Consider the following 144,179-nt stretch of genomic DNA (forward strand, 5'->3'; position numbering starts at 1 on the left):
AAAGACACCTTTACGAGAATGAAGAGTATACTGACCAATACTAAACTAGGCATGACAACCCAGCTCAGAGTGTTACGTTTATCCAGTGATGTTATATGGTTCAGAATGTTGGACAATATCTAGTAACATGAGGAAACGAAGCAGAGATGTGGTTTTTGAGGAGGATGTAAAGAATATCATGGACGAAACGAATATCTAACGAGGATGTCATGAACAGAGCAAACACAATAAGAGAAATAATGTATGAGATCATGAAAAGACAATGTAACTTCATTGGACATGTGATTAGGAAAGAGGTGTTAGAATGCACAGTAATTATGGGAAAGATTGAAGGGAAGAAAGCAAGAGGAAGACAAAGACAAATGATGATGGAGACAGCAGCCAGAGAATTGGAAATGAATACCAATGAATTGATCCACTGGACCCGAAACAGGAGTGTGTGGGCCATGGCAGTCAAAACTCAAACTGGGCACGGCACCTGATGATGATGATGATGAGTAAGATCTGATCCCTGTAAAAGCTGAGCATTAATTGATATTCAGTGAAATGTCGCTCCACAGTCAAACACAACACAAAGTTCCCCTTTTCTGGAGTGGTGAGCACCATGATGTGGAATATACCAAACGTTCCCATCACTGCGTTCCAGATCTTCTGCTGGCACTCCTTTGGTGTACCCTTGGAGCACGGAGATTTGACGCACTGTCGCTCGGGTTTATGGCATCCTGTGGGTCCTACCATGCCCCAATAACATGACAGATTACCCATAATAAACGTGCAACGCAAATACAATACAGACAAACCGAAAGTAGATCCCTGGTTCCTACACCTGAGATTCATTTTCTTGCAGGTATACTCAATAATTCCATTAACAATAATGGAATCAATGAAAGAAGCACCAACAGGATGGGCTAACAACCAGTGTCAAGAGACGCCGAACTGTGCAAGTACAAAACTAAATAATAATAATAAACATTGAGAACATAAGATGAAAAGTCCTTGAAAGTGAGTCCATAGAACAGCTCAGTGATGGGACAATTGAAGCTGAGTGAAGTTATCCCCTCTGGTTCAAGAGCCTGATGGTTGAGGGGCAGTAACTGTTCTCGAACCTGACAGTGTGAGTCCTGAGGCTCCTGTACCTGCTTCCCAATGGCAGTAGTGAGAAGAAAGCTGGGCGATGGCTGTCCCTGATGATGGACGCTGATTTGCTACAACAATGCTCCATATAGATGTGCTCAGTGGTAGGGGTGGTTTACCCATGACGGACTGGGCTGTATCCACTACTTTTTGTCGGGTTTTCCATTCAAGGGGATTGGTGTTTCCATACCAGGCTGTGGTGCAACCAGTCAATATATTCTCCACTACACACCTATAGAAGTTTGTCAGAATGTTCGGTATCATACCGAATCTTCACAAACTCCTAAGGAAGCAGAGGTGCTGCTCTGCTTTCGTTATAATTGCACTTAAGTGCCGGCCCCAAGACAGGTCCTCTGAAGTGACAACACCGAGGAATTTAAAGTTACTGACCCTCTCCACCTCTGATCCCCTGATGAGGATTGGCTCATGGACCTCCGGTTTCCTCCTCCTGAGGTCAATAATCCGCCCTTTGGTCTTGCTGATGTTGAGTGAGCAGACCCCGTTGGTTATTGTTGTGTCATCATTCAACCAAATTTTCAATCTTCCTCCTGTATGCTGATTCATCGCCAGCTTTGATTCGGCCAATGGCTGGTGTCATCAGCAAACTTGAATATGGCATTGGAGCTGTGCTTAACCACACGGTCATAGGTGTAAAGCAAGTAGAGCAGGGGGCTAAGCACACAGTCCTGTGGTGCTCCTGTACTGATGGAGATTATGGAGGAGATGCTGCTGCCAACCAGAATGACTGAGATCTTTTAAATGAAGGGTATAATTAGCCACAGCACAACAAAGAAAGTCTTTCACATTTCATAAACTTTGTCTAGCTGTGTCCAATTTCAGCTGCGTGGCAACAAAGGCTATGTGCGTGGGAGCATTTAGTTACGGTGCGGCCACGCACCCTCACAGCTTTAGAGGGAACAGTGGATGATGCTGTGTGTCTGTGATGCATAGGGCAATAAACTCAACTTTGACTTTAAAACGTGGACAATTCTTCTCCCATTCCGACCTCTCCCCGTAGAAGCTGCTCAACCCATATTGATTTTCTCCAGCAGATTGTTTGTTGCTACAGATTCTGGCATCTGGAGTCTCCCTGTGTCCCCACTTCACTTATTCTCCTCATGTTCCCATCAATTCCCTGCAAGTTCTGGACGCAATTTATAGCGGCCAAGTTAAGCCACCAACCCACTCGACTTTGAGGTGTGGGAGGAAACAGGAGCACCCGGAGGAAACCCACATGGTACACAAGGAGAGCCTGCAAACTCCACATAGAAATCACCTGAGGTCAGGATTGAACCCTGGTCTCTGGCATTGTGAAGGCAACAGCTCCACTAACAGTGCTAAGAAACTCAGTCACTGACACTTACCCAGAGTAAGTTCCAACAGAAATTCAACAAATCTAATTGAACGCTTGGCCATTCAGCAGTAAATATGGAACTTTGTGAGGTAATATTGTGCAGAGATAATCTGCTTTTCATTACAGAACAGTACAGGCCCTTCAGCCCACAATGTTGTGCTGACCAAACCCACTCGAATATCAATTTACCCCCTTCCCTCCTACACAGCCCTCCATTTTTCAATCATCTGTGTGCCTCTCTAAGAGTTTCTTAAAGACCATATTGGTTCTTCCTCAACCACCACCACTGTTCCTTCTAAGCTGCGCGGGTGCACAGCCGCACAGTAACTGAAACGCTCCCATGCACATAGCCTTTGTTGCCATGCAGCTGGGATAGAGACAGACGAGAAAAAGGTCATGAAGCGTGAACGATTTTCTTTGCTGTACTTTATTTCATTATATCCTTTAATTAATACATAAGTGATTTTTCAGTTTTCATTTTAAATATTCATAGCACGCATATTACAAAAAAAAACATTTAAAGTGCCACACGGTTTTCAGGCCATGTAAAAATTTCCTGCTCAGAGCAATACAGCTCAACACAGCTGTAAAGAATATAATGAGAGGGTACGTTGGTACCCTTGACAGGGTGTTCCATACATCAATCACTATTTGTGTTAAAAAAAATTGCCTCTAGCACTCTCCCCCCCCCCCGTACTTTCCTTCAATGATCTTAAAATGATGCCTCCCTCATGTTTGCCTTTTTCCTCTAGGAAAAAAGTATCTGGTTGTCCACTCTAATTATCCCTCTTATCTTGTACACCTCTGTCAAGTCACCTGTCATCCTCCTTCCGTAAGATAGAGGAGTAGAATTATAGGACATCAAAGAGAAAAGTTTCTCAGACCTACCTCGTCAAAAAGCATCTAGGAACCTTTCGAGAAACTCTTTGAGCGAACAGGTGTTTGTCGCACCCGTGGCGGCCACGGGGAGGCGCTGCTGAGCCTCTCAGCTCCATTACAGACCGAAAGTGACGATTCTGTGTGCAATTGAGGAATGCGGAAAAACAGCTCCTAGCAGTTTTTTTTTTTGCTTCTCACCTCGCCTGCTTCTTCCGAAAATCTGCTTTTCATTAATGCACACCATTTTGTTTTTCTTCTTCTTTGCAAAGAACCGAACAGAGAGAGAGAGAGAGAGAGAAAATAAGTAGCCGTTCTTGGATTGCCGAGACTGGAAACCCGCGGAGCGGTTTAAAATCAAGCGACGAGGAATCGGAGTTTACCGGAGTTTTCAGAGCCGGTGCTTGAAGTGCCCTCGCTGGATTCAACCACTGCATATCAGCCGCTTCTGCGATTTACACTAGGAGGACAAGTAATGTCAGCCGAGAAGGAGAGGATTTTCAGAGCGTTGAAGGAGATGGTACAGAGACCCGGGAATGGGGTCTGCGCCGACTGTGGGTTGCCAGGTAATGGTACAACTTTTCACTTACGCGGGAGAGGGTCTGTGAGATGTTTTTTTGGGGTGGGACTGAGTGTCAGCTCTACCTCGAGGGCACAGATCTCCAGCCAGGCACCCACCGTGGCGTGAGAGGAGAGGCGCGGTCTTTAACTCCTTTCTGATTGCGAGTGTTCCCGCGGTATCTAAAGGAAGCGTGCAATATCTTGATCGCTTTGTTGGAGTTTACTGTGCATACAGTGGCAGTCTGGATAAGCACATGGATGGGAGGGGTGTGGGAAATGCTCCTGCTGTGGCAGAATAGTTCGGCACGGGCTAGATGGGCCGAAGGGCTGCTTCGGTGGCGTAGCAGGAGTGACACTAAAAGTACAGTACAACTGTAACTCATAATTGGACGGATGAAGTGCTTGAACGGCCTAGATAGTGTGGACGTGGTGAGGATGTTTCCTATAGTGGAGAAGTCTATAACCAGAGGACCGAGCCTCCGAATGGAAGATTATCACTCTAGAACGGAGATGGGAGGAATTTCTTGAGCCAGGAGGAGGTGAATCTGTGGCTTTCATTGTCACAGACGGCTGTGCTGCGGAGGCCAAGTCGTTGGGTATATTTAAGCAGAGATTGATAGGTTCTTGATTCGTAAGGGCATTAAAGGTTACGGGGAGAAGGCGAGAGAATGGGGTTGAGAGGGATAATAAATCAGCCATGATTGAATGGCGGAGCAGACTGCACGGGCTCCTGTGTTTTATCGTCTTAACTTTAATCTATCTCTCTCTCTCTCTCTCTCTCTCTCTCTCTCTCTCTCTCTCTCTCTCTCTCTCTCTCTCTCTCTCTCTCTCTCTCTCTCTCTCTCTCTCTCTCTCTCTCTCTCTCTCTCTCTCTCTCTCTCTCTCTCTCTCTCTCTCTCTCTCTCTCTCTCTCTCTCTCTCTCTCTCTCTCTCTCTCTCTCTCTCTCTCTCTCTCTCTCTCTCTCTCTCTCTCTCTCTCTCTCTCTCTCTCTCTCTCTCTCTCTCTCTCTCTCTCTCTCTCTCTCTCTCTCTCTCTCCTCTCAAGTTGGCACTAGTTCAATGGAAACTTTATTAGAAAGCTATTCCGCCACAGTACCTTTCACTCCGAGGGTCGAGGCTGAGGATTTCCTTTAGGACATCCCAAAGCTCCTTGGCAGCAATTGAAACGTTTCTTTTATGAAAGTTGTGCCGGAGGAGACTTGAGGGAAGTTGCGCACATCAGACTCCCACAATCCATTGTTTTGTATTACGAACCAGGGATTTATATATTGGTGAATCTCTTCAGGTGGGATCTTTGCGGTATTTTCAGGTTCAGGTTTAAGTTATCACATGTACATGGAAACATAGTGAAATGTGTCATTTGCGTTAACAATCAACACACACGAGGGTGCGCCGGGGGGCAGCCCGCAAGTCTCGCCACACATTCCAGCGCCACGGGGCATGGCGAAACGGGGTACATTAAGGTAGTGCACAATAAAACAAGCCCCATTCCTCCTTCCAACCCACGCGCATACACAGTCCCCTAACCCAGGGGCAGGCTGTGTTCTTCAGCCCCCGCTGGGGTCTACATCAAACCAAGAGGGCAGGGGAAGCTGTATTCTAACATCTCATCTGAGAGCCATCTCATTGTTACACCGGGGCATCAACATCAGCCCAGATATTTACGCCTAAGCCTCTGGGCATTGATTTGAAACTAAAATGCAATGACTTAGAATTGGGAGATGCTGGCAGCTTATTCACACCAAGTACTTTGTGTCTCCGATTCATTGTAAGCAATAAGATCAGAAATGGGCCACTTGGCCCCATAAGCCTGCACTGCCAGTCAGCATGATCGTGACTGGTGCTCACTGGTGGAGAAATTTAAGGGCTTGGTGCAGACCGCGCGCTGCCTGTGTCAGGCGTTGGAGTCGGTGCACAAAGGCAGAGGGCAGTCTAACAGCAGCCGATTGTCTTGGTCATTTTTCTTGTGATCACAAGACCCCGTTGGTGCGGAAAGCTGGAAGCCTGAGTCACTGACTTGGTGGCGGACGGCGGGGGAGCTGCGTGGCGTCGGTTGTAGCGAGGACTGGGCCTCAAGCCGCAGTGTCGCCTGTTTACAGCTGCCCAGGAGAGACGCTTCGGGGTCGCTGCACTCCACCGGGGGCGCTGTGCCGCAGCATCCAAACTGGTGTCGGTGCTGCCCCCCGGTGTTTGCTCTGCAAAATACAGGCTGGATTGTGTTCGACTGCAGACTGCTGCAATATTCGTGCACTCAGGAACTTGGACTATATATTTGTTGTGACTGTATTTTAATGATATCTTTTTATGTGCTGTATGTGACTGTTGGCACTGTGTTGTGCACCTTGGCCTCAGAGTAACACTCTTTTGTTTGGCTGTATTCATGTGCGGTTGAATGACAATTGAACCTGAATTTGTTCTGAGAGGGTGTCTCCTGGTTCTAGACTAATCGGGGGGGGCGGGGGGGGGAATGTCCTCCCGATATCTGCTCATTTTGTGCAGCTTTGGTCATCATATTCCAGGAAAAATGTCATTAAGCTAGAGAGAGTGCAGAGAAGATGTAAAGAACAAGAAAATTTAGTTTTATTAGTCACATATACATCAAAATGCCCAGTGAAGTGTATCGTTTGCGCCAATGACCAGCACAGTCCACGGATGTGCTGGGGGCAGCCCGCGAGTGTCGCCATGCTTCTGGTGCCAACATAACGTGCCCACGCAACTTACTAGCCCCGACCAACCAGTACGTCTTAGGAATATGGGAGGAAACCCACACGATCACAGGGAGAGCGTACAAACTCCTTACAGGCTGTGGTGGGAACTGAACTCTGACTGGTGCTCTAAGGTGTAATACTAGCCGCAATGTTACAGTGCCACCCCTTTATGAGGGCGCTGCCAGGTCTCGAGGGCCTTGAGCTACAGGGAGAGGTTGGGTGGGCGAGGACTTTATTCCTTGGTATGTAGGAGATTGTGAAGTGACATGACAGAGGCATATAAAATCATGGGGGGTGTGGTTATTGATAAGGGGAATGCGCACAGTCTTCCCCACCCCCCAAGGTTGAGAAGTAAAAAACTAGAGGGCATAGGTTTGAGGTGAAGAGTGAAAGATTTGAAAAGGCCTGAGGGCCAACTTCTTCACACAGAGGCTGTTGCTGGAGAAAGTGCTTCAGGCTGGTATAATGACAACATTTAAAAGATATTTGGGTAAGTGCATTGATAAGCTGGATTTGGAGGTAAATGGGCCAAACGTGAACAAATGGGACTAGCTTGGTGGGCACCATGGACACCATGGTCAGCATGGAAGAGATGGGCCGAAAAGCCTTTTTCTGTACTGTATTACCCTGTAACTCTAAACACAAGAGACTCTGCAGAGGCTGGAAATATTGAGGAATGCACAGAACACTGGGGACTCAGCAAGTCACACGGCATCTATGGAGGGGAATAACTAGACAATGCTTTGGACCAAGACCCTTCATCTGGATGAGGTGGCCACTGGTTATAGTTCATTAGGAGTTTGAGGAGATTTGGTATGTCACCAAAGACTCCAGCAAATTTCTACATGGAGAGCATTCTAACCATTCTCTGTAAACTCTAGAGACTGTTGTGCGTGAAAATCCCAGGAGATCAGTAGTTTCTGAGATACTCAAACCACCACGTCTGGCACCAACGATCATTCCACCATCAAAGTTACTTAGACCACATTTCTTCCCCATGATGGTGTTTGGTCTGAACAACAACTGAACCTCTGGACCATGTCTGCATGCTTTTACCCGTGGTCCCCAACCTCCAGGCCGCGAAGCATGCAGTGGTGCAGTGGTAGCCAGGACGCACCCAGCACGTCATTAAGAGAAAAGCCAAAATAAACAAGCTAATTAATTACGTGTTCTAACTAGTTGTATCACCCTCTAGTATGCACAAGATCATGAACAAAAACCTCAGGAAGTTGTAAACTCAGCCAGCTCCATCATGGGGAAAAAAGCCTCCCCACCATCAAGGTCATCTTCAAAGGGCAATGCCTCAAAAAGACGGCATCCAAAATTAAAGACCGCCACCACATGCCCTCTTCTTGATACTACCGTCAGGGAGGAGGTACAGGAGCCAAAAGTCACGCACTCAATGTCTTAAGAGCAACTTCTCCCTTCCGCTATCAGATTTCTGAATGGACAATAAACCCATGAACTATTTTTGGTCTCTTTTTGCACTACGTTTAATTTATATTATAATTATCATTATAATTATATGTTTCTTAATATAATTTATAATATATTTTATGTATTCCACTGCACTGCTGCCGCAAAACAATAAATTTAATGCTATTCTGCATGTCGGTGATAATGAACCTGATCTGATTCTGAGCACAGTTGGAACAGCAGGGAGATGTTTGGCTTCAGACTTGTATCGCCCACTGTTCTCTCAACCCCAGGTTCGGCACTCCACCCTTCTGAGCGTCGGTCCCAGGAACTCGTGCTGCTCGGGGTGCAGGAAGAAGTAACTTCCATCTCAAAGTTCAAAGTAAATTTATTATCGGAGTACGTGAGATTAATTTCCACCTGAGATTCACTTTCCCGGAGGCATTCACAGTGGAACAAAAAATACGCTAGATTCAATGAAAGATTACACATAAAAAAGACTAACAAACAGCCAACGTGCAAAAGACAAACTGTGCAAATACAAAAAAATGTTACTACTACTAATAGTAAATAAATATTACGAGAACATGAGTTGTAGAGTCCCTGAAAGTGAGTTGTGGAGTAAGTCCTTTGTTGAGGTGAGTGAAGTTATCCACGCTGGTTCAGGAGCCTGATGCTTGAGGGGTAATATCTATTCCTGAACCTGGCTGTGCAGGATCGAAGGCTCCTACCCTTGCCTGATGGTAGCAGTGAGAAGAGGGCATGGTCTGGATGGTGGGGGTGTTTGATGATGGATGCTATTTTCCTGTGGAAGCATTCCTTGTAGATGTGCTCAATGATGGGGATGGATTCTCCTGTGATGGACCACACTGTATCCACCACTTTTTTATAAGCCTTTCTGGTCAAAGAACACTGAGGCTGTCTACAAGAAGGGTCAGAGCCGTCTCTATTTGCTGAGGAGACTGAGGTCCTTTAACATCTGCCGGACGATGCTGAGGATGTTCTACGAGTCTGTGGTGGCCAGTGCTATCATGTTTGCTGTTGTGTGCTGGGGCAGCAGACACCAACAGAATCAACAAACTCATTTGTAAGGCCAGTGATGTTGTGGGGATGGAACTGGACTCTCTGACGGTGGTGTCTGAAAAGAGGATGCTGTCTAAGTTGCATGCCATCTTGGACAATGTCTCCCATCCACTACATAATGTACTGGTTGGGCACAGGAGTACATTCAGCCAGAGACTCATTCCACCGAGATGCAGCACAGAGCATCATAGGAAGTCATTCCTGCCTGTGGCCATCAAACTTTACAACTCCTCCCTTGGAGGGTCAGACACCCTGAGCCAAGAGGCTGGTCCTGGACTTTTTTCCTGGCATAATTTACAGATTACTATTTAACTATTTATGGTTTTATTACTATTTATTATTTATGGTGCAACTGTAAAGAACCAATTTCCCCCGGGATCAATACAGTATGACTAACTAACTAACTAATTTCCTGGGCATTGGTGTTTCCATACCAGGCCATGATACAACCAGTCAGGACACTCTCCACTGTGCATCTATCGAAGTTGGTCAAAGTTTTCGTTGACATGCCGAAACTTATAAGAAAGTAGTGGTGCTGTCGTACCTTCTTTGAAATGGCACTTCCATGCTGGACCTAGGAAAGATCCTCTAAAATAACAACAAAAAGATTAAAGTTACTGATCCTCTCCTATTCCTTTTGTTCTTCAATGAGACAGTCCCAAGTTGATAGTCCTGGTCAAGTCTGACCCAATCCATCCTCATCCCCTTATAGCTGCTTCTATTGAGATAATTAGATCCAGAGAAGGTGGAATAGGTTGCTCCTGACAGCTAATACAAACGCCCCATCCCCTTGGGCCTCAGTGACCAAGTGCTGTCATTTAGATACGTATCTATCTTCGCCCGGTCCTCTCATTATTTCTTATTGCTGTGGTAGCAGCCATCCTATTAGGTCCTCAGATGCCAGAGGAGATGTCTTGGAGTAAACCTATTATTTTTTTTTATCCCTCTACAAACAGGTGGCCTCTTCCCAATTAATTAGGTCTCGGGGACCTTGGGTCTTCGTAGTCCAAGTAAACTTCCCAACTCATCTTTGTCAGTTCAGGAAACAAAGGGCAAGTTACAATTGGCAGCAACCAGAACTCTAATCTCAAACAGTTCTGGTTGCAGCCTGTATTATATTGATTGTATAGAGTTTTAAATGAAACCAATGGTTCCTCAAGGCAATTCCTGGCTCCGAGAGAAAAAAAAATTCCTGGGGATCAATCAGATTCACTCATTTCATAAATCAGTTACATTTTATTTATGTGTACAAGGAACTTCACAGATCATTAACCATCCTTGCGTATGTCATCTTCTCAAAGTGGAAATACTGTCCCTCTTCTGGGATGGTTGCTTCTGACTGATTAACAACCACACCTCACTTGCTTAAAATGGTGATGCTCCTCCTCCTGTTTCTGAGTCATATAATTCGGGGTTCAGGACCCATCCCAGAGCATATAATCCCTTAACTTTAATTCCCTTGGCACTATCGTATCAGAAGACCTGTTCTGGGAGGCACAAAAGTCCCTCTACTGTCTTAAAGGTTTGCACAGATTTGGCATGTCATCTAAAACTTTGACAAACTTCTACAGATGCACAGTGGAGAGTGTCCTGACTGGTTGGACCATGGCCTGGTAAGAAAGGACCAGTGGCCCTGAATGGGAAAGCCCACAAAAAAGTGGTGAATGCAACCCACTACGTCACAGGGAAAGCCCTCCCCTGCATTGAGCACATCTACAAGGAGCAATGCCACAAGGAAGCAGCATCCATCACCAAGGACCCTACCGTCCAGGCGATGCTGTCATCCCACTGCTGCATTCAGAAGGGAGGTACAGGAGTTTCAGGAACAGTTACTACCCTTCAACCATCAGGTACCTGAACCCATGCAGATAACTTCACTCAGCTCAGCTCTGATCGATTCCAGAACCTATGGACTCACTTTCAAGGACTCTACATCTCATGTTCTCAGTATTATTTATTTACTTACTTTCTTATTGACACGATTTCTCTTCTTTTGCGCATTGGCTGTTTGTCAGTCTTTGTGTGTAGTTTTCCCATTGATTTGATTGTTCTTCGCTGTCCTCTTCTGAATGTCTAAAAGAAAATGAATCTCAAGGTAGTATCTGGTGACGTATACGGTACGTGTTTTGATAATAAATTTTACCTTGATGCTAAAATCTGTGCTGATGTGGATACCTGTGTGTAGCTCCGAGACATTGTCTGGGCATGACAATAAGCTGCAGATCCTTCTAGATGTAAAATTAGATTAGGTGAGATTAGATTATGAGGACACGCAGTCCTCTTTTATTGTCACTTAATAATGCATGCATTAAGAAATGATACAATGTTTCTCCAGAATGATATCACAGAAACACAGGATAAACCGACTGAAAAACTGATGAAAACCACATAATTATAACATATAGTTACAACAGTGCAAAGCAATACCGTAATTTGATAAAGAACAGGACATGGCACGGTAAAAAGTCTCAAAGTCTCTCGAAAGTCCCATCATCTCACGCAGACGGTGAACCTCCAGCGCCGCCAACTTGCCAATGCAGCATCCTGGAAGCATCCGACCACAGTCCGACTCCGAGTCCGTCTGAAAAACTTCGAGCCTCCGACCAGCTCTCTGACACCGAGCACCGAGCACCATCTCTGCCGAGCGCTTTGACCCCGGCCCCGGCAACAGGCAACAGGCAACAGGCAAAGCCGAGGATTCGGGGCCTTCGTCTCCGGAGATTCTCGATCGCACAGTAGCAGCGGCAGCGAAGCGGGCATTTCAGAAGTTTCTCCAGATGTTCCTCTGCGCTTCTTATGGCTGTCTCCATCAAATCCGGATTGTGCACGGCCCCCTAGTTAACACATTATGATATCATTCGGAACGACTGCGCGCGCTGCGTCCCGCTGCCATCTTCTCCTCCCTTTCACCTGCTCTGAAGGACTCATTCTGAAACTAGAATCAGAATCAGATATATTATCTCTGAGTTAAATGACATGAAACTTCTTCCCCTGCAGCAGCAGGACAGAGCAATGGCATAAAATTACTATAAATTACAAAAATAAAAGTGAGATAGACACTACCTCATCATTCCTTTTTTGGCCTTGTGCTTTGATTCTTGGTAGGGTCACCCATGCCAACCAGGTCAAAGGGTAGAGGCCAGACTAAGAGTGGTCTGCCGGTCCTCCAGGGTCGGGGGTTCAGCTCAGGGCTAGCAGCCCTGACTAGTCAGAAACAGCAGTGAAGAATCCTCCTATACAGGCAAAGAAGAAGGACCTTCATTGCTGCCCTAAACGCTACTGGCGTAACAGGCAACAAGTAAGTAAGTGTTAGTGTCGAAGAGACTTCCGGTGGTGCGTCTGGTAGATCAGCGGCTGATGATCCGGGTTCAATCCGGACCTCAGGTACAGAGTGCGTGGTGTTTGAGTGTTCACTCTGAGGCTGCCTGAGTTTCCCCCTGGTGCTCTTGATTTCCTCCCACATCCCAACATTGTTAGGATAAATTGCCCCCAGTGTAAGGAAGGGGGGCATTAGAATTTGTCAGGCGGAGTTCAAAGTTCAAAGTACATAGATGTCACCATATCCAACCCTGAGATTAATTTTCCTGTGGGCATACTCAGCAAATCTATAGAATAGTAACTGTAAACAGGATCAATGAAAGGCCGCCCACCTACACCATTCAACCGGAGTGCAGAAGACAACAAACTCTGCAAATTCAACAAGAAGCCAATAATAATAAATAGATAAGCAATAAATATTGAGAGCATGAGTTGAAAAGTAGTCCTTCAGGCAATCGAGAGATCTGTAGATCATTGAGTTGATTTAAAAGTACATTGCTTCGGGGGAAGTTTCATGCTGCAGATTCCTGAGCATAATTTGAAAGAGGTGTATTTAAAACGATATCTGGACTATTGTCTACAGCTCACAAAACGTCGCTGTTGATCACTGACGCCATCTTGTCTCGTACCTGTTGGTGAGAATGTGGGGAGAGTATAATAACGTTAATGTAGGACAAGTTGTAGGGTAATGTAATGGGTGACAGGTGATATATATTGTTCACAATAGAAACTGTCCTTCATAATACAGTCCATCCACCTACACCAGGAGCGAGGTTTGATCAGCCTAAGCACTAGGCCGATTGTGAATGGGCGGGCATGGGCCGGAACGTGGCAGTGGGCTGCGGGCCCAGAGTATGTCGAACTGACTGGGCCCGGCTCCTAGTACGGGAAACGACCCGAGGTTTGGACGATTTAAACGCCAGGCCAGATGGATTGAAAAGGCAGCGTGTCAGGACCGGAAGGGCGGTGGGGGGGAGGGTCAGCTCTGCTCGCCACTCAGCCACGTTTGCTCCGCTCTCCGCGGCACTGAGGCCCAGGCGGTGAGCCCCCTCTGGGTTTGGGGTCTGCAAGCTCCGCGACCTTTTGCACGGCCGTGTGATGAACTGAGGCTGAGGCTCTGGGCCTGGTCCGGCTGCTCTGAGCTTCACTTTGGGGGACTCACTTCCGTTCTGAAAGCTGTTGCTTGCACGGCCTGTGTTATTTTTCTCTCTTTCTCTCTGCGCGTTTGGTGTTTGTCGTTTTTACTTAATGGGTTCCTGCAGGTTTCTTGTTTTATAGCTGCCTTTAAGGAGATAAATCTCAAGGTTGCATAATTTATACATACTTTGACAATAAATTTACTTTGAACTTTTGAACTTTAATTCACAGACACCGTCATTCAGTTGTTGTGTTCACTTTAGGAGGCAGTGTCTGACATAACGATGTCAGTGTAAAGCGACTGCCTTTGGTTGGCTCATAATGGAAATGAAGGGCTGCAGCTTTTATTAAGCACATTAAAACGACTCTTGGGTGTTTTATTCACAAGATCCTACATAGCGTGGAAGGCAGCTTGTTGGTCATCGTGGACGAGGTTGGCTCCCATGCTGTGTGTCCACGAATTATCAGTGACATCGAGCAAGACGTTTGACCGGTCCAGCTAGCTGCTGTCGGAGGAAAATGCAGGCATTTTGGGATCCACATTAGCAGAATTGAGGCTGTGGGCTTGTTTTGAGGAACTTTGAGGTCCATATTCAATGAGTTCCTGGATCCCGGTTACTTTTTGTTTTGCTGGTTTTGAGCGGTTTGATCGGGGCGATCGATGCAGACCAGGGTGCTTCGGCAAAGAATGGCCCTGTGTCTTGCATTGGCTCGCGGTGCAGCGCTGAACAGAACTAAACTGAGTACTTCTGGTTTGACGTTTGATACTCTACGTGCAGTTTGCTCGCCTTTTGTTTCGCACAACTTGTTTTTCTTTTCACGCTTTGGACGTTGGATGTTTTCTTGAACGGGTTGATTGGTGTTTGTTTTGTGGACGCCTGCCAAAGGATGAATCTCAGAGTTGCACACACCTTGATAACAAATGTACTTTGAACTTTGAACTTCAAAGAAAAGGCAACAAAGACAGAAAATGATGGAAGCACATGGTAGTATCGAGTCGAAGACATCGGTCCAGTTCTGATAAAAGGTCAACCACCTGATACATTCACACCGTCTCTTTCCCCACAGCTGCCTCCTGACCTGCTGAGCATTTCTGATTTTTATTTAGGACCTGTAGCATTGCTGGTTTCTCCTCTCGCTTTCCAAACGAGGGCAGGGTCTCGAGGGGGCTGCCGAACATTTCTGCGGATGAGCAGCTCAACGGCCAGTTGGACAGGAGGCGACGATCCCCGGATCACCACCCCGTGGTGGTGGAGTGGCTTGTGCGTTCCTGAGAGACCCTGAGGGCAAAGCTGTCTGGAGCTTGACTCCTGGTCGGGTCAGCCGTGATGTTGAGGTCAAAGGAGAGGTTCCTAACAAAGAGCGATCCAACCAAGATCTCAACAGTGGGGCTGGAGGAAGACGAAGACACATCACGATGGCAATGAAGGTGGAGGGAGGCTTCTGCAGTGAAGGGTCCCCAGTTGTCCTGCATTCCATGTCACCGGACCCAGATACTGACCAGTCATGGACTGTGTGGTGGCTCCCTATGCATCAGCATCCCCCCCCCCCCAATGTTAATCAAAATCACACATATGCATTCTCCTTTTAGGGAATCTTAGGGAATCCACTGTTGGGAGAACATCATACTCTACTTGGGAGATTGCATTGCTACTGCTACTGTAGAACATATATAGAATAGTACAGCACAGTACAGGCCCTTCAGCCCACGTTGTTGTGCCGACCCTCAAACCCTGCCTCCCATATAACCACTCACCTTAAATTCCTCCATATACCTGTCTAGTAGTCTCTTAAATTTCACTAGTGTATCTGTCTCCACCATTGACTCAGGCAGTGCATTCCACGCACCAACCACTCTCTGAGTACGAAACCTTCCTCTAATTAATCTTCCTCTAACCTTCCCCTTGGGGTGGAGAAACATTGTACTCCATCTGTGTAGCCTCCATCCTGAAGGCATGAATATCGATTTCTCGGTTTTTTTCCCCCGTCCCACTTCCCTCATCTTCTGTTCCTCATTCTGGCCTCTAACATCTTCTCCTCACCTGCCTATCACTTCTCCCTGGTACCACCCCCCCCTTCCCTTTCTCCGATAGTCCATTCTTCTCTCCTGTGACGTTCCTTCTTCTCCAGCCCTTTACCTTTCCCACCCGCTTGGCTTCACCTATCACCTTCCAGCTAGTCCTCCTTCCCCTCTCCCCACCTTTTTATTCTGGCATCTTCCCCCTCCCTTTTCAGTCCTGAAGAAGGGTCCCGACCGGAAACGTGGGCTGTTTATTCAGTTCCATAGATGCTGCCAGACCTGTTGAGTTCCTGCAGCATTTTGTGTCTGTTACTCTAGAAAGGACAGCTCAGTAAGGCACCTTGTACATCTCAGAAGCACTTAAACAAACACATCTTTTTTTAGTGGTGTGCATTAATAGTGATAGAGGGCTGAGTTGAAAATAACTTCTGACTCTGTTGTTGAGGTTGTAGATGAATGCACCAAGTGATAAACTGACACTAAGCTGTTAAATTTAAGTGCAAGACAAAAAGCAGTTGTATTGTGCAGTAGTTCACAGGATGTAGATATTGCAGGCAAAGGCAGTACTTAAAGGACGTTCCTTCTAGCCTCGCATTAGAAATTCCCCTCCTTCACCTGGTTCCATCCCAAACATTTTAACCACCAGATCACCTCCCCTCCTCAATTCCCTCTGTCTCTTGAATCCCCAATACACTGAGCAACAAAAATTTTCCTTCCTGAATACTTTTGGGTGTATCTTACAGATTTGGAGCTGTTGATCATGAAAATCACCATGAAATTTCCCTATCACACACCTTTTTATTTTAATCACCCATATTTGTTATTTCAGTTCATAAGTCAAGTCGGAATAATTGATGCCAAGATTGAGGAAGGCACTTTCGTTGGTCCACAAATCAAATAGGTCACCAATAACAGGCGACTCGAAAAACTTATAGTGAGACTGGAGAAAATTGCATGGAAGTCACTCAAGAATATTTCTGAAAATTTTCTTAGCAACTACAGAGTACTAATCTACGTGCAGCTGGTTGACAACACACCTCTGACTATCACCCACCTGACTTAGCCTCTAAAATCCACCCCTCGCCTTTCCCCACCGATCTGTCTCTGCCCATCACCCTTCACTCCTCCTTTCACCACCTATCACCTACTGGCCCGTTCCAGACCCCTCCCTCTCCCCTCCTCTCTTAGAACATAGATCACAGAACAGTTCAGCACAGGAACAGGCCCTTCATCCCACAATGTTGTGCGAAACCAATTAAATTAGTAACTAAATGGCCAACTAAACTAATCCCTTCCGTCTACACAATGTCCATTTACCTCACATTTATGTGTCCATGTTAAAGGCTATCTTCCCACTCTTAAGTCCTGACCTTTCCCCCAACAAACCACCCACACACACACACAGATTCTTCTCCACCTGCTGAGGTCCTTCAACAGTTTGTAGGTTTTTTTCTTGGCCTCAATCACGTTAAGGTCCTCCCCAGTTCTGTTCTGGTGAACTCCTCATTAGCCACGCCGTTCATAGGTCCATAAAGCGGAGGTGGACCAATTCCCATCTGGCAGAAGATGTCTGCAGCCGGGAATCCCATCCCATCAGCCTCCCAAAGCTACAACGGTACATAAGGGCTGAGCATGCATTCAGTGTCCACTTTATCATGTACCTAATAAAGTGGCCACAGATTGTACGTTCATGGTCTTCTGCTGCTGTAGCCCATCCATTTCAAGGTTTGACGTGTTGTGCGTTCAGAGATGCTCTTCTACGCACCACTATTGTGTAGTTGTTTGAGTTACTGTCGCCTTCCTGTCAGCTTGAACCAGTCTGGCCATTCTCCTCTGACCTCTCTCATTAACAAGGCATTTTCACCCACAGAACTGCGGCTCACGGATGCTTTTTTGTTTCTCGCACCATTCTCTGTAAACTCTCGAGACATTTGTGTGTGAAAATCCCAGAAGATCAGCAGTTTCTGAGATACTCAAACCACTCCGTCTGGCACTAACCATCATTCCACAATCCAAGTCACTCAGATCACATTTCTTTTGCCATTGCAGACATCCCACCTCTCCCGGAAGTTCCGGGAGTCTCCCGCATAGTAATAGTGGCTCCCCGATGCCCGCAAGTTATATACGATATCACGGAAATCAATTTTTTTGAGAGAGAGCGAGAGAGCGCGAGAGGGAAAGCAAAAGAGAAAGTGCGAGAGCGACCACGAGAGAGTGAGAGATCGCGCCATGGCAGAGTGTTCCAAAAAAAGAAAATAATAAACCTACGTCATCCCAGACTACACTAAAGTGTACCCCTGCCTAATAGGGGTCAAAAATAATGACAGTGTTGCTCGCTGCACTGTTTGCAACAGTGACTTTTCTATTGCCCATGGTGGGTTAAGACTGTAAAAGACATGCTGAGGTGAGTTTAACAGGTGTCATTCGTTCATTAGCATAGCTAACGTTATTTAAACTAGCTGGCTGGCTGCTAAGGAGCTACTCTATTGCAGACATCCCACCTCTCCCGGGAGTCTCCCGCAAATTGGTGCTACCTCCCTGAAATGAGTTTTTGCAGGGTGGGATGTCTGCCATTTGAAGTTTGGTCTGAACAACAACTGAACCTCTTGACCATGTCTGCATGCTTTTATGCATTGAGTTGCTGCCACATGATTGACTAAATAAATAATGCAATTAGCAGTTAGGTGTACTGTTGCACACCTAATGAAGTGGACACTGAGTGCATGCTGAGCCCTTTTATACAGCTGAGGCTTTGGGAGACCAATGGGATGGGGTTCCTGACTGCAGACATCTTCTGCCGGATTGGGAATCGATCCACGTCCGCATTATGGACGTGAACAGAGTAGCTAATAAGTCAGGGGTTCACGAGCTGGAGGGAAGTTTGGGATGGATGTGAGAGGTAGGCTGGAGGGGAACCTGCAAGGTGACGCTCTTCTGCACCCTCTCTAAATCTTCCACATCCTTTCTATAGTGAGACAACCAGAACTAAACACAACACTCCAAGTATGGTCTAACCAGGGTTTTATAGAACTGCAACATTACCTCATGGCTCTTGAACTCATTCCCCAAAACTAATGAAGGCCAACATCCCCATATGTCCTCCTAACCACCCTATCATAATGACTGTTTGAACAAAAGACCTGCGTATATACAGCAGCTTCCGTATACCCTGCCCAACCATTTCCGTGTAATGTGTTCAGTATTGGCTACCTTATTTAAGTAATAATGTGTATGTATTGGAACCATTTCAGATGCAGTTTATTGGATTGAAACCTAAAATGGCAAAATTATCTCATGAGGAAAGGGTTGGAGCTGAACGCTATCTTCTGGAGTTTCAAAGAGAGAGGGCTTGGCTGAGCTTTCTAAGGGCTTGTAATCTTGTTATTTCATGCTTGTTATTTATCGCTATTTACTTATATCTGCACTTGCACAGTTTGTTGTTATTGATCCTGTTGTAGCTACTATTCTATAGATTTGCTAAGTATGCCCACTGGGAAATGAATCGCAGGGTTGTAAATGGTGACATATATGTACTTTAATAATAAAATTTACTTTCTACTTTGAACTTACAACTTTGGGAGGACTATGTTCAAGATGTGGGTTGATAGGACTAGGTAGAATAACAGTTTAGCTCCCACTAGATGGGCTGAAGGGCCTGTTCCTATGCTGTAGTGCTCTCTTGTCTATGTCTTGATCTTGTTCTAATTAGTCAGGGTATCAAGGGATATGGGGAAAAAGCCGGAAATTGGAACTAGACAGGAGAATAGTTTAGCTCATGGTGGAGTGGTGGAGCAGACTCGATGGGCCGAATGGCCTACTTCTGCTCCTTGTGATCTTGTCTCACACTGCTTCCACTACCCTGTGAGAAAGAGAGTTGCAAAGATCCATCACAATCTGAGAAAAGAAGTTTCGAATCGTCACTGCCTTAAATGGGTGACTCATTTTTAAAAACAGAGACGCCTAGCTCGAGATCCTCCCCCAAGAATGATCAGCTACACACCCACTGTTAGAAGATTTGGTTCAGGATTTGGGAAGTTATGTTGCAGTTATGTAAGACTGAGATGAGGTGACACTTGAGAGTCCAGTGTCGAGTTTTGATCACCCTGAAAGCAGAAAAGATTTAGCAGGATGTGGAATGGACTTGGGGGCCCCGAGGTACAAGGAGAAATTGTATAGATTAGGATGTTATTCCCTGGATTGTAGAAGACTGAGGGGCGAACGAATAGAGGTATATACAACCATGAGAGGCATGGACATGGTGAAAGCTCAGAGTCTTTTTCAGGGAGGGGGAGCTAAAAGCAAGAAGGTTTAAGACCAGAGGCTAGAGTATTAAAAGAAACATCAGGATGACTTCTTCTCACAATATGTGTCTGGAATGAGCTGCCGGAAGTACTGGCTGAGGTGGGCACGTTGAAAGGACATATATACAAGCACATTGAAAGGACATGTATTCAACCATATTGACAGACATTGATATACATTGATATAGATATTGATATACATTGGAACCATTGAAAGGACATGTATACAAGCACATTGATAGACACAAGAGGCTCTGCAGAAGCTGGAAGTCCAGAGCAACACACACAAATTGCTGGAGAGACTCAGCAAGTCAAGCAGTATCCATGGAGAAGTATAAATGATTATCGTTTCAGACTGAGATGTTGACTGTTTATTCCTCTCCACAGAGGTTTAGAAGGCTACGTGTCAAGCGTGTGCAGATAGGACCGGCTCTCTGGGAAACACAGTCAGTATGGATGAGATGGGCCGAAGGGCCTGTTTCCATGCTCTATGACTCCAAAACTTCAGAATCGGAATCGGGTTTAATATCACCGGGATATGTCATGAAATTTGTTGCGTTTGCAGCAGCAGTACAATGCAATACATAATAATCAGGAAAAAAACGTGAATTGCAGTAACTATATACTGTATGTAAACATGAATTATATATAAAATAGTTAAATTAAGTAAGTAGTGCAAAAATAGAAGTTAGAAAGTAGAGAGGTTGTGTTCATGGGTTCAATGTCCATTCAGAAATCAGATGGCAGAGGGGAAGAAGCTGTTCCTGAATGGCTGAGTGTTTGCCTTCAGACAAATGATGATCATTTAGACCTCTTTTTAAATGCTGCCTGACCTCCTTCCTGATGGTAACAATGAGAACAAGGCATGACCAGGATGATGGGGATCTTAACAATGGACGCTGCCTTTTTGAGGCGTTGCTCCTTGAAGATGTCCTGGATACTACGGAAGCTAGTGCTCATGATGGAGCTGACTAAGTTTACAACTCTCTGCGGCTTACTTTGATGTGCAGTAACCACACCCCCACCCCCATACCAGACAATAATGCAGCCAGTTAGAATGCTCAGTGAAACCATCTCAAAACTTCAAGCCATCTTAAAAGTTCCTTCCCCCAGGCAGTTAATCTGGTCAACCATTCGAGTTAGCCCCCTACCAACCCCTTTATTGCCTCAAGTTCAAAGTCTGAAGTAAATTTTATGATCAAAGTACATAAACGTCATCATATACAACCCTGAGATTCATTTTCTTGTGAGCGTACTCTACAAATCTATAGAATAGTAACTATAACAGGATCAATGAAAGATCAACCAGAGTGCAGAAGACAACAAACTGTGCAAATGCAAATATAAATAAATGGCAATAAATAATGAGAACATGAGATAAAGAGGCCTTAAAGTGAGATCATTGGTTGTGGAAACATCTCAATGATGGGGCAAGTGAGTGTAGTTATCCCCTTTTCAGGGGTGGTAACTGTTCTTGAACCTGGTGGTGCGAGTCCTGAGGCTCTTGTATCTTCTACCTGATGGCAGCAGCGAGAAAAGGTGGTGAGGATATCTGAAGATGTCTTTATCCAAACCTCTCCTAAATGTTGAAATTGGAACATTTGAATAAATGACGTATTTAAGTATTTCTTTCAGCTAGAGGCAAAGAGATCCTTGATAAAGCAAGGAGTTAAAAAGTTGCGGCAGCTAGACAAAAATGTGAGGGTTGTGGTTATAATTAATTGAAACGTAATACCATTGAAAATAGGAGAGGTGTTTAAGTCAAGTGGCCAGCTCCTCCTGTTAAGTTATTAGCTTGTAAGTATGCAGTCAGTGGCCATTTTACCTCCTGTACCTAATCAAAGAATTTCAGGATGTATATTGCATATATTTCTCTGACTTTAAATTGATCCTATTGAACATGTATGTCACCATAAACAACCCTGAGATTCGATTTCTTGCGGGCATACTCATTAAATCCATTCTAGAATAATAACCATAATAGAATCAATGAAAGACCACATCAACTTGGGTGTTCAACCAGTGTGTAAAAGACACCAAATTGTGTAAATAGCAAAAAGAAAGGAATAATAGATAAACAAGCAGTAAATATCGAGAAGAAGAGATGAAGAGTCCTTGAAAGTGAGTCCATAGGTTTTGGGAACATTTCAACGATGGGGCATGTCCCCACATCCTATGAACTCAATATGTGTGTGACAAATAAAACTCATCTATCTTTAATCTTTATATCTCCCTTACACAACATAAATATGTGTTTCACCTGGACAACTGTGGTTTCCGCTCTATCAAAAGAGTTTGTACGCTCTCCCTGTGACTGCGTAGGTTTCCTCCGGGTGCTCTGGTTTCCTCCCATGTTCCAAAGACGTACAGCTAGGGTTAGTGAGTTGTGGACACGCTGTGCTGGTGCCACAAGAGTGGCAACACTTGCAGCTGCCCCCTGCACAATCCTCAGGCTCTGGTGGCCATTGACGCACGAGGCGCATTTCACTGTATGGTTTGCTGTTTTGATATATGTAGACAAATAAGGCTAATCTTTAATCTTTAAATCTCGCCCAGCTCTTTGGATGCAGGACCAATTGCCATACCAGGTACAAAGTGAGCAATTTAGTCCGGAACCATGGACCTAATGGAGATACTTAAGAATGCAGATGCCAGAATCTGCATTCACAAACAATCCGCCAGTGTCGCCACGCTTCTGACGGCAACAAAGCACGCCCACAACTTGGTAACCCTAATCCTAACAGCCTTTGGAATGTGGAAGCAAACTGGAACACCCGGAGGAAACCCACATGGTGATGGGGAGAACACACAGTCTCTGTACAGACAGCGGCAGAAATTGAACCCTGGTCACTGGCACTACAAGGCATTACAGTCGCTGCTCCGCTCAGTACCTAGCTCCAAACTTAAGAGAAAGTGATAGGGAAAACTCTGGGAAAGTGGAAGAGATACTCAGCAAGTCAGGCAGCATCTGCAGAGAAGGGAATTGCCATGTACCATTCAGCTAAGTCTTCTAAGTATACAGTAACAGACTACAACAAACTCAGAGTGGATCAAATTATAAGCATTTTCATTACTTGCAAGGGAAGTCTACCTCCATAAGTTATGTCTTTAGAAAGCTTCGATCTTACAGCTCAAAGCAGATCATTTATGTATCCACAGAGTCCAGTGAGCTTCATGTCTTTGAGGTTGTTCCTTTCTTTAATTGCATTCCTGCCTTTTCTCGCATCTGTCTTAAATGAGCCACATTTCTCTTTTAGGCTCCCCCAACTGCACCTCCCAACAGACATGTCCTGTTTTTCTCTGTTTTCAATCACGCAGTGTCAAAACACTCCCTGCTATAAATCACAGAGCCTGCAAGCTTCCCATCCAAACACATCAACAAGCCAGCAAAGCACTCTGGGGGTCACACGGGTTCCATTTTGTCACATTGCATTTTACAACAGTTATAAATTCCCTGTCTTCAGGGTTACAGATGTATTTCCACAAAACATAGTGCTTAAAGAAAAGTTCAAAGATTGAAAGTACATTTATTACCAATGTATACAGTATAAAACTTTGGGATTCTTCTCGCAGGCAAAACAAAGAAACACAATAGAACCCATTTAACAAAAAAACCCCACTCAACAAGACTATTAAACACACAATGTGCAAAACAAAAGGAGAAAGAACACATTGCGCAAAGAATAAAAAGTAAACAAGTAACATTAACCGCGGCACTGCGCTGATGGCCACAGGCCGTAGCTGCAGAGTCAGCTCAGTTCAGCACCGAAGCGCCCTGATCAAATCACGCAAATAACAAAAAAAAAAGAAGTAAACAAAGACATGAGGAACGTGAACTGCAGGGTTCCTGAAAGTGAATCGACAGCTGTGGAGCCAGTTTATCGCTGAGGCGAGTGAAGCCTGCACAGAAGCCAGCCACACCCAAACCCAGCAGCATGGGACCCAAGACTCCTGCACCTTCTGCCCACTGGCTGCAGTGAGTAAAGACTGGTCAAATGCAGGCAGGCAGCACTGATTGCCAATTCATTTTCCGTTCTCATACTCGGTTATTTTAATCTTGATCGACATTTAATCGTCGTGGAGCAATGAAGACACCCTTGGGTTCGTGGACTGCCATTAGGAACTGATGCGGTGTAAACCCCATTGTAGCTGTAGCAAATCCCCTGGAAGATCACAGAAGAGCCATGTCGTTCAGTGGACACAAAAATACATTCTTAGAAGAATAATTGCAGGCTGCAATCAATCGTAGTTCAGAAGAAGAAGTATATTTAGAAGAGGAAGAGTATCTAGTAGTTTTGTAAGCTGTCTGCAAGATGTCACCATTGGTCACTGGTGCTATCTTGCCAGAAAGTAGAGGGCTATGTGGGAGAGAAGGGGAAGTTTGAACTTGGATTAGGATAAAAAGGGCAACACAACATTGTGAGCCAAAGAAGCTGTACTTTGCTGTACTGGTGTATGTTCTATGTTAACTTCTGGCTTGTCAACCTCCCACCAGAACAGGAGAAAACAATTGTGCTAGAAGTGCAGAGAGGGATGGAGGGGTGGCTAGGACAAAGAGAAGGTCTATGAGAGGGTGGAGAGCACAGTCGTCCACGTGACACGCGTTGGTGCCGTGTTGGAGAGCATGGTGAATGTCAATTCGTTGGAGCTGATCTCTCTGAGGGGGGTGAATGAAGGCAGTGGAGAGAGGGAGATAAGACACACAACAGCTGAGGGGATGCAGAATCCAACTGTTGGTGGAATTTAACGTAGCAGTAATTGTAACACTATGACAGAGCTAGTGACCGAGTTCAGTTCCTCCCTTGTCTGTAAGGAGTTTGTACGTTCTCCACATGTCCACGTGGGCTTCCTCCAGATGCTCTGGTTTCCTCCCACATTCCAAAGTTAGTATATTAATTGGTCACATGGGTGGAATTGGGTGGTGCAAGCCCATCAGGCTTGAGTGGACTGTTACCCTGCTGTGTCTCTAAACACAGTGGAGAGTTTCCTGACTGGTTACATCATGGGCCCCCTATGGAAATGCCAATTCCCAGGAATGGACATGCTCTACAGGAAGCAGTAGACTAAGTTTGTCCTGTCACAGCAAAGTCCATCATTGAGCAAGGAGCACCGCCAATGCACCCATCATCAAGCAGCCCCAATGTCCAGTCTATACTCTCCTCTCCCTACTGCCATCGGGCAGGACGTACAGGAGCATTGGGTTCCACACCACCAGGTTCAGGAACAGTTATTGCCCTCTAACCATCAGGCTCCATAACTTCATTCACCACAACACTGAACTGATTCCACAACCTCTCATGTTTTGTAACTTCGAATTATTCAATTAATTCAAAGGAAGGCACAGGAGTCTGGGAAAGTGGGTCTAACTTTGTGTTTACTTTAAGTAGGACACACAAGTATCACATGGTGGTGTGATAACATATGCAATTCACGTATTCACACATATAACCACTAATGAATATGTGTATATATATATGTGCGTGTGTGTGTGTGTGTGTGTGTGTGTATGTGTATATATATATATATATATATATACATAAGATTATTCAAATCTACTGGAATATTAAATACACGACACAACCTACAGACTCACTTTCAAGGACATTTTATAGCTCATGTTTTCAGTATTCTTTTTATTTACACAATTTGTCTTCTTTTGCACATTGGTTGTTTGTCCGTCTTTGTCTATGTATAGTTTTTCATAAATCCTATAGTATTTCTTTATTTTCCAGTAAATACCTGTGAGAAAATGAATCTCAACATAATATATGGTAACACATCCATCATCAGCGATCCCCACCACCCAGGCCAAGCTCTCTTCTCACTGCTGCCATCAGGTAGAAGGTACAGGAGCCACAGGACTCGCACCACCAGGTTCAAGAACAGTTATTACCCCTGAACCATCAGGCTCTTGAACAAATGGGGATAACTTCACTCACTTGCGCATCTATTGAGATGTTCCCACAACCAATGATCTCACTTTAAGGACTCTTCAAAGGTTCATTTATTATCTAAGTGTACAACTCAAAATTCTTCTCCGGGTAGCCATGAAACCAAGAAAGAAAGGAAAGGCAGCATGATCTTCAACCCCTCCCCCAAATGTCCCCTCCCCACACAAAAAATGACCAAAAACAGAACAGGCATATCAACCCCCAAATCCCACCTCCCGCACAAAAAAGCAAACAAAGCAGAACAGGCACATCAAACCCCAAACCCTCCTCCTGCACAAAAAACATTGGAAAAATTGGGTGAAAAACACAGAATATAAAAACTATAAGGCTGAAAAAAAAGTCTATAGTCCAAGTCCACATCCAAAATGCAGAAAACCTGGACAACACACTTCAGGCCCAGCGGCAGAACTTTCCCTCTCCGTAGCAGAGCCATCAAGAGACAGGCAGCCGGCGCTCACCCTCCGCACTCGCCTCGCCGTTTCAATCTCCCTCGTCACTTCAATCAGTGAGCGGAGCAGAAGCTTGAGCCCCATCCTGCAGGCTTCTCGCCACGAGGTTTGCGTATGCCGTCTCTGTCTCCCAGAATCCTGTGGGAGACTACAGAGCGCTCGAACACCCAAGTGATTCCAAACGGTAAATCACAGGCTCCAACAGTCCCAGAATCACATCCAAGGCAAAAAAAAAACATAAAAGACATAGAAGAAGTGAAATATATGGTTTCATGAACTATCCAGGAGATGTTGCCTGAAGAATCATTGTACGCAGGCGCCATCTTGACTGAATGACCCAATTGAAGGTCTTTATCTCATTATCTCATGTTCTCGTTCTTTATTGCTATTTATTTATATTTGCATTTGCACAGTTTGTTGTCTTCTGCACTCTGGTTGATCTTTCATTGATCCTGTTATAGTTACTATTCTATAGATTTATTGAGTATGCCCGCAGGAAAATGATATACGGCGATACATATGAACTTTGATAATAGAGTTTACTTTGAACTTTGATACACATTTCGATAATAAATTTTGCTTTGACTATGACTTTGCAATAAGTAAATTAAATTAAATTAAATTCAAAGAGGATTGCTGGATCTGCTCAGCAAATCAGGCAGTATCTGCAGAGAGGGAAATACCAAATAGCGTTACAGTTGGATGGCCATACATCAGAACTGCCCATTTCTAGCACAAACAGGAAAGAATGGTTACCATGTTCTAAATTGGTTATGACCCAATGCACTCTTGCAGATTACGTCCCACTACAGAAAGCTGACAGCTGTATTAAGATCCGTTAAGAGGCTCATAAAATTAAGAGAGGCATAACAGAGTAAAAAGGGTGGAAATGTTGAATACTAAGGGATATATCATTGTAGTAGGAGGAAAGTTTAAGGGACATGTGCGGGGCAATTTTTTAACAAAGAAAAAGGTACGTGCTTGAACAGCCTACCAGGGGGTATTCATAGTTCAAACTACATATCAAAGTACTAAGTTGATGTTTTTCTTTGAATGTCTTCAATAGTTTTCTTTGTTTCATGGCTATCTGGAGAAGGTGAATCTCAGAGTTGTATACTGCATACACACTCTTATAATAAATGAAGCTTTGAACCTTGCATATGTCACCATATATTACTCTGAGATTCATTTGCTTGCAGGCATTCAAAGCAGAAAAATAAATCTAGTATTTACAGAAGGCACCGTGAAACATATTGTACAGTGAAATGTGTGTCAGTGACTAACACAGTTCGAGGATGTGCTAGGGGCAGCTCACAAGTATCACCAATGTAGCATACCTATCCAACATAGTGAGATTAAGGAACTTTTAGGTAGACTCCTGAACCCTACTGGATATTGGGAGGTCTAAATAGAGTGGACGTGGAGATGATTTTTACAGTAGTGGGAGTCTAGGACCAGAGCAAACAGCCTCCAGAGATGAAGGGGAATTCCTTGAGCTAGGGGGTGGTGAATCTGTGGAATTCATTGCCCCAGATGGCAGTGGAGGCCAAGTCACTGGGTGCATTTAAAGCAGAGGTTTTTGATTAGTCAGGTTGCCAAAGATTACAGGGAGAAGGCAGGAGAATGGGGTTGAGAGGGATAATAAATCAGCCATGATGAAATGACAGAGCAGATTGAATGGGCCAAATAGCCAAATTCTGCTTCTATGTCTTACAGTATTATAGACTGGAGGGGTTCGGATCATGTGCGAAGAGAGGAGATTATTTAGAATTGGAATTGTATTTGTTATTACTGATTTAGATATTGTGATATTAGTTGATTTAGTGCAGCTGTACAGTGTGAAGAAGGTGTTATATTCGATATGAAAATGTGAACTGTCTTTGAAATGAGCTTTTCAACAGTGAACCCTGCATGACTTTTCGAACATAAAGTCTCCAATTCCCTTCTGGGGCAACAGAGAGCAGGAGCCACAGTTTGTCCCTGTCTGAAACAATTGTGACTGAGTGAGGGCCCCCCCGCACCCCGTCCGTCCATCACGGTCGACCGTGGATGTTGCTGTGCACAGACAGGCAAATGCATTCTCTGCATTGCAACACTCACTCCAGAAGTATTTGGTGGGGTGTACTACATCGGAGGTGCCAGGGGCTATAAGAATCCGAGCGTTTTTAAATATAAATACTGTTGGGTGTGTCAATGTGCAGCCCAGAGGCAGCAAATACTTATTGAGTGCCAGGTGCTTTTTAACATTCCTCTGCTCAGATTTAGGCTTGCGCTGCCCTGCTTTTGTCCGCCTGCCTTTCGTGCTCGCAGTGGCTAATGACTGGGTTCCAACCTGCCCGGACTTGGCCTGGTTCCGACGGAGATGCCCCACCCTCCACACGCTGCTGGGGCTCATTCTTCACTGGATCAAGGCGCCCAGGCAGCTAAAACTCCAAAGTCTGCACCCCACCCTGACTGTTGGCTACTTGTTAGACCGCAAGAAGATTGGGACTGTTTCACAGTGTTTTCAGCATTAGAAAATGAAGAGCGTAGTATGGTGTTTGATATTATTAAAGTAGCAAAGTGGTGGAAGGTTCCATGGTATCGTAGCATTTTGTGCTACGCTATCACAGCTTGGGGCTTCGGAATTCAGAGTTCAATCCCGGCATCCTCTGTAAGAAGTCTTGTACAACCTCCCCGTCGTTTTCTCTGAGCCCTCCCATTTCCTCCCACAGTTCAAAGGGTAGAGGGAGCTTCACTCCATGTTTAATCAATACTCTCCTTGATCCTGGAGTGTGTGATGGGACAGTGTAGAGGGAAAATCCACTCTGTATCGAACACGTGCTGTCACGGCTCTGGGAGTGTGTGGCGGGACAGTGCAGAGTGAGCTTTACTCTGTGTTAGTGGGTAAATTGGTCATTGTAACCTGTCCTGCGATTGTGCCAGGGTTAAACCGGGGCTGTCGGGGGTTGCTGGACGGTGTGGCTCGAAGGGCTGGAAGGGTTTATTCTGTGTTATATATTTCTAAATAAATTTTAAATTTTAAAAATGCTCTTGGGATCACGTCAGACTTTCCAAGAGCAGGGACACTGTGGTTCAGATACAGAGTAAAACTCCCTCCACAGGGACAGTATGGGTGACATAGATCGTGAAACTCCTTCTATACCAGGGGTTCCACCCTGGGTCCCTGCATCTGTGCAGGTGCGTCGAGCTGCAGCTCCTTAGGGACGGGGTTAGGGAACCTCACTACAGGAAGTATATGGAAACTATAGAAAGGGTGCAGGGGAGATTTACAAGGATGTTGCCTGGATTGGGGAACATGCCTCATGAGAATAGGTTGAGTAAACTTGGCTTTTTCTCCTTGGAGCGGCGGAAGATGAGAGGTGACCTGACAGAGATGTATAAGCTGATGAGGGGTATTCATCGTGTGGATAGTCGGAGGCTTTTTCCCAGGGCTGAAATAACTAGCATGAGAGGGCACAGTTTTAAAGTGCTTGGAAGTAAGTACAGAGGAGATGTCAGGGGTATGTTTTTTACGCAGAGAGTGGTGAGTGCGTGGAATGGGCTGCCGGCAACGGTGGTGGAGGCAGATACGATAGGGTCTTTTAAGAGACTTCTGGATAGGTACATGGAGCTTAGAAAAATACAGAGCTATGGGTAACCCTAGGGTAATTTCTAAAGTAAGTACATGTTCGCCACAGCATTGTGGGCTGAAGGGGCTGTATTGTGCCGTACGTTTTCTGTGTTCTTTGGACGCCTTGGTTAATGATAGGGGTCCATGGCATAAAAAAGATTGGGAACCCCTGTTCTATTCTGTCCCGTCACACACTCCCAGGGCTGGGCCAAGTTAGATACAGAGTGAAGCTCCCTCTACACTGTCCCGTCACACACTGCCAGGACAGGGACAGCATGGGTTAGATACAGAGTGAAGCTCCCTCTACCCTGTCCCATCACACACTGCCAGGACAGGGACAGCATGGGTTAGATACAGAGTGAAGCTCCCTCTACACTGTCCCGTCACACACTGCCAGGACAGCGACTGTATTTCTTGGGTACAGGTCCTCCGCGCCCCCCCCCCATCTAGTCCATTTCAGGGTTCACAGCACTCCTGCTCACTCTTAGTCTCCACTGCGTCCTCTCCTGCCACCAGGGGGAGGAGGCATCCTGAGGGACTGCTCAATGCCCAGCTCCATGGGACAGCCGACTGCGTCTCTTTGCCCTTCGGCAGTGTGCGGTGCCACACCCGAAAATGGGGCGCGATCTGAAGAACTGCTCCAAATCCTAGACCACCCTTTGCCTATCGGCAGCCCAGGATGGTGGGGCTACCTCGAGTCCTCAACCCCTTCCCCTCTGCCTCGTGTAACCTTCCCATTTGGGGCATGGTCGCTTTGCGCTAAGGTTAGCGAGTTGTGGGCATGCTATGTTAGTGTCAATTGCGGGGTATCTGGCACAATCCTCACATTAGCGCATTTCACCGTATGTTTGAATGTGCATCTGACAAATAAAGCTAATCTCTATCTTCCTCTTGCTTTGTTATAATTTTACCTTATTCTAGCTCCATAAACTGTGTAATGATCTGATCTGTATGAACAGTAAGCAAGACAAACTTTTCACTGTATCTTGATACATGTATCAATAAAAAAAAACCATAAAATTAAATTTTGGAAGTCTGGGGGACTGAGGGCTATTGGGAACTGGCACAGAGGAGGAGTTAAGGCCTAGGGCACATCAGCAATTACACTGGAGGGAAGGCCAGGCCTGAGGGGCAGAATGGCCTTCTCCTCTTCTTTGTGTTCTTGAGGTACAAAGGCCACAGGAGGTTAGATGCAGAGTAAATCTCCAAACTTGCCTCACGATAGACTTCAGCCCAGAATCTGATCCTTACCCTCTTGTCTTGGTTCAAGACTGTGATTAATCCATCACGAGTACACGACCACACCCATTTCATGGTGACATCACTTGGCCAAACTTGACTTGGTTTTCAGACAATGGGTGTGAGCTGGATGGGGAGTTGAGGACGCCGACGTGCCATCTCGCCTCCCCAACTCTAGGTTGGTGGTTCTCAGCGTGGGTCATACAGTTCCCCAGGGGGCCATGCCAGATTTCATAGGGCCCACAAGTTAAAAAACCACAAACTAGAGGCAGCAGGAACTTCTGAACGGGCCTTGATGAGTTTACCGTTCTAATGAATTATTACTCAAATATATAAATAAAAAAGAAATTAACATATGTAATTTAACTGAATGAAATGCGAAAATATGCAAGATTATGCAAATGAGGCAACAAAGCAGCTTAGCCTGTGTGTGTGTGTGTGTGTGTGAGGGGTGGGAGGTGGGGGGGAGTGTAGTCGTATGGCACGTCAATCATTATCTGTCTCTCCCTCTTGACCACACACGCAATCACCGTTGACATTCTGCTGGACAGTCCGTTGAACCTCGCTCCACATTGACCCCCACCCCCCCAGTCACAAACTGCAGATGGGGCGGGACTGTCTCCAGCAAGGTCAGTCAGCAACTATGCAGCAGGAGGCTGGATTTGTTTGCCTTCCACTGACCCGTGCGTTTTGTAATAAGAGCTTTGAAGTAGTTTTGTTTTTCATATACACCTGAAACATTATATTTAACATATAAAAATACATATAACATAAAAATTGATTGTATATAAGAACAATAAGGGTTCAAAGGTTCATTTATTATCAAAGTATATATGCAGTTTACAACGCTGAGATTCGCCTTCTCCAGATAGCCACAAAACAAAGAAAAGCCATGGAGGTTGTTTAAAGAAAAACATCAAACCCACCCTCCTCCCCACAAAAAAAGAACACCACCAACATGATTTTCAAGCCCCAAACCCCTTCCCCTCGCAGAAAATGTATCAAGAACATCAACCCCTAAACCCCCCCTCCCCTTCACAAGAAAACTAACAACACAACAAGAACAGTGATCTGCAAACCACCCCCCCTCACAAAAAACACAACAAGATCATCAACTCCCCCAAGCCCCCTTCCCTCACACAACAAAACAGAAAGGAATGGGTGAAAAACACAGAATATAAAAACCATACATCTGAAAAAGTGCACAATCCATAAATTAGTACAAAGTTCAAAGTAAATTAATTATCAAAGTGCATCTATGTCACCATATACAACTCTCAGAATCATTTGACCAAAAACCACTTAACAGCTAACTAACAGAGACTATGTAGAGTGGGGGCCACAGAGTTAACGGAAAGTCACAAGTGACCCACAGGCAGAAAAAGTTTGAGAACCACTGCTCTAGGTAACAAGTAACTCAAAGTTCACAAGAGCCCACCACTGGGAAGTTTGGCTGATTCAGGTCTGGTACATCCAAGGGGAGAGGGGTCTCCTGAGTTTGCCCCCGCTGGCTTCCAGTTTGTTCTGTCAGCTCATGTTGATTCTCTTCCACAGAACCTGAATGGGCTTCGACCACGCTCGGAATCTTCATTTGCCTCAACTGTTCGGGGATCCATCGGAACATTCCGGATGTTAGCGTCATCAAATCACTCCTCCTGGACCCTTGGAATGATTCCCAAATTCAGGTAAGAGATAGCAGGATAATGTTCACACAAAGGGGGAAAAAATCTCCGTTGCCTCCCATTTTTGAAGCCCCCTGTGTGTTCATTTACAGGGTGTGGGCTTCACAGCGAAGACCAGCATTTATTACACATCCCTAATTACCCTTAGAAAGGTGGTGGTGGTGAGATCCTTCTCAAACCACTGCAGTCCTTCTGGTGAACTTGCTCCCACAGTATGAAATTGGGGAGGGAATTCTAGAATTTAGATGCCCAGCCATCAAAGGAACAGGAATGTTTCCAGGACAGAATGGAGGGGATTGTGTAGTCAGTGGTGTCTCCATGCTCCAGCACCTCTTGCCCTTCCCAGTGGCAGAGGTCACAGGTTTGGAAATAGATGCCTCAGACTTCAGTCATTGGGCGTTGCTACCCTATCAACCACCAAGCGCTGTTGAGCTTCTCGAGGATTATCGAAGTTGAATGGAGGAAGTGGAGGACCTTCCTGTCTTCCTCTGTTTTCTTTGATTGCATTTCTAAGCACTGTTCCCTCTAAGCTGCGTGGGTGTGTGGCCGCAGAGTGACTGAAATGCTCCCACACACATAGCCTATATTGCCATGCAGCTGGAATTTTCTGTTATATAATATTAATATAACTTTCAAATTATGCTAATATAATTTTGAAATCTATGTTCATATAATTATATGTTAATGAATATAATCCATAAATATCTAAAAATTAAACATACCACAGCCTTTACTTTGAAATATTTTAAAAAGTTGATGTATTTACATTGTCGGTGTTTCAAGTTGCCCGTTGGGAGGGGGAGGGTTCCATGGTTTTCTTTGGTTTGTAGCTGTCTGTGGGAGGCAGAATCTCAGGGTCATATACTGTATATAGCCAGCCGGTGGTGTAGTGGCAACCACTCCAGACTTTGAGGCATGTGGTCTTGAGTTCGAATCTGGCCGGCTCCTTGCACGCTTTCCATCCGTGCTGGGTTGAGCTTCGAGCCAGCAACTTGGCCTCGTAAAAAACAGACAAATGCTAAAGAAACAGTAAGGTTGCTGCCCGATGCACCACAAGGCACAGAGGGGAACAACAATACTGCATAAATTGCCCACCATTGAGAACATCTGCCATAAACGCTGCCTGGGCGGGGCGAAAAGCATTATCAGGGATGCATCTCTCCCTAACCATGGACCTTTTACTCTCCTCCCATCCGGTAGGCGCTACAGGAGCCTCCGCTCCCACACCAGCAGGCACAGGAAGAGCTTCTTCCCTGAGACTGTGACCCTGCTGAACCTCACATCACAGCGCTAAGCAGTATTGCACCCATATTGTACAGTCTCAGTACTTTTAATTTGTGTTCTGTAACACTTACTTTTTATTCGCAGTTATTTTGTAAATAGCACTATTCTTTGCATTTCTGGTCAGATGCTAACTGCATTTCATTGGCTTTGTATCTGTACTCGGCACAAGGACAATAAAGTTGAATCTAAACTAACCTAAATGAGAGAAAATCTGTAGACGCTGGAAATCAAAGTAACACACTCAAAATGCTGGAGGAACTCAGCAGGCTAGGCAGCATCTATGGAAAAGAGTTAAACAGTTGACGTTTCAAGCCAGGACAAATTCTTGGGTAATAATTGTACTTTGCAACGCTGAGTCTTTGAATGTTTGAATCTTGAACCTTGTGATACCGTACAGTATCTCTAAATAAAATAAAATAAAAATAGCAGCAGAGACTCAAACAATCAAAAGGCCTGTTTCTGTTGTACAACACAGGAACTTCAGTCCACAGTGTCTGCGTCAAGCAGGTTGTCACGTTAAACTATTTAGTTCTGCCCGCACGTAAACCATATCCCTCCATTTCCTGTGCATTTACGTGTTTGTCTAAAAGTCTCTTAAACATCAATTTCACATCTGCTTCCACCACTACCTCACCATCCTGTTCCAGACACCTATTATAGTGTAAAATTCACTCCCCCTTTTAAACCTTACCCCTGTCACCTTTAAACCTTGCCCTCCAGTATTTGATATTTCTACCCTGGGGAGGAGGTTCCAGCTGCCTGCACTACCTACACCACACATAAAGCTACGCTGTCTGGGCAGTGTGCGTTGCAGACGGTGGTCAGTTTATGGAACGAGCTGCCAGAGGAGGTGATCGAGGCAGGTAAAATAAAACTGCTTTTACATTTGTACAGGTGCATGGAAAGGGGAGGTTTAGAGTTGTGGGCCAAGCACAAGAAAACACCTTGGGGAATCTCGTGGGTTTAATGTTCATCGGAAATCAGATGGCAGAGGGGAAGAGGCTGTTCCTGAATCATTGAGTGTGTGTCTTCAGGCTTCTGGACCTCCTTCCTGATCATAGCAATGAGAACAGGGCACGTCCTGGGTGATGGGGTCCTCAGTGATGGTTGCTGCCTTTCTGAGGCACCACTTCTTGACGATGTCTTGGATACTACGGAGGCTAGTACCCATGATGGAGCTAATTTTGCAACTTTCTGTAGTTTCTTGTGATCTTGTGCCGTACCCCCTTCCCCCGCTTCCCCCCATACCAGAAGGTGATTCAGCCTGTCAGAAGGTTAGCTTTGTTTGAAACCTGTACCTCCAGACAGAGAGTGAAAAATCAAATCATCAAGGATTGTGCTGGGCAGTGTGCGAGTGTCACCACACTTCCGACACCAATACAGTTTGGCCGCTACTCACTCACCCTAACTCGTACATCTTCGAAATGTGTGAGGAAACTGGAGCACCCAGAGGAGACCCAGGTGGCTTACAGATAGCAGCAAGATTAGAATCCCAATCTTACAACTATCACTGTAAAGTGATTACGCTAACCACTACGCTTGCCACCATAATAGGATAGTGTCATGACAACAACCTTCCCCTCAATATCGACAAAACAAAAGAGCTATTCCTCCAAGAGGACCACATTCCTCCAAGAGGTTTGGAGGCTTGTGAGCTTCAGTGACCCGGAGAGCGATGATGTCTGCAGTCCGGGCTTTATGCTTTGGCTCTTGCTTAGGTCTCCCATGCCAAACAGGTCAAAGGGTAGAGGTCAGACTAAGAGTGATTCACCAGTCCTCCAGGTTCATCTGAGGGCTATCAACCCTGACTGGTTAAACGATGTAAAATCCTTCTACATCTGAGTGTGACGGTATTCCTGAGTCTCCACCCGGGACTTGCATGACTGACAGTAGTGAAAACCGAGAGGAAGCTACTGACACGATGAAGGAAGCCCTGAACACCCCCAGAGATGGAGGACCTTCATTGCTGCCCTAAACGATGTAGTGTAATGGACAGTAAGTAAAAGAGCTGGTCGTTGACTTCGGGAAGCAAACTGGGTTACACACTCCTGTGTACGTCCATGGTGCTGAGGTTGAAAGGGAGGACAGCTTCACGTTTCTAGGAGTGAACATCACCAATACCGCGACCAGGTAGACGCCAAGGCCAAGAAAGCTCACCGGCGCCTCTACTTCCCCAGGAGGCTGAAGGAATTTGTCACGTCCCATCGGAGCACACCAGTCTTTCCAGATGCACCACAGAAAGCTTCCTATCCAGATGTGTTACGGCTTGGTACGGCAGCTGCTCAGCCTGCGACCGCGAGACACTGCAGCAGGTTGTGGACACATCTCAGCGCGTTACAGAAACCAGACTCCCTCCTCTCCTTGGACTCTGTCTGCAGTTCTTGCCAGCAATGACCACTACCCCCCGCCCCCCCGGATATTCTCTATTCTCCCCTCTCCCCATCGGGCAGAAGGTACAAAAACTTGAAAACACATGCCATCCGGTCCAAGGACAGCTTCTATCCCACTGTTATAAGAACACTGCTCTCTCAGTTTACCTTGTCATGCCCTTGCACCTTATTTCCTGCTTCTTCCCTGTCACTTGTAGCACTTTATTTCTGCATTCTGTTATCATTTTCCCTTCTACCTCAATCTTCTGATGTGATGAAATAATTTCTATGGATGACATGCAAAATGTGAAAATAATAAACCAATTTACCACCTTGGTCAGTATGGATGAGTTAGGCTCAACATTCCCTCTATTTTTTTTTTACAGCTGTGCCAACCAACCATTGCTCTGAGCAGAATATTTTTACACAGCCTGAAAACTGTGCGCACTTTAAATGTTTTTTTTCGCTATATACACGTCAGACGAACACAAACCACAACTCACAACACAAGTAAACGACATCAGGCAGTCAAAACAACTGACAGGCACAATGACAAAAGTAAAATGTTTTGACTAGATGGCGTCGGCGTTCAGTGGGCCAGCGGTTCATTAACAATGAGCTACCGACTTCCAATCTGTGTTTATTGTTACAATTTGTAATTTTGAACACTGACAATGTAAATACATTGAAGTTCTAAAATGTTTCAAAGTAAAGGTTGTGGTACGTTTAATATTTAGAAAATGTATGGATTATATTCACAAACACAATTAATTACAGGGTATTTCATAATTGTATTAGCATGGATTTAGAAATTATGTTGGCATAATTTCAAAATTATATTAACATAATTTCAAACATTAACATCATATAAAAGAAACTTCCAGCTGTGCAGCAACAAAGCTATGTGTGCGAGAGCATTTCAGTCACTACATGGCCGTGCACCTGCGCAGCTCAGAGGAAACAGTAGTTGGGTTGAAGGGCCTGCGTCTGTGCTTGGATATATGTACCAACCTTCTTTTGGTGTTGCTGGGTCAGACTCCAGGTTCTTCCCCCCTCCCCCACATCAACGGCACTGTGGGAGCACCTTCAACACACAGACTGCAGTAGACAAAAACCTAGCTCACCATCCCATTCTCAGGGGGTAACGCTGGAAGGTTAATAAATTCTGGTCTTGCCCGTGATGTCCATGTGCTGGACTCTGATACACCTGTTCCAGAGGTTCTGACAATCCCTGCCACAAATGTACACTGAGGCCCTCCGTTGGTCAGCGTCCTAGCTCTCTACGTGTCAATACGCAATCCTGGGCAGTACAATACGGAAAGCAAGCTCACGCTCTCTGCGAATCTCATAAACCCAAAGGAATGGCTGAGACAAGTATAGTTTGGTACCAGCGGCATTGTAGGAGCTGTCAGTCAGCTTTGAGCTCAATCTTGGGGACTCCAGCTCCCGATTTTCCCTCGGGGTTTACTCCCGAAGCCTTCCCCATGAGTGGGTATAGCCACAAGACAGCAGAGGTTTGAAATCAGAGTTTTCCCTCTCCTAGATGACACGGCTGACAAGCACCATCTGCCTGAAGCGACTGGTTTTAAAGCACCAGTAACCCGCCTTTGCCCCTTCTCCTGTCAGTAGAAATGGTTCTGCCAGGCTTAGTAGCTAAACCACAGGTGAAGGCCTGGAGCTGGATTTGGTTGTCAGAGGCTATTGGAGACGCACGCCTTTGGGAGCATTTAGTAGGTAGTGGGGGCTTATCTCCACTACCCCCTCCCCGAACATTTAACAGGCAGCGGGAGCTTATCCCCACTACCCCAACCTCCCCAGCTATGATAATCTTAAGGAACAAATGTACAACTTCAGAACATTAATGCAGAACGCCGTTGAAATCATCGTCCAGAGTTTCCTGTCAGGAAGTTCTGTGTCAGCTTGGTTGAACGCTCTTGACAGAAGGTTCAGTTGCACGTTTTGCTGCGGAGACTCTAGCTCAGAGGCCCAGTCCGCCGACACAGTGACGCACTGAGGGTCGTTCCGCTTCGTGGGAGTCCCCACACTGCCAATGGTACTGCCTTTCTGCTGAGCCATTGAACTGAGCTGCCATATTCGCCCCGCTCTAGAGATTACCACGCAAACACGAGGAAATCTGCAGACGCTGGAAATTCAAGCAACGCACACAAAATGCTGGTGGAACGCAGCAGGCCAGGCAGCATCTACAGGAAGAAGTCCTGACGAAGGGTCTCGGCCCGAAACGTTGACTGCACTTCTTCCTGTAGACGCTGCCCGGCCTGCTGCGTTCCACCAGCATTTTGTGTGTGATTCTAGAGATTATCAGCTCATTATCACGTCATCTGCAGGAGATCTCCAAGCAAAGGACGGCTAAAGCCAAATTAATGAGTAGATTTAACACTGAGGTTGACAGGTCCTTGATTAGTAAGGGCAACAAAGATTAGAGGGAGAAATTAGGAGAATGGGATTGAGAGGGATAGTAGATCAGCCATGAATGAATGGTGGAACAGATCCAATGGGCCAAATGACCTAATTCTCCTCCCATGTCTTATGGCTGCCAGGCTGGAACTGGATTTGGTTCATTATTGGTTTATTCTGCACGAGATGGATTGATGGATCTGGTGATATTGATCCAGAGGTTCTTCAGAAGTCAAGAATGAAGCATAGAACTTGTTGGTCACAGCCGTTTGATTAAAGTGTTCTGATAGCAAAGAACCAACAAGGAAGACGAAGAAAAAGAAGTTGTGGTCATCTCATCTTCAGACTAGAGATTAACAACATTCCAGTAATAACAATTAACCTATGAAACAGCCAAAACCATAACATATAGGAGCAGAATTAGGCCATTTGGCCCATCGAGTCTACTCCACCTCTTCATCATGGCTGATCTATTTTACCCCTCAGATCCAATCTCCTGCCTTCTCCCCGTATCCCTTCATGCCTTGTCCAATCAAGAATCTATCAACCTCTGCCTTAAATATTCGTAAAGACTTGGCCTCCATAGCTGCCTGTGGCAAAGAATTCATCAGATTCACCACTCTCTGGCCAATTAAATTCTTCTTCTTCTAAAAAGACATCTCTCTATTCTGAGGCTGTGTCCTCTGGTCCTCGACTCTCCCACCATAGGAAACACGCTTTCCACATCTACATTGTCAGGGCCTTTCACCATTCGATAGGTCACCCCTCATTTTTCTGTATTCTAGTGATTACAGGCCCACAGCCATCAAATGCCCTTCATGTGACAAGCCGTTCAATCCTGGAATCATTTTCGTGAACCTCCTTTGAACAAAAGAAAAGAGTGTGGCACCTGCTGCAGAAAAACTGAGAAGCTTCTAGAAAATACAGAATCAGCTATGCTACAATTATGTTGGCGCCAAGTGGTTAAGGTGTTGGTCTAGTGATCCGAAGGTCGCTAGTTCGAGCCTCAGCTGAGACAGCGTGTTGTATCCTTGAGCAAGGCACTTAACCACACATTGCTCTGTGACGACACCGGTGCCAAGCTGTATTGGCCCTAGTGCCCTTCCCTTGGACAACATCGGTGGCGTGGAGAGGGGAGACTTGCAGCATGGGCAACTGCTGGTCTTCCATACAACCTTGCCCAGGCCTGTGCCCTGGAAACCTTCCAAGGCGCAAATCCATGGTCTCACGAGACTAACGGATGCCTATATCTATACTACAATTACTGGAAAATTTACTGAACAATTACACATACAGTATATATTAAAACATTTACGCAAATATTGGAGAATTAAAACTACAAGTAAAATACTAGAAAATAATACACCCTAATCCAGCATAGTCTGGTACACTGTTCATATAGATCAAAACATTGCACAGTGTAGTGAGGTAGAACAAGGTAAAACAATAACAGAATGAAGAGGTCAAGAGTCCAACTTATCATACAAAGGACCATCAAGAGTCTGATAACAGTGGGATAGAAGCTACCCTGGAGCCTGGTGGTACGTGCTTTCAGGCTTTTGTACCTTCTGCCCAGTGGGAGAGGGGAGAAGGGGGAATGTCTGGGGTCAGTGGAATCTTTGGTTCTCCTGTCTACTAAAGCAGCAAGAAGGTTAGACCAGTTACCAAGGCATTCTGGTGACGGTGATTCTGGAATCCCAGCCCAGTAGATGTGCCTCAGGTGTTGATGGAGGGTTCTGGACCGAAGGTTGAAGGTAGTAACCATAACCATAACCATATAACCATATACTTACAGCATGGAAACAGGCCATCTCGGCCCTTCTAGTCTGTGCTGAACTCTTACTCTCACCTAGTCCCACCGACCCGCACTCGGTCCATAACCCTCCAATTCTTTCCTGTCCATATATCTATCCAATTTAACTTTAAACGACAACATCGAACCTGCCTCAACCACTTCTGCTGGAGGCTCGTTCCACACAGCTACCACTCTCTGAGTAAAGAAGTTCCCCCTTATGTTACCCCTAAACTTTTGCCCTTTAACTCTCAACTCATGTCCTCTTGTTTGAATCTCCCCCACTCTCAATGGAAAAAGCCTATCCACGTCAACTCTATCTATCCCCCTCATAATTTTAAATACCTCTATCAAGTCCCCCCTCAACTTTCTACGCTCCAAAGAATAAAGACCTAACTTGTTCAACCTTTCTCTGTAACTTAGGAGATGAAACCCAGGCAACAGTTTAGTAAACCTCCTAAAATGTTGGATTTGATTCTCAAGACAATCTTGGGTTCCTGTCCTCTTCCTGTCTTCTTAATGAGGTCTGTGCCTGCAGCTCCCTAACCCACCAGAGAAAATTTTGAAAGGATCCATGAGTCCGTCTTGTCCTTTGCCCTGTCCTGGTAACGAACGGCTTCTTTTCCTTTCAGCACATGGCCAGTCAAGGAAATGAAGCAGCCAAGAACAAGTATGAAGCATTTGTTCCTGCCTACTATTACATCCCGACGTACAAGGACTGCCAGTAAGTACAGAGCTCCACCCCGGGCTGCCTCTGTGTGCATCCTGATTGGATTGGGGACTAATTGGAGGTGTAGAGAAAGACTCAGTGATATGTCAGAGTCGTACGTAGATAAGGAGAGTCAAGTCAATTTTATTGGCACCGTGGTATCGTAGCGGCTAGCTCGGTATTGTTACAGATCTGTGCATCAGAGTTCAGAGTTCAATTCCAATGTCATCTGTAAGGAACGTTCTCCTCATGAAATGCGTGGGGCTTTTCCAGGTAGTCTAGTTTCTTCCCACAGTCTGAATCCTTACTGGCTGGTAGGTGAATTGGTCATTGTAAATTGTCCTATGATTAGAAACATAGAAAATACGTGCAGGAGTAGGCCATTCGGCCCTTCGAGCCTGCACCGCCATTTATTATGATCATGGCTGATCCTCCAACTCAGAACCCCGCCCCAGCCTTCCCTCCATACCCCCTGACCCCCGTAGCCACAAGGGCCATATCTAACTCCCTCTTAAATATAGCCAATGAACTGGCCTCAACTGTTTCCTGTGGCAGAGAATTCCACAGATTCACCACTCTCTGTGTGAAGAAGCTTTTCCCTAATCTCGGTCCTAAAAGGCTTCCCCTCTATCCTCAAACTGTGGCCCCTAGGCTGGGGTTAAATCTGGGGTTGCTGGATGGTGGGGCTCAAAGGGCCGGAAAGGCTTATTCTGCGCTGTATTTCAATAAATACATGTTGTGACATACACAACTGGGGTAGGGAAAGACTTGGAGACGTGTCTGAGTTGTTGGTTCATCAACAGAGTCAAGCTGATTTCATTGTGACATTCACACGTTCAGTGTGGTTCAGTACAATGAAAATCTTGTGCGTGCAGACAACACAATATAAATTGTACCTAAAACCATCCCATACAAAGACTGCTGAAGAGCAACACACTCAAAGTACTGGAGGAACTCAGCAGGTCAGACGGCATCCGTGGGGGGGGGGGGGGGGAAATGAAGAGGCGGCGTTTTGGGCCGAGATCCCCCAACAGGACTCAGAAGTAAAACCGAGACCCTGGTACAAAAGAAAATGAAGGCACAATTGAAGATGTGTCGATTATAGTGCAAGAGGTGGTCTGTGTGTTCCATTGCTGACATCGAGGTCACTTTCTCTTCTTGTGCCCCTTTCATTTGTCTTCACTGAGATCCCCACACTGGGCAACCTGGAGAACTCAGATGGTCACCATATTCCCGATGGGATGGGTTGACAGGGTGAGGGGCAACAATGATTGGTAAATTTGTGGTGGGCGGAGATCAAGGGCAATGATTGGAGAATTCATGCTGCGCGGAGATCGAGAACAGTGATTGGTGAATTTATGGGGGGGGCAGAGATCAAGAGCAGTGATTGGAGAATTTATGGGGGGCGGAGATCAAGGGCAATGATTGGAGAATTCATGCTGCGCGGAGATCGAGAACAGTGATTGGTGAATTTATGGTGGGGGCAGTGATCAAGAGCAGTGATTGGAGAATTTATGGGGGGTGGAGATTAAGAGAAAACTGAAGATGTGGTTAAGATTTGAGATTGGACTTGTGTGAGGAGAGGGTAAGAAAGGATAAATATCTGTATGTAGCAGAGGCAGTGGGAATGGGGGCACAGCTGAGCTCTGGAATCAAGGGAGAGAATTATTGATCCTTGGCTGTTTCAGGGTGCTGAGGGAACAATGGATACGAGCAAAGTACGAACGCAAGGACTTCAGCGAAGAGAACAAGAAACTGGCTTACGCCACTGGTACGTAGATTAATTTGTCTCGTCCCTCTTTACTTACTCTGGAAAAAGCAAAATCTGGCAGATATGGGGCGGCTGAATTTAAAAAAACACTACATGTTGGTAAGTCCCAGCAGATTAGGCAGCTTCTGTAGGGAATGTAACAGAGTTAACTTATCAGGTCTTTAATCTTCCACCTCAGAACTGGGAAAGTTGGTGATAAAATGAGTTTTAAGATGCTAAGAAGAGCTGAAGAAGAGAAGGAATGGATAGAGTGGGAGAGCAGGAGACCATGAATGATAAAAAAAAAAGCGATGGACCATCTGAAAGAGGCTGGTAATAGAAACAATCAAGAAACAAAAGATTAAAATCTTAAAAGCAGAAGCATTGTTTGAAATTGCAAAAATGCTGCAGATGCCGGAAAGCTGCAACAAATACTTTATTATGTGAAACGGTTAAACTCATTGTTGAGGTTGGAAAGCTGTAGTCGACCCAGCCAGAAGATGAGGTGCTGTTGCTTCAGTTCATGAAGGGCTTCATTCAGTCATGTAGGGAAATGAGAACGGCGCGATCGGAGCTCGATCTCTATCAAGTCCTCCTGGGCTTTGGAACATCCACAAAATGCTGGAGGAACTCAGCAGGCCAGGGAGCGACTATGGAAAAGAGTAAACAGTCGACGTTTTGGGCTGAGACTCTTCATACGGTCCTGATGAAGGGTCTTGGCCCAAAACGTCGACTGTTTACTCTTTTCCATAGATGCTGCCTGGCCTGCTGAGTTCCTGTTGCTTTAGATTTCCAGCATCTGCAGATCTTCTCTTGTTTGGACCGTCCACTTTGAGCGTCTGTTGTACCCATGTGGGTGGTGTAGAGTATTTTCCAAATAGGGAGCGCATTCAGAAATCAGAGGTGCAAAGAGACTTGGGTGTTCTTGAAAGGTTAACTTGCAGGTTGAGTTGGTGGTAAGGGAGGCAAAAACAATGTTAGCACTCATTTTGAGGACTGGAAAAGGTAGGATATAATGCTAAACCGATATAGTTTAGACTACATTTAGAGTATTGTGAGTAGTTTTGGGCCACATATCTAAGATAGGATATGTTGGTACTGGAGTACATCCAAAGGAGGTTCATGAGAATAATCCCAGAAGTGAAAGGGTTAACATATGAGAAGTGATTGATGGCTCTGGACCTGCACTTGCTGGAGTTTAGAAGAATTAGGGGGAGATCTTATTGAAAACTACTGAAGATTGAAAGGCCTAGACAGAGTGGGTATGGCGAGGATGTTTCCATTACCCTCCAGTTAAATCAGGGGGTTGCTGGGTGATGCGGCTCAAAGGGCCATAAGGGGTAACTCTGCGCTGTGTCCCAATAAATAAATATCAATAAAATCTTGAATCTTGAATCTCAACGGAACTGTTCTCCCTCGTCTGCCCCATCGCCTGTTTGCCATTAACCTGCATCAAGAGGTGATTTACGGCAGGCAGTCAGCCTCCCCGCGCGTCTTTTCGATGCGCCAGGAAACCAGAGCGCCCCGCGGGCGTCTGCGCCGTCACGAGGAGGGCGTGCAGACTCCACGCAGACAGCGCCCGAGGTCAGACGTGAACCCGATTCATTGGAGCCGCGCAGCGACAGCACTACCCGCTGCTCGCCAGCACGCTTCCCAACGCGTCTGGCCTCAGTGCGAATCGCTCCAAACGCCAGAAGAAAATGGATCTGGGCTACGACAAGTCTTGCTGGGCTGAAACCGGGACTTCATAAACTTGTGCAGCAGGGAAACAGGCCCTTCGTCCCATTTCGTCCATGCTAACCCAGGTGCCTATCTGAGCTAGCCCCATTTGGCTTCGTTTGGCCCGCCACTCTCTAAACCTGTCCTATCCATGTACCTATCTAAATGTGCGGCGGGAGGGGGGCTTGCTGAATATAGTAGTGTGAGCCTACTGAGTGTCAGAAGTTGCTCTCCCCATCACTCTCCCCCGTTCTTCTCAGCCAACGAGGAGGGCTTGGCTTCACGCTGGCTTTGTAGATTACAGGTAGTCAGTGTGGGAAACACTGCTCCCTCCACAGATAGGGCAGCTAGTGGGCGACTGGACAGGAAGGTGAGTGGTTAATGAGCTGGCATGCACCAGTAGACACACAGAAGTGGGCCGCACACACAAAATGCTGGAGGAGCTCAGCAGGCCGGGCAGCATCTACGGAGAGGAATAAAGAGTCGACGTCACAGGCCAAGACCCTTCATCGGTCTAAAATAGTCATAGTCATAGTCATACTTTATTGATCCTGGGGAAAATTGGTTTTCGTTACAGTTGCACCATAAATAATAAATAGTAATAAAACCATGAATAGTTAAATAGTAATATGTAAATTAGCCAGGAAATAAGTCCAGGACCAGCCTATTGGTTCAGGGTGGCTGACCCTCCAAGGGAGGAGTTGTAAAGTTTGATGGCCACAGGGGCCAAATGTCAGCTCTTTATTCCTCTCCATAGATGAATAAAGCCGCTCTGTGTGTGTTTGTGTGTGTGTTGCTCTGGATTTCCTGCATCTACAGAATCTCATGTGTCTGTAGTCCTGAGCCAGGTTCGATCTGGTGTTGGATTGGGAGACCCCAGTCATTCCACTGGGACTCCAGATCCACAGAACGGGTCAATCATTTTAAAGTTACATCCCTTCAATTTAATGTTTTTAAAATTATTTTTAATGCTTTAATTGAATTTTTTAAATGTTCTGAATTATTTTATATGTTTCTAATTAATTTTGTTGAATGTTTTCCAAACTAGAACACAGGATAGGAACAGGACCATCAACCCAAAAATGTCTATAGTGAACATGATGTGCCCACCCCCCCCCTCACTGCAGCCCATCACCCCATCACCCCTACTGGGGCATATGCCACCCCCAGCAGCTCTCCAGAGTCCTCTGTCCTGGGCCAGTCCTTTAAATTGTCCCCGTACGCAGACCATCGGAGATCCCTCTTCTCCCGGGGATGGGGTGTTTCGGAGCCTCGGTTGCTGTCTCTGCAGCTGTGGGTTTTTACTGGGTGGGGTTGCTAGCCCTGTGCCTACCCCTCCTCTTTTCGCAACGGAGCTTGGGTCCGGCCAAGGCAAAGCTGAACGCGAGGCCAATTTAAACCAAATTTCTTTTATCTCCACACAGTCCATTTCCTTCCATCCTCTACATAAAAGCCTCTTAGCTGTCACAATCATATCTGCTTCATCTCCGCTCTTGCAAATCCCTTCTAGGCATCTTCCACCTACTATATCATTTTAATTGTTATTATTTGCTTTAAGTCACTTTATTTCTAGTTTAAGTTTATTAATGCCTCTGAATATTGGGCAGTCTCAGAGTTCAACAAGCCCCAACTCAGTTGGTTGCTTGTTGACTTCCACAGGCAGCAGCCGCTAGCCAGTTTTGGGTTATTTGTAAGCCCAGCCTCCACACCAAGTAAAGAGGTCTGCTACACCCACCCGCTAAATGTTCATATTTTATTGCGGTATAAAAGGAGGCTATTCTTCCCGTCAACTCTGTGCCAGCTCAACAGCACCTCTCACACTAATATCAATATAACCCAGCCTTTCTCTCAGATGCCCTCTCAAGTGGTTCAAGAGGATGCCCTCACCAGAGACAGATATACAGACAGATAAATATTGGCTTCCCAGAGAAGGCAGTAGGAAATAATGTAACTTGTGATTGGAAACTGGGGATATCATCTGACCACTGTAATCCAGCAGCCAGTCAGTGACTGATCACAGGATCTTAGAAGCTCAAATTGTGCTATTTATTATTGTGTCAGGTTTTTTTTTCTGAATCAATTCTCCTTGCCTGATTGAACCGACGCAGTGTGTGGCTCAATATTTTTAGCCACAGCTTTTAAAAGCCGCAGCCTTTATCAGAAGATCAGCCTACCCGGCATGTCTGAAATTAGCTCAGTTTTTGTAAAGAGGAACTGCATTCCTAAGAATTACCACATGATGTTCTTAAAAAAAAAGTGCGATCTGCAGACTAGGAACTGCCTCACCAACAGGTTTCGGCCTGGCCTTGGTGGTTTCCATCCCACTGAGGAGCTTGCAAATCTAACATTCCTAAATCTGATGAGGAATTCACACGTGTTTTTGTTTCTCAATGAACACTCACTGATGTAGCAACAAGAAGAAATACAAATTCACAGCAGATGCAGAAGGGATTAATGTACAGGTCCTACATCAACTGCCTTTCTGTACCCCTCCCTCTGTGCTCCCCACCCTCCATACCCCCCTCACTACCCCGCTCCCCTTTACCCCCTTCTATATCTCCCTCAACCCCAATTCTCCTCCCCTTTCCCCTCTGCCCTCTCCCTCACCCCCCCTTTCCAAATGTGCTTCCCACAGACCCGATGGTGTGAATGAAGGAACCCCAATCTCTGAATTGGTGAGACATCAATACTCCCGATTACACCTCTTTGCCCTCTCCAACCTTCAACTGTCCTTGAAATGGGCCATTTCAGGACCGATAACCAGTTAACAGTGGATGCCAACACCAGTGACGGAAAGAAACATCGGTCGTAGCTAGGACATCCCATAGCTGGTGGCGAACGTGCTGTGTAGACACAACTAGTTTTCTCTCCTGTGAAGTTATATTCCTTCTGCCTTCTGTTTCCTCCTCCAGGCTACAGAGAAGGGTTTCTATGGAAGCGTGGCAGGGATAATGGGCAGTTCCTGAACAGGAAGTTTGTCCTGTCGGAGGCTGATGGTGTCCTGAAGTATTTCACGAAGAACGACGTAAGTCAAGATCTGTCCAGAGTTGTTCCTTGGGGATTGAGACAGATGTGGAGCGGGGAAGGGGTGTTGTCAGTCAATTCCACCCGTTGGTCCCAGCGGTAACACTCAGAGGGTCTTTGGGAAGAGAAACATTTCAGGTCAAAAAGCATTAAAACTAAGCGTTACTTCAGTCTATTTCCGCAGAGGCTGCCGACCTGCTGGGTGTTTCCAGTGTTTTCTGTTTCTATTTTAGATTTTCACCATCTGCAGTATTTTTATGATTTCCACGCAGGGAATGTTTGTTCCCAGCGCCAGTAACCCGGGTCCGGTTCCCGCCATTGTCTGTAAGGAGTTTGTGCATGCTCCCCGTCCTCCGGGTGCTCCAGTTCCCTCCCACCTTCCAAAGACGTAAGGGTTATTGGAAAGTGGTTGCATCTTCATTCATCCAGAATGATGCGACGTCTTGATAAATAAAATAAAGTGCCAGACAGGGAACCTAACACAAACGGGACATCTCACAGGTTGTAAACATAAAATAGTCTGCCGATGCTCGAAATCCTGAGCAACACACTCAAAATGCTGGAGGAACTCAGCAGGCCAGGCAGCATCTCTGGAAATGAATAAAACAGTCGATGTCTCAGGCTGAGAACCTCCTTCTGGACTGAGAAGGAAGGGGAAAGATGCCAGAATAAAAAAGTGGGGAGTGGGGGGAGAGGAAAGAGGCTGGCTGGAAGGCAATAGGTGAAGCCAGGTGGGAGGGAACGGTCAAGGGCTAGAGGAGAAAGAATCTGACCGGAGAGGAGAATGGACCATAGGAGAAATGGGGAAGGAGGAGGGGAGCCAGGGGTAAGTAATAGACAATATACAATAGGTGCAGGAGTAGGCCATTCAGCCCTTCGAGCCAGCACCACCATTCACTGTGATCATGGCTGATCATCCACAATCAGTACCCTTTTCCTGCCTTCACCCCATATCCCTTCACTCCGCTACCTTTAAGAGCTCTATCTAACTCTTTCTTGAAAGAATCCAGAGAATTGGCCTCCACTGCCTTCTGAGGCAGAGCATTCCACAGAACCACAACCCTCTGTGTGAAAAAGTTTTTCCTCAACTCCGTTCTAAATGGTCTACCCCTTATTCTTAAACTGTGGCCTCTGGTTCTGGACTCCCCCAACATCGGGAACATGTTTCCTGCCTCTACCATGTCCAATCCCTTAATAATCTTATATCTTAATAGGCAGGTGAGAAGAAGTAAAAGGTCAGAGTGGGGAATAGAGGAAGTCAGGAGGGGGGAAATTTGTTTACCAGATGGAGAAGTCAATATTCATGCCATTCGGAGGGTACCAAGACAGAGTCTCTTCACGTCACACTGAGGTACTTTATGCATAATCTCCTGAAAAGGTTCATTGGGCACCTCTCAGGGTCCGAAGGGCTCGGGTTTGGGTTTTATTCCAGAGCAGTGAATGTCTGCTGCAAGCTGACGCCCTCACTGCAGCGATGGAGTGTCAGAGGTGTGGTTCTTTGGACTGAACACTAACTCAACGTCCTGCCTGAAGGAGGGCAAAGGTCCGCGGAGCACTGTTTCAACGAAGGGTTGGAGGAGTCTTTTCCCTTCAACCCCACTTCCCCCTAACCACCACCACTGCAAACTGGAGATCGTTTATCTCTCCGCCGATGCGACAGAGCGGATTGTCGAGTCATTGAAAGGTTACAGGCACAGAAGGAAGGCAGCCACGCGTCCCAGTCCCACTCCAGCACTGCTGTGTATACCCATTGATTTAGGCTCTTCAAGCATTACCCTATAAGCATACAATCACTCTGTGAATATAAGCTATTTTATGTATTTATAATTAGACCATAAGACAAAGGAGCAGAAGTCGGCCATTTGGCCCATCGAGTCTGCTCCGCCATTTTATCATGAGCTGATCCATTCTCCCATTTAGTTCCACTCCCCCGCCTTCTCACCATAACCTTTGATGCCCTGGCTACTCAGATACCTATCAATCTCTGCCTTAAATACACCCAATGACTTGGCCTCCACTGCTGCCCATGGCAACAAATTCCATAGATTCACCACCCTCTGGCTAAAAAAATCTCTTCGCATCTCTGTTCTGAATGGGTGCCCTTCAATCCTTAAGTCATGCCCTCTCGTACTAGACTCCCCCACCATGGGAAACAATTTTGCCACATCCACTCTGTCCATGCCTTTCAACATTTGAAATGTTTCTATGAGGTCCCCCCTCATTCTTCTAAACTCCAAGGAATACAGTCCAAGAGCGGACAAATGTTCCTCATATGTTAACCCTCTCATTCCTGGATTGCAGTATTTTTTGTGCAGTATCAGATCTGGAGTAACAATTATTTCATTTTTCTTTACACTTGAAAGTCAGGTAAAGTCATGGGGACGGGTGGTGGATGGTCGTATGAGCAGCTGGTGCATATCACAAGTCCTGGTTATGTGAACACTGACACCAAGCAGACAATCTCTGAAGAGCATTGATAATGGCCAGGGTCACCAGTCTTGGAAAGACACTGACGAGAAGAAGGCAAAGGCAAACCACTTCTGTCGAAAAATTTGCCAAGAACTATCATGTTCAAAGAATATGGTTGCCTACATCATACAACATGGCACATAACGAACGAATCCTTTCAGGCAGTGTGTTCTGGACCTGACATCGTCTGGGTGGGGGAGGGGGTGCGGGAAGAATATTTCCCCATCTCCTCTTTAAATTCCATCGTTTACTATAGCCACTAAGATATAGAAGCAGAATTAGGCCATTCAGCCCATCAAGTCTACTCTGCTATTCATTCAATAAGATCATGGCTGATCTGGCCATGGACTCATCTCCACCTGCCTTTTCCCCATAACTCTTAATTCCCCTACTATGCAAAAATCCATCCAGCCTTGGTCAAGGGAAGCACAGGAGCGCTTACAGGACTGATCTGAATTGGTGGACCTGATGAGTATGCCACAGTTATTACCAACTTCATTAAAGCCTGTGTGGATGAGTGTGTGCCTACGAGAACTTACTGTGCATTCCCAAACCAAAAGCCATGGATGAACCAGGAGGTACGTCATCTGCTGAAGGCTAGATATCTGTGGCAGTTAAGTCTGGTGATCCAGGTCTGTACAAGGAAACCAGGTTTGACTTGCGGAGGGCTATTTCAAGAGTGAAGAGAGAATTCCACGCGAAGTTGGAGGCGACATCAGATGCATGTCAATTTTGGCAGGGTTTGCAGGACATTACTTCCTAAAAAGCAAACTCCAGTAGCATGACTGGCAGGAATGTTTCACTACCAGATGAGCTCAAACCTTCTATGCCCGCTTTGAAAGGAAGAATATAACTACAGCTGTGAAGATCCCTACTGCACTGGGTGACCCTGTGTTCTCTGTCTCGCGGCCGATTTCAGGCTGCCTTTCAGGGGGGGTGAACCCTCACGAGGCAGAAGGTCCGACAGAGTACCCGGTAAAGTTCTGAAAACTTGTGCCAACTAATTGGCAGAGTATTCAGTGACATTTCCAACCTCTCACTGCTGTGGTCAGAAGTTCCCACCTGCTTCAAAATGGCGACAATTATACCGGTGCCTAAGAAGGGTAGTGTGAGCTGCCTTAATGCCAGTAGCGTTCACATCTACGGTAATGAAATACTCCGACAGATTGATCATAGCTAGAATGAACTCCTGCCTCAGGAAGGACTTGGACCCATGGCAATTTTCCTATCACCGCAATAGGTCTATGGCAGACGCAATCTCAATGGCTCTTCACACAACCTTAGACCACCTGATCAATACAAACACATTCAAAATACATATATATACTTATTTACTTATTTTTTATGTTCTCTTTTTTTCCTATATTATATACTGCTTGTACCGCTGCTGCTAAGTTAACAAATTTCACAACACGTATAAACCTGATTCTGATTGTGAACTACAGTGCATAGCCGAGCATGTCCGTTTCTCAGACAGGCTTTCTCACACCAGTGAGGGAGAGAGTTTTATAGACCACAATTAATTCACCTTCAGCAACATCTGTTCAAAGGAATTCCATCCTAAATCACCCAGTTCCTCTCTCCACCCATTATGTTCCTCTGGAATCTGGAGATCAGATGCCACACTTCAAAAGTAAGAACACATCTGAAAGTATTTATAAACACCAGGTCCTGCAGATGCTGGAAATCTAGAGAAGCAGACCCAAAATGCTGGAGAAACTCATCAGGTCAGGCAGCACCTATGGAGAAGAGTGAACAGGCCAAGCCCTCCTGATGAAGGGTCTTGGCCCAAAATGTTGGCTCTTTATTCAGACCCAAGATCCTCCAGCAATTTTTTGTGTGAGTTGCTGAGGGAGTATTCATTTAGCTAATGGCTATGGCTTAGTGCCATGGGCTCATTCCTGTACTGAATGGCTTCAAGGGTTCTGTCAAATTGACTTCCCTTTTAGGAAGGGAAAAGGATGAGTCATTGTTCCTCAAACCAATAGAGGTCAGAATACAGGAAGTCGTGGGCCCACAGTTCAAGTTGCAGGTCTTACTCTGCCTTCTCCGCAACCCCTGTCCCTATCATGTTATTCTCAATGAGTCATGGAGTCTTGTAGAGTAAAACAGATCCATGGGCCTGTTAGTACACCAATCCAATTTTATTCCCTTTGCATTCCCATCAAAGTCAAGTCCAAAATGAAAATTAATTTGTATCAAAGTACATCCCAAAACCCTTCAGCACAATTAAACAGCACTCAGGGGTGTTCCTGAAGAGCTGAGATCTGTGGGGTTACAGAGATTGTGCTGGAGGGGCGGGGCTAGGCTGCGTTGTCTGGGTAACGAGACAAAGGGTTGAATGGCCTCATGTGTTGTAACCTTCCGGTGGCTCACTGACCTGTTTTGCCTCATTGACGGAGACATAATGAACTCCTGTTCACCGGTTTGCAGTGCTGGTTAGGGGAAAGTACAAATTAGGTCTATTATCAAAGTTCACAGAGTACTGTGCAAAAGTTGTAGGCACATTCTGTAGATATGCCATAGCGAGGGCACCTAAGACTTTTGCACAGTACTGTATTGGTCAACAAGGAGCGGAGAGCAAGGGTGGGGTGTGTTACAGGTGGCAGAGAATGAGTGCCAGGGATGGGGGGGTGTTGGCGTGGGTGCAGACACGCCCAACCCTGTGACACCAGGCAAGGTCATTTGATTCCAAACGATCGGCTTATAGGTCATTACAGAATATCTCTCTGGTGCTTCCCTCTCCCTTCCCCTTTTCCCAACCATGATCCCCCTCTCCCTTCCCCTTTTCCCAAACATGATTCCCCTCTCCCTGCCCCCTTCCCACTCCCAGTCCACAACAGAGACCCAAATCAGAATCAGCTTTATCATCACCAGACATCCCACCCTGCAAAATCTCATTTCAGGGAGGCAGCACCATCAATTTGCGGGAGACTTCCGGGAGAGGTGGGATGTCTGCAATAGAGTAGCTCCTTAGCAGCCAGCCAGCTAGTTTAAATAACGTTAGCTATGCTAATGAACGAATGACACCTGTTAAACTCACCTCAACATGTCTTTTACAGTCTTAACCCACCATGGGCAATAGGAAAGTCACTGTTGCAAACAGTGCAGCGAGCAACACTGTCATTATTTTGACTCCTATTAGGCAGGGGTACACGTTAGTGTAGTCTGGGGTGACGTATGTTTTATATTTTTTTTTGGAACACTCTGCCATGGCGCACTCTCGCTTTCTCTCTCGGTCGCTTGCTTGCTCTTGCTCTCTTTCGCGCACGCGCTCTCTCTCGTAGTCGCTCTCGCATTCTCTCTCAAAAAAATTGATTTCCGTGATATTGTATATAACTTGCAGGCATCAGGGAGCCACTATTAATATGCAGGAGACTCCCGGAACTTCCGGGAGAGGTGGGATGTCTGCATCACTCACATACATCAAGAAAGCTGTGGGTTTTTTGGGGAGCAGTACAGTGCAATACATAAAATTATTATAGCACTGTGCAAAATAGGCACCCTAGCTTCCTATACGTGCTTAAGACTTTTGCACATTACTGTATATGTCACCATATAACAATTACAGCACGGAAACAGGCCATCTCGGCCCTTCTAGTCCGTGCTGAACTCTTACTCTCACCTAGTCCCACCACAACCCTGAGATTCATTTTCTTGCAGGCGTAGTCAATAAATCTATAATAGTATAATAGCCCTAATCTATCAATAAAAGACCTCACCAACTTGGGCAATAAACCAGTGTGAAAAAGACAACAAATTGTGCAAATACAAAAAGAAAGAAATAATAAATAAACAAACAAACAATAAATATCAAGAACTTGAGATGAAGAGTCCTTGGAAGTGAGTCGATAGGTTGTGGGAAGATCCCAGTGATGGGGCAAGTGGAGTTCAGTAAAATTATCTCCTTTGGTTCAAGACTCTAAAGGAAAGGACTTGTCCAACGCTTCGTTGCTCCTCGCTCCTTGAGATTGCAGACAGGACTTTGAGTTAATGTTCATTCTAAAAGGACCACACCTCTAACTGTGCAACATTCCCCCATCTTCTACGGTGTGGATGTCAGCACAGAATTAGATATTCACCTCTCTGGTACAAGGTTGCAATTTAAGCCATTTGGACTCAGACCGGACACTCTGAGAGGTCAAGCCAAGTCAAGTCAAGTTTATTCTCATTTAACTACATACATGTATGCCGTCAAATGAGACAATGTTTCTCCGAACCAGGGTGTAAAGCACGGTAGTACGCATAACACACATACAACACAAAATAACCTTTCAAAGTAAAGGATAAAATGAATTACGCATTGATAAACAAAGTAAGATGCATAAATTTAATATTGTAGGGTACAGGACAGATTAACCAGTGACACTTCAAGTGCAATGCGGCAGGGAGTTCAGAAGCATAATGTTTTCCTATCCTGTCCATTTGGAGTCTCCTGCCTGGTGGTAGAAAGTCAAAGAGGATGCTGGATGGATGGGTTGGGTCCTTGATAATACTAAGGACCCTGCGTACGCAGCGCTCCTGGTAAATATCCCCGATGGATGATAGGGAGACTCCTATGGTCCTCTCAGCCATTCCCACAGTCCCTTGAAGGGATTTCTGATCTGATGCTTAACTGCTCCCATACCAGATGGAGATGCGACTTATCAGGACGCTTTCAGTGGTGTTCCTATAAAGTGCAGTTAAGATGGTGCCTCATTCTTCTCAGGAAGTGGAGGTACTGCTGTACCTTCCTGTTCAGGGAGGTGATATTGAGGGGCCAGGCGACACCGTCCAATGTACAAGATATACAATAGAATTTATGAAAAGCTATGCATAAACAAAGATTGACAAACAACCAATGAGTAAAAGAAAAGAAGGCAAATTGTGTAAATATAAAATAAAAAATACTAATATCAGGAGTTGTAGAATCCTTAAAAGTGAGTCTGTAGGTTGTGGAATCAGTTCAAAGTCGTGAGGAATGAAGTTATCCATACTGGTCCAGGAGTCTGATGGCTGTAGGGTCAAGTAACACAACCATCCCCCCACACACATACCCTACATACCCAGTGATGCCCTACAGGGCTAGTTACTCCAGCAACTTGATGCCCTAAAGTGGCCAGTTAATCCAGCAACTTGCTCGCCTTTGAGATGTGGGAGGAAAGGGAGACGCCAGGAGTAAACCTAAACAGTCACAGGGAGAACGTGCAAAGTCCGCACAGTCAGTACCCAAGGTCGATACCAAACCTGAGTCACAGGGGGCTCTGAGGCAGAATCTCTAAATTCCCTCTTGCCTGAGTCTAACTTCCCCATCTCTGGGTAGACGTTGGTGGCCTCCAAGTGCCCGCTCCTAATACCATGCACTGAATTGTACTGTACAGTCAGCCTCAGAGTATCCATGACCACAGGCAATTTTCTGACCTTGCCAATAGGAGCGCAGTGATAGATTAACGGGGACAAAAACAGAGGGTTTAAAGTGAGGGGTTATAAGATATGAGGAAGAATATTTTCACCCAGAGCATGGTTACAATCTGGATGGAACACTGCCTGAGAAGTTGATAAGGCAGAGACTCTCACAACATGTAAAGGGAAGTATCTAGATGAACGCTTGAATCACCAAGGCAATGAAGCCAATGAACTAGCGACAGTTTCCATACACTAACGGAGTGGTCCTCCCTTCATTCTGATGGTGTACTCTTTGAATCTTTGGTTAACATTGCAAATCAAGCTGAAAGTCTCACACACTGCCTTCTCCAACAGGCTAAAGAGCCCAAGGCTGTGATTAAAGTGGACAACATCAACGCTACATTCCAACCAACCAAAATTGGAAATCCTAACGGCCTCCAGCTCACGTACCTGAAGGATAATAGCACGCGGAATATTTTTGTTTACCACGAAGAGGGAAAGGTAAGTTCCAAAGTCCTACAGCACAGATATGAGCCCTTCCACTCCCCCCCCCCGCAACCAACCGACACCGAGGTACACTAATTCCATATTAAGCTCAGTAGCCACTTTATTAGGAACACCTGTACACCTGCTCATTAATGCAAATATCTAATCAGCCAATCATGTGGCAGTAATTCAATGCATACAAGCATGCAGACATGGTCAAGAAGTTCAGTTGTTGTTCAGCCCAAACATCAGGATGGGAAAGAAATGTGATCCAAGTGACTTTGAGCGTAGAATGATTGTTGGTGCCAGATGGGGTGGTTTGAGTATCTCATAAATTGCTGATCTCCTGGAACTTCCACACACAACAATCTCTTGAGTTTATAGAGAATGGTGCAAAAAACAAAAAACACCAAACGAGTGGCAGTTCCATGGGTGAAAATGCCTTGTTAATGAGAGAGGTCAGAGGAGAATGGACAGACTGGTGCAAGCTGACAGGAACTCAAATAACTCGGTGGTCAGTGATGTGCAGAAGAGTATCTTTAAACCCACAACATGTTGGACCTTAAAGTGGATGGGCTACAGCAACAGAAGACCATGAACACATCAGTAGCCACTTTATTAGGTACAGGAGAGACCTTATTAAAATGCCCACTGAGTCTACTCTCTTCACGTCACAATCAACTCTCCCACCCACACCCCCCAGTTCTATTGTTCAGCCAACAAACCAAGGACAATTTACAACAGTCAGTTAACTGACTAACCCCCCCCCCCCCGCATCTTTGGAATGTGGGAGAAAATTCACATGGTCACGAGGAGAACATGCATACTCCACTCAGACAGCACCTGAGGTCGGGACTGAACCTGGGGCTCTGGAATCGTGAGGCAGTAGCTCTACCCATTGCGACAATCTCCCTCAAGTGGGAATTCCCATTAGCCAAAGATTTTGATTCCGATTCCTATTCCCGTTCCGAAGAGTCGGACCATGGCCTCCCCGTTTGCCAAGGTGAGGCCACCCTCGGTGGAGGAGCGACTCCATGTATTCTGCCTGGGTACCCTCCAACCTGATGGTATGAATATCGATTTCTCCTGCCAGTTAACAAATCCACCCCCCCACCACCCACTTCCTTTTACTTCTTCTCACCTGCCTATTACTTACCCCTGGGTCGGCCCCTCCTCCTTCCCTTTCTCCTATGGTCCACTCTCCTCTCCTATCAGATTCCTCCTTATTCAGCCCTTGACCTTTCCCACCCACCTGGCCTCACCTGTTACCTTCCAGCCAGCCTCCTTCCCCTCCCCCCCAACCTTCTTATTTTGACGTCGTCCCCCCCACTTCCTTCTCTGTCTCGGCCCGACACATCGACCATTCACTCCTTTCCTCAGATGCTGCCTGGCTTGCTGAGTTCCTCCAGCATTTTGTGTGTGTTGCTTTGTGTTTCCAGCATCTGCAGAATCTCTCATGCCTGGGGCGTGTGGGGTGTGGGGATGTGGAGAGCAGAGACACTGGGGATCTTCATTAAGTTTGGAAGGAGTTGGACGAGGAGGGAGTGGGTAATAGATGAGTAGCATGATAACAGGCCTTTCGGTCCATCTCATCCGTGCTGATCAAGATGCCCGTTCAAGCTAGTCCCACTTCCCTGCATTTGGCTCATTTACTTACCAACCTTTCCTATCCATGTACCTGTCAAAATGTCTTTTCAACATGGCTGCATCCACCTCCACCCATACGACATGGGAGCAGAACCGGGCCGTTCAGCTCATCGAGTCTGCTCTGTCATTCCACCGTGTCTGATTTGTTTACCCTCTCCTGCCTTCTCCCCATCATCTCTGATGGCCTTACTAGTCAAGAACCTCTGCTTTAAATGACTTGGCCTCCACACTGCTGTCTGTGGCAAGGAATTCCACAGACTCCTCACCCTCTAGCTGAAGCAATTCTCCCTCATCTCTGTTCTAAACGGACATCCTTATTTTCTGAGGCTGTTTTCTGGTCCTAGACTCGCCCACTATTGGAAAAATTCTCTCCGCACCCACTCTATCTAGACCAATCAATATTCAATTGGTTTCAAGGATATCCACTCTCGTTCTTCTGAACTTCAGTGAATACAGAGCCCAGCCTGGGATCATTCTCATAAACCTCCTCTGACCTCTCCCCGATGCCAGTGGCTGTCCAGACATCTTTTCAACATGGCTGCATCCACCTTTACCAGTACCAGCTTAACCCTATGTACTCCAGTGCATTCTTTCTTCGAAAGGGGCCTAAAACATGTTCCCGATGTTGGGGGAGTCCAGATCCAGAGGCCACAGTTTAAGAATAAGGGGTAGACGATTTAGAATGGAGTTAAGGAAAAACTTTTTCACACAGAGGGTTGTGGTTCTGTGGAATGCTCTGCCTCAGAAGGCAGTGGAGGCCAATTCTCTGGATTCTTTCAAAAAAGAGTTAGAGCTCTGAAAGATAGCGGAGTGAAGGGATATGGGGAGAAGGCAGGAAAAGGGTACTGATTGTGGATGATCAGCCATGATCACAGTGAATGGTGCTGGCTCGAAGGGCTGAATGGCCTACTCCTGCCCCTATTGTCTATTATCTAAAACTGCTTACAATACTCCAAATGTGGTCTGAGCAGTGCGTTGTACAGCCTCAGGTTTACATCCAGGCTTTTATATTCCAGTCTTCTCAAAATGAACCTCCACACCCCCCCCCCATGAGGAAAAGACTTTTCCACTAAGAACCCCGCAAATCTTTCATCTCTTGGCCTTAACCCAACGCTTTTGGATTCTCCTGCCCTGGTTCCTAATAGTTTTGAAGCAGCATTCCTACTGAAATATTCATGAAGAACTTGTGCTGATTGAACTCATTTGCATCAACCATCCAGGTCCACTAAAAAGCAAAGTTAGAGGCTGCAAACAAGACACAACCCCACGGGAGTGGGGGGGAGTGAAATGCATATTAAACAGCTGATTAATTCCTCCTGAATACTATTAATATAGTGATTCTCCCCTGCCTGTCAGTTTCCCTGCAGATAAATTTAATTACATTTCCCTCTCTCCACCCACCGACATCCCTTCAAGGGCTATATATAATTTGAGAGTAGTTAGATGGTAAACATGTGCAAAGCCACACTGGACTATCTGGGCTAGTTTTGTGTTGTATGCTCTAGATCCTCCGTACTAGTAGTACCATCACTCGTGTCGAGTATGGTATTCTTCTAAGGCAAGAGTTCCCAACTTTTTTTAAGCCATGGACCCCTACCATTAACCAAGGGTTCCGTGGACCCAGAGGTTGAACACCCCCCGTCCTAAGGGATAGTCTGTCTGTGGCCTCTCAGGTGGCTGTCGAGGCTGATCCAGGATCCATGTAGTCTGGTGCAGTGTGGTCAAGGGTAAATGGTGTTTGGGTCTTTTTCTTGTTTACTCTCTCCTTCCACAGCTGCCGCTTGTCCTCTGCGGCCCAGCGGAGGTCGTTCTCTTGTAGCGCGGCTCCCTCTTGAACAGATTTCCTCCAGGCGTATCTGTCGAGTGAAACGTCTTTGCAGTTTTTAGGTGTCATGCTGAATTTCTTCAGGCTGATTCTGATGTCATAAGACCATAAGGAGCAGAATTAGACCATTTGGCCCATTAAGTCTGCTCTGCCATTTCATCTAATTTTTCCTCTCAGCCCCAATCTCCTGCCTTATCCCTTCGTGCCCTGACCAATCAAGAATCTATCAGCCTCTGCCTTAAATATACCCAATAACTTGGTCTCCACTGCTACCTGTGGCAACGAATTCCACAGATTCGCCACTCTCTGGCTAAAGAAATTCCTCCTCATCTCATTCTAAAAGGATGCCTCTCCATTCTGAGGCTGTGTCCTCTGGTCTTAGACTCCCCCACATCCTCTCCACATCCACTCTATCGAGGCCTTTCAACATTCAATAAGGTTCAATGAGGTCACCCCTCATTCTTCTGAATTCCAGTGAATACAGGCCCAAAACCACCAAACACTTCTCGTATGACCAATCTTTCAATCCCAGAATTGTTTTCATGAACCTCCTTTGAAACCTCTCCAATGTCAGCACATTCTTTCTTAGTTAAGGGGCCCCAGAGCTGTTCACAATACTCCAAGTGAGGCCTTATAAAGCCCCAACTATACATTCTTGCTTTTAAATTCTAGTCCTCTTGAACTGAATGCTAATATTGCATTTGCCTTCCTCACCACCAACTCAGCCTGCAAATTAACCTTTAGGGAACCCTGCACAAGAACTCCCAAGTCCCTTTGCACCTACAGATATCTTTGAAGCATTTCCTTTGCCCACCAGGGGCTTGCTGTCTTTCCCTCAACTGTGAGGAAAGGATCTGTTTGAGGATGTCTAGAACATGTTGTCGAATAATAGAGGTGAATACAGGCCTTTCAGCCCATCTCATCCATGCCAACCACCCACAACGCTAGTCCCAATTGTCCACATTTGCCCCATATCCCTCCTAACTCCCCCTATCCAAGTTTTAAATTTTGTTATTTTATCGGCCTCAAACACTTCCTCGTCCCATGTGCACACCGCCCTCTGGTCTCTTTGAAATCTTTCACTTCTCACCTTAAACCTTAGATACAAGAGGTAATGCAGATCCTAGGAATCTAGAGCAATACACACAACGTGCTGGAGGAGCTCAGCAGGTCAGGCAACATCTGTGGATGGAAATAAACAGTCGACTTTTCCGGCCTAGACCCTTCGTCAGGACCTTAAACCTTTGCCTTAGTTTCCTTTTCCTGGGAAACAGGCTGAGTGCATCTGACCTATACACCCTTCGAGATTATATATATCTCTGTAAGATCACCCCTCGGTCTCCAGTATTCCAAGGAACTTAGTCCCAACCTGTCCAAGCATTTCCCTGCAAAACAGGCCCTCAAGTCCTGGCAAAGAATGTTACTGCATCTTCTATATTCGTCTAGCTTCATCTAAAGATTTAACATTAGACTCGGCACGGCAGCCTAGTTGTTAGCACAACGCTTTACGGTACCCGCTGTTGCTAGAGTTGCCAACTTTCTCACTCCCAAATAGGGGACAAAAGTAGCAGTCAAATACGGGACACTTGTGTTTACCCCAAGAAAGACTACTATAACCATGAAGCCTTGCGCGGGCACCTGTGTGCGCATGTGTGACGTGCGCATACATGTACATGCCAATTTTTTTCTACAAATCGGTTTTGGCTTAATCTTCTCGATTCTGATACACTGTACAGATATTATTTCTACTTTATATAGGCTGTGTATTTATCATATCATTCCTGTTTTTACTATATGTTAGTGTTATTTTAGGTTTTATGTGTTATTTGGTATGATATAGTCATAGTCATAGTCATACTTTATTGATCCCGAGGGAAATTGGTTTTCGTTACAGTTGCATCAACCAAGAATAGAGTATAAGTATAGCAATATAAAACCATAAATAGTTAAATAGTAATATGTAAATTATGAAATAAGTCCAGGACCAGCCTATCGGCTCAGGGTGTCTGACCCTCCAAGGGAGGAGTTGTAAAGTTTGATGGCCACAGGCAGGAATGACTTCCTGTAACACTCAGTGTTGCATCTCAGTGGAATGAGTTATTTTTTGGGCCTGGGAACGCTCAAAAATTTTTCCCATATAAATTAATGGTAATTGCTTCTGCGCTTTTCACCATTTCGGCTTACGAACGGTTTTTATAGGAACGCTTTATGTTAGCGGGGGAAATACGGGACAAGGGCGGTCCCGTATGGGACAAACCAATTTAGCCCAATATACGGGATGTCCCAGCTAATACAGGACAGCTGGCAACCCTAGCTGCTGTCTGTAAGGAGTTTCTACATCCTCCCTGTGACCGCGTGGGTTTTCTCCGGGTGCTCCGGTTTCCTCCCACAGTCCAAAGACGTACCGGTTGGTAGGTTAATCGGTCATTGTAAATTGTGTGATTAGGCTAGGATTAAATCAGGGGATTGCTGGGTGGCGTAGATCGAAAGGACAGGAGGGCCTGCTTCACGCAGTATCCCAATAAAAATTTTTAAAATAATCCAGAGAAGCATTGTTAGAAGTTTGTTCTGAAGTCACCATTTCCCCATTTATCCAGGTGGGATTGGTGAAAGTGATTGGGGGAAGTCATGTTTGGCTAATCCATTGGAGCTTTCTTTTTCACCAGGGAGAATCCTAGACAGAGATGAACTGATTAATGGGCAATGTAGGTGAGCTGGGGAGGGGAGGGAGATGTTCCTGGCATATCATAAACTATGAGAACTAGGGGACACAGCCTCAAGACTCGGGGGAGTAGATTTAGGACGGAGATGAGGTGAGGAGGAACTGCTTTTCCCACAGAGTGGTGGATCTGTGGAATTCTCTACCCAATGAAGCAGTGGAGGCTACCTCAGTAAATATATCTTTTTATAAGGAGTTTTGTTTTATATTTAAGACAAGGTTAGATAGATTTTTGCATAGCAGGGGAATGAAGGGTTATAGGGAAAAGGCAGGGAAGTGGAGAAGAGTCCAGGGCCGGATCAGCCAAGATCTTATTGAATGGTGGAGCAGACTCGATGGGCCAGTTGACCTACTGCTGCTCCTATTTCATACGTTCTTATGATCGCGGAACAGCAAAGCAGGAAAGTGGGGCCGAATGGCCTGCAACTCCTAACACTTCTGTTGTCATCAAGCTCTGTCATTGACCTCATCCTGATCTAGACCTGAGGTGAGGAAGGAGACGGGGGCGGAGACCCATGGAAAGGAATCCACAACGGTAGGGCATCGCGGTTAGCGTCTTGCTTTACAGCGCCGGCAACCCCAGTTCAATTCCTTGCCGCTGAGTGTAAGGAGTCATACCTTCTCTCCGGTTTCCTCCCACAGTCCAGATGTGTGCAGGTTAGCAGGTTAATTGGTCGCACAGGCTCGTTGGGCCGGAAGGGCCTGTTATCGTGCTGTATTGCTGAATAAAATAAAATATCTCTCATGAACTTTGGCGCTCCACCTGGACAGCCTCTCGGTTAGATCTTGGCTGACTTGTGACCACAATTTGTACGCCCAGATTTCACCCACGTCCCAAAGTTCATTTCTTGATTTCTGGCTATTAGAATGGAGTTCATTTCCGGCGCTGTCTGCAAGGAGTTTGTACGTTCTCTCCGTGACTGCCTGGATTTCCTCCGGGCGCTCCGGTTTCCTCCCACAGTTCAAAGATGTACCGGTTGGTCGGTTAGTTGGTGACTGTAAATTGTCCCGTGATTAGACTAGGGTTAAGAAGATGGCTTTCTGGGTGGTGCAGCTGGTTAGGCCGGAAGGGCCTGTTTCACACTTTATCTCGAAATAACTACAAGTGACATGGGCACAGGAGGGAAATCTTGCTGTCAGCCACAGTATTGTGCAACAATGAAGTGGGCATAAGTGCCGAATGGCCTACAGGGTTTAGTTAACAAAAATCTCTCAGTCTCAGGCTTAAGGGTGACCCATAACCCAGCATCAAGGGAAGAGTATTCGAATATTTGCACGGTGGTTATTCCCAACTTGTTAGAAGATTTGGGCACCATTTAATGTTCAACATTAAATGGTAGAGTATTTCATCTACTGAGTTGCTGAATGGCTAGGTTCCAATTATTAGGCCGCATTCCCTGATCCTACTCTCAGCCACAGGAAACACTTCCTTCTTCAAAATTAACCAAAAACCATGAACAAAGGGCCATGTGGAAAATTTGGGAACTCTCTTAAATCAAGGCAATTCACCAACCACAACTCATGAACCGGGAACCATACACCTTTCAGTCTCCATTCAAACATAACTTGATTCGTTTCCCTTGATCCAAATCTCCTGAAGATTAAATGATGCCCAAATTTTCTGACAGGTTGGGAACAACCTCAGTTCAAATAGTCAAATCCAGGTGGCATTCTGGTAAACCTGGGCTGTGCTCCCCACTGTGACTCCCACATTCCCTACCCCCCCCCACCTCTCCCCATGACCAGTTTATGTTCCCAAATGTGTGATGCCCAGAACTGATCACAATGCACCAGGAGAGTTTAAAAGGGCTTTGTAAGTCGTGGCATAATCAGTGGGTGTTGTAGCCCTGGACAGGCCAGTTTTTAACTCTCTTAATACCCTGTGGAAATGAATTCTTAAGTTTGTTCAGACTTCCTCCTTACTTGAGGAAGGATATACTGGCTTTGGAGGCAGTGCAGAGAGGGTTCACCAGGTTGATTCCAGAGATAAGGGGGTTAGACTATGAGGAGAAATTGAGTCGCCTGGGACTGTACTCGCTGGAATTCAGAAGAATGAGAGATCTTACAGAAACATTTAAAATTATGAAAGCAATAGATAAGAGAGAGGCAGGACCCGGGTCTCTGGCACTGTAAAGCGTTGTGCTAACCACTACACTACCGTACCGTCTCACGGTCATTTGTCTTGCATTTCCCGTACCAAAATTAGATACAGTTGGTCAGGACTCTTTCAGTGGTGCTCCTGGGAAAAAAATATAGTTTGAATGTGGAGGACGATACAGGAACAGGCGTTTGGGCTGAACGTGATGCCGAATTAGAATGAATCTCTTCTGTCTGCCTGTGGTCCGAGTCTCTCCATTCCTTGTGTGTTCACGTGTCCACCGAACAGCCTCTTAAAAGCCCCTATCATATCTTCTTCCACCACTACTACCAGCAGCCCATTCCAGACACCCACAGCTCTCTGTGCTGTTAAACGAGCAAGGTGATTCAAGATGAAGCCACCCTCAGGGTAGAGGAGCAACACCTTATATTCTGCCTGCGTATCCTCCATGAATATCGATTTCTCTTTCTGGTAAAAGATCAAATTCTGTCCCGCCCAACTCCTCTCCTCCTCTATTCCCCACTCTGATCGTTTACTTCTCATCTGCCTATCACTTCCCCTCCTCGTTCCCTTTCACCAATGGTCCACTCCCCCCTCCTATCAGATCCCTCCTGCTCCTTGACCTTTCCCAGACACCAGGATTCACCCATCACTTTCCAGCTAGCCTCCTTCCCCTCCCTGTCCCCCCACCTTCTTATTCTGGCATCTTCCCCCTTCCTTCTCAGTCCTGAAGAAGGGTCTCGGGCCGAAACGTCAACTGTCTATTCACTTGCATAGATGCTGCCTGACCTGCTGAGTTCCTCCAGCATTTTGTGTGTGTTGCTTTGGATCTGCAGACTTCCTTGTGTTTATGTGTGGAGCAAATTTTTTTAAGCCATCAGCCCAGTATTTGACATTTCTACCTTGGGAAAAAGATTCTGATTGTCAACTTTACCTCAATCAGATGTAATAACAAAATATGTTGCTTACTGAAGTACAAAATGGCTGTGTGAACGTGGATTTCAACTCTGGTAGCCCTAACCAGGAATATTTGATGATTCCCTCTGGAGCTACATGCAAACTATTGCCACTTTCTGGCACCATCTTATGTCATCGATGCCTCTCTGAATTTGATAAATTTGTGCTGTAGTTAGCACCAGAAAGGGACTTGTGTGCAGGTCGGCTGCTAACTAAATTTGCCTCATTACCAAATCCAACCAGCCCTGCGTTGGTACCGAAAGATTTCAGAGCAAAAATCTCCCAATGCATTGGCTCCTTGACTGCCATCCTGAACATTCTGTCTCCCCACTATCCATAATCAGCGTGCGTTTTTCTTGGGCGCTTAGCTCCCAGTGGAGCATAGACCACTGATGACCTCCCGTCTCCATCATCCAAAGTCGATGGTATGGTTGGAGTTCATCAATGTTTCTTCAATCCATTGTGTCCACGGTACAGGGTATTGGACCGTACATCTTCACCAGAGCCCTGTTGCCTGGGCTTACCCGTTTCCACCTCTCACTTCAGGGATGTAGGATTGGACTTTGAGAGGCATAATCAGTGTGTTCCATCCACAAGACGTACCGTGGTCACTTTGCCAGCTAATTCGCCGACACCTCCCACATAGTCTTCACTTTTCTATCATCCATCTGCTATCTAATCTAAGAGCCTCTTTAAATGTTGCTAATGTATCCGTCTGTACCGCCACCCCTGGCAGTGCATTCCACCTACTTATCACTCTCTGTAACAAAGAAACTACCTCTGACATCTCCCCTACACTTTCCTCCAATAACTTTAAAATTATTCCCTCTTGTATTAGCTGTTTCCGCCCGGGAAAACCACCTCTATCCTGCAAGATGAAAGATATCGTGCTGTGCAAGAGCCTTGGGCACATATATACAGCTCGGGTGCCTTTTGCAAATTACTGTAGTAATTTTATGTATTACTCTTTACTGCTACCCAAAAAAATGCAAATTTCATGACATATATGAGCGATGGTAAACCTGATTCTGTTATGGGTCTCTACTGTGGACTGAGATTGGGAAGGGGGCAGGGAGAGGGGGAATCGTGGTTGGGAAAAGGAGAAGGGAGAGGGAAGAGAGTGGCAAGCACCAGAGAGACATTCTGTTAAGATCAATAAACCAATTGTTTGGAGTTAAATGATCTTGCCCGGTGTCTCAGGGCTGGGTGCGTCTGCATTCGCTCACCTGTCCCCCCGGCAGTCCTTCTCTGCCACCTGTCCCACACCCCTCCATCACCATTCCCAACATCCTCCCGTCCGACTTACAAACTCGCTCTCTGCTCCACGTTGGCAGTGTGGAGGAGCAGGGGGATCTTGGGGTCCAGGTCCATGGATCCCCCCAGAGTTGCTGCACAAGTGGATGGGGTGGTTAAGAAGGTCTATGGTATATTAATTAGTCTAATTAGTCAGTTGATTGAGTCCAAGGGGGCGAGGTCACATTGCAGCTCTAGAAAACCTGGTTCGGCCACACTTAGAATATTGTGTTTGTTTCTGATGGCCTCACTATAGGAAGGATGTGGAAGCTTTAGAGAGGGTGCGGAGGAGATTTACCAGGATATTGCCTGGATTCGAGAGCATTATGAGGATAGGGTGAGCTGGGGCTCTTCTCTTTGGAGCAAAGGAGGATAAGAGGTGACTTGATGGAGGTGCATAAGATGATTAAAAAGCATAGATAAGAGTGGACAGCCAACACCTTTTTCCTTGGATGTACACAAGAGAGGATGCTTTTAAGGTGATTGGAGGAAAGTATAGGGGACTAATGTCAGAGGTTTTCTTTACACAGAAAGTGGGTGCGTGGAACGCACTGCCAGGGTTGGCGGTAAAGGCAGATGCATTAAGTGACACTTTTAGGGATGAATTTACTTATTGCTGATTGCACTGCTGGCATTTAGGGCAGCAATAAAAGTCCTCTATCTCTGTCTGTCCTTGGCCTCTCAGATGTAATAGGATTCTTCATTGCTGTTTCCTGTTTGACCAGTCAGGGTTGTTGGCCTTGAGCTGCAGCCCCAAACCTGGACCGCTCTTAGTCTGACCTCTACCCTTTGACCTGTTTGGCATGGGTGACCCTATCAAGAGCATAAAGCTCTGACTCCAGCCAGCACAACTCTCCAAGTCATCGAGGGACACAAGCCTCCAAACCCTACCGCAAGGGTTGGGGTCCTCTTGGAGGCTTATAGGCACATGGAAGAAAGGAAAATGGAGGGATATGTTAGGGGAAAGGGTTGGATTTACCTTAGAGCAGGTTTCAAGGTTGGCACAATATTGTACTCTGCAGGGCCCGTACAGTGGTGTTCCATCTTGTATGAGCGCTAACTACTCCCTGCCTCCGCCCGAGGAGACTCTTCCATAAACTGTGCTCACGAGAGTGTCTTTACAGACTTTTAGTTCAACATTATTGCCCTGAAAGGAACATGAAGCAGCCTGCTGTGTCAGCAGTGAGCCAGCCCCTGAGAGGCAGCCTCTGCCAGACACAACATGCCCAGTCTGCACCCAATCGCTCAGCAGAAAGGACTCCACCCTGCTCACTGACTGAGTGAGTCAATCTACCCCTGGAGCTAGCTGCAGACGGAGCACGATCCGATTGGTTTGGTCCAAGAGTTCGTGATTACTGGTTATTTTGTTCAGTGAGAACTTTAAGGTGGGGGAGGAGGGGAGAAAACTTCAGCTTGGAGAACCGGTTTTATAAGGGCGCAAACACGAGGAATTCTGCAGATGCTGGAAATTCAAGCAACACACATCAAAGTTGCTGTTGAACGCAGCAGGCCAGGCAGCATCTCTAGGAAGAGGTACAGTCAACGTTTCGGGTCGAGACCCTTTGTCAGGACTAACTGAAAGAAGAGCTAGTAAGAGATTTGAAAGTGGGAGGGGGAGGGGGAGATCCAAAATGATAGGAGGGGGAGGGATGGAGCCAAGAGCTGGACAGGTCTCAGACTTCCGCTAATGCCCAACCTCCCCCTCGTACCCCATCCGTTATTTATTCATATACACACATTCTTTTTCTTTCTCTCCTTTTTCTCCCTCTGTCCCTCTCACTATACCCCTTGCCCATCCTCTGGGTTTTCCCCCCCTCCCCCTTTTCTTTCTCCCTAGGCCTCCTGTCCCATGATCCTCTCATATCCCTTTTGCCAATCACCTGTCCAGCTCTTGGCTCCATCCCTCCCCCTCCTGTCTTCTCCTATCATTATGGATCTCCCCCTCCCCCTCCCACTTTCAAATCTCTTACTATCTCTTCTTTCAGTTAGTCCTGACAAAGGGTCTCGGCCTGAAATGTCGACTGTACCTCTCCCTAGAGATGCTGCCTGGCCTGCTACGTTCACCAGCAACTTTGATGTGTGTTGCCCGGTTTTATAAGGCGTTGGTCAGACCGCACTTGGAGTCTTGTGAGCAATTTGGAGCCCCTTATCTAAAGGATGTGATGGCATTGAAGAGGGTGCAGAGGGGGTTCACGAGTATGATCCTGAGAAGGAAAGAGTTAACATATGAGAAGTATTTGATGGCTTTGGGCCTGTACTCACTGGAATTTAGAAGAATTTGGGGGGGGGGCACAGAATCTCATTGAAACCTATTGAATATTGAAAGGAGAGGATGTTCCCAATAGTGACAGGCTCTGGGACCAGAGGACACAGCCTCAGGATAGGAGGAAGAGTTGCTTTAGCCAGATGGTGATGAATCTTTGGAATCCAGATGGAGTTCAACCTGGAGAAGTGTGAGGTGGTACACTTTGGAAGGACAAACTCCAAGGCAGAGTATAAAGTAAATGGCAGGATACTTGGTAGTGTGGAGGAGCAGAGGGATCTGGGGGTACATGTCCACAGATCCCTGAAAGTTGCCTCACAGGTGGATAGGGTAGTTAAGAAAGCTTATGGGATGTTAGCTTTCATAAGTCGAGGGATAGAGTTTAAGAGTCGCGATGTAATGACGCAGCTCTATAAAACTCTGGTTAGGCCACACTTGGAGTACTGTGTCCAGTTCTGGTCACCTCACTATAGGAAGGATGTGGAAGCACTGGAAAGGGTACAGAGGAGATTTACCAGGATGCTGCCTGGTTTAGAGAGGATGGATTATGATCAGAGATTAAGGGAGCTAGGGCTTTACTCTTTGGAGAGAAGGAGGATGAGAGGAGACATGATAGAGGTGTACAAGATACTAAGAGGAATAGATAGAGCTGACAGCCAGCGCCTCTTCCCCAGGGCACCACTGCTCAATACAAGAGGACATGGCTTTAAGGTAAAGGGTGGGAAGTTCAAGGGGGATATTAGAGGAAGGTTTTTTACTCAGAGAGTGGTTGGTGCGTGGAATGCACTGCCTGAGTCAGTGGTGGAGGCAGATACACTAGTGAAGTTTAAGAGACTACTAGACAGGTATATGGAGGAATTTAAGGTGGGGGCTTATCTGGGAGGCAGGGTTTGAGGGTCGGCACAACGTTGTGGGCTGAAGGGCCTGTACTGTGCTGTACTATTCTATGAATTCTATGAATCCATTGCCGCTGATAGATTTGGAAGCAAAGCCCTGTTGTCACCTTTGTTGTTTGATTTCACTTTGAAAGAGATGTTGTTGTTCAAGCCCCTGCCACAGGTTCATTGTTTCAGCTTTAGTCCGGAATTGACACTTCACCCATGAGATGGGTTTCCGGAGATTGTAGCTGGACCTCTTGTAACTTTGTGGTTACACACTTTCAACCCGAGACCACAAAGCCCTCCAACTTAAATTGGTAATAACTTAAAAATAAAACTGCAGTGCATACATACCAGGTGGATGGAGAACTGGTTCCTAATCAGGCAGTGTGCATACAGACCTGACTCTGAGGCTCCAAGAAGCAAAGTTTGCCAGACCTTTGATGGGACATTCCTTGTCAAAATCTTTATGACTGCCAGCGTTCTCCTGATGTATCTTAACAAGCTTTTCATCCTCTGCTGCATGATCTTCTCAACACCCCGTGCATCTAGATAGACCAGAAGACCGTAAGATACAGGAGCAGAATGAGGTCCTTCGGCCCATCGAGTCTGCTCCACCATTTCATCATGGCTGATCCATTTTGATCTATAGTCACGGAGTAATGTAGCAGAGAAGCAGGCCCTTCGGCCCATTGCGACGATACGAGTAATATAGCAGAGAAGCAGGCCCTTCGGCCCATTGTGACGATATTAACCATTACCTATCGACACTAATCCCAGTTATCAGTACTTCATCCATAGCCTGCCACGGCTCAGCAATTCAAATGGTGCGAGCAGACTAGCCTGCACTACCACCACCACCTCACACAGTGTGTTCGCCCCTGTGGGGGAAGAATAGTTCTTCCTCAGGTCCCCTCTAAACCATTTGCCCCTCAACTTAGACCTTTACCCTCTGACCCTAGACAGCTTTGTTATGGTGGAAGTCTCCCGCTGTTCACGGACAGTCTGTCTCTCATGATTCCGCTAAACCTTTACCAGGCCACCCTCGAGCCTTTGCTTCTTGGTAACCGCAACATTTCATTCTGCCTTCTGTAAGTGTTCTTCCCTTGTGTTAGCTCAATACGCTGACGAGATTAAATGATCTCTGTGCATGCTAAACAACGTTCTTCACTCTGCCTCCACACTTTTTTTTTACCCAGCGATACAGCTTGGAATAGGAATTTCCAGCCCTTTGTGCTGTGTTGCCCAGCAACCCCCCCCCCCCACCGACAACCCCGATCTAACCCGAACCTAATCACAAGACATTTTACGGTGACCACTTGCCAATGGGTGCCATGGCAGAGTGGTGGTTGGCAATAAGCTGTTCCAGCTCGGAGTTCAGTTCCAGGGCCATCCTGTAAGGAGTCTCTGTATGTCCTCCCTGTGGAAAGTGCAGATTTTCCCCGGGTGCTCCAGTTTCCTCCTGCAGTCTAACAGCATACCGGCTAGGTTAATTGGTCATTGTAAATTGCCCCGTGATTAGATAGATAGATAGGTATACTTTATTGATCCCGAGGGAAATTGGGTTTCGTTACAGCCACACCAACCAAGAAAAGAGCATAAGTATAGCAATACAAAACCCACAAACAATCAAACAACAATATGCAAACTATGCCAGATGGAAATAAGTCCAGGACCAGCCTATTGGCTCAGGGTGTCTGACCCTCCATGGAAGGAGCTGCAAAGTTCGATGGCCACAGGCAGGAACGACCTCCCGTGCTGCCCAGTGTTGTATCTCGGTGGAATATGGCCGGAGTCCAACAGCAAAAAGTTCAATATCCGCTCTACAAACACGTTAGGTTAGGGTTAATCGTGGTTTTGTCAGGGATTGCTGGGGCGCCGTGGCTCGAAGCTCTGGAAGGCCCTACTCCACACTGTTTCGCGAATTGATTAATTAAGCTACTGATTGGTTTGCCTTTGGAGTGTGGGAGGAAACCAGAGCACTCGGAGAAAACCCAGGCATTCCACGGGGAGGACAAACAGAAGATGCCAAGGACGAATTCCGATGTAATTTGACATCTCCGAATCCTTCTTATTAACTTAAAACATATGAATAGAGGAGCGGAGTTGACGACATTACTGAACGTGTACAATTTAAGATATTGGTCTAGCCCTGCTTTGTTCCGTTTGCTTTTTTGGGTTTAGTATTTAGTTCTTTTTGTTTTCTTGTTTTTTTTGGGAGGTTTTCTTTGTATTTTTTTTCTTTTTATTTCTTTTTTCTCTATGATTAATTACATCATGAGTTTGGAAGTCTATTATACCTGTGTTATCCGAAATCTTTTCTGTATCTGTTTACTAACAATAAGATTATTTGTATCAACATTGTTATTTTGTTTATAACTTTGGAAAAATTAATAAAAGGATTTAAAAAGAAAGAAAGAATTCCGAGCTCAAAGCCCCGAACTGTAATAGGGTTGTGGAAACCACTAGCCTACTGTAGCGCAATGATAAACAATAATAAACCAATATGTGACAATAATTAACCAATTTCCCAATTTTATTTGCTCAGGGAAGATATATCCCGCCTACACAGTGTCTTCTCAATTGAAACATTGAGCAAGTGAGCCCTTAACCACCAGACGCTTGAACAAAAGAGGATACACTACACTCACTTGCCCCGTCATTGAGATGTTCCCACAACCAATGATCTCACTTTGAGGGCTCTTTATCTGATGGTCTCGTTATTTATTGCTATTTATTTATATTTGCATTTGCACAGTTTGTTGTCTTCTGCACTCTGGTTGATCTTTCATTGATCCTGTTTACAGTTTCTATTCTCTAAATTTGCTGAGTATGCCCACAGGAAAATGAGTCTCAGGGTTGTATATGGTGACATATATGATAATAACATTTACTTTGAACTTTCAACAGCTTGGTGACTCCCTTTGGTAACTCTTTCCACTGCTCTGCATCCCTTTACAACATCAGTTTCCATTTAAGATTCCCATTATCATCGTCTCTCTGTTGTGCCGTCCACACCACTCCATATCCCCGTGAACGTGATCCGGCCCCGTACCCTATGATATCTCTGTGCTCTTCCAGTGCTGACCTCTGGGACATCACCGAATGCGCCACCATTGGTGGCCGTGCCCCGATCTGCCAAGGTGCTAAGCTCCAGAACACCCTCTCTGCTGCACTCTCGTCCTCTTCAGAACCTGTCTGTCTCTCTGAGGGATTTGGTCATCCATGGGAACTACCCCTTCAGTGGTTCAGGCTGAAATTCTGGTTGATAACTTTTTCAGTTGTGAGACGTGAACCAATTTCTGATTGTTGCGTTTACAAGAAAGATTTCATCGACCCAGCCAGGGTGCAGAGAGGATTAATGAGGATGATACTAGAAGATATTTATTTATTTATTGAGATCGATTGTGGAATTGACCTTCCAGCCCTCCAAGCCTTGCCGCCTAGCAACCTATGATTTAACCCTAGCAAAATCATGGGACAATTTACAACGACCAATTAACCTACTAACCAGTGCTTCTTTTGACTGTGGGAGGAAACCAGAGCACCTGGAGGAAACCCACGCATTCCACGGGGAGGACGTACAGATTCCTAACAGATAATGTCGGAATTGAACTCTGAACTCTGAACTCCGACACCCCACGCTGTAATAATGCCATGAAGGTGACGGCAATGAGGAAAGATTGGATCGGCTTGGGTTATTTTCTTTGTAACAGAAGAGTCTAAAGGGAGGTGCCGACAACTATACCAGACCTAGATAGAAGGACTTTATCGTCTTAGCATGGAGGTGAAAAATCAGGGGGCGTAGATTTAGAGAGGGGAATTGAGGGAAGGTGGAATTCAACAAAGGAGCTGATTGTGGACTACAGGAGGAGTGGAGACAGGCTAACCCCTATTGACAGCAATGGATCCGGGGTTGAGAGGGTGAACAGCTTCAAGTTCCTTGGCATTCACATCACCGAGGATCTCAAGTGGTCTCTACATACCAGCTGTGTGGTGAAAAAGGCACAACAGCACCTTTTTTATCTCAGACGGTTGAAGAAGTTTGGTATGGGCCCCCAGATCCTAAGAACTTTCTACAGGGGCACAATTGAGAGCATCCTGACTGGCTGCATCACTGCCTGGTGTGGGAACTGTACTTCCCTCAATCGCAGTACTCTGCAGAGAGTGGTGCGGACAGCCCAGCGCAAATGTAGATGTGAACTTCCCACGATTCAGGACAGTTACAAAGACAGGTGTGTAAAAAGGGCCCAAGGGATCACTGGGGACCCGAGTCACCCCAACCACCAACTGTTCCAGCTGCTACCATTGGGAAATGGTACCGCAGCATTAAAGCCAGGACCAACAGGCTCCAGGACAGCTTCTTCCACCAGGCCATCACACTGATTAACTCACGCTGACGCAATTCTATTTCTATGTTATATTGACTGTCCTGTTGTACATAATATTTATTATTAATTACTATAAATTTCACATTGCACATTTAGACGGAGACGTAACGTAAAGATTTTTACTCCTCATGTATGTGAAGGATGTAAGAAATAAAGTCAATTCAATTCATGGTCTGAAGGCAGACATGTTCAACAGACTGAAGCACAACTTGGATGTGGGCTGAGGTTGCAGGAACACACCCAGCGCGATGAAGATCTTTCTCAACTGACACCGATACGATGGACAGGAAGGCCTCACCCTGTACCGTACTATGCTACTGTAGGAGCCCCTGTACATTCACGCCTCTCCCACAGTGAGCAATGGAGGTGGGACGTGCAGGCGATGAGGCAGGAGGACTTCCTCCGCTCTGACGCATGGAGTCCACTTACTTATTTACACTCAGACATACCGCACGGTGACCACGGTAGCATTGCAATTAACATGACACTATTCCGGCCTGGAGATCAGAGTTCAACCCCAGCATCCTCTGTAAGGAGTCTGTGTACGTCCTTCCTGTAGTTTACCCCAAGGAGCTCCAGTTTCCTCCCACAGTGCAGTGACGTAGCGGGTAGGTTAATTGGCCATTGTGAATCATCCTGCGATTAGGGTAGGGTTAATCGGAGTTGTTGGGGGGGGGTTGCCGGGGCAACGTGGCTCGAAGGGCCTACTCCACACTGTATGGCTAAATAAATATATCCATATAACCATATAACAATTACAGCATGGAAACAGGCCATCTCGGCCCTTCTAGTCCGTGCCGAACTCTTACGGCTCAACGCCGCGCCTCCCAGTTGCACCCATGTGAGCCACTAACCCATGACACGTACGTCTTTGAAATGCGGGAGGAAACAGCTGTAACATTTTGTCTGGTTGGTGGCCTATCCAGGGTGTATGGGGGGAAACCCCGGCCTTTGAGCAGTTTAGGGTGAGCTTTGAGGGGTGAGACAGTTGTTTAGTATGTTCCAGTGTTTTCTCGTTTCGCTGAGCGCCCGTCGCGAATTAATCTCCGTCGCAGAGCTTGTTCCTGTAAAGTGAGGCATCTGAGTTTCTTCCCAGTAAGCTCAATACAATCTGCGGCATTCCATCATGAAGCAGTTGAGAGTAGAACAGACTTTAGCTGTTGGTGAACAGTGTGACGAGCTCAGAATGAAACCCTCCATTGAACATAAAAATGGGACTCACTAAACCCCTGGATTGTCTCCCATTGTTCAACTGAACACACAGTCACTCACGTTCTCTGACTTTCCCGGTGCCCTGTAATCTTCCAACGTCCAGGAGAGCTGACAGTCACCGTCCACACGACGTTCAAGGCTCAACTCCTACAATCGCGACTTTTGTTTCCCCCAACAGGAGATCGTGGACTGGTTCAACGCCATCCGAGCCATCCAGTTCCACTACTTAAAGGTGGCTTTCCCTGGGGCGAGTGACCATGAGGTAAGTGAAGCACGGGGAGTTACACCGATGGAAAGGAGCGACAGGTACAGCACGGACACACCCTCCTTCAGACTTGCTGATAACTAGTTCCGTGTGCGTGCCTGTGTGTGAACATGCGCGTGAGAGAGATTGATACAGCACAGAAACAACCCAACTTGTCCACGCTGACCCAAGTTGCCTACTTGTGCCGGCTCAGAACACGAAAGGCCCTTCAGCCCCTTGATCTTGTGCTGACCTTTTAACCTACTCTAAGTTCCATCATGCTGTTCTGATTGCCCCACTGTAGGAAGGACATTGAGGCTCTGGAGAGGGTGCAGAAGAGGTTCACCAGGTTTAGAGGGCATGTGCTATCACGAGAGGCTCGATAAACTTTTGGGTTGTTTTCTCTGGAGCGCCAGAGGCTGAGGGGAGATCTGGTAGAGGTTTACAAGATTATGAGCGGCATCGATAGAGGGGACAGAGAGTGTCTGTTTCCCAGGGTTGAAATGTCTAATACCAGAGGGCATGCACTGAAGCTGAGAGGGGGTAATTAAAGGGGGATATGAGGGGTAAGAGTGGAGGATGCCTGGAATACGCTGCCTGGTATCATGGTAGAAACAAGTACATGAGAGACTTTTAAGAGATGTCTGGATAGGCACATGGATGTGAGGAAGATGGTGGGATATGGACATTGTGCAGGTAGGAGGGATTAGTTTCTTGTAGTTGTTGCTTTACTTTTTAGCTGGTACAGCACAACATTATGGGCCAAAGGGCCTGTTCCTGTGCTGTAGTGTTCTGTGTTGTATATTCTCTGATTGTTTATTCATTACCATTGATGTTTATGAGAGAGAGGAAGAGTGTGTGTGAGGGAGAGAGAGAAAGAAAGAGAGAGGGGGAGGGGAGGGAGAGGGAGGGAGAGAGAGAGAGTGAGAAAAAGAGAGTGAGTCAGAGACAGAGAGAGAAAGAGGAAAAGGGAGAGCAATAAAGAATCCCTAAGGCTGGAGGCATGTGAGTGGCCATTTGCGGCCTCCGTGTTGCTACACGTCTGTGTGTACAATGTAAGATAAGGTGTGTGTGTGTGTGTGTGTGTGTGTGTGGGGGGGGGTGGGGTAGTGGTGAGAATGTGGAACCCCTGGAGAGACTGATACTGTGAACATTTTTTGAACAAATATACAGAAGTTAATTCACAAAACAAACAATAAACTTTTGACAATTTCAAATGAAAATACGCTTACTATTACGATTGAACTCGTCTCGGGTTTCAGCCGGGTACGATTACTGATTATAACTGACGTTGCCGTGAAGATCCCGGAAGAAGGTGGCAGAGTTTGTCATCGAAACGTCAGTTGTTATCAATACCTGTACCCGGCTGGGAGCCCATGAAGAGTTCATTCATCACGTACGCCGGAAGAGCACTAGGTCCTTTTTCACGCTTTCTATTATCTTTCAAACCCTTCTCTGCGGAGTCCACCATTCTGGAACTCTCCCACTGTGCCCATAGAAACTGTGGGCTCCCTCTCCAAGGACACCCGGGCACAGACATAAGAGGGACAGGCATTGAAGAGTGGTGAGGGGGTAGGGGTCCGGTGCCAACATGGAGATCAGATGAAGAATGACAGGTGCCGAGTGTGGGGACTGGCTCTTGCACGGAGATGGTATGAACACAGACCATTTGGACTGAAGTGATTTGCTGTATGTAGCAGCTACAGGGGCTGTGTTGGGACCTGATGAAGCAAAGGTCGGATTTATTTCTCCCTGGGGACGCTGACACTTCTTTCATGTGTTGCAGCTGACGCACAAACTGACCCGAAATTTCGTAAAGGAAGGTTACATGGAGAAGACTGGGCCCAAGGTAAGAGAACACCGTGGAACCAGCCAAAGCCATTGGTTTGTCATCTCTGAGCAATCACATATCTCCCACTCAACGCCCGGGACTAGGGTGTAAGCACAAAACTCAGTCTGTTCCTGTAATCTGAACTCAGTGTGCTCATAACTTCTGCCAAAGTCCCTCACTGAGTGTTCCGGTGGTACAACAGGAAAAGTGTAGTGTATCAAGGACACTTCTTGGGTCTTTCTGCAAACAGGCAGTGGAGTGGTCAATCACATGACAGAGTCACGAGAGGGATGGGAGCCTTGAAGTGACAACGATTGGTTTTCAGCGACAGGTTCATTCTTGTAGTTGGCTTTGCAGTCCTACCAAACATGGACCTCGGGCCACTTTCCAGAGTGCTCACTGATCGTCAAGGGCTAGGGCAGCACGGTAGCGTAGGGGTCAGTACAAAGGTCCGCAGCACTAGTGACCCGGACTCAATTCCTACCGCAGCCCGTAAGGAGTTTGTACCGTCTCCCCGTGGGGTTCCTCCAGGTGCTCCGGTTTCCTCACGCTTTCCAAAGATGTTTGTGGATAATTTGGTCATTGTAAATTGTCCCATGATTAGGCAAGGATTTAATTGGGGGATCGTTGGGTAGCACAGCTTGAAGGGCCTATTCCATGCTGTATCTCAATAAAGAAGTCAAGAAGGAAATAATATCTGGAAGCATACAAGAAAACATTGAGAACATAGACCTCAGGGAAAATGATCCAATTCCCAATGTCCTCACCAATCTTCAGGACATAGTATCTTGAAACATATAAGGAGAAGACATTGAAATCATGGACCTTGGGGAAAGTGATCCATTTTCCAATGTCCTCATTAATCTTCAGGAGGTAATATCTGGAAACATACAAAGAGACATTGAGGACATAGACTTCGAGGAAAATGATCCAATTCCCAATGTCCTCACCAATCTTCAGGAAATAATATCTTGAAACATACAAGGGGGAGATTAAGAACTTAGTACACTTGAATGTCTAGAAGAGTATAGAAAGTCTAGAATAGAATGGACAGCTTCAGAGTGAAATGAAAGGGAACTTAGATAAACAAAAGATATGGAAAAGATCAGAAACTCCAGGGGTACTTTACAGGTACATAAAGAGTGAGTGGATATCTCGGGAACAAATAGGGTCAATTAGGGATCATAAAGGCAACCTAGGGGCAGAGGATGGGGTGAAGGTTTGTAATGAATATTTTGTGAACATCATGAGTATACTGACGTTGTGATTAAGGCAAATGAGTGTGCGATGGGATAAGCCTATTGAGGGGTGATATTTATAAATGGATCGATCACCATGAAATAGATCGCAGGCTGTTAAACAAAGCTAGGAAGGAAATTGCAGACACTCTCACTACAATTTTCCAATCCTCTTCGACTACAGGATTGGTGCCAGAGGGCAGGAAGACACTTAACATTGTACCGGGAGGAAGAAAGGTGTAAATGAAATAATTAATGGCAGGTTTTTGGAATCTATTTGAAGGAACAGTATAAACATTAATGTGTAAAGGCAGAGATTGCTGGGGGAAATCAACATGAATTGATAAGAGAAGGATGTGTCGGACGATTGTATTCTTCCAGGACGTAACTATGAAGGTAGATGAGGGTGGTGCATTTAATGTTTTCTACCTAGATTCTAGCAAGACTTTTAATGGCAGTCTGATCAAAATGGTGCAGGTTCAGGAGATCCAAAGGAGAGTGACAAATTCAAGGCAGATTTGATTTGGGTGTGGTGTAGGAAGCAGAAAGTGATGGTTGCTATGTGATATTGAGAGTAGATGAATGCTGCACAGAGGTCAGTGCTCAGTAACACATACAAAATGCTGGAGGAACTCAGCAGGTCAGGCAGCATCTATGGAGGGGATAAACAGTCGACATTTTGAGCTGACAATATCAATTAGGGTCTCAGCCCAAAACATTGACTGTTTAATCAACAAAACATACAGTGAAATGCATCATTTGTGTCAACAAGAGTCACCACATATTCTGACACCAACATCACAGGCCCACAGTTCTTAGCTGAATGACACAACACAACAAGCAACCAGACAACAGCAGTGAAAAGAGCCCCATTCCTCCCTCCCACCCACACACATACACAGTCCTCTAACCCCTGGCCAGGCCCTCGTCTTCGGCCTGCAGCCTCCAGCGGTCTCTGATTCGGACGCGGACACACAGGCATTGGGCCTTTGACTACCCCAGCAGACTCGCAGAGATTGGCAGAGTCAGGGCTCCGGCCAACAGGCTTTGAATTCAGACTTCCGGTTCGACTTTCAGGCCTCGATCCTCGGCACCAATCCCTGGACCCACCTATCACCAAACACCAGACTCTCGTCCAGACTCGCTGCTGACAAGATTCCAAACTCCAGGCCACGAACTCGGGTCACACCGATTCGTGAACCTAGGGGTCATTAAACCTCGTTTCCCCATCGGACGTGGAATTTCGACTCTGGAACCCGCCGACAACTCAAAGTCCGGTCTTTTTGTGCATCCCAAGGTTCTATCGTTGGGAAAACCATCTTCTATCGCCTGTAGAGCAAATATTCTAAAACAATAATGGAATGAAAACGTGAAATAAATGCAGACAATATTAGAAACGCTCGGCAGGGCAGGCAGCTTCTGTGGGAAACTAAGCAGCGTTAACATTACAGGTGAAAGACGTGTCAGATCCAGGAAAGAGAGAAGAACAAGTTTGTTGTTTGTTTATTTATTTATTTATGTGTTTATGTATTTACTTATTTAAAGATACAGCGTAGAACAGGCACTCCCAGCCCAACAAGCCACGTTGCCTAGCAACCCACCTATTTAACCCTAGCCTAGTCACAGGACAATTTACAATAACCAACTAACCTACTAACTGGTACGTCTTTGGATTGTGGGAGGAAATGGAAGCATCGGGAAGCAACCCACGCGTTCCACAGGAAGGACGTGCAAACTCTTTATGGAGAGCGCCGGAACTGAACTCTGAACTCCGACACCCCGAGCAGTAATAGTGACGGGCCAACCCCTACGCGACCCTTAAGTTGTAGAGAAGGTGAGGAGGGAGGATTGAGGAGTTAAAGGGGGAGAGCTGAGAAAGGGTTAAGGTCAAGCCAAGGTGGGTTAATGGGGCAGACAGGCAGAGTTCACTCTTCTTGGTGCGTGTTATGAGTTACTAATAGCAGGGTTGTAGATGTGCCCACATTTCAAGCTGGGCTAATAGGGGAGGGAGAGAAAAACAATCATAAACAGCAGAAATGAAGAGGATGTGCAAACACGAGGAAATCTGCAGATGCTGGAATTTCAAGCAACACACATGAAAATTGCTGGTGAACGCAGCAGGCCAGGCAGCATCTATAGGAAGAGGTACAGTCGACGTTTCGGACCAGGACCCTTCGTCAGGACTAACTGAAAGAAGAGATAGTGAGAGATTTGATCTCTTACTATCTCTTCTATCAGTTAGTCCTAACAAAGACTCTCAGCCCGAAACGTCGACTGTACCTCTTCCTATAGATGCTGCCTGGCCTGCTGCGTTCACCAGCAATTTTTATGAAGAGGATGTGCCTCACTTAAAGTTGGAGAACTCTAGGCCACTGTTATAAGACTATTGAATGCCTCCCCCCCCCCCAGTATGATAAGATAGGCTGTTGGCCTCACAGTCCATTTCACCAAGGTCTTGTCCCTTATTGTCTCGTCACTGCAGCCCTGTGACTATTCACTTCATTCTGCATTCCATCATTGCTTTTCCTCTCAGGCTACCTTTTCGAATAAATGATCTCACCCCAACACTGAACTGATTCCACGACCTGCAGACTCACCTTCAGGACTCTACACCTCGTGTTCTCAGTATTATTTATTTATTTTATTTGCAGAGTGTGTCTCCTTTTGCACATTGGTTGTTTCTCTGTCTTTGTGCGTAGTTTTCCATTGATTCTATTGTATTTCTTTGTTCTACTGTGAATGCCCACAAGAAAATGAATCTCAGGGTAGTATGTGGTGACAAGTACTTTGGTAATATATTCATTTTGAACTTTGATCTTTAGAGATAGCATGCAAATCAAAGTTTTCCACAGTGAAAGTTTTAACAATAAAAATTAATTTACAAGTTAATCATTTTATGATTAAAAACAATAAACTAATGCCTGCAAGAAAATGAATATCAGGGTGACAAATACAGTACTGTGCAAAAGTCTTAGGCAGGCATATATATAATTAGGGTGCCTCAGACTTCTGCACAGTACTGTCATAATTTTATGTATCGCACTGTACTGCTGCCGCAAAAAAGACAAATTTCATGACATATTAGACCATAAGACAAAGGAGCAGAAGTCAGCCATTCGGCCCATCGAGTCTGCTCCACCATTTAATCATGAGCTGATCCATTCTCCCATTTAGTCCCACTCCCCTGCCTTCTCACCATAACCTTTGATGCCCTGGCTACTCAGATACCTATCAATCTCTGCCTTAAATACACCCAATGACTTGGCCTCCACTGCTGCCCATGGCAACAAATTCCATAGATTCACCACCCTCCGACTAAAAAAATTTCTTCGCATTTCTGTTCTGAATGGGCGCCCTTCAATCCTTAAGTCATACCCTCTCGTACTAGACTCCCCCATCATGGGAAACAACTTTGCCACATCCACTCTGTCCATGCCTTTCAACATTCGAAATGTTTCTATGAGGTCTCCCCTTATTCTTCTAAACTCCAAGGAATACAGTCCAAGAGCGGACAAACGTTCCTCATATGTTAACCCTCTCATTCCCGGAATCATTCTAGTGAATCTTCTCTGTACCCTTTCCAACGTCAGCACATCCTTTCTTAAATAAGGAGACCAAAACTGCCCACAGTACTCCAAGTGAGGTCTCACCAGCGCCTTATAGAGCCCCAACATCACATCCCTGCTCCTATACTCTATTCCTCTAGAAATGAATGCCAACATTGCATTCCCCTTCTTCACCAGCGACTCAACCTGGAGGTTAACTTTAAGTGTATCCTGTACGAGGACTCCCAAGTCCCGTTGCATCTCAGAACTTGGAATTCTTTCCCCATTTAAATAATAGTCTGCCCGTTTATTTCTTCTGCCAAAGTGCATAACCATACACTTTCCAACATTGTATTTCATTTGTGAGTGATGATAAACCTGATTCTGATATGGGCCTCTATTGTGGACTGGGAGTGGGAAGGGGGCAGGGAGAGGGGAATCCTGGTTGGGAAAAGGGGAAGGGAGCAGGAAGCACCAGAGAGACATTCTGTAATGACCAATAAACCAATCGTATGGAACCAAATGACCTTGCCTGCTGTTTTAAGGCTGGGTGTGTCTGCACCCACACAACTCTTCCCCCCCCCCATCCTTGGCACTCCCTCTCTGCCACTTGACCCACACCCTTCCCACGGCACTCCACCCTCGCCGTTCACGACATCCTTTGCTCCCGCCAGATTTACAAACTCGCTCTCTGCTCCAATTAGACAAATACAGAACTGTGCAAAAACCTTAGGCACCCTAGCTGTATTATATATATGAATATATATATATACCTAAGAGTTTTGCACAGTACTGTGTGTACTTTGTTATGCATTTGCTCTGAATTTCAAACTTTAACTTGTGCAGATTGCATGCAAATCAAACTGAGTGAAACGTTTAATAATTTCAATATTAAATTATTTAAATTAATTTTAAAATAATTTTTATTATTAAAAATAGTGAGCCAATTTACCAATTTATTTATCAGCGTTTGATATTGAGTCCAAAAGGCCACAACGTAGCCACACAGTTGGTAAAGCTTTGTTCTTCAAGCTAGTGAGGAGGTCACAAACAGGTCAAAGTTGGATTGGGAGGGAGAATTAAAGTAGTGGGCAACCATTTCTCTGCGTTACCTCGGTGGACTGACCTCAGGGCCTCAGCAAAGTGATCATCCACACACACACACACACACACACACACACACGGGTAGTTCTGAGGTCCCTGGTTCCCCGACCCCTGCCATGGTACGTAGTGGAATAGAGGCCCCAGTTCACGTGCGAGATGAGGAACCCGCTCACAGGGAACAAGTTTACTCCCCGAGCAGGCAGTGTTTTTTCAGAACCTCCTACAAACATTGTTGTTGGTCAGAGAGCAGTTGGTCACATGACATGATCGCATTGACAGGCTTGGAAGTGATAGCTCCTGTTCGTGATCGCCCCATGGACCCCTAACTGTTTGTCATTTTCCCCTCAAGAGCTTTGGTCATCAGCAAAACTTTTACATCTGGAAGTTCACGGCTCTGAAGGGGAATTCTGGTGACTTCTTCCCATTAATGAAGTCACTTCCCCATATAATTGGCAACTTGGTTCTTTTAGCATAAGGGGCAGGTGCTGGTTGCGACGTTCTTCATTTGGAAGGGAGTGTGAGCATCCCCGTAGAAGGTTCTAGCTCCAAGGTGACTTTCAGTGAACCAAGAGGTCAACAATCTTCGTGTCTGAGCTGCTCTAGTCAGGGCTAGCCCAGACCCCAATGCACAGCTCAGGCAAGCAAACTGGAGGGACTTAGTGGGAGAACAGACACCCCACAGAGATGGTGGAAAAGGCACTCCGTCATAAACACGAGTCTGCATAGAAACATAGAAAACATAGAAAATAGGTGCAGGAGTAGGCCATTCGGCCCTTCGAGCCTGCACCGCCATTCAGTATGATCATGGCTGATAATCCAACTCAGAACCCTGTACCTGCCTTCTCTCCATACCCCCTGATCCCTTTAGCCACAAGGGCCATATCTAACTCCCTCTTAAATATTGCCAATGAACTGGCCTCAACTGTTTCCTGTGGCAGAGAATTCCACAGATTCACCACAGGTGCTGGAAAGCCAGATCAATGCACAAAAAAATGATGGAGGAACTCAGCAGGTCAGGCAGTATCCAAGAGGAATAGACAGTCGGCGTTTCGGGTCGAGACCCTTCCTCAGGGCTGGGAAGGGAGGGGGAAGATGCTGGAATGGCGGCAGGGTAGACGGCACCCAGTTTCCCTCCTAAAGCAAGTATACGCTGCGGAGGTGTCGGTCAGACCACATTTGGAGTGTCGTGAGAAATTTTGGGCCCTGTGTCTCAGGAAGGATGTGCTGGCCCTGAAGAGGGGCCAGAGGAAGTTTGCAGAATGGTTCAAGGAAAGAAAGGGTTAATATCTGAGGAGCATTAAATGTCCCTGGGCCTGTACTCAGTGGAATTTGTTTAATACGGCCCTTCAAGACGCACTGCCCAGTAACCCCCGATTTAACCCTGGCCTAATCACAGGGCAATTTACAATGACCAATTAACCTACTAACCGGTACATCTTTGGACTGCGGGAGGAAACCGGAGCACCCGGAGGAAACCCACGCGGTCACGGGGAGAACGTACAAACTCCTTACAGGCAGCAGTGGGAATTCGGAAAGATGAGGTGGGATCTCACAGAAACATGCCATGGTTTTGTGGTGAGGATGTTTCCAATAGTGGGAGGGTCTAGGACCAGAAGGCCCAGCCTCAAAATAAAGAGACACACCTTTAGAACTGAGATGAGGAATAATTTCTGCAGCAAGAAGGTAGTCAACCTGCAGAATTTGTCGCCACAGATGCCCTTGGATGCGTTCGAGGCAGAGAATGGTAGGTTCTTGACTGGTAATGGGGGGTTTAGGGTTACAGGGAGAAGTTGGGAGAAAATATCAGTCATAACTAAATGGCAGAACAGACTCGAGGGGCTGAATGGCCTCATTCTGCTTCCCTATCTTGTGATCTTGTGGTCTTTCCAAATCTAGGTTGGCATGCCCAGTGCCTGGGACTGTCGGCCTTTCCGCTCCCCACCTCTCCCCAGCACCTTCCTTCAGCCGCACTTGTTCACTCACTGGCTCCCTCACTCACTTGCTCTCACCCTCGGACTCACTCACTCTTTTTTCACACTCAAACAATTACGTTCCGAAGAAAAATCTTTGTAGTTCAAACATTCAGGAACAAGTGGAACGTGCGTCGCCGCAGCCCAAACTGCCAAGTGCTCCCACCGGTCGTAGGTTCGATTCTGGCCTCGGGCACTGTTTGAGTTAGGTTCCCCAGTTCTCTCCCGTAACCGCTGTGGGCAGTATGGTGGGATAGCGGTTAGCGTCACACCATTACTGGGCAGTGTGGTAGGGTAGCAGTTAACGTCACACCATTACAGTGCCATTGGCCTGGGTTCAATTCCCACCACTGCCTGTAAGGACCTTACACATTCTCCCATAACTGTGTAGGTTTCCTCCGGGTGCTCCAGTTTCCTCCCACATTCCAAATACGTACCAGTTAGTAGTTTAATCGGTCACGTGGGTGTGATTGGGCGGGGTGGGTTCATTAGGCTGGAAGGACCTGTTTACCATGCTGTATCTCCAAAATAAAATAAAGTCTTTTAGACTAATTGGTCACTGTGAATTACCTCTCATGGGGGTAAGTGGCAGTTAATGAGTGAGTGGAAGAGAAGCGGTCAAGGGGATGTAGCGGGAGAATGGGATTGATAGGTTTGGTTTGAGGGCCAGCATAATGCAATGGGCCAAGTGGCCTCAGTCATTAAGCAATATGAGAATAAAGATAACAATACAATCCGTCTAGCGGAATTAGTCCTTACTCTTAATAATTTCTCCTTTGGCTCCTCCCACTTCCTCCAAACTAAAGGTGTAGCTATGGGCACCCGTATGGGTCCTAGCTATGCCTGCCTTTTTGTTGGGTTTGTGGAACAATCTATGTTCCGTGCCTATTCTGGTATCTGTCCCCCACTTTTCCTTCACTACATCGACGACTGCATTGGCGCTGCTTCCTGCACGCATGCAGAACTCGTTGACTTTATTAACTTTGCCTCCAACTTTCACCCTGCCCTCAAGTTTACCTGGTCCATTTCCGACACCTCCCTCCCCTTTCTAGATCTTTCTGTCTCTGTCTCTGGAGACAGCTTATCCACTGATGTCTACTATAAGCCTACTGACTCTCACAACTATCTGGATTATTCCTCTTTTCACCCTGTCTCTTGCAAAAACGCCATCCCCTTCTCGCAATTCCTCCACCTCCGCCGCATCTTCTCTCAGGATGAGGCTTTTCATTCCAGGACGAGGGAGATGTCTTCCTTTTTTAAAGAAAGGGGCTTCCCTTCCTCCACTATCAACTCTGCTCTTAAACGCATCTCCCCCATTTCACATACATCTGCTCTCACTCCATCCTCCCGCCACCCCACTAGGAATAAGGTTCCCCTGGTCCTCACCTACCACCCCACCAGCCTCCGGGTCCAACATATTATTCTCCGTAACTTCCGCCACCTCCAACGGGATCCCACCACTAAGCACATCTTTCCCTCCCCCCCTCTCTCTGCATTCCACAGGGATCGCTCCCTACACAACTCCCTTGTCCATTCGTCCCCCCCATCCCTCCCCACTGATCTCCCTCCTGGCACTTATCCGTGTAAGCGGAACAAGTGCTACACATGCCCTTACACTTCCTCCCTTACCACCATTCAGGGCCCCAAACAGTCCTTCCAGGTGAGGCAACACTTCACCTGTGAGTTGACTGGGGTGATATACTGCGTCCGGTGCTCCCGATGTGGCCTTTTATATATTGGTGAGACCCGACGCAGACTGGGAGACCGCTTTGCTGAACATCTACGCTCTGTCCGCCAGAGAAAGCAGGATCTCCCAGTGGCCACACATTTTAATTCCACATCCCATTCCCATTCTGACATGTCTATCCATGACCTCCTCTACTGTAAAGATGAAGCCACACTCAGGTTGGAGGAACAACACCTTATATTCCGTCTGGGTAGCCTCCAACCTGATGGCATGAACATCGACTTCTCTAACTTCCGCTAAGGCCCCACCTCCCCTTCGTACCCCATCTGTTACTTATTTTTATGCACACATTCTTTCTCTCACTCTCCTTTTTCTCCCTCTGTCCCTCTGAATATACCTCTTGCCCATCCTCTGGGCCCCCCCCCTTGTCTTTCTTCCCGGACCTCCTGTCCCATGATCCTCTCGTATCCCCTTTTGCCTATCACCTGTCCAGCTCTCGGCTCCATTCCTCCCCCTCCTGTCTTCTTCTATCATTTTGGATCTCCCCCTCCCCCTCCAACTTTCAAATCCCTTACTCACTCTTCCTTCTGTTAGTCCTGACGAAGGGTCTCGGCCTAAAACGTCGACTGCACCTCTTCCTACAGATGCTGCCTGGCCTGCTGCGTTCATCAGCAACTTTGATGTGTGTTGCTTGAATTTCCTGCATCTGCAGAATTCCTGTTGTTTGCGTTTAAAAACAATACAATCCTCTGCCTTACTCACTAGCTCCATCTAGTGATACATAATCAAATTACATAACCTACAACCTTAAGCACTTCATTCTCCATTCTCCATAGTTACGCAGAGTCCAGGTATAGGGTCTCGGCCCAAAACATCGACACTTTATTCCTCTCCATAGGTGCTGCTTAACCTGCTGAGTTCCTCCAACATTTTGTGCGTGATGCTCTCTATTTCATACCTTGCAACAATATTTCACTAAGCTTCATAGAACGCGGCAGGGTAGTGGTTAGCACGGCGCTTTACAGTACCAGTGACCCAGGTTCAATTCCCACCACTGCCTGCGAGCAGCTTGTACGTTCTCTCCATGACCGCGTGGGTTGCCACGGTCCAAAGATAAAACCGGTTGGTGGCTTAATGGGTGATAGTAAATTGTCCTGTGATTAGGCTAGGGTTAAATCGGGGTATTGCTGATTAACGGGCCGGAAGAGCCTATTCCGTTATTTAACTGTCTGTCTATTTATCTATGCTGGCTGGTGGCGTAGTGGCATCAGCGCCGGACTTCGGAGCGAAGGCTCCCGAGTTCGAATCCAGCCGGCTCCCTTGCACGCTTTCCATCCGTGCTGGGTTGAGCATCGAGCTAGCAACTCGGCCTCATAAAAATAAGAAAGCCTGCAAAAAAAACGCCGTCACAACGGTGTCCTGATGACTCCACTCGGAGTTAAGGGCTTTCTTCTTCTATTTATGTATCTATCTTGACTTCACCACTAACTACCACATCCGGGATTGACTTTATTCGCCATATACATTTAGGAATTTGCTGTGGTGTGACGTACAGCAATAAAACATTCAATAATATTCAACAACAATGAAGAAAGAGAATTAAATTTAAAAAATAATGTTAGACCTTAAAGCGGATATGGAATAAAATGTGTAAATACCAACATGTATTTACAATGTAAACAGCATTATAAAAAGTGGCACATACAAAATGCAGGAGGAACTCAGCAAGTCATGCAGCATCTACGGAAATGGTTTAAAGTCTTTACTGTGTGGCGATGGGCGTCATAGACAGAGGGGGCCGGGAGACTAACAAGAATGGTTGATCAGATTAGCTGCCTGAGGGAAGGAAACTTTCACGATCAACACTTGAATCTGACCCACGTCTCCATCGTCCCGGCCCAATTCACGTGCCTTCGGGCCGTGAGAGTGAATGTGTCTGAGACCTGCCTTGCAGATGGCAGGAGGGGACTGACAGGAGCCGAGAAGTGACACCTTCGGGGAGCCCAGAGACAAGTGCTAAACTAGCAGTGTCGGTTCAGTCTGCAACACAAGCCACACCAGTACCCATTAACGCTGAGGAGAAACGTGTGAATTGGTCAATGCTGTAAAAGTTGTCAAACATATCTCACTTGCTTAGAGGAGAAGGGCTGTAGCATTTGTGGCTGCTGTGTTGTTTATCAGTATGCATGGATAAAGCACCCATACCTTCTGGGCCGTGCTGCGTTAGACATATAAACACTACACACTCATTGCTGCCCCCAGTGCTTAGAATTCACTGATACCTGTATACCACCTAGATTTTATCTACCCTCTATGTGGGACCCTGGAGCTCTCAGTAAAACCCAAAGTTTGAAATAAATGTAAAATAAGTGTCTCTTCTTCTAAAACATTTTCCCTCCCCATCCCCCCTTCTAATTTTTTTCCCTCCACCTCCCCTCCTCTTCCTTCCCCACTCTGGCCTTTTACCTGTTCTCCTCACCTGCCTATCATCTCCCCCTGGTATCCCTCCTCCTTCCCTTTCTCCCTAGGTCCACACTCCTATCCCATTTCTTCCTCTCCAGCCCTTTACCTTTCCCACCCACCTGGCTTCACCTATCACCTTCCAGCCCTCTTCCTTCCCTTCCACCCCACCTTTTCATTCTGGCATCTTCCCCACCGTTCCTTCTCAGTCTCGGCCCAAAACGTCGACTGTTTACTCCCTTCCATAGGTGCTGCCTGACCTGCTGAGTTCCTCCAGCGTGTAGTGTGTGTCGCTGAACCGCATATGTGTCACCGTATGCTATCCGGAGATTTAATTTCTTGCAGGCATTCACAGTAGATACAAAGAAGCACACTAAAATCAGTGAATGTGTGGGCACGTGGCCAAGTGGTTAAGGCATTGGACTAGCGACCTGAAGGTCGTGAGTTCAAGCCCCAGCCGAGGCAACGTGTTGTGTCCTTGAGCAAGGCACTTAATCACACATTGCTCTGCGACGACACCGGTGCCAAGCTGTATGGGTCCTAATGCCCTTCCCTTGGACAACATCAGTGTCGTGGAGAGGGGAGACTTGCAGCATGGGCAACTGCCGGTCTTCCATACAACCTTGCCCAGGCCTGCGCCCTGGAGAGTGAAGACTTTCCAGGCGCAGATCCATGGTCTCGCAAGACTAACGGATGCCTTTAAAATCAGTGAAAACAATGGTCACCAAGATGGGCAAGCCACCAATGGGCAAAAGAATACAAGCTCTAAAATTACAAGCCAGTAAAATAACTTTGAGAACATGAGTTGGCAAGTCTTTGAAAGTGAGTCCATAGGTTGTGGAGTCAGTTCAGAGTTGCGGTGAGTGAAGTTACCCACGCTGGTTCAGGAGCCTGATGGTTGAGGGGTAGTAGCTGTTCCTGAAGCTGGTGGTGTGGGACCTAAGGCTCCCGTACCTCCTTCCTGATGGCAGCTGAGTGAAGAGAGCCTGGCCCAGATGGTGGTGGGCCCTTGTTGATGGATGCTGCCTTCTTGTGGCAGAACTCCTTACGGATGTGCTCGGTGCTAGTGTGGCTCCTGTGTTCTGTATCAGTGGGCGTGGGAAGTACCCATACCTTCTGGACCATGCAGTGTTGAACACATAAACCCTATGCTGTCCCCAAGACACAAACAGAACCTACACCTCATCTACCCCCTTCTGCAGGACCCCAGGAGCCCTCAGTAAGACCCATTTATCATCAGCTTTTACTCTCAGCCCACTCGTTATCTCCCACTCCTGCACTTCAGGAAGAAAAACTTACAAGTAAGACAGTCTGTATCATTCATGTCCCAAAGTGCTTCAGAACCAATGACATTTGGAAGTGTAATTTCTGTTGTAAAGTTGGAATCATGGCTGCCCACCCATGCAGAGCAAGATCCCACTGGCAGTAAGGACCAAATCGTTGTTTTACATTGATTGAGGGATACATCTCAGCTAAGCATGCGAGGGAGAACAGCCCGCCACTCTTCAAAATGGTGGTTGGGGGATTTTTTTTAACCTCCCAAGTCCTCGTCAATTATTGTGAAAGGCATGCATACACAGGGTACGAATGCCATGAAGGTAAGTTTATTGCAGAGGACAAGATGAGCATGGACAAGTAAGTCAATATTAAATTAACAAATTATGCATCATTTACACAGGTGCAAAATAATCAACAATAAAACATAACGATATTAGCGCCCATGAAAATATAGGTGGGGTCTCATCTTATCATCTTGTCTGAAACGATGTGGCACTCCCCCGGGTCTTCACTAACATTGTTTCTCCACTGGTATCACAGCACAGAATCACTCCCCTATTTTTTGTTTCTTCACCCGTTTCACCGCTGGCATTTATGGCAGCAATCTCTGGCGGCGTTCACGGCTTCCTTCACCGTGTCGGTAGATCCTCTCGGTTTTCACTACTGTCAGTCTTGCAAATTCCTAGTGGAGACTCAGGAATACCGTCATGCTCCAGATGTAGAAGGATTCTTCATTGCTGTTTCCGTAACAGTTTTGTTGGACCAGTCAGGGTTGTTAGCCCTGAGCTGAACCCCCGAACCTGGAGGACCGGTGGACCACTCTTAGTCTGGCCTCTACCCTTTGACCTGTTTGGCATAGGTGACCCTACCAAGAGCCAAAGCATAAAGCCCTGACTCCAGCCAGCATAGCTGTCCGGGTCACTGAGGCACACAGGCCTCCGAACCCTATAACGAGGTGGTGGTCCTGTTAGGGGACCTCTCCCCTATTACCGAGCATCCAGCTCAAATTTTGCCCTCAGTTTCTGGAATGGGCCTTGAACTCACGACTTTCCCATTTGTCATGCGTATTTCATTGGGACGTCAACAAACCCTTCGCCCTCCTATTGTTGACTCCAGTGGCTGACCTCCTCGCAGTGGGTGTAAGCCCTGTGTAGGCCACACGACAGCTCCAGCAGCGGACACGGGAAGTAAGCAGTGGCTCATCCAGTTTGTTCTCTTTCTCTCAGCAAACCGAAGGCTTCAAGAAGCGATGGTTCACACTCGATCATCGGCGCCTGATGTACTACAAGGATCCCCTGGTATGTACGTCCTCAAGATAATCAGACAGGCTTTCGGGATGGAGGTTATTTTTCCCTCTCCTCCCTCACCTCTCTGCCCGTCTATCCCTCCCCATCCCCCACTCTTTCTTCCCACTTCTTCCACCCCACCCCCCACCGGTCAACCCATCTCCCTCTCTCTCTCCCCCCGCCCAAGCCTCCCCCCTCCCCTTCTCCCTTTCTCTCCCTCCCCTTCTCCCTTTCTCTCCCTCCCCTCTCCATTCTCTCTCTCCCACTCTTTCCACCTCTCTCTCTCCTCCCCTTTCCTCCCCTCTTCCCTTCTCTCTCCCCCTTCCCTCTCCAATCTCTCCCTACTCCTCTCTTTCCCTCTCCCCTGCTCTCTCTGCCGTCTCTCCCTCTCTCTTTTCCTCCCTCTGTCCCCTCTTTCTCCTCTTGCTCTCTCCTTCTCTCTCTCCCTCCCACCCTCTCTCCCTTTTCTCTCTCCCCCCTCCCCTTCACCTCCTCTCACTCTCTCTCTTTCTCCCTCTCCCTTTCTCTTTCTTCCCCTATCTCTCTCCCTCTCTCTCCCTCACACACACGTTCCCTCTCTCTCTCTCCCTCCCCCCTCCCCCAGGTGAGCTGGACCTCTGGGCCTATACCCGTGCTGAGTAAACCTGTGACTCTTTACCTATGTTCCATTTCTACTCCCCCACCTCCGTTCAGCTCCCACTCTCTCAATGCCACCCCCCCCCCTCTATTTCATGTGCACCCACTGACCTCTGGATAGGGAGATAGTTACATTGATAAGAAAGAATATGGTCCCAACAGGGGGCAAATTTATTTACTTATTTAGAGATACAGTACGGTAACAGACCCTTCAGGCCCAATTACACCCATGTGACCAACCTGCACATCATTGGATTCTGGGAGGAAACTAGAGCACCCGGAGGAAACCCACCTGGTCATGAGGAGAAGGTACAAACTCCTCACAGCTGGCACTGTAACGCTGTTACACCAGTGCCTTCACTACTGTGCCACCACGAAATGGGAACAGAGGTTGGCATGGACCATTTGGGGTAACAGACCTCCTTCCATGCTCTGTGACACTCTTGACTCCCTCTCTCTACCACATCCACTGGTAATCCTTGCATTCTGAAATCTAAATTCAGAGGGAGGCTGCGATGCGAACACTAAGCTAAATGTATTGAATCACCCTTAAATTCACTTGGTCCATCTCTGGCACTTCCCTCCTCTTTCTCGATCTCTCTGTCTCCATCTCTGGAGACAAGCTGTCATCAGGCATCTTTTATAAACCTACCTACTTTTATAACCATGGTTATCCCGCCTATACCTCTTCCGATGGCCAAGCATTTTAATTCCCATTCCCACTCCCGTTACGATCTGTCGATCCATGTCCTCCTCTCGTGCCAAGATAAGACCACCCTCAGGGTGGAGGAGCAACACCTTATATTCCATCTGGGTAGCCTCCAACCTGATGGCATGAATATTGACTTCTCCTTCCAGTGAACAAAATTCCTCACCCCCTTCCTCTATTCCCCACTCTTGACATTTTATTTCTTCTCATAGAAACATAGAAAATAGGTGCAGGAGTAGGCCATTCGGCCCTTCGAGTCTGCACCGCCATTTATTATGATCATGGCTGATCATCCAACTCAGAACCCCACCCCAGCCTTCCCTCCATACTCCCTGACCCCCGTAGCCACAAGGGCCATATCTAACTCCCTCTTAAATATAGCCAATGAACTGGCCTCAACAGTTTCCTGTGGCAGAGAATTCCACAGATTCACCACTTTCTGTGTGAAGAAGTTTTTCCTCATCTCGGTCCTAAAAGGCTTCCCCTCTATCCTCAAACTGTGGCCCCTCGTTCTGGACTTCCCCAACATCGGGAACAATCTTCCTGCATCTAGCCTGTCCAATCCCTTTAGGATCTTATACGTTTCAATCAGATCCCCCCTCAATCTTCTAAATTCCAACGAGTACAAGCCCAGTTCATCCAGTCTTTCTTCATATGAAAGTCCTGCCATCCCAGGAATCAATCTGCCTATTACTTCCCCCTCTCCTTCCCTTTCTGCCATAGTTCACTCTCTTCTCCTATCAGATCCCTTCCTCTCCAGCCCTCGACCTTTCCCATCACCCATCACCTTCCAGCCAGCCTCCTTCCCTCCCCCCACACCTTTTCATTCTGGCATCCTCCCCCTTCTTTCTCAGTACTGAAGAAGGGCCTTGGCCCGAAATGTCAACTGTATACTCCTTTCCACAGATGCTGCCTGACCTGCTGAGCTCCTCCAGCTGTTTGTGGGTTTCCAGCATCTGCAGACCTTCTTGTGTTTGTGATAACCCTTAGTGACTTTGTTTTTTAGAAATATATTAAGACTCTTCTGTGACATGTCCAGTTTCTGACTATACTCAGCACGTTACAGAAACCAGCCTCCACTCCATAGATTCTGTCTACACTTCTCACTGCCTAAAGCAGTCGGCATAATCAAAGACCCCACCCACCCACCCGGACATTCTCCCTTTTCCCCTCTCCCCTTGGGAAGAACATACCAAGGCCTGAAAGCATGTCCCACCAGACTCAAGGACAGCTTCTATCCCACTTGTAATAAGACATAAATGGTTCCGTAGTACAACAAGACGGACTCTTTACCCCATATTCTACATTCTTGTGGTCTTGAGCTCCATTGTTTACCTGCACCGCACTTTCTCTGTAGCTGTTCCACTTTATTCTGCATTGTTATTGTTTTCCCTTGTTTAGAAGGCTTAATGTTACCGGCATATGTTGTGAAATTTCTTGCCTTTGTGGCAGGAGTACATTGCAATACATAATAACAGGAAAAAACTGTGAATTACTGTAAATATATATCAATCAAATAATTAAATTAATTAAGTAATGCAAAATAGAATTTAAAAAGTAGTGAGGTGGTGTTTATGGATTCAACGTCCATTCAGCCATCAGATGGTAGAGGGGAAGAAGCTGTTCCTGAAACGCTGAGTGTGTGTCTTCAGGCTTGGTAGCAATTTGAAGAGGGCATGTCCTGGGTGATGGGGGTCCTTAGTGATGGACGGTGCCTTTGTGAGGCATTGCTCCTCGAAGATGTCCTGATACTACGGGGGCTGGTGCCCTTGATGGAGCTGACTAAGTTTACAGCTCTCTGCAGCTTATTTCAGTCCTCTGCAGTAGCCCCGTACACCAGATGGTGACACAGTTAGAATGGTCTCCGCAGTACATCTGTAGAAATTCTACAGTAATGTAATGAATTGATCTGTACAAAGAATGTGCAGGATAAGCTTTTCACTGTATCTTGGGACATGTGACAATAATAAACCAATTCTAATTCCAATTTCAATCTAATCTAGTCATAGTCATAGTCATAGTCATACTTTATTGATCCTGGGGGAAACTGGTTTTCGTTACAGTTGCACCATAAATAATAAATAGTAATAGTAATATTACTATTAGTAAATAGTAAATAGTAATAGTCATAGAAATAATAAATAGTAATAGAATAGTAATAGAAAAAAGTAATAAATAGTTAAATAGTAATATGTAAATTATGCCAGTAAATTATGAAATAAATTCAGGACCAGCCTGTCGGCTCAGGGTGTCTGACCCTCCAAGGGAGGAGTTGTAAAGTTTGATGGCCACAGGCAGGAATAACTTCCTATGACGCTCTGTGTTGCATCTCGGTGGAATGAGTCTCTGGCTGAATGTACTCCTGTGCCCACCCAGTACATTATGTGGTGGATGGGAGACATTGTCCAAGATGGCATGCAACTTGGACAGCATCCTCTTTTCAGACACCACCGTCAGAGAGTCCAGTTCCATCCCCACAACATCACTGGCCTTACAAATGAGTTTCAATTTGTCCAATTTGTTTGCAATTGGCCCGTACCTTATGATCTTTTCCAATCCACGTACCTGCCTATGGAACACACACACAATGCTGGAGGAACTCAGCAGGCCAGGCAGCATCTATGGAAAGAAGTACAGTCAATGATTCGGGCTGAAATCCTTCGGCAGGGCTGGAGAAAAGAAAGCTGAGGAGTAGATTTGAAAGGTGGAGGGAGAGGAAAGAGAAACACCAGATGATAGGTGAAACTTGGACGGGGAGGGATGAAGCAAAGAGCTAGAAAGTTGATTGGTGAAAGAGACAGAAGGCCATGGAAGAAAGAAGAAAAGTGAGGGATGGAGGAGCACCAGAGGGAGGTGATGGGCGGTCAAGGAGGTGACATGAGAGAGGGACAAGGGGATGGGAAATGGTGAAGGGGGGAGGGCGTGGAGCCATTATTGGAAGTTTGAGAAATCAATATTCATGCCATCAAGTTGGAGCTACCCAAATGGAATATAAGGTGTTGTTCCTCCAACCTAAGTGTGGCCTCATCACGACAGTGGAGGAGGCCAAGGATGGACATATGGGAATGGGAATGTGAAGTGGAATTAAAATGGGTGGCCACTGGGAGATCCCGCTTGTTCTGGAGCGAGGTGTTCGGCGAAGTGGTCTCCCAATCTACGTCAGGTCTCACCGATATACGGGAGGCCACACATATGGCCCCAACGGACTCACAGATGAAGTGTCGCCTCACCTGGAAGGACTGTTTGGGGCCCTGAATGGCAGTGAGGGAGTAGGTGTAGAGGCAGATGAAGCACTTTTTCCACTTGCAAGGAAAAGTACCGGGGGTAGATCAGTGGGGAGGGATGTTTGCCTGTCTGTGGACTTGTTCCATATACACACCACCCTTCATGTGGAAAAATATACCCCTCAGATTCATAATAAATCTTTCCCCTCTCATCTTGAATCTATGCCCTCTGGTTTTTTTTTATTCTCTTCCCTTGGGAAAAAGACTGCTTGGATTTGCCTTATCCATACTCCCCCCTCATAATTTAATACACCTGATGGTATTGTGTGATGAACTGGCGCACTGGGACATCTGGATGGCTCTGGGCTGGGTTACCGGGACAGTGAGATGCAGGGGGGTACGAGAAGGGAATACGGCAAGTGAGAAGTGCAAGCAACTAGCCAGGCCGAAGCTGCCACGCAATCTAACGTGGCGGTTAAGAAGGCGTATGGTGAGCTGGCCCTCGTTAGTCAGGGAAATTGAGTTGAAGAGCCCTGAGGTAAAGTGGCAGCTCTATAAAACCCTGGTTAGACCACACTTGGAATACTGTGTTCCGTTCCTGTCGCTACTTTAAAGGAAGGATGTGGAAGCTTTAGAGAGGGTGCAGAGGAGATTTACGATGGTACTGCTTGGATTAGAGAGCACGTCTTATGAGGAAAGGTTGAACAAGCTAGGGCTTTTCTCTTTGGAGCAGAGGAGGATGAGAAGAGACTTGATAGAGGTGTACAAGATGATAAGAGGCATACATAGAGTGGACAGCCAGGGCGGAAATAACTCATGCAAGAGGACATACTCAAGAGGTGATTGGAGGGAAGTATAAGGGGGTATGTTAGAGGTAAGTTTTTTTACACAGAGATTGGTAGGAGTGTAGAACACCCTGCCAGGGGTGGTGTTAGAGGCAGACACCTTCAGGGGATTTAATAAACACTTAGGTAGGCACGTTTTTTGATAGAAAAATGGTGGGCTAAGTAAGAGAGAAGGGTTAGATTGATCGTAGAGTAGGTTAGATGGCAGACACATCGTAGGACAAAGGGCCAGAGGCACAGGAGGATGAGAGGTGACTCGATAGAGGTGTGCAAAATGAAAAAAGGCATATATGTGGACTTTCTTCCAGAGCGGAAATGTCTAATACAAAGGGAAAAGATTTTGAGGTGATTGGAGGAAAGTACAGGGAGATTTCAGAGATAAGTTCTTCACACAGAGAGTGGTGAGTTATATTCTATATTCGATTGGGGCGGGGACTGTCCTATGAAAGCAAACATATTGAGAAAGAGAGACCTTGCAGCAATACTATAGTGTAGCCAGCAGGTCCAGCCCTTCCTGAGCGAAAGTGGAAGTTACATTGCTTCCGATGTTGGTTCACTGATTTCACAACAGATTGTGTGACTTTTCACCCATTGCATAGAGCACCCAAGAGATCAGAGACATCCCAAGTCCAGACATCTCTCAGGGTTGCCGCCCAAGTTCCTAGGGTTGTTACGTAGGCGTACAGTAAGTTAGCCTTCAATAGTTAAACGGTTGAGCTGAAGAGTCAGGAGGTTATGTTGCCTCTCTGTAGAAGTCTGGTTAGACCGCACTTGGAGAATTGTGCTCAGTTCTGGCCACCCTATTAAAGAAAGGATGTGGAAACTTTAGAGAGGGTGCAGAGGAGATTTACCAGGATACTGCCTGGATTAGGATACATGTCTTATGAGGAAAGGTTGAGTGAGCTAGGGCTTTAGAGCCAACAAGGATAAGACGAGACTTGATAGAGATGTATAATATAAGAGGCTTTGACAGAGTGGACAGCAGAGATCTTTTCCCAGGGCAGAGATAACTAATGCAAGAGGACATACTTTTAAGGTGTTAGGAGGAACATTTAGATGGAATGTCGGAGGTAGCTTTTTTTAATAGCTTTGTTAGTTTTTTTTTGTGCAGGGGGTGATTGGGAGTTGGGGGTTAGATGTTCTTGTTGCTAATTGACATAATTTGTTAGTTTTTTTGTGCAGGGGTGGTTGGGTTTGGGGGTTAGATGTCCTTGTTGCTGTTTGACACACTTTGTTTTTTTTTGTGCATGGTGGTGGTTGATCATGTTGCCGTTTGCAAGATTTGTTTTTTTTTTCCTGTGTGGGGGTGGTCTTTGAACAACTCCCATGGTGTTCTTTGCTTCTACCTGGAGAAGACAAACCTGAGGGTTATACACTGCGTATGTACTTTGAGACAAAATGAGCCTTTGAACCGTTTATGGAGAGTGGGAGTGCATGGAACACCCTGCCAAGGGTGGTAGTAGAGGCAGGTACATTAGGAATGTTTAAGAGACTCTGAGATAGGCAGCTAGGTGAAAGAGAAGTGGAGGACTATGAAGGAGGGAAGGGTTGGATTGATCTTAAGGGTAGGTTAACAGGTTGGCACAACATCATGGGCTGAAAGGCCTGTTCTGTGTTGTTTCATGTTCAGTCTGATAGCAGAATGTTGCAGTAGGTTACAGGCTCACTCGATTGGAAATGTAAGGACCTAACATGAGACACAGAGGATGTTTTACCAGAGTGCCATCGGGAGCTAGTACCTCAGTGACGTGGGTAGAACAGAGAACTTGTGGTTGTTCATCTTTGGGCATAGAAAGCAAAGGGATGGAGCCAAGAGAGGCTTAAAACCATGAAAGGCTTTGACAGAATAAACACGGAGGAGATTTCCACTGACTGGGTGAGACAGAGACTGAAAGTCAATGAACCGCAGATGCCAAAACGCTGAAATAAAACAGAGAAAGATGGGAATACTGAGCAGGTCAGATGCATCTGTAGCTGGAAAATTGGGTAATTTTTCCTAAACTCGAGTGAGTCTGCAGATGCCGGAAATCCAGAGCAACACGCACAAAATGCTGGAGGAACTCAGCAGGTCAGGCTGCATCTGTGGACGTGAATAAACAGTCGACATTTTGGGCCAAGACCCTTCACCGGGCCTCGAAAGGAAGGGGGAAGATGCCAGAATTAAAAAGGTGGGGTAAGGGGAAGGAAGCTGGCTGGAAGGTGATAGGTGAAGCCAGGTGGGTGGGAAAGGTCAAGGGACCAGAGAAGGAGGTATCTGATAGGAGAGGAGAATGGACCACAGGTGAAAGGGAAAGAGGAGGTAAAATTTAGAGTGAGGAAGGGGAGGGGGGGAATTTGTTTACCGGAAGGAGAAATCAATATTCATGCCATCTGGTTGGAGGTTATCCTGATGGAATATGAGGTGTTACTCCTCCACCCTGAGGGTGGCCTCATCATGGCACAAGAGGAGGCCATGGTCCGACACTTTGGAATGGGAAGTGTCCCCGGGACCCCTTTCAGTCCTGGTGAAGGGTCTCGGCCCAAAACGTCGACTGTTTATACATTTCCATAGATGCTGCCTGACCTGCTGAGTTCCTCCAGCACTTCATGTGCGTTGCTTTGGATCTCCAGCATCCTCAGATTTTCTCGTGTTTGAAGGCAAATATTTTTCGTTAGCATGGGGAGCGCTGCCGTAAAGCAGGTTCAGGAAGAAATTTCAAAGGGGACATGGATGCAGGGCTGCAGGGAGTGGGAGTAATCTGGGAGGTCGCTGATCGAGAAGCCACTGGCAGCACGTGTTAAAGGGCCGCTGTGCACATTGTCCCCACAGGATGCATTTGCCAGGGGTGAGGTCTTCATCGGCAGCAGTGACAATGGCTACATGGCCAAAGAGGGACTTCCTCCTGGCACGCAGGGCAACGGGAGCTGGCAGTTCGGCATCACCATAGTAACGCCGGACCGGCACTTCCTGTTCACCTGTGAGACGGAAAGAGATCGCCGGGACTGGATAGCGGCCTTCAATGGAGTGATGAATCAGCAAATGTCACCACAAGAATACACAGGTACTCTCACCTCAGTTCCTACATCACAACCATCTCCCCTTTTCCTATCAGCTCTTTTCTTCCCCAGTCTCTTCTCACATCACTGCCTCTGCCTCCCAAATATTGACCTCCCTTTGCTCTATTTCCTCCTCCGACCCCTGGCCTCTCCCCCCTCCAGCCTTACCTCATTCACTCTGCCCCTCAAATGTTCTCTTACCTCCATTTTCTTTTACCCCCTATCCCTCACTCTCTCCCCTCAAAGCAGACCTAGCTTTCTCACTGCCTCAAATATTCCCCTCACCCCCCAGCCTCGCCTCGTTCTCCTCCCCCTCAGATATTCCCCTATCCATCCCTGCGGGCATACTCAGCAAATCTTTAGAATAGTAACGATAACAGGATCAATGAAAGACCAACCAGAGTGCAGAAGACAACAAACTGTGCAAATGCAAATATAAATAAATAGCAATAAATAATGAGAACATAATGAGTGGGTCCATAGGTTGTGGGAACATTTCACAAGACCATAAGATATAGGAGCAGAAGTAGGCCATTCAGCACATCAATTCTGCTCCACCATTCAATCATGGGCTGATCCAATTCATTCCAGTCATCCCCACTCCCCTGCTTTCACCCCATACTCTTTGATGCCTGGCTAATCAAGAACCTATCTATCTCTGCCTTAATTACACCCAATGACTTGGCCTCCACAGCCGCTCATGGCAACAAATTCCACAGATTTACCACCCTCTGACTAAAGTAATTTCTCCGCATCTCAGTTCCAAAAAGACGTCCTTCAATCCTGAAGTCGTGCCCTCTTATCCTAGAATCCCCTGCCATGGGAAATAACTGCCATATCTAATCTGTTCAGGCCTTTTAACATTCAGAATGTTTCTTTGAGATCCCCCCCTTATTCTCTAACTCCAGGGAATACAGCCCAAGAGCTGCCAGATATTCCTCATATGGTAACCCTTTCATTCTCGTGAATCTTTTCTGAACCCTCTCCAATGTCAATTATGGGGCAAATGAAGCTATCTCCATTGTTCAAGAGCCTGATGGTAACTGTACCTGAACCCGGTGGTGTGAGTCCTGAGGCTCTTGTACTTTCTTCCTGATGGCAGCGGCGAGAAAAGAGCATGATCTGGGTGCTGGGGGTCCCTGATGATAGACGCTGCTTTCCCACCACAGCGTTTCATGTAGATGTGCTCAATGGAGGGGAGGGCTTTACCCGCGATGGACTTGGACGGATTTTCCATTCAAGGGCATTGGTGTTTCCATACTAGGTTCATCTCAGAACCTACTACGTCCACACCAACCGTCATTCATTTCCAATAATAATCTAATTATATTCTCAAATTCCCAACAAGTCACCCCAGACTCTACCACTCAACCACACACTCGGGGAAATCTACAGCAGCCAGTCAGCCTACCTTTGGGATGACGGAGGAAACCAGAGCACGTGGGGGAAGCCCACACAGTCACAGGGAGAACGAGCAAACTCCACACAGACAGCACCCGAGGTCAGGATCGAACCAGGCTCTCGGGTGCTGTGAGGTAGTGGTTCTACCCACTGTATTACCGTGCTGATCCTCACACGGGGAGAGAAAAAAGTGTGAAAAGCAGGACACAGCAAGAGTCCAGGAACCCGGGGGGGAGGAGGGGAGGACCTACGATGAGGAGGAGATGGGGGCTAATCTGGGAAGGGGAACTGAACCAAAGAAAACTGTTATATCCTGCAGATGATATCAAGTCTTATCCTTGATTTAACCAAGAGCTTAACATTTAACTAACTGAATTCCAGTGAAGATCCAGTGATGAGAACACAGAGAGATGTAAATTCAATTCATAGAATGGACTAGGAGACCATTCAGCCCATCTTGTCCATTCCTTGGTTCCACGCCCCAGGTCCTGTCTCTATCGAACACAGTGAATTCTGGAATTATGCTCCCACAGAGTTGACAGTGGGAAGCAATTTGGAATTCTGTAGGAAACTGGAGCATCCAGGGCAAAACTACACAGTCACAGGGAGGTCCTGCAAACTCCACACGGACAGTGCCAGAGGTCAGGATCAAACCCGGGTCGCTGAAGCTCGGAGGCGACAACTCTACCTGTTGCGCAGCTGCACTGCCAAATCAGGGCCCGAATCATAGACACAGGAGGTCCTGCAGGTGCTGGAAATCCCAGAGTAACACACTGGAGGAACTCAGCAGGTCAGGCAGCATCCATGGAGGGGAATAAGCAGCCGGCGCTTCAGGAATGAAGAAGGGCCTCAGCCCGAAGTGCCAACTGTTTATTTCTCTCCATAGATGCTGCCTGGCCTGCTGAGTTCCTCCAGCATTTTGTGTGCGTTGCTCAGGACCTGAGTCAGGAGGTTTCCCAGAGTCACTGCTTACTGAAGGCAGTGAGAAGAGGGCAAGGCAAAGGAGGGAGGCAATGGGGACCAATAAAGAGTTTTTGTGTCCATTACTTCCTCGATTTAGACCATGAAACCATAAGATATGACGATGATGATGACATCTGTCTGTCTCAAAAGGCAATGGAGTCATGTGACCTCTCCAGGCCACAAGCCTGGGCAGAAGGTGTAGAGAGCCTGGCATGCCCGATCGTCACGGTCCCCCTCTCAACCTCACCGGTGTAGTCCAAAGGAAAGTGAAGCAGTACGTTTGGCACCACCTTGGCTGCAGGAGCTGCCAGGAGGACTTTCGGTCTGGGCTTACCCCTGTAGCCTTCGTCTCTCCCGAGGCTGCCCGCAAGGCAGTGGGGCTACTTACCCACAGCTGGGGATCTGGTTCACGAGCACCAGGGCGTGTCCACGCACCAGTGGGCCTCCGTGCTACGTCCTGGGTAGCTCAGCCTGCGTCTGAAAGGAGCTCAGTTCCTGTGTGGGGAGCACGAAGGAGGAGGTACTGCATGAGGCTTGCTGTTGGGGAGGCTATGTACGGGCAGGGAGAGACTTACGTATTCCGCTCTCCTTTTTGCAAGACGGCTAGCCAGTGGTGGAAGCTGAAACAGGAGTCACACGCTCTACCCACTACCCACTGGATGCATCACAGCAACCTCTTGATACCAACCATAAAACATAGGAGCGGAATTCGGTCATTTGGCCCATCGAGTCTGCTCTGCCATTTATTAATGTCTGGTCTGTTTTCCCTCTCACCCCCAATCTCCTGATTTCTCCCCTTATCCTTTCTCATGCCCTGACTCATCAAAAATCTATCAACCTCTGCCTGAAATTTACATAAAAACTTGACCTCCACAGATGCCCGTGGCAACGAATTCCACAGAGTCACCGATCCCTGGCTAAAGAAATTCCTCCTTGTCCCCATTCTAAAAGGATGCCCCTCTATTCTGGGGCTGTGTCCTCTTTTCTTAGACTCAGCCACCATAGGAAATGTCCTCTCCACATCCACTTTATCGAGGCTTTTCAACATTCAATAGGTTTCAATGAAGTCACCCCTCAACCTTCTGAATTCCAGTGGGTAGAGGCCCAGAGCCATCAAACACCCCTCATGCAACAAGCCTTTCAATCCCAGAATCATTTTCATGAAGCTCCTTTGAACCTTCTCCAAGGTCAGGTTATCCTTTCTTAGATAAGGAAAAGGAAGGAAATTGCCTTTTAAACTCACAGGGAGCATAGACCATCAACTTTTTGCCGTTGATGTTTCTGTAGCAGGCAATTACTTTTTTACGAGGTCGAGTTGCTCGCTCGACGCTCAACCCAGCACGGGTGGAAAGCGTGCCAGGGAGCCGGCTGGATTCGAACTCGGGAGCCTTCGCTCCGAAGTCCGGCGCTGATGCCACTACGCCACCAGCCGGCTCTTTCTTAGATAAGGGGCCTAAAACTACTCATAATACTCTGAGTGAGGCCCCACCAGTGCTTGATAAAGCCTCAGCACTACGTCATCGCTTAGTGAATTACTCTCGTCTCTCTTTCAGTGGAAGCTTACTTCAAGCACAGACGGTAGACGACGTTGGCCAACCTCTGACCTCCTACCCACCTTTACAGACAGACCACACAATGCTGCTGGAAGACATGTCGCCAACCTCTCCACCCATTACTGATGGAAGCAGATGCCGGCTCCCCAGAATCCCAGCTTCATCCTCCTGTGGGCTGGCAGATGGGAACAGCCTGGGGATGAAGAGGGACAGACACGCCCGGCCTCATTAAGGGTTTCATTAACTGACTTACTCAGAAGTGACCACTCCTTTGCCTCTGGCGTGGCAGCGCTGCAATTAGCTTGTTGGTGGGAACACAGTCAATAGGTCATGTTCTCCAGCTGCCATTCCTGGTGGGGAGCTCTTCAGGAGCTGGAATTGCATGCTGTGAGGCACAGTTCACTGAGATCAGAAAGCCCCAGCAGAATTATATGCCCCATGTAATTAATTAGGGAACAAAATAGAATAGGAAAGGGGGAAAATGATCGACAGAATAAGAGAAGGGCATTCTTCAGAGGCAGAATGATAGGACAAGTGCAAACAGGGTACTCAGAAGAAGAGCATAAGACCTAGGAGCAGAATTGGGCCATTTGGCCCATCAAGTTTGCTCCATCATTCCATCATGGCTGAGTTAACCCCATTCTCCTCCCTTCCCCCGATGCCCTGATTAATCAAGAACCTACCAACCTTCATATATCCAATGACATGGTTTGCACAGCCGTTTGTGGCAAAGAATTCCTCGGATTCGCCACCCTCTATATTTAACCAATACTCTAGCTCCCTGGAAGGCTTAGATTGGACAGTGTAAAGGAGTTTTCCTTTGTACTTAACCCTTAGCTAACCTCCCTGGGAGCCAAAGGAGGGACTGTGTGTATCTAATCCTTGCTTAACTTCCCTGGAAGAGTTTAGTGGGACCTGGTAGAGGGATTGATCGATCCTCGTATTCTAAATTGTATTTAATTCACTGTGGAACAAGAAAGCAGGATACCCGAAACATGAAAATGCTCGATTCCTCAGTACTGACATCCCGAACTTGTTCAGCCCCCAGAACCTCAATGATATTTCTCCTCTCAGTTCAGAGGCTCTTGCAGCCACTCAAGAAGGACCAGGGCTTTAGGCCGTTTGAGTACCCACCCCACCGGTGGTCCCACCATGGTCTGAAGCCCTGTTTCAGATACAGTAAGGCAACTGCTGATCAGCGATGGTGAAACATTCCTCAACGCATTAAATACTCTGACCGGGAAAATATAAGGAAAAAAAAATGACATGTAAACCTTTCAATAAAATGGTGCAATTTTCCTGATATTTCCAAAACAGTTTGTCAACACACACACACACTGGTATAAGTACCGAAACGTTCAGTACGCAACTAGTATTTTTTTTAGAGAGACTCCACGATAATGGACAAAGAATATTGTGTTGAGTTGTGGTCACCTCATTATGGGAAGGATGTGGAAGCTTTCGAGAGGGTGCAGAGGAGATTTACCAGCATGTACTTGGATTAGAGAGCATAGAGGGTGAGAGGTGACTTGGTAGAGAAGTGCAAGATGATAAGAGGCATAGATTGAGTGAATAACCAGAGCCTTTTTCAACAAAAATGGCTAATACGAGAGGGCATAACTTTAAGGAGATTGGAGGAAAGTGTAGATGGAATGTCAGAGGTAGATTTTTACAGAGAGAGAGAGGTGGGTGCATGAAATGCACTGCTGGGGTGGTGGTAAAGGCAGATACATTAAGAATATTTAAAGAACTCTTAGATGTGCAAATAGATGATAGTGTTAGCCAGAAAGAACTACAGTCTACAAATCATTGAATTCAAATGAATGAAGAACAGTAGAAGTAGGCAAACCGACTGTCTTTATTCTTGACATGTGCATGAAGGAGATGGAGGTGGTCATTTTGTGAAACTGTCCTTGCAGCCCCCCATTTTGTGAACTCTTTGAGCTGATTCTTGCTCTGGGACAATGTGATCAGAGCAATTCAATGCAGACACAAGGAGCTTCAGCTAATGACCTGCTAAACCTGAGACCACTCTCAGACGAGCAGGCTTGCAGGAGAAGCAATCTGTAATCTCATCAGACCTAGTGTCTGGGTCACCTGGTCTGAACCAGAGTTGAAAAGGACAAAGGCACAAGGTTGAGAGCAGAGACCATAAAACAATGCTGGTTGTAGCCCTGGACAAGAGCTAGTAAGAAGGTGACCCAGCTATGTCAGGTGACTTTGAGTCAGCGGGATGTAAATGCATCATTTGAACTGATGAGGAACACTATAAGAGTCAGGAGCTTCAAATACTAGGGAGTAATAACTCTCCAGAGACCAACCATCACGGACGTGGATGACCCCACGGACATGTGGAGATTGGAGTGGGACCACAAGGAATGCCTGGCCAGTGTAGACCCCTTCCCCAGGTAATACCTTTTCTCTGCATTGACTGTTCATGGAGGGTCAGGGATTCTAGAGGAGTGCACACAGGTGGTTAGTTTGTGAACCCACATGTATTTTAGCTGAGACAATAAAGGTTACTTGTCAGTAATTACAGATTCTCTCTGTGCTTCTCTGATCTTTATTACAAAGGGGTATGAGAGAGGAACTGGCCCAAGTCAATTGGAAAAGTAACCTAAATGGAGGGACAGCAGAGCAGAATTGGATGAAATTCCTACAAATAAGGAAAATGCAGGAAAAATATATTCCAAGAAAAAAGAAAATCTTGAATGGAAAAATGGCACAAATGTGGCTAACGAGAGAAGTTAAGGCAAAAACAAAAGCAAAAGAAACGGCGTACAAGGAAGCAAAAATTAGTGGGAAAAATGAGGACAGGAAGACCTTTAAAATCTTCCAGAAAGAAACTAAGAAAGTCATGAGGAAAGAAAAGATGAATTATGAAAGGAAGTTGGCAATTAACATAAAAAAGGATATTAAGAGTTTTTTTAAATATATGAAGAGTAAAAGAGTGACAAGGGTAGATATGGGTCCGATTGAAAATGATGCTGGAGTAATTATAAGGGATAACAAAGAGATGGCGGAGGAAGTGAATGAGTATTTTGCATCAGTCTTCACAGTGGAAGGCATGAGCAATATACCTGATTGCCAGAGGTATCAGGGAATAGAATTAGGTACAGTCAAGATAACTAGAGAGAAAGTGCTTGGGAAGCTAAGTGGACTAAGAATAGATAAGTCTCCCGGCCCGGATGAGGTGCACCCAAGGGTTCTGAAGGAGGTGGCTTTGGAGATTGTGGAAGCATTGGAAATGATCTTCCAGGAATCAATAGACTCTGGCATGGTTCCGGAGGACTGAAAGGTCGCAAATGTAGTTCCGCTATTTAAGAAAGGAAGGAGGCAGCAAAAAGAAAATTACAGACCTATTAGTCTGACATCGGTGGTTGGAAAGATATTGGAGTCAATCCTCAAGGACGAGGTTATGAAATACCTCGAGGTGCATGACAAGATAGGCCGAAGCCAGCATGGTTTCATGAAGGGAAGATCCTGTCTTACCAATTTATTGGAATTTTTTGAGGTAATCTCGAATAAGATTGACAAGGGAGAGGCTGTGGATGTTGTGTATTTAGATTTTCAAAAGGCCTTCGATAAGGTGCCGCATATGAGGCTGCTTAATAAGATGAGAGCCATGGAATTATAGGAAAGATATTGAAATGGGTGGAGCATTGGCTGATAGGCAGAAAGCAAAGGGTGGGAATAAAGGGATCCTATTCTGATTGTTTGCCGGTTACTAGTGGTGTTCCGCAGGGGTCAGTGTTGGGGCCGCTTCTTTTTACGATGTATACCGATGATTTGGATTATGGATTAAATGGTTTTGTGGCCAAGTTTGCGGATGACACCAAGATAGGTGGAGGAGCAGGAAATGTTGAAGAAACGGAAAGGTTGCAGAGAGACTTAGTCAGTTTAGGAGAGTGGGCAAAGAAATGGCAGATGAGATACAACGTTGACAAATGTATGGTTGTACATTTCCGAATAAGAAATAATCGGGCAGATTATTATTTAGATGGGGAGAAAATTCAAAAATCGGAAGTTCAAAGGGACTTGGGGGTCCTCGTGCAGGACACCCTAAAGGTTAATCACCAAGTTGGATCGGCGGTAAGGAAAGCGAATGCTATGTTGGCATTCATTTCAAGAGGAATAGTGTATAAGAGTAAGGAGGTGTTGATGAGGCTCTATGGGGCATTAGTGAGACCTCATTTGGAATACTGTGTGCAGTTTTGGGCCCCCTATCTTAGAAAGGATATACTGATGTTGGAGAGAGTTCAGAGAAGATTTACGAGGATGATTCCTGGAATGCAGGGGCTAACATATGAGGAGCGTCTGTCGGCTCTTGGATTATATTCATTAGAGTATAGAAGAATGAGAGGGGATCTCATAGAAACGTTTCAAATGTTGAAAGGGTTGGACAGAGTAGATGTGGAAAGGTTGTTTCCCTTGGTGGGTGAGTCCAGGACAAGAGGCCATAGTCTTAGAATTAGAGGGTACCCAGTTAAAACAGAGATGAGGAGAAATTTTTTTAGCCAGAGGGTCGTGGATTTTGTGGAATTCGTTGCCACAAATGGCTGTGGAGGCCCGATCATTGAGGGTGTTTAAGGAGGAGATTGACGGGTATCTAATTAGTCAGGGTATCAAGGGATATGGGGAAAAAGCCGGAAATTGGAACTAGATGGGTGAATAGTTTAGCTCATGGGGGAGCTGCGGAGCAGACCCGATGGGCCGAATGGCCTACTTCTGCTCCTTTGTCTTGTGATCTTGTGATCTTGTGATCCTTATAACAATAGAAAAGTGGAAGGCTATGGAGGAGGGAAGAGTTAGATTGACCTTAGAGTGGGTTAAAAGGGTCAGCACAACATTGTGGGCCGAAGGGCCTGTACTGTGCTGTCATTCATGCGTTCTATGACGTGGGCAATCATGGTCTTTCCATGACCACGACTGTTCTTGGCAAATTTTTCTACAGAAGTGGTTTGCCATTGCCTCCTTCTGGGCAGCGTCTTTACAAAGACGGGTGACCCCAGCCGTTATCAATACCCTTCAGAGAATGCCTGGCATCAATGGTCGCAGGACCAGGAATCGTGATATACACCAGCTGCTCAATGGAGCGTCCACCACCTGCCCCCATGGCTTCATGTGACCCTGATCGGGGGGGGGGGGTGCTAAGCAGGTGCTACACCTTGCCCAAGAGTGATGTGCAGGACAGCGGAGGGAAGGAGCGCCTTACACTTCTTTTGGACGAGACAGATCTCCACCCCCGACACCCACTGTGCTGTACTGTTCTATATTCTGTGTCTAATCTGATATCAGAGCGTTGCAGTATGCTGGGGGTCACACGAAAGGTAGCCATAACATAGTGGGCAGAAAGGCCTGTCCTGTGCTGTGATGTCCACCCACGTGACCCATTAAGCTACTAACCCATACATCTTTGGGATGTTGGAGGAAACCAGAGCACTGAGAGGAAACAGGGAGAACATGTGAACTTACAGACCGTGCCAGAATTGAACCCCTGTCACTGGTGCTGTAATAGCATTGCGCTAACCGCCACACTACCACGCCGCCCTCAATCGTAGCGGAAATAAAGAGTAATCAGCAGGTCAGGCAACATCCATGAAGAGAGAACCCAGTGCCAATCCTTCAGGTCAAAGTTCAAAGCACATTTATTGTCAAAGTATGTATATATTCCACAACCTTGAGATTCATCTCCTTACAGGCAGCCACAAAACAAAGAAACCCTGAAAGAGCCCATAAAAATCCATCAAACGCCCAATGCACAGAGAGAGAAAAAAATCACGCAAACAATAAAAGTAAGCAACTAGCATTCGGAGCTGAAGTTTTATGAAAGACGCAAAGCCGGGCGTCACTGCAGACGGAGCAGGCCACAGCCTCAGTTCAGCGCAGAGCCGGGTAAATGTTGCAGGACCGCAGACGTGAGACCAGGCGTCACTGCAGACAGAGCAGACCATGGCCTCGGTTCAGCGCAGAGCCAAGCAAGCATTGCGGAGGAGTGAGTTAAACCAAGCAGAACCGGCCCTCGCCTCACCTCCGGTCCCGACACCCTGACCTTTTCAATCTGGCCCAGCGCTTAAATCATCCAAACATCGGGACTTTCCTCGCTCCAGCCTCCACCTCCTCCCACCTCCGCTCGCCTAGCCTCACCACTGCATGCCTCCTCTTTGTTAGCAGTGATCACTGACAACGGAGTGGAGGCGGAAGTTTGACTTCAATCAAAACAGTGAACAGGGAGATGTACTCTGATAAGTATAAAAATTCAGGGGTTGTGCAGGAAACTGGTGAGGCCGCACTTGGAGTTTAGTGTGCAGTTTTAGTTGACCCATTTTAGGATAGGTGTTAATAAGCAACACACACAAAATGCCAGAAGAACTCAGCAGGTCAGGCAGCATCTATGGAAATGAATATACAGTCAATGTTTGGGGCCGAGACCCTTCTTCAGGACCGAGGTGGGAAGGGGGAAGGTGCCAGAATAAAAAGACAGGGGTGAGGGGAAGGAGTCTAGCTGGAAGGTGATAGGTGAAGCCAAGTGGGTGGGAAAGGTCAAGGACTGGAGAATAGGAGGGGAGAGTGGACCATAGGAGAAAGGGAAGGAGGAGGGGAGCTGGGGGGAAGTGATAGGCAGCTGAGAAGAGATAAGAGACCAGAGTGGGGAATAGAGAAGGGGGATAGAACTTGCTCACAAGAAGGAGAAATCGATATTCATGCCATTAGGCTGGAGGGTATCCAGACAGAATATGAGGTGTTTCTCCTCCATGTTGAGGGTGGCCTCATCTTGACACAAGAGGAGGCTGTGGACTGGGAATAGGAATCAGAATTAAAACATCTGGTCAGCAGGAAGTCCTGCGTGTGGCGGATGCTGCGAAGGTGCTCTTCGAAGCGGTCCTCACAGCAGTCCAAGCACGGTTATTACAGGAAGTAGCAAATTGGAAGGAGCTGCTGAATGGATTTGCAAGGATGTTGCCAGGTCACGAAGAGAGGTTGAACAGGCTAGGATCTTATTCCCTAGGAGACTGAGAGATGATCTCACTGAAATGTATAAAATAACGAGGGGCATAGATGGGTGAATACGCAAGTTTTCCCAGGTCTGGGGAATGTTGAACAGGTGAGGGCACATGAGAAAATGGAAGAGACAGAAGATGAGGAACAGAAAGGAGATCATTAAAATCCTCGGAAATGAGAGGAAGGGAAAAATTAAGAGCCAAGAAGAGAATGAGCAAAGGGTTTCCGCTGGCCCAGGCCAGGAGCAAGGAGATACGGAATATCACACGTAGATGTTGGAAGTCGAGCCTGAGACAGGAATGAGCTGACAAGGGCAGCAACCAGGCTGAAGGAAGGGACGGGGGGTGAGAGAGAAGCTCGAGCGCCAGAGAGGGAGGGGAATGTGAGGAAAAGGTGGTAGCAGGGGAAAGGAAAGAGAGAAGGGAAAGATCAAGAGGTGGAAGGGAGGAGGAGGAGGGGGTAAACGGGGTTGAGTGAGGGAAGAGAGAACGAATGAAGAGGGAAGGAGGATGGAGAGGGAGAGAGAATGGTGGGAATAGAATGGGGAGGGAGGGAGGGTGAATGGGGAGAGGGGGTGAATTGGGAAGAGTGGAGGGTGAGTGGGGAGGGAGAATGGGCTAAATGGGAAGGGAGGGGTGAACGCAGAGGGAGGGGGTGAATAGGGAGGGAGGGGGTGAATGGGGAGGGAGAGATTCACAAAGGAACGCAGAAGGAACAAAGAGAGAGCAGCTGAGGAAAGGCAAGGAAGATGAAAAGGGGTGGAAGATGTGATTGAAAAGAGGGGGTGTACCAGTAAGTGAATGAAATGGAGGGAGAGAGGGAGGTGAAAATGAAAAGAAACAGTTGAAGAACGGAGATAGAGAGGCAGCAGGAATGGGTGGGAGTGTGAAGGAGAGAGGAAAAGAGATTCCGGAAGTTAGAAAGGAGGGTACAGAAACCCACTTTCTGTCACCTGTGTGAGGCCCTCCGCCCAGCGAGCGAGATGCTGGATTGCGTGACTACGGAAAACCCACTTGACTGATGGCACAAACTTCACGCACTGAGCTGCAGTGGGAAAAGACAGAAGAATAATGCCGTTGGCAGGAGGTAAGGCTGCCACTCCAAGCCCGAGCTCTGGGACCAGCTTCTTTAAGGAGAAAACAACACGGTTTTATTTTGGATCAAGCGAAGAAGAATGGGGGAATTCCTCTGAAGCCTGCGCGGGTGGACAGGGTGGAGGGAGAGCAGGAGTAGCTACCACCCTGGATCAGTGTAAGCTCAAAGCAGTATTTTTCTACTTTGTATTTACATACCTACTTTCATGTCTTCTTCTTTTCTTTTGTGCCTCCGAAATATTCTTCCCCGTCCCTCTGTGACCCACTGTTCTGTATTTTAGCTTGAATGTCCATTCCGGGAACAGGCTAGACTCTGGAAGCTTGAAGGGACTATTTGGCTAGATAAGGCATCACTCAGAACCCAGGACTGTCTCCACCTGGGGGGGGTGGGGGAGAGAGGGAATAGGGGGCTGGGGGAGAGAGGGAATAAGGGGTAATCACAGCATTTCTCCTCCCAGCTCTGACAGGGTGTTCAGCAAGGATATGAAGGGAGTGTATTTTAATGACCTCTCCCCCTGCGTGCCTGAGCACACATCTCCGAGTCAGCCTTTAACTCAGAGGCTGAAAGACAAAGTTCGTACAGAACCCTGGTCAGTATTAGTGTTCAAGCCTGTAGTGTCTGCAGACAAAGTAAGAAGACTGTGAAGTGTTGAAAATATAAAGCTATTTTTTGAAGGTCTTTAAAAAGTTTTCAACAGGATGGACGTACACTCAGTGGCCACTTTATTAGCAACTGAACCCGTCCACTTCAAGGTTCAACATGTTGTGAGTTCAGAGATGCTGTCTGCACACCGCGAGTTACTGTCACCTTCCCGTCGGCTTGAACCAGTCCGGCCATTCTCCCCCGACCTCTGACACTAACGAGGCATTTCTGTCCACAGAACTGGATGTTGTTCTGTTTTCCTGTTCTAGAGATTGTTGGGCATGAAAATCCCATAACATCAGCAGTGTCTGAGATACTCAAACCACCCCATACGGCACCAACAATCTTTCCTTGGTCAAAGTCACTTAGATCACATCTCGTACATGTATCTCGGTACATGTGACAATTAATAACCCAATATTAATGCCAATGCCAGTACTAAGTAAATGGCATTTTGTGAACTCATTTTGCACACCATTCATACAGATCATTTCACAATCTAAATATGTTGAGGGAGTATTTGGGAAAAGCAATACCAACCTGTTATAGAGAAAGCAGAGTGCAGGCACAAACGTTGCGACAAGGTAGATTGTGAGGTCAGGAGTTTATCTTGGTCATCCAGTAGTCTGATAACAGTGGGATAGAAGCTGTCCTTGAGCTGGGTGAGGTGTTCTTTCAAGTATCTTCGACCCAACAGAGGAAAGAATGCCTGGGGTGGGAGAGGTCCTTGATTAGGCTAGCTGCCTTACTGAGGCAGTGAGAAATGTCGAAGGGTGTCCTTGAAGGAGAGAGCTGTGTCCGCCACTCTCTGCAATTTCTGAATGTCTTGCTTTAATAATGTATTGATAAAGATTGCTGTGGGTTGATGGGGACATGTCAAATTTCCATAAGACTGTAAGACATAGGAGAAAAATAAGGCCATTCAGCCCATCGAGTCTGCTCCACCATTCCACCATGGCTGTTTATCAACTCTCTCAACCCCATTTTCCTGCCTTCTCCCCATATTATTTAATGCCCTTACTAATCAAGAATCTATCAACCTCTGCTTTAAATATACCCGAAGATTTGGCCCCCACAGTCATCTGTGGCAATGAGTTTCACAGATTCACCACCCTCCGGCTAAAGAAATTCCTTTTCATCCCTGTTCTAAAGGGTTCTCCTTGTATTTTGAGGCTGTGCCTTCTGGTCCTGGACTCTTCCCCCACCCTTGCCAGAATAGGAAATATCTCTCTCCATCCACTCTATGCCTTTCAATATTTGATAGGTTTCTTTTTTTTTCAAATCTTTTTATTATTATATTATTCAAAAAAAATAACACGAGTACATCGAAGTAACAACACTTGCAATGTCTCAAGGAAAAAAAACCTTAAAGATTGAAAAAATTTGTGATAATGAAAAATACAATCCTACTAAGCAGAAAAAGTGGGGAAAAAACCCACATCAAAGTTGCTGGTGAACGCAGCAGGCCAGGCAGCATCTCTAGGAAGAGGTACAGTCGATGTTTCGGGCCGAGACCCTTCGTCAGGTAAAAAAAAACCATTAGGTGTACAACCCCAGAGCCATGCGTCATACAAAAAGCTTCTAAAGATAAACATCGAACTGCCAGTAAGAAAGAAAAATATACCAAAAAATTTACCATTAGATCATGGAGAAAATCTATCAATTAGCTCAAATGATAATAACGAGCAAATGAGCCCCATCTTTTCTCAAAATCAAATAAAGGTTCAAAGGTTGGAACTAATTTTCTCCAAACTAAGACATAGCATCACTTGAGAGAACTATTGTGACGAAGTTTGTCTGCCAGAGAAAGCAGGATCTCCCAGTGGCCACACGTTTTAATTCCATGTCCCATTCCCATTCTGACATGTCTATCCACGGCCTCCTCTACTGTAAAGATGAAGCCACACTCAGGTTGGAGGAACAATACCCTATATACCGTCTGGGTAGCCTCCAACCTGATGGCATGAACATTGACTTCTCAAACTTCCGCTAAAGCCCCACCTCCCCCTGTACCCCATCCGTTATTTATTTATATACACACATTCTTTCTCTCTCTCTCCTGTTTCTTCCTCTGTCCCTCTGACTATACCCTTTTCCCATCCTCTGGGTTTTTCCCACCCTCCCCCTTTTCTTTCTCCCTGGACCTCCCATCCCATGATCCTCTCATATCCCTTTTGCCAATCACCCGTCCAGCTCTTGGCTCCATCCCTCCCCCTCCTGTCTTCTCCTATCATTTCAGATCTCCCCCTCCCCCTCCCACTTTCATATCTCTTACTAGCTCTTCCTTCAGTTAGTCCTGACGAAGGGTCTCGGCCTGAAACGTTGACTGTACCTCTTCCTAGAGATGCTGCCTGGCCTGCTGCGTTCACCAGCAACTTTGATGTGTGTTGCTTGAATTTCCAGCATCTGCAGAATTCCTGTTGTTTGCAAAAGACAACAAACTGAGCAAATACAAAATGAAAGAAATAATAAATAAATAAACAAACAAACAAACAAACAAGCAAGCAAGCAAGCAATAAATATCAAAAACATGAGAGGAAGAGTCCTAAAAAACTGAGTCCATAGATTGTGATGGGACAAGTGAAGTTGAGTGAAATTATCATCTGATTCTAGACCCTGTTGGTTGAGGGGTAATAACTGTTCCTGAACCTGGTGGTGTGAGTCCTGGGGCTCCTGTACCTTCTTTCTGATGGCAGCAGTGTTAAGAAGAGTGTGTCCTGGGTGGTCGGGATCCCTGATGATGGATGCTGCTTTCCTGCGATAACACTCCATGTAAATGTGCTCAGTGTTGGGGAGGGCTTTACCCGTGATGGACTTGACCGTGTCCACTGCTTTTTGTAGGATTTTCTGTTCAAGGCCGGAAGTTCCATTGCAGATAAGCATTTCCATTGAACTACAGACCAGAAAGAAAATGTTCAATGGACTAGGCTTGAACCCACTAGAATTAAAAGAGTGAGGCGACTTGATTGAAACACAATTGGATTCTGAGGGGTCTTAATAGATTGGATGTGGAGAGGGCAATTTCCCTCGAGAGAGAATTGAGAATTGGTGGACACTGCTTAGAAATAAAGGTTGACCTTATAGATCAGTGATCTATTGATTGGCTGCATCACAGCCTGGTATGGAGACACCAATGACTTTGAACGGAAAATCCTACAAAAGCTGGTGGATTCAGCCCAGTACATCACGGGTGAAGCCCTTCCAATTCATTCAGCTCATCTACATGAAACCTTGTCCACAGGAAAAGAGCATCCATCTTAGAGATCCTTACCACCCAGGCCATGCTCTTTTCTCACTGCTACCTTCAGATAGAAGGTACAAGAGTCTCAGGATTCACACCACCAGGCTCAGGAATAGTTACTACCCCTCGACCATCAGGCTCTTGAACAAAAGTGGATAACTACACTCACTTGCCCCTTCCATTGAGACGTTCCCACAACCAATTATCTCACATCAAGGAAACAACAGGAATTCTGCAGATGCTGGAAATTCAAGCAACACACATCAAAGTTGCTGGTGAACGCAGCAGGCCAGGCAGCATCTCTAGGAAGAGGTGCAGTCTTCCTAGAGATGCTGCCTGGCCTGCTGCGTTCACCAGCAACTTTGATGTATCTCACATCAAGGGCTCTTTATCTTGTTATTTCATGTTCTTGTTATTTATTAATCAAGTCAAGTCAAGTCAAATTTATTTATAAAGCACATTTAAAACAGCCCATGTTGACCAAAGTGCTGTACAAACCATAACAGGTAGCTAAAATCACAAATACAAGAAACACAAATATAAACAACAAGGCACACAGCTTATAGGCACAAAATAAACAACACATGAGCCTAGGCACAAGCCAAAAATCAGCCACATCAGGAAGATTCAAATGCTAGTGAATAAAGGTAAGTTTTGAGCCTGGACTTAAAAGAGTCAATTTGTATTTGCACAGTTTGTTGTTTTCTGCATTCTGGTTGATCTTTCATTGATCCTGTTATAGTTACTGTTCTATAGATTTGCTGAGTATGTCCACAGGAAAGTAAATCCCAGGGTTGTATGTGGTGACATATTTGTACTCCGATAATAAAATTTACTTTGAACTTTGAATCTTTGGAACTGCCTTCCTCATAAGGTGGAGGGAGATAGATGCATGACAACAAGGGTGAAAGTTCGCCAGTGTGTGCAGGAAGGCAAGAATTGAGGTTAGGCCGATTATCCATAATCTTGTTACAGTAAGTGTGGGGGGGGGGGCCTTAAAAGATCAAGTAGCTCACTCCTGCTCCAATACATATGGTGGCCTTCTCCTGTGAGTAAACGGTAAATTAGTCTTACCGTATCTGGTGCTCGCGGTGTGACCTCCTGTGTATCGGTGAGACCCGACATGGATTGGGAGACCACTTCGCTGAACGCCTTTGCTCTGTCAGCCGCAAAAAGCAACCATCCATTTCAATTCTGCTTCCCATTCCCGTTCTGGCATGTCAGTCCATGGTATCCGCTCCTGCCGCAATGAGGCCACACTCAGGTTGGAGGAGCAACACCTTATATTCCATCTAGGTAGCCTCCAACCTGACGGCACGAACATCAACTAACGGTAATTGCCTCCACCCCCCACTTTCCTTCACTATTTCACATTCCACTTTCCCTCTTTTATCTTATCTCCTTACCTGCCCATCACCTCTGTCTGGTGCTCTCCTCATTCCTTCCATGGTCCTCCGTCCTCTCCTGTCAGATTCTCCTTTCAACTTCCCAGCTCTTTACCTCACCCCTCCCCTGTCCTGGTTCCACCCATCACCTGCCACCTTGTACTCCTTCCTCCTCTCCCCCCACCTTCGTACTCTGACCTCTCCCCTTCCTTGCCAGTCCTGACGAAGACGGGTCTCGGCCTGAAACGTCGGCTGTTTAAATCTTTTCCATCGATGCTGCCTGGCCTGCTGAGTTCCTCCAGCATTTTGTGCGTGTGTTGTTCTGGATTTCCAGCGTCTGCAGACTTTCTGATGTCTGAAATCAGTCTAGCTTACAGGCTTTAGAGGCCACAGTTTAAGAATAAGGGGTAGGCCATTTAGAACAGAGTTGAGGAAAAACTTTTTCACCCAGGGAGTGGTGGATGTATGGAATGCTCTGCCCCAGAAGGCTGTGGAGGCCAAGTCTCTGGATGCTTTCAAGAAAGAGATGGATAGAGCTCTTAAAGATAGTGGAATCAAAGGTTATGGGGATAAGGCAGGAACTGGATGCTGATAGTGGATGATCAGCCATGATCACAGTGAATGGCGGTGCTGGCTCAAAGGGCCAAATGGCCTACTCCTGCACCTATTGTCTTCAATCTCCGCAGTGTGGGCACTGCAGCAGTGAGCTGTCACTGGGTCAGCCACTGATTCCCAAAGGGTCAGCTGCCACTGTAAAGAGAGAGGGGGGAGAGGGAGAGAAAGAATGTTTCTGAGCACAAGTAAAAAATAGAAAATGTGTGATGGAGGAAAGGGATAATAAATGAAGGCAAGAGCCTGAAGTGTTGCTGAGCAGAGAGATCTTGGGGTCCAGGTCCATACCTCCTTGAAAGTGTCTACACGGGTCAATAGGGTGATTAAGTAGAGGCTTATGGAATGCTTGATCTTATTACCAAAGTATTGAGTTAAAAACATTTCACGGCTAAAGGTGATGGCGATAGGGCTGAATTCTATCCAATTAGAGAATCACACAGCATGGAGAGATGCCCTTCAGCCCAGCTAGTCCGTGCCAGCCCACGTTTGCATCTAAGCTAGAGCCGCTTAACCAAATTTCAAAGTTCAAAGTAAATGTATGATCAAAGTACGTATACACTCAGAGGCCAATTATTAGGCACCTTCTGTACCTGATAATGTGGCCACTGAGTGTGCGTTTGTGGTCTTCTGCTGCTGTAGCCCATCCAATTTAAGGTTAGATGTACGGTGCATTCAGAGGTGCTCTTCTGCACATCACTGAGGTGACGGGCGACACTGTCGGCTTGAACCAGTCTGGCCTTTCTCCTCTGACCTCTCATTAACAAGGCATTTTCACCCAAAGACTGCCGCTCACTGGATGTTTTTATGCCATTCTCTGTCATCTCTAGAGACTGTTGTGTGTGAAAATCCCAGGAGACCGACAGTTTCTGAGCTACTCAAACCTCCCCATCTGGCACCGCGGTGAAAGTCACTTAGATCACATTTCTTCCCCATTCTGATGTTTGGCCTGACAAACAACTGAACCTCTTGACCATGTCAGCATGCTTTCGTGCATTGAGTTGCTGCCACGTGATTGGCTGATTAGATATCTGCATTAACAAGCAGGTGTAGAGGTGTACCTAATAAAGTGGCCACTGAGCGTAGGTCACCATGTACTGCCCTGAGATTCATTTTCTTCCAGGCATTTGCAGTAGAGCAAAGAAATACAACAGAATTAATGAAAACTACATGCACACAAAGACTGACAAACAGTCATGCAATTAAAGGCAAACTGTGAAATTACAGAATAAAATAGTAATAATAATGATAGTAATGATCCAGGCACACCTATGGAGATCGGGCAGTGCTCTGGTCAGCATGATAGGGGCAGCTTAAACCAAAACCTGGCTGTATAAAAGGCTATATCATTTCGCTTTACAGATGGAGAGATACAACCATTGGTTGGGGATCTCCAGGGCATGCCTGGAGCTAGCACCGGGCGGGACAGTAGGTGAACCACTCATGGCGCAGTGCTGATTAGGTGGGCAGGCACCAGGAAACCCGAGAAAAGACACTGCCAGCGTTCAAAGTCGCCCACCAACGCCACAGGCTGCGACCGCTGCAGGTGTTGCTCGGGGGAGCAGTCGACTGACAACTGGGACCGCTCAAGCAGTTAAGGGAAGACAGACACGCATGACCTGGTTGTTAGAAGTAAACACATTCATGATGCGTGCATATTATCGAGTAACGAAACTTGAAATTGACGTGACAGAGTAGAGGGACAAACTTAGTCAACAGCTTATCTCTCCATGCTCCGAACAGAAGATCAAAGTAGAGCGATAGTTAAAAAAAACTTAATCCCTATAGACATGTTCAACCAAATAAAGCAAGGTTGCTCAAGAGCTAGAAAGAAGCCAACTGAAAGACCACGACAATGCTATACAAGAAAATAAAGATGTCACGTGTTCCCCTCCCCCCAAAGCACTGATGAAAATAAAATTACTTCAACAACTGCTCCACAACCTGACAGTAATGTTCAACATCACAGATGTAGAGCCCCCGCAGAATGCTGATGATGAAGCTGAGCTTACAGACAAAATTATCCAAACATTAACATCACACTAACAGAACAGATGGGCACTGACCCAACAAAAAGACCCTACATACCAAAACAAAACACATTATCAAAACTTGCAAAACTACATCATCAAAGTACATAATCAAAATTTGCAAAACTTGTTAATACTCTCAAGAATATTATATTTCCACAATACTTAGGAAAACTTGAAACGTTTGAAGAATTACACACAATAACATTCTACACAGCAGCGTAGTGGAATGGCTCCAAAATAGAGGCACTATTTAAGAGAAACCCAAAACTGAGTACAGGTAGTGAAATGAGAACACTGAAATGGCAGAAGAGATTGAGAAACAAAATTGAAACCACCTATTGGAGTATAAAATGGAAAGCCCAAGCAAAAAAAAAATTAAGAGAATAGTTAAGGAACTCCTAAGGAACTATAGGGTCCACACAAGATACAATCAACCTAACGAAAGCATTGAGAATTTATAGACACACTAAAACAAAAGCTCGGAGCATACAAAGCCAGACTAAATAGATACATGAAATGTGGCAGATGAAGAAAACAGAATTAATCAGCTCAGGAACAATGAAAAAGGTTTATACAGGACATCGAACCTAAGACACACCAAAATGTCACCAGCTCTGGTACAGAATTACCAACAAACGCAGAGATGACGAACTTTTGGTCTAATCGCTGGTCAAACAGGGCGAAGCATGATCAAGAAGCAAGCTGGAGTAGGGAGGAAGAAGAACACACTCACACAACTGAAAACATGTAAACACCTGAAGTTACAATGGAGATTCTAAAAGTGATTATAAAAAATGCCCAGAACTAGAAAAGTGCCAACAGTGATAATATTCATAATTACTGTAATAAAACATTTACTTGCCTTCATCTGTACATACTAATATATATCAACAATTTTCTTAAAAAATTGTGAAAAAGTGCTTGAATTACCTAATCTCTTACCTAAAGAAATCATAAATGACCCATCAAAATATCGTCCTATTACTTCTTTACAAACTATATATAAAATTGTAACATTGTGTATCTCACAACTAATTACCATTCACTTCGCTAACCATAATATACTCTCAGAAGAGCAGAAACAATACTGTAAGTGTATGAAAGGATGTAAAGAACAACTGTCATTCTCAGTCAAGCCCGGCGGAAAAGCAGAAATCTTTCATGTTGCTATATTGACTACAAAAAAGCATTTGATACTGTCTCACACTCTTGGTTAATAAAAGTTCTTAATATACATAAACTATACCCAATACTTGTTAAATTTCTGCAATATCTGATGATGAATTGGTGTATTATAATCACCCTATCTATTAGCAACCAAAAAACAGCAACCACTATTATCAAAATAAACTGAGGCATTTTCCAGGGCATCTTTCTAAGCACCATCTAGCTCTCTAATTTACTGAAACGGATGAAAAATAGGGTATCAAAACAGAGAGAACTAAACACATCTTGGATTACAGTTCAGCATTCAACATCATAGTTCCATCCAGGCTTAACAAGAAACCTCGGCCTTGGCCCTGCTTTGTGCAGCTGCATCCTGGATTTCCTGTCAGATCGCTGGCAGGTGGTAAGAGTGGGCTCCCTCACCTCTGCCCCCATGACCTTCAACACAGGTACCCCTCAGGGCTGTGTACTAAGTCCCCTCCTTTACTCCCTAAATACCCATGATTGTGTCGCCACCCACAGCTCAATCTGCTAATTAAATTTGCCAATGACACTACATTGATTGGCCTTATCTCAAACAATAACGAGGTGGCCAACAGGGAAGAAGTCATCTCTCTGACACAGTGGTGTCAAGCAAACAACTTCTCCTTCAACGTTGCAAAAACAAAAGAGCTGGTTGTGGATTACAGGCGGAATAGAGACGGACTAACCCCTATTGACACCAATGGATCTGGGGTTGAGAGGCTAAACAGCTTGAAGTTCCTCGGCATCCATATCACCGAGGACCTCACGTGGTCTGTACACACCAGCTGTGTGTTGAAAAAGGCACAACAGCGCCTCTTTCACCTCAGACAGTTGAAGTTTGGTATGGACCCCCAAATCCTAAGAACTTTCTACAGGGGCACAATTGAGAGCATCCTGACTGGCTGCATCACTGCCTGTTATGGGAACCGTACTTCCCTCAATCACAGGACTCTGCAGAGAGTGGTGCGGACAGCCCAGTGCATCTGTAGATGTGAACTTCCCATGATTCAGGACATTTACAGAGACAGGTGTGTAAAAAGGGCCCGTAGGATCATTGGGGACCCAAGTCATCCCAACCACAATCTATTTCAGCTGCTACAATCTGGGAAACGGTACCGCAGCATAAAAGCCAGGACCAACAGGCTCCGGGACAGCTTCTTCCACCAGACCACCAGACTGATGAACTCATGCTGATTCGAGTGTACTCTGTGTTACATTGACTGTTCTATTTACTATAAATGATTATAAATTACTATGATTGAACATTGCACATTTAGATGGAGACATAACGTAAAGATTTTTACTCCTCATGTATGTGAAGGCTATAAGAAGTAAAGTCAATTCAATACATGGATGATTTGAAATTATACATTCCTTCATCAGTAAAACTAAAGTAATTAATTCAAATATTAGACCTATTGTCTGAAGATATAAATATGAACTTTGGACTAGATAAATGCAGAACATTAAACATAAAGAAAGTTGCAATAGAGCTAATAGGATATAAAACAGAGCAGCAGGATACAATAAAACCGATGGATGAATATGAAACATCTAAGCATCTGGGATTTCAACAAGCAAAGAAAATTCATTATATTTCAATAAAGGGAAAACTTTCTTCAGAATTTACTTCAAGGCTTAAGAAACTCTGCCAAACAGAGCTCAGTAGTAAAAATATAACAAAGGGCAATAAACACTTTTGCTGTACCCAAATTAACGTATTCTTTTGACATAATATCTTGGTCTGAAACTGATCTGGAAAATTTACAAAGAAAAATAAGAACTGAAATGACAAATTTTGGAAAACATTATGTACACTCAAACACACTTAGATTAACACTACCTGGGACAGAAGGAGGAAGAGGAATAGCAAACTTTAAAAAAAAATTACATAACAGTCAGATAAAACCTCTGAGCATAAATTTTCATCAACCATAACAGGATTCAGCCCTCCAGGCAAGCGTATTCAATTTTGATAAGAAGTACACACCACTAAGCTGAAATGAAAGCACAGATAAATGAAGAAATTATCACCACAGAAGGAAAATGTGAACCAGTGGAAGACATCCCCACAACCTGAGCAGACTAGATGTTGACAAGAAAGCATTCAATGCCCGGCTCCAAGTGGGAGAGCTCTTCCCATAAGCAGAGAGATTCCTCGAGACACTACATGACCAGGTGGTTAAAACAAAATAAAATCTTGAAAATACTCGATAAAAGACCAAAAAATTCAAGACGATGAATACAGAAAATGCCAAGAGGAACCAGAAACAATCCAACACATTACAGGATCCTGCAGCGGTTTAACTCAATCTGATTACATACACAGGCACAATCAAGTGGCAAACATCGTTCACTAAAATCTTGTTTTAAAATACAAACTCATAAACGACACCATACCTCACTATAAATACAAGTCTGGTCCGGTTTTAGAGTCAGCGTCCTGCAGATTATTTTACAACTGATAAATTATTACAGATAGAACAGTCCATAACCGTCTGGATATAACATTACAAGATAAATAAGGAAGAACAACTTACTTAATAGATCTAGCCATTCCAAACACATGTAACATACAGAAATCAATAGGTGAAGAACACCAGAGCTATGGTGAATTGAAAGAGGAAACTGAAAGACTTTGGAATATGAACAGGGGTATACATTGACCCGATAGTAATATCTACAACTGGTATCATCCCAAAGTCATTATACAATAGCATTAAAACAATAAGGCCTACACAGCAATATTTATGTAAATCTCCAGAAAGCCACATTACTAAATACCACTAGAATAGTCTGAAAGTTCCTAGCAATTGAGAAATGAGTGTGCTTAGCTGGCCCATACCTCAGCTTTTACCAACTTGAGCTGGGAAAAAAATCTAATCAAATAAATAAATAGATAGATAGATAGATAAGTAGATAAATAATTCTGAGAACATGAATTGTAGAGTCCTTGAAAGTGAGTCCAAGACTTGTGGAATCTGTTCAGTGTTGATAAGTCTTGGCCCAAATTCCTCTCAACTTTCCCTACCCATGTACGGGTCCAAGTGCCTTTTAAATTTTGTTGATGTACCTTCCTCGGACATTTCCTATGGTAGCTCGTTCCATGTACTCACGCACACTCTGGGTGTAATTGTTTCAATCTCTCCCCTCTCACCTTAAACCTATGCCCTCTAATTCTTGATCCCTATCTGTGGGATAAAGACTCACATCTGTTTGCAAGTTGTAACATGAAGCAGTGGTCAGATGAGACTTACTGCAGGTTGACCAGCATAAATAAATGTTACTCTACGTCAGGAGAGCACTTGTGTGGTACCCTGCCACACAGACAATGAACGCAGAGATGTTACCAGTGCTTCACTCCGTTCTCTGAGAGAAGGGATGGCCCCGGTCTATGAATGTCCTCGCTGCTTGGGTGGCATGGTTGGCGTAACACTCTACAGCGCCAGTGACTGGGGTCCGATTCCCACCACTGTTTGTAAGGAGTTTGTACGTTCTCTCCATGACTGTGTGGGTTTCCTCCGGGTGCTCTGGTTTCCTCCCACATTCCAAAGACGTGATGGTTAGGGTATGTAAGCAGTGAGCGTGCTACGTTGACACCACTCACGGGCTGTCCCTGGCACATCCTTGGACTGTGCTAGCTGTCGACGCACATTTCACTATATGTTTCAATCTTTCAATATACATGTGGCAAATAAAGTTGATCTCCCCCTTATTTATTTATTAATTTATTGAGATACAGCGCGAAACAATATGGAATAAGCATATAAAGCTTATGCTGTTCACCGAGGTAAGACTCTTGAGCAACATTATTGTCACCCAACGCTTTCCACCCCTCTCCAGACCTTGAGGCCCCACCTGTTGACGATGCCCTCGATGGAAGGGTGGGTTTCCTCTCCTATCAGATTCCTTCTTCTCCAGTCCTTGACCTCTCCCACCCACCTGGCTTCACCTATCACTCTCCACCAGCATTTCATGTGTGTGATGCCCTGAACTTTGAGCTCTCCAGAGGTAGAAGATAAAGATGGAAAAAACAGCGACGACAAACCACCAGTCAATAAGATCTCTTACTAACTCAATCTCTTACTCACTTTTCCTTCAGTTAGTCCTGACGAAGGGTCTCGGCCTGAAACGTCGACTGTACCTTTTCCTAGAGATGCTGCCTGGCCTGCTGCATTCACCAGCAACTTTGATGTGTGTTGCTTGGATTGTCAGCATCTGCAGAATTCCTGTTGTTTGCGTCAATAAGATGTCAGCTTGATGCACATGGAGACCCCAAACTTTTAAAAGGTGGGGCTGAAATAGATCCGGGAATCATCATTATGAACTTACAATGTGACAGCTTTCCCTCCAAACTCCACTGCCAAACATCAACGAACAACTGAACAGACTACAGAGCCGTCTTATCAATCAAGCAGATTCGGAGGAGGTCCTGTTAAACTTGCTTGGCATTCCCATCAACGTTCCTTTGAACATCAAGCCCACAATGGTATATTTACCTTCATCTTGTCAACTGCAGAATTCTGTATTTTCTACACATGTTATGCCACCTATTCCCTAGTATTGATTTCAAGCTGTGTATATCATTACAGCAGGCAGGGTGTATTCATGAATAGTGTGGGTGACTAATGCAATCAGCCCTCCAGGAGTTTGTACTTCACAATCAGGTATATTATCACTGACATATATCATGAAATTTGTTGTTTTGCAGCAGCAGTACAGTGTAAAACATAAAATTACTACAGTAATGTGCAAAAGCCTTAGACACCCTAGCTGCTAAAAATGCTATACATAAAAATACTGTATTTTATAGTATAAAAATATTATATATTACAATAAGGAATATATATATATGCGTGTATAGTACTGCGTTAAAATGTTAGGCACATATATGTACCTAAGGTGCCTAAGACTTTTGCACAGTACTCTAGTAATTTTATGTATTGCACTGTACTGCTGCTGCAAAAAGAACAAATTTCATGACTTACGTGAGTGATGATAAACCTGATTCTGATACGGGTCTCCATCATGGACTGAGAGTGGGAAGGGGGCAGGGAGAGGGGAATCATGGTTAGGAAAAGGGGAAGGGAGAGGGGAGGGAGCGGGAAGCACCAGAGAGACATTCTGTAATGATCAATAAATCAATGTTTGGAATCAAATAACCTTACCAGGTGTCTCAGTGCTGGCTATGACTGCACCCCTGCCAACTCCCACCCCTGGCACTCTTTCTCTGCCGCCCCCTCCCACACCCCTCCCATGGCGTTCTACTCTTGCCATCCCCAACACCCTTTGCTCGCGCCAAATTTGCAAACTTGCTCTCCGCTTCACGTTGTCCAATACGGTACTGTCGGTTAATATTGAATTAAATAGGTGGTGCAAAAAGAGAGCAAATATAGTGAGGGGCATTCACGGTAAATCAGAAATCTGATGATGGAGGGGAGGAAGCTGCATCCTAGCCCGTGCTCCTGATCTACGGTCAGCCAGTACAGAGAGGGGAGGGTCACTGGGGGGGTCTCCTGATCTGTGGTCAGTCTGTACGGAGAGGGGAGGGTCACTGGGGAGATCTCCTGATCTACAGTCAGTCAGTACAGAGAGGGGAGGGTCACTGGGGGGATCTCCTGATCTATGGTCAGCCAGTACGGAGAGGGGAGGGTCACTGGGGGGGTCTCCTGATCTGTGGTCAGTCAGTACGGAGAGGGGAGGGTCACTAGGGAGATCTCCTGATCTACAGTCAGTCAGTACGGAGAGGGGAGGGGTCACTCGGGGGATCTCCTGATCTGCGGTCAGCTAGTACGGAGAGGGGAGGGTCACTCGGGGGATCTCCTGATCTGTGGTCAGCCAGTACGGAGAGGGAAGGGTCACTGGGGGGATCTCCTGATCTGTGGTCAGCCAGCACAGAGAGGGAAGGGTCACTGGGGGGATCTCCTGGGATGCACATAATCTATGTATACAAGCTATTTTATGTACTTATATTTATTGTGTCTGCTATTATTGTGTTCTTTATCTTATTTTGTTTTTTTGTGCTGCATCGGATCCGGAATAACAATTATTTTGTTATCCTTTACACTTGTGTACTGGAAATAACGTTAAATAATCTCAAGGTAGAGGGATACGTTCTTGCCCATTTCAAACCACTTTACAAGTGCTCTGTGCACAGATGGGTAGTGTGTGTGTGTGTCTGTAGTGCGTGTGTGTGTGTGTGTGTGTGTGTGTGTGTGTGTATGTGTGTGTTTGTAGTGTTTGTGTGTGTGTGTCTGTAGTGCGTGTGTGTGTGCATGTGTGTGTGTGTGTGTGTGTGTGTGTGTGTGTGTGCATGTGTGTGTGTTTGTGTGTGTGTGTTTGTAGTGTTTGTGTGTGTGTGTGCGTGTGTGTGTGTGCATGTGTGTGCGTGTGTGTTTGTGGTGTTTGTGTGTGTGTGTTTGTAGTGTTTGTGTGTGTGTGTGCGTGTGTGTGTGTGTGTGTGTGTGTGTGTGTCTGTAGTGTGTGTTTGTGTGTGTGTATGTAGGGTCACATGTTCTGAATCCTTTCTCCTGATACTGATCTACCTGAAAGCAAGAAGGCCGAAGCCATGAAGAGAACGGAAATTAGATTCTTCCACAGAGCAGAATCATTATCAGAATCTGGTTTATTGCCGCTGGCATTCGACGTGAAATTAGTTTTGCAGCAGCAGTACAGTACAAAACATAAAAATTACTACAGATTACAATAAGAATGTATTAAAAAATAGTTTTAAGAAAAGAGAGCAAATCAGTAACGTAGTGTTCATGACTGGTCAGAAATCTGTTGGCAGAGAGGAAGAAGTTGAACACAGAACATAGAACAGTGTGGGCTCTTCAGCCCATGATCTTCTGCCGACCCTTTAAGCGACTTCAAAATCAATTTAACCCTTCTCTCCCACAAAGCCCTCCATTTTTTCTTTCATCCCTGCGCCTACCTAAGAGTGTCTTAAATTTCGGTAACGTGTCTGTCTCTACCACCAGCCCCGGCAGTGCGTTTCACACACCCGCCACTCTCAGTGTAGCAAACATACCTCTGACTTCCCCGCTATCACTTTTCTCCAAACACCTTAAAGTAATGCACCCTTGCCTGTGTGCCTTCAGGCGCCTGTACCACCTCCCTACTAGTAGAGACAAGAGAGGACGTCAGAATTAGAATCGGAATCAGGTTTAATATCAGCCGCATATGTCGTGAAATTTGTTAACTTAGCAGCAGGAGTACAATGCAACTCATTATAAACATAGAAAAATAAATAAATAAATAGATTACAGTAAGTGTATGTGTATTGAATAATTAAATTAAGAATGGTAAATAGATAGCTATATAGATACTTTATTGATCCCAAGGGAAATTAGTGTCACAGTAGCATTACAAGTGCACAGTTATACAAATATTAGAAGCAAAGTAAGAAAGAATAGAAAATAAGTTACCAGAAACAGTCTAACAGGGTGGAGGTCATCACTTCCCCGGCTATTGGTTGACTCATTATAGAGCCTACTAGCTTAGGGTAAGAATGACCTCATATAGCGCTCTTCAGAATGGCACAGTTGTCTCAGTCTATTACTGAAAGTGCTCCCCTATTCAGCCAAGGTGGCATGCAGAGGGTGAGAAACCATGTTGATGCCATTGCCCCAGCACACCACCGCATAGGAGATTGTACTAGCATCAGCTGACTGGTAGAACCTGTGAAGGAGAGGCCTGCAGACTCCAAAGGACCTCAGTCTCCTCAGGAAGTAGAGGCAACTCTGTCCCTTCTTGTACACAGCCTCTGTGTTGGTGCTCCACTCGAGTCTGTCACCCAGGGGCACTCCCGGGTACTTGTAGAAGTTGTAGGCCCTCACCGCATCCGTGTCTTCACCATCAATAGTAGCAGGGAGCAGTGCAGGCAGAGGCTTCCTAAAGTAGTGCAAAAACAGAAATCTTTAAAAAGTGAGGGAGTATTCTTGGGTTCAATGTCCATTTAAAAATTGCATAGCAGAGGGGAAGAAGCTGTTCCTGAATCGCTGAGTGAGTGCCTTCAGGCTTCTGTACCTCCTTCCTGATGGTAACAATGAGAAAAGGGCATGCCCTGGCTGATGGGGATCCTTAATAATGGACGCAACCTTTCTGAGGTACCGCTCCTTGGATACTATGGGGGCAAGTACCCATGAGGAGCTGACTAATTTTACAGCTTTCTGTAGCTTCTTTTGATCCCGTGCAGTAGTAACAGTTCCCCCCACCATACCAGACAGTGATGCAACCTATCAGACTGCTCGCCACAGTCAGTACACCTGTAGAAGTTTCAGTGTTTTAGCTGACATACCAAATCTCCTCAAATTCCTGATTAAATGCGAACTTACAATGTGACAGCTTTCCCTCCAAACTCCACTGCTGAACATCTACGAACAACTGAACAGACTACAGAGCCGTCTTATCAATCAAGCAGATTCGGAGGAGGTCCTGTTAAACTTGCTTGGCATTCCCATCAACGTTCCTTTGAACATCAAGCCCACAATGGTATATTTACCTTCATCTTGTCAACTGCAGAATTCTGTATTTTCTACACATGTTATGCCATCTATTCCCTAGTATTGATTTCAAGCTGTGTATATCATTACAGCAGGCAGGGTGTATTCATGAATAGTGTGGGTGACTCCATTTATCATCTGACAATGCCGTCAGCCCTCTAGCAGGTTGTACTTCACAATCAGATTTACCACTGACATATATCATGAAATTTGTTGTTTTGCAACAACAGTACATAAAATTACTACAGTAATGTGCAGTCTTAGACACCCTAGCTGCCTAAAAATACTATACATAAAGTACTGTATTTTATAGTATAAAAATATTACAAATTACAGTAAGTATATATATCTATATTTATCTATCTATATCTATAAATCTGTCTATTTATCTATCTGTATCTATCTATAAGGAGGAGGAGGAGGAGGAGGAGAGGATGGCGGCGCGACGCAGCTCACAGCGGCCTCTCCGGTGAATGATATCTGTAATCTGTCAAGTAGGGTGCCGAGCACAATCCTGATTTAATAGAGGCGGACGTGAGAGCACAGAGGAACATCTGGTGAAACTTCTGAAATGCCCGCTTCACTGCCGCTGCTACTGTGTGGTCTGAAATCTCCGGAGGGGAAGGCCCCGAATCCTCGGCTTTGCCTGTTGCTCGGCGGCCGGGGCCGAGGTCAAAGCGCTCGGCAGAGATGGTGCTCGGTGCTCGGTGTCGGAGGGCTGGTCGAAGGCTCGAAGTTTTCGGACGGACTCAGAGTCAGACTGTGGTCAGGTGCTTCCAGGGTGCTGCATCGGCAAGTTTGCAGCGCTGGAAGCTCATGGCAGGGAGAGTTTTCTCCCTTCTACCGTCTGCGTGAGGTGTTGGGGCTATCGGGACTTTGAGACTTTTTTTTACCGTGCCCATGGTCTGCTCTTATCAAATTACGGTATTGCTTTGCACTGTTGTAACTATATGTTATAATTATGCGGTTTTTGTCAGTTTTAGTCTTGGTCTGTCTTGTGTTTCTGTGATATCATACTGGAGGAACATTGTATCATTCTTTAATGCATGCATTTCTAAATGACAATAAACGAGGACTGAGTGTCCTCATAATCTAATTTAATCTACTCTAATCTATATTCATCTACCTATCTATATATTATGTGTATATTACTGTGCAAGACTTAGGTCCATATATATAGCATTTGCACCCTCTCCAAAGCCCCAACATCCTTCCTATCGTGGGGTGACCAGACTATTCACAATACTCCATATATGGCCTAACCAGAGTGTTCCCTCGTCTTACCCCTTCTGAAGTTATTTTCTTTTAACCTTTTGTTTCAGGTGCAACAGGAAGCCATGTGGGAAATGGAAGGAGCTGAAGATGGTCAGCTCTCAAAGAGCAATCTGACTGCAAACACATCTTTTCAGAACCAGGATAACATGAACCACGTGATGATCACGTCACTGCTGGGAGCCGCGCTCAGCACCATCTGCACCTTTGGCATGGCGGGCAACGTCTACACCCTGGTGGTCACCACTCATTGCATGAGGTCGACCAGCTCCATGCACGTCTACATCACGAACCCCGCTCTGGCTGACCTGCTCTACCTGCTCACTGTCCCCTTGGTCATGTGCACCCACTTTGCCAAGGACTGGTACGTTGAGGAGCTGGGCTGCAGAGTCCTCTTCAGCCTCGACTTCCTGACCATGTACACCAGCATCTTCATCCTCACTGTCATGAGGGTGGAGGGGTACAGGGCAGTGGTGTTGCCACTGGAGCACCAGGCTCTCAAGGGTGCGCAGGAAAGTAGTCGCTGCCATCATCTGGCAGTTGTCCTGCCTTCTGAGCCTCCCCATGATGATCATGATCCACCTAAGAGTAAGTCCTGAGCTGGCCAGGACACCAAAGAGGATCTGCTATCCGTCCTGGCAACCCAGCTCTTACAGGTCTACCTCACCGTTCTATTCAACACCAGCATCCTCGCTCCAGGTATTGTCATTGGATATCTGTACGTCCGACTGGCGCAGGTCTACTTGCATTCAGGTGGGATGAAAGCAGAGAGGAGGAACGTTAAGTGGAAGCAGAAGGTTTTCTTCATGATCTTCGGCATCGTCTTGGCGTGCTGGGCCTGCTTTGTTCCCTTCTGGACCTGGCAGCTGGTGAAGCTGTACAGCCGCGGGTGGCTGAGGCTGGCGCCGGTGTCCCATGCCCGCGTCAACTTCTGCGTGACCTGCCTGACCTACAGCAACAGTTGCGTCAACCCCTTCCTCCGCACCCTGCTCAGAAAGAACTACAAGGAGAGCTCGGCGCAGTGCAGGACAAGCTCAGGGCCTTGGCTCGCCGTGAGGAGAGGGCCGAGGGGAGGTCAGGGGACCGAGCACTCGGCTGTGCTGAGGGCTACCTTGAGAGCAAGTGAAGAGGGACCCAATATTTGAAGGCAGAGCTTAGGAGGGTTAATGGCGATTCCTTTGCTTGCATTTTCAGAAATAGCTCTATTTCCATCTTTAATATCGCTATTTTTCCCTTTCAGGGTTCTTTTGAAGACCCTGACCTGGAGTTACATGCTGACTATGTTTCTTTGTGGGAATGGGACCCGTTCTTGGGGTTTCATAGGTGGCCATTGTTGTTCAGCGCGCCAAAGGCTCGGCCTAAGAGTCCGGCTCGGATTCAGAAGCCTAAGATCTCGGGGCTCTGGAGATGGGCGGATCGAGGGTCGGTGTCACGACAGGAGACCCATGTGTCGTCAGGGGAGTCGGGATATCTGCAGTTGTGTGCCCAGTTTTTTAGGCCCAGAGCTCGAGAAAAGCGACGTGGCGGACTTTTAACATCGTAAACCAGCGAGTTGTTTGTTACGTCTCCCCGCTCGCTGGGAAAACAGAGATACCTCTTTCTCCCTTATTAGGGAAAGAGAGAACCTGTGGTATGTCGAATACTGGGTGAAACACGAAGTCTTTGGGGGAACTGCAAGTCTGTGTCTTTGCTGTTGCTTTGCTCACACTTGAGTGCTCGGTGGTGGGTGCTGATGCTTATTTTTTGACGGTGGGGGGAGGGCAGATTTTTGCTCACTGCTCTTACGCATGAGAGGGGGGAGCTGGGGGGGGGCTTTGAGGTTCTAACTTTTAACTGTTGTTCATTCTTTGGGGCACTCCTCCGTTTTCGTGGATGTTTGTGAAGAAAAAGCATTTCAGGATGTATATTGTATACATTTCTCTGACATTAAATTGTGCCTTTGAACCTTTAATGGACTGGCTTGGAACTGTGAGTAACTACTGGACTTTTTTATGCTTGCACTTAGAGACACAGCACGGAGAAGGTCCTTTCTGCCCCTCAAGCCGTGCTGCCCTAGCAACCCCTGGCCTAATCATGGGACCAATTAACCAACCAATCGATACTTCTTTGGACTTTGACAGGAAACCGGAGCACCTAGAGAAAACCAACGCATTCCACGAATGACATTGGAACTGAACTCTGAACTCCGACACCCTGAGATGTAGTGTTGCCACACTGACCGCTGCGTTACCACGGCACCCACAGTGCGAAAGATTTCTTCATCCCTAAGTTAAAATGTGACGAGAGTTGAGTGAGCCTCCCTCCCATGCACAACTCTCCCCCACTAATCGTCTACCAGAGGCCATTCAGCCAGTCCAACTATTCTATCAGATCACAGCTGATCCCACTTTGCTTACCTTGGTTTGGCAACATTGAAGCTTTCTACCAACCAAAGTAAGCCCCAATCTCAGTTCTCAGCATTTGTACCTGATCCCTTTACTTTGGGGAAGAAGCTGATGGGTTTCCACCTGTGCAAGGAAGTTTTAGTCATAGAGCACTGCAGCACAAAAACAGGCCCTTTGACCCATCTAGTCCATGCTGTCCTTTCTGACCTGAACCTGACCTGACCTGGGCCCTCCATACCCTACCTTGTCCATGGACCTAACCAGACTTCTCCTAACTATTACAATCAAACCTACATCCACCATGTCCACTGTCACCTCATTCCATCCTTGAACCATCCTTTGAGTGAAGAAGTTTCCCCTCAGGTTAAGAACATAAGAAATAGGAGCAGGAGTCGGCTATCTGGCTTGTCGAGCCTGCTCCACCATTCAATAAGATCATGGCTGATCTGGCCTTGGACTCACCTCCACTTACCTGCCTTTTCCCCAGCTCTCCGGTGAAAATGATATTGTATCCGTCAAATAGGGGCCGTGGATAATTCTGATTTGATGGAGAATGGACGTGAAAGCACAGAGGAACATCTGGAGAAATTTCTGAAACGCCCGTTCGCTGCTGTCGTTACTGCGTGGTCAAGAATCTTTCGGAGGGTAGGCCCCAAAATCCCCAGCCTTGCCTGCTTTTGGCAACCGAGAAGGAGGTTGAATCGTTCGGACAGCGTGTCGGAGAGCTGATCAGAGCTCGAAGTTTTGGGTGACTCAGAGTCGGATTGTGGTCAGCATGGCAGGGAGAGTTTTTCTTCCTTCTCCCGTCTGCATGAGACGTGGGACATTTGAGAAAATTTGAACTTTACTGTGCTCACGGACTTCTTCATCAAGTTATGGTATTGCTGCACTGTAGTAACTATATGTTATAATTATGTGGTTTTGTCGGTTTTTTCAGTCTTGGTCTGTCCTGTGTTTTGTGATATCACACTGGAGGAAATATTGTATCATTTCTTAATGCATGCATTACTGAATGACAATAAAAGAGGACTACATGTCTTCATAATCATAACCCTTAATTCCCCTACAATGCAAAATTCTATCCAACCTTGTCTTAAGTATATTCACTGAGGAAGCCTCCACTGCTTAATTGAGCAGAGAATTCCACAGATTCTCCACTCTTTGCGAAAAGCCTCATCTCCGCCCTAAAACTACTCCCCCCGAATCCTGAGGCTATGACCCCTAGTTCTAGTCTCACCTACCAGGGAAACAGCTTTCCTGCCTCTATCTTATCCATCCCTTAAGAATGTCACCTCTACCCTTAGCGTGCGTTTGTGTGTGGCGGGGTGGAGAACGTCTCTACCAAAGGAGGTGAGACCCATTTAGTCGCTTTCTTTGTTTCATTGGCCAGTAGCAAGAAATTGCGAAACTTCAGCAGTGCCGTCTGAAACCAGATTGTGCCTTTGTAACTATAAGGATGTTATCTGCGGTAGTCAGCAGGGATCTGTGCTTTGCTTGCTGTAATCTATCCATATGAACTCGACCTACGTGTAGGAGCATTAAGATGTCATAAGAATGAGGCACGAGGAGCAAAGCTTTAGACTGAGATATATATTAGGTAACATGGCGGGGTGGAGATACGTCTCCACCAAAGGAGGTGTAAGGTGCTTCTTTTACTTTATACTTCATTGTCGCCAAACAATTGATACTAGAACGTACAATCATCACAGCGATATTTGATTCTGATCTTCGCGTTCCCTGGAGCACAAATCGATAGTAAATATTAAAAATTTAAATTATAAATTATAAATAGAAAATAGAAAAGGGAAAGTAAGGGAGGGCAAAAGAACCAAGAGGCAGGTCCGGATATTTGGAGGGTACGGCCCAGATCCGGGTCAGGATCCGTTCAGCAGTCTTATCACAGTTGGAAAGAAGCTATTCCCAATTCTGGCCGTACGGGTCTTCAAGCTCCTGAGCCTTCTCCCGGAGGGAAGAGGGACGAAAAGTTTGTTGGCTGGGTGGGTCGTGTCCTTGATTATCCTGGCAGCACTGCTCCGACAACGTGCGGTGTAAAGTGAGTCCACAGACGGAAGATTGGTTTGTGTGATGTACTGCGCCGTGTTCACGATCTTCTGCAGCTTCTACCGGTCTTGGCTAGGACAACTTCCATACCAGGTTGTGATGCACCCTAGAAGAATGCTTTCTACGGTGCATCTATAAAAATTAGTGAGGGTTTTAGGGGACAGGCCAAATTTCTTTAGCTTTCTCAGGAAGTAAAGGCACTGGTGGGCCTTCTTGGCAGTGGACTCTGCTTGGTTGGACCAAGTCAATCATTTGTGATATTGGCCCCGAGGAACTTAAAGCTTCCCTCCTTCCCTCTGCTAGCCTGTAGGTCACCCTTGGGCAAGGTGTAGCACCTGCTTAGACCCCATGATCAGGATCATTTGAAGCCATGGAGCAGCTGGTGCACATCACAAGTCTTGGTTATGTGACCACTGACCCCAGGCAGAAGAGTATTGACAATGGCTGGGGGTTGTGGAGGAGGGGGGGTCACCTGTCTTGTAAATACACTGCCCAGCAGAAGGCAATGAAGAACCAATTCTATAGAAAAATTTACCAAGAACAATCATGGTCATGGAAAGACCCGTGATCGCCCACGTCATACAACACGGCACATAACAAATGAATAAATAAATCCTTAACCTATGACCTCTAGTTCCAGTCTCACCCAACCCCAGCGGAAAAGCCTGCTTGCATTTACCCGATCTATACCCCTCATAATTTTGCGTACCTCTTATTAAATCTCCCATCATTCCACTAATCTCCAGGTGAAAAAATCTGATCCTATTCAAACTTTCCCTATTAACTCAGGTCCTCAACTCCTGGTATCCTCCTTGTACATTTTCTCTGAACTTTTTCAGTCTTATTGTTATCTTCATCTTTATCTTCCAACGCCAACTTTGAGCTGTTGGAAGTGGCTACTCAGGATTAGATGGAAGAACCAGATACAGCTGCTCAATGTACAAGCACGCCCCTGCTAACATTCAGCCCATCGTAACGTATACTTTGACAAAGTTAAAGGGACAGCCTACTGAGGCAATGTAGGATTTTTAAACACAAGAAAGTCTGCAGATGCTCGAAATTCAAAGCAACACACACAAAATGCAGGAGGAACTCAGCAGGTCAGGCAGCATCTATGGAAGTGAATAAACAGTCGACGATTCAGGCCGAGACCCTTCTCCGGGACTGAAAGGGAAGGGGGAAGATGCCAGAATAAAAAGGCGGTGGGGGGAGAGGGAAGGAGGTTAGCTGATGGGTAAAACCAAGTGGGTGGGAAAGGTAAAGGGCTGGAGAAGTGTGGTAAACCATATATATATGTTGTAACTGGGTTACCTGTCTGGACACGCCCCTCTGCTGACTGCTCCTGTGGCTCCTCCCACAGATCCCTGAATAAAGGCAATTGCGCCATTGCTCCTCCTCTCAGTCCAGGGGCAGACACTCAGCATGCTGGAGGTCACATTTTACTGCTAATAAAAGCCTTTCAGTATTTACTCTACTTCCAGTCTTTTGGAGTTATTGATGGTGCATCAAGAAGAAGGAATCTGATAGGAGTGGAGAGTGGATCATGAGAGAAGGAAAAGGTGGAGGGGGTCCCAGGGGGAAGTGATAGGTAGGTGAAAGGAGGTAAAAGGCCAGAGTGAGGAATAGAAGAAAAGGGCAGGGAGAGGGAAAAAAATCACCAGACAGAGAAATCAATATTCATTCCATCACCTTGGAGGCTACCCAGATGGAATATAAGGTGTTGTTCCTCCACCCTGAAGGTGATCTCAACTTGGCACAAGAGGAGGCCGCGGATCGACATGTTGGAACAGGAATGGGAATTGGAATTAAAACGTTTGGCCGCTGATAAGTTCCGTTTGTGGTGGATGGAGTGGCAGTTGTCAATAAAGCGGCCACCCCCCCAATTTACGAGAGGATTTCACGGAGCACAGTAGCACTTTACTCTGCACAGTAGCAGTTGGCGTAACGCTTTACAGTGCCAGCGGTGTGTTTAGAGTTCAATTCCCGCCGCTGCCTGTAAGGAGTTTGTATGTTCTCCCCGTGACCGCCTGGGATTCCCCCGGGTGCTTCAGTTTCCTCCCACATTCCAAAGACGTGTGGGTTAGGGTTGGTAAGCTGCGGGCAGGCTACGTTGGCACAAAAAAATGGTGACACTCGCGAGCTGCCTCCCCAGCACATGTCAGACTGTGTTGGACATTGACACAAAAACAATGCAAATCACTGCAGGTTTCAATATACGTGGACAACTAAAACCAATCAATAATCAATTAGCAGAACAGCCTACTGAGGCACTATGGGATTTTACAGAGAACAATAACATTTTACCATGCCCAACTCCTCAGAAGAGTTTTCTGTGTGAAGGCAGGTTTGCGTTTTCCCTTGTCTTCCAACAAAGCGTCAGGCTTCAGCAGGACAACAGGCCGAAGACGCTGACAGCAAGGACTGGAAATTCCCTGCTACTGGTGCAAGCTGTCCGCTCTGCTTTGCAAGTCTCTTCTACTAAAATCAAAGGAATGGGTGGCACGCTGGTGAAGCTGGCAGAGCTGCCATCCCTCAGCGCCGGAGACACAGGTTGAATCCTGACTGCAGGAGTTGTCTGTGTGGAGTTTGCATGCTTTCCCCCTGGCTGCTCTGGTCTCCCATCAATCTCGGCCACTCCAGAGAAAACTGTACGAGCCAGATTAATTTATTTACCGTGTGTACATCAAAACATACGGTGAAACGTGTCATTTGCATTAACAACCAACACAACCCAAGGATGTGCTGGGGGTCGGGCAGCCCACAAGTGTCCCCATCCATTCCGGTGTCAACGTAGTCTGCTCACAATGTTTAACAGAACAACACAAACAATAGCACACCAACAACAAGAAAACAAGGTCATTTCCTTAGACAGACAGGTTTGCACCCCCAGATCTGGCCATCTCTGGGCTTCAGTCCTTGGTCTGCACTCGGAGACATCGGGGCTCCCAGATGCTGACACAGCAGCTTCGACCATTTGCCCTCGAATTCTGGAATCAGTGTCTTCGATCTTTGACCTTCAAGCTTCAATCTTTGAAATCGACCCCCAGACTCACCGATCAAGGGAGTTAGAACTCCAGGCCTCAAACTCCAGATTCACACAGACGTCCGACTCCAGGACTCACCAGGAACTCCAGGCCTCAAACACCTGATTCACATGGACCTCCAACCCAGGACTCTCTGACCTGCTGATAGGGGAGAATGGATCCCCGCCCCCCGACCCAGATTCACAGACGTCCAGTCCATCTCCCCTTACAGTACATGCCCTCTAATCCAGTCGGCATCCTGAAGAACCTCTTCTGTAAGACCATGGAGTAGAATCAGGGCTAATTTATGATCCCGCTCAATACAATTCTCCCCTTAACCTTTGACACCTTTACTACGCAAGAACCTATGAACCCTCACTTTAAATATACCCAATGACTTGGCCTCCACAGCTGTGTGTTTTCAAAGTTTCAAAGTACATTTATTATCAAAGTGTGCATACAGAATACATATCTGAGATTTGCCCTCCCACAGCTAGCCACGAAACAAAGATTCATCTCCTTCTGGCTAAAGAAATTCCTCCTCATCTCTTTTTAAAGGAATGTCCTTCTATTCTGAGGCTGTACCCTCTGGTCCTAGACTATAGGAAACATCCTCTCTACATCCACTCTATTGTGGCTTTTCAATCTTCAATGGGTTTCAATTAGATAAGGGTTCACTAAGGTTGTCATTACGAAGGAGGTGGGGTAGTGGGAATAAGCTCTCACTTCCTATTAAATCCTCCCAATGGCATGCATCTCAAATAGCCTCTGACAACCAAGTCCAGCTCCTGGCCTTCTTCACGTGAGGAGGGGAGGGAGGGGACGTCGACTCAGACCATGAGAGGCCTGCGTCGGGCATTTTCATGCCTTACAAGGCGCAGATTGGAAGTCTTATTAGCTAAGCTTTACACGAGGCTTAGCTAATAAGTCAGCAGAATCCTTTCCAGTAACTGGAGAAGGGGCAAAGGCGGGTTAATGGTGCCTTAAAACCGGTCTCTTCGGGCAGATGGGGCTCACGGTTGGCAGCTCATCTAGGAGAGGGGAAAGCTCGGATCTCAAACCTCTGCTGCCTTGTGGCTATATCTACTCATGGGGAAGGCGCTGGGAGTAAACCCCGAGGGAAAAGTCCAGAGCTGGAGTCCCAAAGGTGCTGCTACCAAACCATATCAGTCTCCGCTGTCCGTCCAGATTCATCAGCTGTGTGGAGAGGGGAGCCTGTTGCGTGGGCAACAGCTTGCTCTCAGACATCCCACCTCTCCCGGAAGTTCCAGGAGTCTCCCGTATATGAATAGTGGCTCCCTGATGCCCGCAGATTATATACAATATCACGGAAATCAATTTTTTTGAGAGCGAGCCAGTGAGAGAAAGCAAGCGAGAGAGCGCACGAGCGAGAGAGAGAGAGAGGCGCGCGCGCCATGGCAGAGTGTTCCAAACAAATATATAAAACGTACGTCACCCCAGACTACACTAACGTGTACCCCCGCCTAATAGGGGTCAAAATAATGACAGTGTTGCTCGCTGCACTGTTTGCAACAGTGACTTTTCTATTGCCCATGGTGGGTTAAGACTGTAAAAAACATGTTGAGGTGAATTTAACAGGTGTCATTCGTTCATTTGCATAGCTAACGTTATTTAAACTAGCTGGCTGGCTGCTAAGGAGCTACTCTATTGCAGACATCCCACCTCTCCTGGGAGTCTCCCGCAAATTGATGGTGCTACCTCCCTGAAATGAGTTTTTGCAGGGAGGGATGTCTGTGCTCTCCATATCAGACTGCCCTGCATAGCACCAACGATATAGACAGATTGGTTGTATGGTTGGTCATGACCACATGGGGGGGGGCCCTCAATTAGATTCCTCCCCCCAATTCTTCTAAACTCCAGCGAGCACAAGCCCAGCGTCATCAAACACTTCTCATAATTCATCCTTTCATTCCCACCCTCTCCAAGACCAACACACACAAAGTGCTGGAGAAACTCAGCAGGTCAGGCAGCATCTACGGGGAAAAAAAAGTACAGTCGCCGTGCCGGGCCGAAACCCTTCGGCAGGACTGGAGTCAAAAAAAAAACGCTGAAGTAGATTTAAAAGGTGAGTGGAGGGAGGGGAGAGAGGAGAACCAGGTGAAAGGTGGGATGAAGTAAAGAGTGGGGAAGTTGATTGGTGAGAGAGACAGAAGGCCATGGAAGAAAGAAAAGGGTTGGGGTGGGAGCCCATTGGTGGGCAGGAAGATAGGTGAGGGAGGGAAGAGGGGATGGGAAATGGTGAAGGTTGGGGGGCATTACCAGAAGTTTGAGAAATCGATGTCCATATTGGGGTTGGAGGCTACCCAAACTTCCTTTAATGGGGTGACCAGAATTGAATTCAGTACTCCACATGCAAGCTGTCTTTGACCCAGTTGGACCAACGGCTCAGTATGTTATAAGGAAGTATGAGATGGATTTGGATCAGTCTCACACAGCTGATGCGGCTAAGTGATCTCCTCCCAGGCTATTCTCAGCTGCGGTGAGGCTCTTAGCTGCAGCCTTATACCAACGCGGAAACAAAACAGAGTAAGTGATGTCTCAGCAGGCCTCCCAAGCGCCAGTGACAGTGTGCGAGGGGCTGAGGTGTGACCACGTCTGCGCGCAGAGCTCTGGGTGAATGCCTGCAGACGCCCGTTCAGGAAGCCGAGGTTGCTTTCGCTGGGGCCGGCTGTGGCCGTGCGACACTTCCACAGCTCCTCGCCAATATAAAAAGATTTGAAGGCACGGGCAGGAAGCAGAAAATGACACGTTCTGCTCACTGCAAGAGTCGAGGCTGAGGAAAGTGTTCTCTCTCTCTCTCTTTGCCTGCTTCGTCTGGAGTTGTGACAGACTGATGTCAGCAGCCGCTTTTAAACGGTTTACCCACAAAATGTGGTCACCAAGGGAAAGATAGATTATTGCAGTTTGTGCTTAAAAATTTGAGTTTGGACCTCAAGACATAGGAGCATAATTAGGCCATTCAGCCCATCGAGTCTATGCCAGCATTCGATTATGCCTAATTTATTAGCCCCCTCAGCCCCATTCTTCTGCCTTCTTTGACACCCTTACTAATCAAGAACCTATCAATCTCCACTTTAAATATAGCCAATGACTTGGCTTCCACAGCCACCTGTGGACTTCCACAAGTTTACCACCCTCCAGCTAAAGAATTCCTCCTAATCCCTGTTCTAAATGGATGTCCCTCTATTCTGAGGCTGTGCCCTCTACTCCTAGACTCCCCCACTATTGGAAACATGCTCTCCACGTCCACTCCATCTAGGCCTTTCAATATTCAGTAGGTTTCAATGAGATCCCCCCCACCTCCTTTCTCCTAAACTCCAGTGAGTACAGTCCCAGAGCCATCAAATGCTCCTCATATTTTAACCCTTTCATTCTCAGAATTATTCTCATGAACTTGTCCAAAGACGGAGCTCAGTCTAAGATATTTATTTCAGAGTTAGAACAGCTCAAAGTCTTGTGCTCAACTGAAAGAAAGTTCACAAAAAAAATTACAAGGATGTTCCCAGGACTTGAGTCAAAGGATGAGGTTGAATAGGTAAGGCATTATCCCCTGGAGTGCAGGAGAATGAGATAAAAGTATACAAAATTATGAAGGGTATGGGTAGGGTAAATGCAAGCAGACTTTTACACTGAGAGTGGGTGAGAATAGAGTTGAAGGTCATAGGTTAAGGGTGAAAGATGAAATGTGGGAGAGGGAGGTTAGGATTCATCTCTCCCCCTCCTGTCTTCTCCTATCATTTTTGGTCTCCCCCTCCCCCTCCCACTTTCAAATCTCTTACTATCTCTTCTTTCCGTCAGTCCTGACGAAGGGTCTCAGCCCGAAACGTCGGCTGTACCTCTTCCTATAGATGCTGCCTGGCCTGCTGCGTTCCACCAGCATTTTGTGTGTGTTGCTTGGATTTCCAGCGTCTGCAGATTTTCCCGTGTTTGCATATTTAAGACAAGGTTGGAATGATTTTTGCACAGTCGGGGAATTAAGGGTTATGGAGAAAAGGCAGGTAGGTGGAGATGAGTCGATGGCCAGATCAGCCATGATCTTATTGAATGGTGGAGCAGGCTCGACGGGCCAGATGGCCGACTCCTGCTCCTATTTCTTCTGTCCTTATAAAGTCTCAGTCCAAACTTTGTTGCTGGCATATGATTGACTGATTAGATAACTGCATTAACGAGCAGGTGTACATGCAAAGTGGCCACCAAGTATACATTTAAAAAAGCAGTGCAAAAACAGAGGACGTGTTCATGGTCAGTCAGAAATCTGATGTTGGAGCGGAAGATGACCCTAACGTGGAGTGCGTCAGTAATAGTAAAGTTGATTCTGCCTCTTGAAGATGCTAGGGAGGCTACTGCCCATGACAGGGTGGATCATTACCACTGAACAATAGGATTCAGAGCTGCCTCCATTCACTGCATCCCTCCAGACCCAGAGGCAGGATTGATCCAAGGTGTTCCCCGTTGAAGCATTCAACAGTTGTTTCAGCTTCTTGAAACTGAAGGACCCACCCAGCTAACATCAGCTCTCTTGAACGGTGACATACTCCCCTGAACTCAGAGGCATGAGTTGACGGATTGGGAATCTTCCATGTAAATCCAAAATTCCACACAGCAGGTTGAAATATCCAGTTCTGAGGGAAGCCTCTAGATTTATTGGACTTGCTGGGTAATAGCAATTTTCACTCACCTTTGAAAAGGTGTGAAAGATCCTCAAAGATGTCGAACTCCCAAGAGGCTTGTTCAATTTATCACTCTGATGATGGCTAGCAGTGTACAGATACCACATCCATTCACATAGCGATGGCTAAACCATGGGATTGGCTCCCAGTGCCGCCCCAAGTGTCCAGTTAGCGAAGCTTGGCGTGAAATCCAACCACCCAGAGGTTAAATCACCTGTAAACATCTCACCTATCATATTGTTGGAAACAACTGTTTTTTAAAAAAAATAATTTTTAAGTTTTGTACTTTTTAACAAACTCCTGTATTTTCACACTCAGTGGCAGAAAGCAGTTAAACTAAGCGTGTTTATTTATTGGGATATAGAGTTGAGTAAACCCTTCCAGTCACGCCCCTCAACAATCCCGAAGTTTAACCCTAGCCTAATCACAGGACAAATCACAATGACCAGCTAACCTGTCAACCAGTGCGTCTTTGGAATGTGGGAGGAAATCAGAGCACCCAGAGGAAA

At 46.2% G+C, this 144,179-nt stretch overlaps 1 protein-coding gene and 1 pseudogene across 1 annotated transcript; both read left to right on the plus strand.

Moving 5' to 3' along the window:
- The first annotated feature begins 3,499 nt into the window (after positions 1-3,499).
- zgc:92360 (uncharacterized protein LOC436988 homolog) lies at positions 3,500-105,858 on the plus strand. Its single transcript, XM_063062840.1, has 11 exons — positions 3,500-3,930; positions 32,715-32,845; positions 41,335-41,426; positions 43,100-43,182; positions 47,793-47,905; positions 56,113-56,259; positions 75,706-75,789; positions 77,558-77,620; positions 92,111-92,182; positions 100,394-100,625; positions 104,538-105,858. Exons 1-11 carry the CDS (start codon positions 3,840-3,842, stop codon positions 104,564-104,566), a joined length of 1,137 nt encoding a protein of 378 aa, XP_062918910.1. The 5' UTR covers positions 3,500-3,839; the 3' UTR covers positions 104,567-105,858.
- A 25,802-nt stretch (positions 105,859-131,660) lies between these two features.
- LOC134353524 (urotensin-2 receptor-like) lies at positions 131,661-132,656 on the plus strand (annotated as a pseudogene).
- Positions 132,657-144,179: the final 11,523 nt, after the last annotated feature.

The sequence above is a fragment of the Mobula hypostoma genome, chromosome 11 (genome assembly GCF_963921235.1).
Source record: "Mobula hypostoma chromosome 11, sMobHyp1.1, whole genome shotgun sequence".
NCBI lineage: Eukaryota > Metazoa > Chordata > Chondrichthyes > Myliobatiformes > Myliobatidae > Mobula > Mobula hypostoma.

Excerpts from the sequence above, each read along its gene's own strand:
- zgc:92360 (XM_063062840.1), top strand. The coding sequence starts at position 3,840 with ATGTCAGCCGAGAAGGAGAGGATTTTCAGAGCGTTGAAGGAGATGGTA. Across the intron at positions 43,183-47,792 it reads GAAACTGGCTTACGCCACTG|GCTACAGAGAAGGGTTTCTA; the intron begins GTACGTAGATTA and ends TTCCTCCTCCAG. Across the intron at positions 47,906-56,112 it reads AGTATTTCACGAAGAACGAC|GCTAAAGAGCCCAAGGCTGT; the intron begins GTAAGTCAAGAT and ends CTTCTCCAACAG.